Source organism: Pleurodeles waltl, chromosome 2_1, assembly GCF_031143425.1.
Source record: "Pleurodeles waltl isolate 20211129_DDA chromosome 2_1, aPleWal1.hap1.20221129, whole genome shotgun sequence".
Classification (NCBI taxonomy): domain Eukaryota; kingdom Metazoa; phylum Chordata; class Amphibia; order Caudata; family Salamandridae; genus Pleurodeles; species Pleurodeles waltl.
Window position 1 is genome coordinate 446,801,053 of NC_090438.1, and position 144,179 is coordinate 446,945,231.

The following is a 144,179-nucleotide window of genomic DNA, read 5'->3' on the forward strand; positions in this document are numbered from 1 at the left end:
TTACTTTAACTTGCCAATGTGGCAGGCAGAAATATGCCCTGTACTCTCCCCTTTGTGGCTGCTATGCTCCCCTCAAATGCCCATCATGGTCTGGGTAGGCCACCGCCAGAATGCAGGCCACTAGGGGGGTCATGATCCGACTTTCACCCCACCCACGTCTGGAGGAGAGCCTAATCTGGACCTCAGCAATCTTCTGGGCCGAGCGTCTCAAGTCCCAAGGGTTCACACCTTCTGGGCAATGACTCTTCATATCTCCTTCTACTGATGGGTGTTTGCCGGCATGTATTCAAACGTCAAATCACAAGGTTACAATCACAAGTTTTCACACAAGTGGTTCAGTTACACACATGTCTGAAACAACAAGCTAGAAATGTTAAATCTGTTAACACACCACAAGTGTACAGCACACAAATCAATAAGTACAGAGGCATGACTACAGACATATTTATCCATCTGCGGACTAACCCACTACCCCGCTCAGGGCCTATAATGACTAAGCAGGCCTAGTGACATCAGGTAGCCCATGCTCCAGCATTATGCACTGTGATGTGAGCCACAATGAAACACTACACATATAGGTGGCTTTTGAAGGGTAAAGTCCTTAGGCATGAATGGCCCAACACATTCACACTCTGTGAGATTGACTCACTGCATACTGCCCTTACAGGCAACATCTTTAGTATGGACTTCACCATTATACTTGAGAGACAATGAAGGGGCTGGCATGGTGGGTACAAAAAGTGTCTTCATGTGCATGTGTTGACATGCAGTCTACCAAATGCAGACTTATGCCACTTCAAGGGGTGGGTTCTGTGGAATGTAACTATACCACAGAACACCCCTTTGGACATATGTGTCTATCCTACTGAGTAGGTATCCAACATACAAAGGTATGCATTGACTATTTCCGCTACATGTCCAAGGTAATGACACATATATCATGGCCTCCCAGGAATCAACACACTGTCTGCACTGTGGGACTGTCATTTGTGCAATAAGGCTGACAAATGTGACGTATGGGGTGGTGAAAACAGAGCTGTGGGAGTAAGGGACCTATCATGAGTCAAAGACACACACTGACAATGATGCATAATGCTCATTTTGACTACTTCTGGGTTGTACTGCAGTACCCATTCCTAATTCAGTCAATGGACTGAAACATTCAGGGCACGTTTTGTCTCTAGAACATCATATTGTCTACATGCCAGGATCAGCTGTCGGACAGGGAGTGGGCACAGTGCCAGAGATGCATAGCCACAGTGACTCTTTTACAGCCAGAAATAGGTTCCATACTGGGAGATACATTTGACAGACTCTTGTCTCTGCAGGCTGAGCATACAGAACCTAGATGTCACTCCATTTCCATCAATTCCATGAGAGATCTGTGGTGCTATGCACACATGACTCATACAAGATGCATACATAGCACAAGTTGTCATGTACATACATGTTGGCCAACATTTATAACAATCATGAAGAAAGAATTGTCATTGATGGCAGTAAAGTACTGCTACCTAGTTATATGCATTCAACACACGAAGGATATATAACATATAGTACTGGTCACCAATATCTGCACAAAGTACATCCCATTGATGTCACACAGACTACAACAACAGGCACACAAGAAGTCTAACTGACACACAGGGGCACATTACAGCCTGTGAGGTGGGAAAGGATGGTGTAGAACAGAATCAATTATGCCCATGAGATTTTTACCTGCACCTCCGGTGAGCCATAGAGCTTTTCGTAAAGGGGTAAGACATCATCAGTAAGCCTCCTCAGCTCCTCTGGAGAGAAGTCAGGGGCCTTATCACCTGCTGGATGTGGCATGATTGCTCTCAGAGCCGGCACACAGCAGCTCAGGTAGTGGAGATGTTGCTGGCAGCAGTGTCAGGAGTCAACTGAGTGAATGTACACAACATGGCAATCACATCCACCACATACACAGTCATCACCACTCGCAGACACAGGCACTGGTACACGACCGCCACAGGGAAGAACGTTAGCCAATGGCTGTGTCCACCATGGTTGGAACCGCCTACCGCCCTGATGACTTCCGCCAGCGTTTGTGGGTGGTTCCTAATGTTCAGTGGTGTAGGGCAGGCATCTGCCATTTTGGTGGCCTGAAATGCTGTATTTGGCTTTGTAAACTATGTCACACCTTTAATATATGAGTTGTAGCTTCACAAATATCCTTATTCTGTCTTCTCATGTAGTCCTTCTGCACAACCAGCAGTGTAGTGTGTTTCAGGCACAAATGGCATGTGACAGCAATGCACCACCACCGACAGCCATTATGGTGGTCGTGATATACAGTCACATTTCGAAGGGATATTCTGCAGCACATCTTTGAGCTTTGTCCATATCCATGTTGTGGACATGTGTTGATATCCATGGGGGCCACATGTGACCCTTGTGTAGGTGCCAGCTGTGATGTCTACTGTATGTCATGTCTATCCAGTGAGAAATGGTTTGTCACTTGATATTTTTGGCAAGCATCATGTATGTTGTTGTTGCTAATGTTACCAATCATGTCTCCTCACAGATAGGTACCCTGGGAGAGGGAGGATGCAACAACCTCCTGTCTACCGTCCACTGACAGATCTTCAGACCTTCAGACCATGGAGCAATGGCATATAATTATGTTATACCACCTGGATAGGCAAACAAAAGTGGACGCATGCGCTCTGATGCCAGCTATTAGTCATCCAACCTACATATCACCCATTGTACAAGTCATGTCAGTATTGCACTTTCTATCCACAAAGTCTTTACAACATACTTTGTACCTATCTGCTGGTATGTCTTAACCTATGTTCAGTCTGATGTTGAAGAATTTCCTCTCAGCATTGTTGAAACACATTGACAGCTATATCAGGTTCCCCAAAATGAGGATTTAGCCATAGTGAAAGCTGGCTTATATGGTTTTGACCACCTCCCTCATGTGTTGGGGACCATTGATGGCACACATGTTGGCTTGGTGCCACAGCAGGCCACTGAACAAGTCTATCTCAACAGAAGGAATTTTCATTCCATCAACGTGCAAGTTGTCTGTTTGGCAGGTCTCTATATCTCTAATGTCTGTGTCTGTTAACCAGGATCAGCCCATGATTCCTCCATAATGCAAAACAGCACCATACCCCTGCTGATGACACAACTGCACCCAGGGAGGGCTTGACTTGTTGGTTAGTGGCATCCATCCTGATTGTGTGTGTGCAATGTCAGGTGCTACAATCATGAAGTGAGTGACTCATTGTTGCACTTATGCCCCATTCATTAACAGGAGACTCCACATAGCCAAACCGTCCTTGGTTGTTGACGCCTCCTGAGAAATATAACTGTGCCAGGGGAAGTCCACTTCATTGAGACCCATGGAAGAAGACAGTGGCCAGTGCAGCAGGATTTTGGGCTCCCAATGGCCAGATTTAGGTGTCCGAATAGGACTGGTGATGCCCTCCTCCACTCACCCAGGAAAGTGTATCACATCACTGTGGCATGCTACATGCTCCACAGCATCGCCCTGCAGAGGAATATCCTGTACATCCTAGAGGAGGGGGAGCCTGCAGTGCGACCCAGTGAGACTCCTAAAATGCCAAGTGAGGAAGACAGTGGTGGAGAAGAAGGTGCTGACTTGCAAGAAGATCTCATCAACAGCAACTTTTCATGAGTGTATGTATATCATATGACAATGAACAGTAGTTGTGAGAATGTGTGGAGTTGAGTTGAGCTGAGCTAGGGAGCTGATACTATGCAATATTCATCCAAAGCCTGCTTGATAAGCTAGCTTTTGACACATCCCCACCTTGATGAAATTGCATTGTTTAAATCACTTTCCTTGCAAAGTACTTTGTTTTCCATTTGCTTGTGCTGTGACTTGTGTCATGGGCATAGATTCAAGTCTATACACCTTTTTTTGTTCTTTGTACAGGAACCTTCACCATGTAATCTTCATGTGGGCATTTCAGAGTTGTGACATTGGCAGGTATCTGATGTTATTCTGACATACAAAGTGGACATGGATTATTCCAGGTAATGTAGTTCACAGACTTTGGATGTATGAGACCGGTACCAAGAAAGGGCCAGATTCACAAAGGTAAAATTAGAACAAGAGTCTAAGGGCCTTATTTATACTTTTTGGTGCAAAACTGCACTAATGCAGTTTTGCACCAAAATGTTTTGCACCGGCTTGCACTATTTTTTAGTACCAGCTGGGCACCATATTTATGGAATGGTGCAAGCCGGTGCAAAGGGTAGGCAAGTGCAAAAAAATGACGTTAGGCAGGTTAGAGTCAAAATAAATGACTATAACCAGATTAGCTTTATTTGTTTATGCTAAGGGGCATATTTAAACTCTGTTTGCACTGAATTAGCGTCATTTTGTTTTACTCTAATTCGGTGCAAAACTAACTCCATATTTATATTTTGGTGCTAGACCCGTCTAGCGCCAAATTTATGGAGTTAAAGTCATTTTTTGGAAGTGGAAACCTACCTTGCCTTAATGAGATGCAAGGTAGGCGTTCCCGTGCAAAAAATGACTCTATGGCCTTAGCGCCACATTTATACTCCCATGCAAAAATGGTGCAAGGCAGGGAGGAGGGGTCAAAAAATGGTGGAAAGCTTGCTTTGCCCCATTTTTTAAAGCCTGGGACAGGGCAGGCGTTAGGGGACCTGTGGGCGTATTTCCATGGTGGAACACCTTGGAATAAGCCCACAGGTGCCCTCCCCAGTCCCCAGGGGCACCCCCACCCACACCAGAAGGACTGCGGAGGAAGGGGGACCCCATCCCAGGTAAGTACAGGTAAGATCGCATTTTAGTTTTTAAAGTGCCATAGGGGGCCCTGAAATGGGCCGGCATACATGGCACAGGGTGCAACGACCATGCCCAGGGGACCTTTGTCCTCTGTGCTGGCCATTGGGGTGGTGGGCATGACTCCTGCCTTTTCTAAGGCAGGAGTCATGTGGCATGGTAGGTTTAGCACCATAAAATGACGCTAATCTGATAAGAGTCATTTTTTTTTACTCTAACCTGCCTAAAGTCATTTTTTGGGGCTAAACCCTCTTCTTCTATACTGCCAGCCCCACCCAACTAAAGTCATTTTATTTTACTCTAGCCTACCCTTTGCACCGGCTTGCACCATTCCATAAATATGGTACCTGGCTGGTGCACAGAAATGGTGCAAGCCGGTGCAAAACTGAGTTAGTGCAGTTTTTCAGCAAATAGTATAAATAAGGGACAATATTTTGTAAGTTTGTGCCACTTTTGCATCAAAAAATGACGTTAATGCGCCACAAAAAAGTATAAATCAGGGCTTTGGTGCTAGACGGGTCTAGCACCAAAGTATAAATATGGAGTTAGTTTTGCACCGAATTAGAGTTAAAAAAATGATGCTAATTCGGTGCAAACAGAGTTTAAATATGCAGCAGAGTTTAAATATGCCCCTAAATATGGCTTTAAGGCTATAGAGTAATTTTTTGCATGGGAACGCCTACCTTGCATCTCATTAAGGCAAGGTAGGTCTCCACTTCCAAAAAATGACTTTAACTCCATAAATGTGGTGCTAGACGGGTCTAGCACCAAAGTATAAATATGGAGATAGTTTTGGACCGAATTAGAGTAAAAAAAATGACGCTAATTCGGTGCAAACAGAATATAAATATGCCCCTAACTTTACTATGAATAATGTTAGATTTTTGGTTTAACTTTAGAATTTTGGTGTAACGTAGACCAAAGAGCGAAACTTAGAACAAAACTCTAACTTTACTATGATTAAAGGTAGACTTTAGGTCTAAACTTAGACTTTTTGGCTAAACTTAGACTTTTGGTCTAAGTTTACCTTTGTGAATCGGGCCCATAGTTTGCACAGTGTTTGGGTGGAGGCACAGAAGTGCCCATTGCACTTGTTTTGTGTCTTGTGGTGGGCCGGATGCATTACGTGTGTCATCATGTGGTCAGAAAATATGTAGTCCTAGCTTTTGACCAAGTAATTTTTCCTTCACATTGGCTAAACACTGTTTTTGTATGACCTGTATGTAGCTGTAGATGTGTTTGATCATTGCAGGCCACAGTGCCTGTGCCACAACACTAAAATATGTTTGTGCCCTACCACCAGATGCATGGGAATTAGATTATGATGTCCCTGTCATTAGGGATTGTTGTACTGCCATGTGTCTGTATCTTGGATTATGTGATTTTGGATTACTTTGGTGTGGTATGTGATAAGGCTCAAACTTCTGACATTAATAACTTTGATATGTGCCTATTCTACAGGACAATGTCTGACAAATCCCTTCCTTCCATGGTGTGTGGGTCGGTACCTGTAAATATGTTCATTTACTCAGTATGAGGCACTAATTTCTTGTTTCCAATAGTCCTGACATATTGATAGCCTATGTGCTGAACACTGTAATAAAATGTTTGATTTGACCAGACACTTGTACTAATATGTTGATGTGTAATGGTTGTAATCCTGAGCAGGATACTGTGTACCTGTAATGTATCCGTACTTGTACAAGTAGTTTGTATCTTCATCGTATGGTTCACATGGTCTTACATCACTACGTAGCCAAATTTGACAGTTAAGCAAGCAGACAATAAGCTTGTGATGGGTGAATATATTACAATTCTACTACAGAAAATACATTTTGAACAGAAAGAAACAAAAAATTAAAGTGAAGGGGTCAGTTATGGTGAATTAAATCATTGGAGTACATGCCACACCATTAGGAGTTCAAAGTCTAGAGTATACCTACCATTGGAAATGGTAGGTGGTTGATGCTCATTCAACCGACTGAGTGTGTGACACACATAAAGGAGGTCCTTTAGGAAGAGGTCAGTCACTGGAAGTGGTGGTTTTCTTGCCATCCTCACCTTCTGGATTCTTTATCTGGATGTCCCCACTTGCATCAAAGGGTCTGCTGCTATGGAGACAGGTGTGTCTGGGGCTGGTTCTTCCTCTGGCAGGGCCTTCCTTCCGGTGGCTGGCACTGATGTTAATGTGTCTGGCATTGATGAGCCAAAGGAAGGGGTAGACTGTTATTGAAAGCGTTGCTCAGGGTTTTATGTATGTCCCTCAGCACCCCTGTCAGGAAGGCCATGTTGTTTATTGTGGGCCTCCATCTCTTTCTGAATGTCTCTGTGCATGTCCCTCTATAGCTGCTTGATTTCCTGGAGTTCAGTCAAGACCTGGCCCATAACACCTTGGAACTCCTGATAGACCCTTAAGATTTGGCTGATGATGTCCTGGCCAAGAGCAGCCTCTTTGGCCTTACCCCGCTGGCCTACAGCATCCCTCCCATTCATCCTACCCCCACAAGACTTTGCCCTTGCCACAGGCTGCCCTCTGCAACTTGTTCCTGGACCCTGATTGTCAGAAGTGTTGAGCTGCAATTCATGATCCGGGACTGGGGGTCATACGATGGTCCACACTGTGCAAGGATCCCAGGTTGGGGGGCTGAATGGTTGCCTGTGATGTTGAGCCAACCATACAATGAGACTCACTGGTGCCATCTGACCAGGTTGACCAGATGGGACAGAGCCATCCTCCACTTCCAGACATCCAGGAGTGTTTTCTACACTGCCAGCTTCATCCAGGGGGATGGTGGCAGTCTGTTGTGTGGCCTCTATGTGCCTAGCAGCAGCTCAACCTGTTGATGCAAAATGTACAACGTTACTGCTTATATTGTGATATCTACCTCCAATGGTTTGAAGTTACAGTAGGCAGGAACCTTGTACAAAGTTAAGTTGCAGTCAATCCTATTTTGGCCAGCAAGCATGGTACTGGGTGTATTAACATAAAGGGTTTTAAGCATGTCAATTCATTTTGACTCAAGAAGCTGCTTAAATGTACAGATCATTGGAACTTGGGAGAATGGCTTGGAAATGACATCTTGACACCAGGGCAGGCAAAACGCTGGCTAGGCAAGATATGACTTTGCCCATTTGGAAGCCTAGTCGAGAGGGATGCAGGCAAACCCAGGACTTTGATGTATATGTGACTGGAATCATCATGTTCCTGGCACAGTGTGACTGTGTCTGTTGCCAATAACAATCTACAGGGCTTCTCAAGGCCTTGTTACACACACTGGGCAAGGTATCATTCCTGTCCTCAAATAGTTAATCTTGGGCTAGCAAGTCAAGATGGAACTATGTTGATAGTCTCTGATTTTGGCATGATCTGTGCTTGATCACTCCCAGGTAAGTATTCTTCATTTGAGAGTTAATAAACAAAGATATTTGTACAAATGGCCACTATGCTGGTGGTTAGAGTTAGAGTAACAGGGAACATTGGGCTTTGTAGTCATGTCACTCCCTTTACTTCCCAACACTTAGCAAATGGTATCCTCCCAGGGGCCTTTGGAAAAGTGAACACTGGTCTGGTGCTTGGAGTTCGAGAAATAGTGCCTCCTGGGAGTTGTAGTCAAGTCATTCCCTCTACTTCACACACTTGGCCAATAGTAGCCTCCTTGGTGAGAAAACTTCAATTGGGAGTTGCCAAACATGGGTCTTTGGACAAGTGTATCTAGGTCTGGTGTTTGGAGTTAGAGACACAAGGTCTCCTGGGAGTTGCAGTCATGTCACTCTCTCTACACTCTCACACTCTATACATATGGTATCCTCCCAGGTGAGTACACTTCAGTTAGAAGCTGAGGAACAGGGGTATTTGGACAAGTGAACACTGGGCAGGTGATTGGAATAATAGATATAGAGCCTCCTGGCCTTAGCAGGCATGTCACTTCCGGTACTAAGCACACTATACAAATGTTATCCTCCCAGGTGAGTACACTTCAATTGAGAGATTACAAAAAGGGTGTTGGACAAGTGAACACTGCTCTGGTGTTTGGAGTTACAGAAACAGTGCCTTATGGGAGTTGCAGTCAGGTCACCCCCTGCACTACTCACACTAAACATATGTTATCCTTCCAGGTGAGTCCAATTCAATTTAGTGTTAAGAAACATTTGTGTTTGGGCATGTGACTACTGTGCTGGTGGTTAGAGTACCAGTAAATAGGGACTGCTGGTAGTTGTCACTCCCTGTACTGCACATACTATACAAATGTTGTCTCCCAGGTAAGTACACTTCATTTGTGAGTTACCAAACAGGAGTATTTCTACAAGTGAAGACTGGTCTGGAGTTTGGAGTTAGAGAAACAGTGCCTAGTGGGAGTTGCAGTCAAGTAACTCTCTCTACTACACACACTAGACAAATATTATCACCTCAGGTGAGTAAACTTTATTTGAGAGTTGACAAATGAATGTATTAGGGCATGAGACCACTGTGCTGGTGGTTGGAATTATAGACACAGGGCCTCCTGAGTGTTGGAGTCAGGTCACTCCCTCTACTTCCCAAATTTGGCAAATGGTATCCTCCCAGATGAGTACACTTCAATTGAGAGTTAACAAACAGTGGTATTTGGGCAAGTGTACACTGGGCTGGTGGTTGGAATTACAGAAATATGTCCTCCCAGGCTTAGCAGTCAAGTCACACTATATAAATGGTATCCGCCAAGATGAATATACTTCAATTAAGAGTTACCAAACAGGGATATGTGGACAAGGGGACATTGGTCTGGTGTTGGGAGTTAGAGAAACAGTGCCTCCTGGAAGTTGCAGTCAGGTAATTCTCTCCACTCACACACTATACAAATGTTGGATATTGCAAATCTGTATGCAATCTGCATTTAGGTTTGAGCATGTATTACTCTGGGTATTGAATGTTGGTGGGGTACAGGAATAAGACAGTGGCAAAAGGAGAGCTATGAGCATGCACAACATCAGATTTTTGTGACACATTTTTGTGTTGTGGCTTAGCAGACTCCACCCACTCAGGTTTTCCTGTCAAGCCCTCATGATGAAGAATGACCAAGACCTTCCCCTCCCCATGAACAGAGATGTAATGTGGCACTGGGAGGGCAACTGCCAGTCGTCTTGGCATTCAGCTGGTGCCTGGAGACCAGGGAATGGACCTTGACCCTGAGGACATTCCACCTCTTCCTGATGTCCTTCGTTGTGTGCAGGGTAGTGCCTGCAACATTCACTCTGTCAATGATCCTATCCCACATTTACATTTTCCTACTGAGAGGAGTATGGTGGAATCTCACATGGTGGGAACAAAATGTGTGACAGTAACTTACTAAGCAGGGAAAGTGCAAAAGGGTGTTAATGGACAAAGGGCCTGATTATGACCCTGGCGGACGGCGGAGGCCGTCCGCCAAGGTACCGCCGCTGAATGACCGCACCGCGGTCAAAAGACCGCAGCGGCCATTTAGACATTTCCTCTGGGCCGGCGGGCGCTCTCCAAAAGAGCGCCCGCCGGCCCAGAGGAAATGCCCCTGCAACGAGGACGCCGGCTCAGAATTGAGCCGGCGGAGTTGCAGGGGTGCGACGGGTGCAGTTGCACCCGTCGCGTATTTCAGTGTCTGCTTAGCAGACACTGAAATACTTTGCGGGGCCCTCTTACGGGGGCCCCGCGGCACCCCCTACCGCCATCCTGTTCCTGGCGGGAGAACCGCCAGGAACAGGATGGCGGTAGGGGGTGTCAGAATCCCCCATGGCGGCGCAGCAAGCTGCGCCGCCATGGGGGATTCTAAGGGCAGCGGTAAACCGGCGGGAGACCGCCGGTTTGCCTCTTCTGACCGCGGCCGAACCGCCGCGGTCAGAATGCCCTGCGGGGCACCGCCGGCCTGTCGGCGGTGCTCCCGCCGACCCTGGCGGTCTTAGACCGCCGGGGTCAGAATGACCCCCAAAGTGTGTGTAGTGTGTTCAATGGGATGGTGAAAAAGGGGTGCCTAATAGATCTACTCTGAAAAAGGTGAGCTGGTTTTTGTGCCTTACTGTGTAAATGCAAAGGATTGTGGTCTGTGAAGGGGTGTGTTTTATAATGTACTTAGCAGGTGTGTCCACTGTGGCAAAGTTTGTCAGTTCAGTTGCATTCAAATTCATCCAATGTGCAGTTGTCTGTTACTTTGCTGCATGCAAACTGCTGTGGTTTGGACTGCCTTTGGTTGATCACCATGAGGGGACCACCACGGCGACAGTGTGTTTGTAATATTCTCTGAGGTTGGTCGCGTTGCTAATGGTGCAGGAAGTCGGACCGTCTATTTCCAGGTCACCACACTGCTTGCGTCTGCCATTTTGGCTTGCCAGTCAGTGGCCCTGCCTGTGTAACTCGTAATAGAACAGTCTGAAAAACCACCAACATGGCAGTCTTTTCAGGACCACCAACATGGTGGTCTGGCTGTCTGACCACTAAACTTGTAATGAAGCCCTTAATGATTTGCAATAATGCAATGATAGTGGAGTGAGGCATCCTGTACCAAAGATTATTGAAGAGAATAAAGAACATAAAAGCGATCAAGATGAAAGTGAAGCACAAACTAGGCACAATGCACACTGAGAGGATACAGATACGTTAATCATCAGACATTAAATCATCAAAAATATTTCTGAAGCAGTCCGAAGGAAAAAAGTCACTTTATTAAAATTGCAAATATTAAATAAGTTAAAAATGTATTTTAAAACGATCTGTTTTCCCACCCAATCACTACTGCCCCTTGCCCTGATTAATCTATTTTACTCCCAACCTTATCCCAAAATGTTTGATGCTCTGGCATAAATGTACTGTCTGGTGGTTTGCTCTGCCATATTTATTAAGATTTTTTGGGGGTGAATAGTTCACATCCTGAAGATATGAGGGTACATCAATGACAATAGTACAACAGCGGTGGAGATGTGAAGGGGTAGTGAGTGGTGCAACATGCTTCCCTGCATTTCTGAGATAATTTGATATCCTGCCTTTCAAGACAAATTTAAAGCAAATGCTGATTGAGGATTACCTTTGTCAAAGTGCAAGGTAATGATTGGGCCTGATGAAAATTCTGTTAACCTGAGGTAATCTTGCATAATGTCTGGCCTTTCACATCACCATAGTTACATAAAATTCATAAACATCTGCCATTACACTATGTTGAGTAATTTCAAGACAGTTCAGGTAAAAATCCTCTTGTAAGAGAGCGGGAACACCGCAAATGAACAGAAATGGTTGTTTGTGGCCCTTTTTGTGCTACTTTTTAGATTAAAGAACACACTTTGCACTAAAATGTAACACCAAATGTAATTTGCATTTCATATTTTTTTCAAAATGAATTTTGCATAATTTTAAAGACTGAGTATTAAATGAGGAAGTTGTTTATTAAGCGATAATCAGAACTATGAGACTTACATGAATATTTTTTTCTCGTGGCCTTCAAACATCTTTGCACCATGAAGAAAAGTAGTTAGAAATTAACAGTATGAATACACTTTTATGAGTTTATTAAAATAAAAAACCCATACTAGTGCATACAATGTGTATAGTGGGTAGTAAGAGAACAAACAAGATAGTGTCACTGATATTGGCTAACAAAGACAAAAGTAAAAAATGCTGCAACATTATCACATTAACTCAGAATTTCTCTGCATTGGTTCCCAAACTCCTCCCTTTTTATCTGTAACTAAGCTGATCTTAGCACCAAAACAAGCCTTTAGAAGTTTTGTAGACAACCTTGCTCTGCTCTCAACAATGTTCCTTAATGGAACGACATTGGTTTGTTCCATAAGAACACAGCTTTTGCTTCTGTCTCCTTTCCCATCAGCTATGGTCTCTCAAGGCTGACTGACAAGTCAGTCTGAAGGCTTGTTGATCGGAGGGGGAATTGGGTGGATGTCGGGTGAGGTGGGGGTGTCTGGTAAGTTTTGGCGGGGTGGGAGAGCAACCTACCGATGACAGGGAAGGAATTCCATCGCTAGTAGGGTCTACAGCCATGGTTTTGGTGGTGTTCCTAATGCCACGAAAACCATGGTGATAAGCAGGCTCATAATGCTGCCAGCAGTACTGTGCTGGCCGCCGGGCTGGATGTTGACATCTCTGGCCCAGCGGCTGATACCGCCATGGGGATATGAGTGGAGAAGTGGCAGGTTGGCTGCAGCCAACCCACCATTCTCATAATGTGGTGGTATGTACCGCCAGCTTGTAGGTGGTACTGCCGCCACATTAACAGTCACTGCCGGGGTCATAATGACCCCCTATGTGCTCTTCTGGAAGGATTTACCTGTGTTTGCTGCTGGATCGTGGTTTCTTCCATTACATGAGTGGTAAATAAAACAACCTTATTGTGGTACCATTGACAATGGTGGGTGTGGTTGTTCCACTTGCTGTTGTGGTCATCATTGCCAGTGGCAGCAATGTAGAGAGTCCTTATTCTTCATATGTATCATCCAACTCTGATTTCTGGCTTTCAACTGTAGATGAACACACTGATTAATGTGTAGTTTATGTTTGCACTTAATAAAGGAACTAAATATTAGTTTAAACACACCACGTTTTTGCATGAGATTCACCTGCAGCCACCATGCCTCAAAGTGCTATTTAAAGCAATGGCACATCAAGGTTACCTATCACTTCTTCTTCCAGGGTTGGAGCATGTGCAAGTGCTGTATGAAACAATTCTTATTTGAAATGTCAGGTTTTTCAAAGAGATTTGCAGTGCAGTAGTGGTATTTTCGTTCTTGCCTGTTTCAGATGTCAAGAAGCAAAACCTGAAGCCAGATTGTAATTAGACTGCATATTTTCAGCCTATTATGAATGTACTCTCAGATAACTTTAGAAATGAAAGGATCATTTTCAGATTCAGCACAATGTAAGTAATCAATTGGTAGTTGTTTTTATTTGTCACTCCTGATTTTCTGGTGATTAATTGACTTGTGTTGAACATGTGGTCTCAGTATATCCTGCCTGTAGCAGCTAAAGAGTTGAGTCATTATTAAAGCCTCCTTCCAATGCAAAAATGTTAACTGGGCCAAAGACACTGATCTTTAAAGTCTCATCGAGGATTACATAGTGAATATTTCATCTTCCATCCTTGACCCAAAAGCACCCTCCTAATATTATTTGGGACAATAGACAGGTTCAAAACTTCGGATTACTAGTTAGTAACCTTAGAACAAGAGGATAAGCTGTTTGGAATGTATCCATTAGTAGGTTGTCCTGTCTGCTCTTAAAGAAATATCTTGGTGACACAGATAGTTTCCAATTCAGTGTTATATTTCTCTCGAATATGTTACTCACTGTTCTCCATCATCTGTCAATTATCGCAGCCCACAATCACATTCACCATTTTTATTGTTCCCCACTCTCATTTACCTTGCACCAAACACATCTGGGTCATTGTGAAAACAGAGAATGCTATAATGTAGGGATAACAATTGAGGAATGTAAAATAATTAAATCATAGTGACAAACCTGTTTTATTTTAAGGTGAATATAATACAGAATTCATGATATATAATGTTATGATGATGAAAACATGCAACAAACTGAACCTTAAATGTAATTATAGCCTTAAGACTTATTGTAACGCAAACCATAACTCTAATGTTAAACAATCTCAAACTTACCACCCCTTCCTACACTTGCCTTTACCTGTTCACCTACCTATAGCTGTATACCGTCCTCTAGTGTCACCCTATCTCTTTTTCTTTACGTATCTCAGTTTATCTTTTAAATAGTAATACTGCTATACTAAATTTACTGCTTTAACTTTGCCTAGCTCTACCTTTATGGCTGCCCCTTTGTCTTTACTCCCTACAAAACTTCCAACACACTATTGTTATACTTTCTCTTACAACTACCTCTATAATAATTGCTACACCTAATTCTACCTCTATTTCATTATCTAAAATTGTCTACACCATTCTCCATGTTTCCTTCTATCTCTCATCTATTCTTATGGCTGTGTCTAATCTGCTTTGGAATGATGGACACAAAAATCAATGCCTTTGAAATGCAACCCAGAGTGATTGCCAGTGTTTGGACTATTTGCAAGCATTCCCCCAGTTATCTTCTGAGTGTTTGTTATAGAAGTTTGGCCCAACTATAAACTGCCTATATCTAAAGTTTGAGCTGAGAGCTAATTTTTTTAAACAATTATAATTTTATAGGTGCTGAGTTAAAGTGGTAACTGCAAATTTGTAATCCGTACAACTTTAAAAACATTTCTTGCTGTTAACTTTGATCTGTAAATACACAGGGAAGTCATTGTTGTGACAGAACTAATTAAGGAAACAAAACAATTAGTAAAGATGCATTTTTCCCATGGCTCACTGTTTGGTTTCAGAGCCAAGAATGTTTCTACTGCCGTGCATAAGTGTTTTTTTTTAGGAAGCACAGTCATACTATTATTGTGTTCAAATGTTTAGTTTCAGCAATGGCCACCGAATGAAAGCACATTCCCCATGTATTTAATATTTCCTGTCCCTCACATTCGATTGATATCATTTTTGTGTAGTTCTATTCATTAAGGGGGTGATTCTGACTGTGGCGGGCAGCCGAGGCCGCCCGCCACAGTCCCGCCGACAAATGACCGCACCGCGGTCAAAAGACCGCAGCGGCCATTCTTACATTTCCGCTGGGCCGGCGGGCGCTCTCCAAAAGAGCGCCCGCCGGCCCAGCGGAAATGCCCCTGCAACGAGGATGCCGGCTCCGAATGGAGCCGGCGGAGTTGCAGGGGTGCGACGGGTGCAGTGGCACCCGTCGCGTATTTCAGTGTCTGCTTTGCAGACACTGAAATACTTTGCGGGGCCCTCTTACGGGGGCCCCTGCAGTGCCCATGCCATTGGCATGGGCACTGCAGGGGCCCCCAGGGGCCCTGCTGCACCCCCTACCGCCATCCTGTTCCTGGCGGGAGACCCGCCAGGAACAGGACGGCGGTAGGGGGTGTCAGAATCCCCATGGCGGCGGAGCGCGCTCTGCCGCCATGGAGGATTCTCCCGAGCAGCGGAAAGTCGGCGGGAGACCGCCGACTTTCCGTTTCTGACCGCGGCTGAACCGCCGCGGTCAGAATGCTCGAGGGAGCACCGCCAGCCTGTTGGCGGTGCTCCCGTGGTCGGTGACCCTGGCGGTCACCGGCCGCCAGGGTCAGAATGACCCCCTAAGTTGTTTTAGAATGTTATCTTAGTTGTTCTTGCATTTAATTGTATTTTAATGCTACTGAACTTGTATCAGATTTATTAAATGCACCCTCTGAGGAGTGTCTGAGTAAACTATTGTTTCTTAGGCCAAGTAATCAGTAATATTCTTGACTTGGCATTCTTTACAGAAATTCATTTTTAATTTGTGGTGCTCTCTGTGGGAGCTCAGATGCAGCACATACCTAAATGGAAGTCCCTCTCCTCTATAGTTTAACATTCCATTTTTCTAGAACTCATTACCAGATGGTATGATAAATATCTTGTTGCCCCTTAACTGATGTATTTCATCTTCTGTCCACAAACAATCCTAAAGCATTTCTGGAGAGCAAACTTTATTACATGGATAGGAAGCTAATTCAGTCACTCATCATATTGGTGGTCATTATGAGTCTGTGGAGCTCCCACCACCAAAAGGCTGGCAGGGGGACCGCCACATTATGACTATGACAGAGTATTATGAAGATTACGATGATGTTGAATCAATTCACGAAAGATGTAGCTCAGTTGGCAACATGTTTCTAACATGCAGAATGCAGCCTAAAATGCATTTGTTAAGCATTTGGCATCTTCTAAAGCTTGGTATTTGTAGACATGTATTGTCTTTGCTGCACAGTCTCTACTAGCAAATCTGTATTACACTATACAGAATCATGGTGTGCCACAACTGGTTAGAGTGTAATAGGGAAATGCAGGACTGACAACACCTGGACTGTTGGAGGGATGGCATGGGGATTCCTCAAACCCGGCAGGAGGTCTGCCTTTAACTGGGCGACCAGTTCCTTGATGCACAAATGGTTGAGTCGATAGGTCAGGATGATGTGGCACTCTTCCATTGTTTAAATATCCATGGCTGGTAAATTGGTGCATTACTCATCACTCCAGTGTGGCCAAATCTGTGCGGGATACAAACAACAATCAGGGTATCTGTCACAATGTAGGCTATACAGTATGACACACGACAGTCCTTATGTAATAGTCATGCAAGTTGCCTGTAATGTGGGAGTACACATTACTCTACAATCCGTACCTAACCAGATGATGGCACATGATTCCTGTGTGAATGGATGTATACAGGACATGTACACCTACACCTTCCCTGTGTTTTACTATACTAATCATATATGCTGACAATTGTTGTGAAAAGTCTGTAAATTTCACTAAACACACATTACATGTGTCTATATTCACCATGTCAGACCTGAAGTATGTATTGTGATGACAGACAGGCAGTTACGCTGTGTAATCTCAGGACAGTAATGTCACAAACAAATGGCATCCGCATGTACGGCATGCATTGGACCTCTCGAAGTGACTTCGTTCTGACGGCGAAAGTCTTCATGGCAGAGTGCAGTCAGAACCGCCATGCAACTCCTCATTGGTTAATACTGATGTCAATGGGAGACTGGGACCAATGACGATCACCGCCAGCGGTAACGGTCATAACTGCTGCGGTCGTAACCGCAATTTTGTGTGGGACAGCTCACTTGACTCCTGGCATTCGGGCTACACAGAACTCCACCTTGTGTGCTGCTGTGTCCTGTCTCTTGGAGCAACGATGGCACACACTGCAGGGGAAAGTGCCCCTGCCTTCTCAACAGAGAAGCTGGAAAATCTTGTGGAAGGGGTTTTACCCCTGTGTGGGAGGTTGTACGGAGCTCCAGGACAACAGGTCAGTACAAAGTCCTTGGTCCCACAAGTTGGGTGTTGTTTAACGATGTATGTGTGTGCACATTGACATGTCATGACTGATCAGGTCTGTAGCATGCACATGATGTGTGAGTTATTGTCAGTGTGCATGAGCATTGTTCATTTTGTGCCACCAAAGCTTACTGCTGGATTGGTATCATTTACATCTTGTCCCCCCTTTTCTCACTGTTTCCTCATCAGGTCAGCACCCACCAGAAGAAAGGGTTGTGGTGATCCATACCAAGGAAGTGAGGACCCTGGGGGTCCATTGCCGGTGGAGCACACGTTGCAGGAAGCAGTGGAAGGACCTGCGATGCTGGGCCCGGAAGACAGCAGAGGCCCAGCTGGGGGTGGCCTCCCAACGCGGGAGGGGTGCACGTCAGGCGCAGACCCCCCTAATGGCCTGTACACTGGCGGTGGCATACCCTGATTTGGATGGGTGCTTGAAGGCAGCACAGCTGCCACAAGGGGGTAAGTGTTGAATATAAGGTCACTACTGCATGGTTGTTCACTGTCACTTTCTTTGGACTTGGAATGAATGTAGCAAGATGTGATTTAGGTAATGTAAAGTCCTGGTTGCCACACCCATCAAGTAGGAGTGTGTGACTGTCACTATGTTGAGTCATGTAGGATGAGTAATGGTGGTACAGTGACACATGTTCAGCTGTAGGTATGGGATTCTCAAGTCTACTATCATGTCAATAGCTGCATCTTACATCTCTGCATCTATTGTAGTAGTACGAAGTGGTCATTATGGCACTGTATAATGGTAATGAAAGGCGTGTTACATTAAGGTTGTATTTGCATCACCTCCTACATCAATGGATCCTCTGTACCACATGTACTCCTCACATTCCTATCAGTTAGTTAGGGTCCTGAGTCCCTCTCTGCTTAGATTAGTATCATCCTGTAATGGATGACAAGTGATTGGGTATAGTCCTGGCCTTGATTCTAGGAGTAGTCATTTTGGCATTAATGGGCATGCAGTTGACTTCATGCAGGTGTTTGATCTGCAGGGTTGGCTTGGGCATAGCTTGCATGACTTTCTTTGGGAAAGACTGCTAATTGGTCTATTGTTTCGCAGGCAGCAACTGTTATCTGCGTTGTGTGTATGTGAAGTGGATGTGTGGGTTCTAATATTTTCTTCCCTTTCTGTTTCTGCAACCCTCCTTTTCTCTCTCCTCTTCTGTTTATGTGTGCATTAGCATCATCTGGCGAGGGAGGAAGGGCACTGGTGAGTGGGGATGCTGCATCCCACGGGACCCAGTAGGCGGCTAGCAGTGAAGCCGAGGGAACCAGTGCTACCACAACATCTGACTCAGATACCTGCTCTGATGGTGGCTATCTGGAAGTGGAGGACCCTTCTGGTACCACACCAAAACCATTGTTGTCTGCCACCTCCCTTTCCAGCACCGCCCTCCCTGAAGCACCTCACCTAATAACCTCCTTCGCCGCAGGCACCTCTGCCCCTGCCGAGGTCAGCCCTGCTGCCCTCAATGAGCAGGCTATTCACCTCCTGAGGTCCATCTCTGTGGGGCAGACAAAGATCGTGAATGCCATTTAGGGACTGGCATCCCAGATGCAGCAGACCAAGGCGTTCCTGGAAGGCATTCACAGTGTCTTGTCTGGCCTCCAGAGATTGCTTCAGGCCCTAGCCTCCTCCTTGACGGCAGCCAATGTCTCTTCATCTTCTGTTCCCCCCTCCAGCTACCTGTTCGCATTCCACAAGCCCTCTCCCTACACCCATCCATGGCACACCAACACACATGCATATATCCACTACGACAGACAAGGTGAGCAAAACAAGACATGGGCATTACAACCGTTCACACAGGCATGGACACACATAACACACATCTGCAGACACAATGACAGACACTTCTCCCACCACCTCATCCCATACAGTCATATCTCCACTCATAACTGCCAGAACAGCATCATCACACACTGGTCCTGCTGTCATTCCTGTCATCCCCTCAATCACCACAACAGCAGACTCAGAGTCACACACTGCACACACAACATACACACTCACCACTACTACCGTCTCTGTCACATGAACCATATCCAACTCACTTGAACACACCAACATTCACTCACACATCACCCATTCCCTCTCCATGCATCTCTCCTCCCCCAGGAAATGCATACGTATCCACTTGCCCACCCAACATCAGCCACCACACACATCCAAACACTGCACACACCAGAATCCACATACAGCACACAGACAAGTGAGACAAACACTCCCTCTATTTCCACTCCCGACCCTCAGTCATTTGACAGCCCCGAGTACCTAAGAGAGTTTTCCTTGTCGCCCTTGACCTCTTCCCTACTCCTCTCCCACCCCTTCTTCCCTGTAAACAATGTTTTACCCTGCCCCTCTCAGGCCCTTCACCTCCCATTCCTTGGGTCCCCACTCTGGTGTTTTCCCTGCTCACCACCCAGCAAAACACCCCTCCCAGTGCCAAGGTCACCCCTCCCAACCCCAAGCCAAAACTTGTCCCTTCCACATCCAATCCTCCCCCACCACCCTCACACCCCTGAGGTGCCTGCCTGTCCCATTGCTGCCCCTATGAAGTGGAGGCTTCTTTGTAATCAGGAGTCGTTGGACCCATATTAATGGACAATGTGTCCTGCTAAAGTGGACATTGGACTTGCCTTTGACACATTTGGTACATAGTTTATTGGTTGAATACAACTGCCCTCATTGCTGTAGTTGGCAAGATAAGATGCATGTCCTGGTTTCCTTCTACATGGTGGTGTGACATCTGTGTGCAGAGGTGTGTGAGGTTTGTCTGTGAATTGTGTATGTGTTGTTGCATGCTCTTGGTAGATGGTTAGGGGCATGGGGATGTTGTCATGTGTGTGTCTGATTGCTTGTGTGTTGGTATGGGGTGTGGTGTGCGTACGTGTGTGTAGTGCTCTATGTGTGTGTAGTGAATCCTTGTTTGTTTTAATGGGATAACAAGAGTTAGCTTAGCCTTTGGCTTGCAGACTTGTGCCCCCATCACCCAGTGACTTTTAACATACTTAGCTTGCTCTGTCTTAGCCCATGTATTTAATTATTTCTTCTACAAGCCTTGTTTATAGTTAGGCCATTTTGTTTAGCCTTATGATATTAGTGCCACCGCGCTAAGGTGTCAACTCATGCGACAAAGACAAACAAACTGTGGGTGTTCACATTAGGTACTTTCCCTCTTCATGCTTTTGAGGGAATTGTTTATATTAATTACCGTTCCAAACATGCTGTGTTATCTATTGTTTGGGAACAACCTACACCAGGGGTCCAAGTAGATCTGTATAAATACATCACACTTTAGACAGATAATCAGAGTGATTCTGACCAGATACCATTGCTGCTATCGATGCTGCACGTCTCCTTGACGCTGACACTGACTTCATGTTCCTACAGAGTCAGAGCTTGAGACCTCATTCCAAGGTAACAAGGGTTGGGGGCTCCTTCCAGGGACATGGCATTGGCATATTAGGTTTAACATACCCAGCTCTCCTCTAGGTAGTAGGTTAGGCCTATTATGATAGGGTACTAGGACATTATAAACACTCTGGGGCTGATTCTAACCCCGGCGGTCTTTGACCGCCGGGGCGAGGGTCGGCGGGAGCACCGCCGACAGGCCGGCGGTGCCCCGCAGGGCATTCTGACCGCGGCGCTTTGGCCGCGGTCAGAAAGAGTAAACCGGCGGTCTCCCGCCGGTTTACCGCTGCCCTCAGAATCCCCCATGGCGGCGCAGCTTGCTGCGCCGCCATGGGGGATTCTGACCCCCCCTACCGCCATCCTGTTCATGGCGGGAAAGCCGCCATGAACAGGATGGCGGTAGGGGGGGTCGCGGGGCCCCTGGGGGCCCCTGCCGTGCCCATGCCAATGGCATGGGCACGTAAGAGGGCCCCGCAAGGTATTTCAGTGTCTGCACCCGTCGCACCTTCCCACTCCGCCGGCTCGATTACGAGCCGGCATCCTCGTGGGAAGGGAGTTTTTCCCTGGGCTGGCGGGCGGTCTTTTGGAGACCGCGGAGCGGTATTATGGGGGCGGAATTCTGGCGGGCGGCGGAGGCCGCCCGCCAGAATTAGAATCACCCCCTCTATGTCTTCTTATGTTACTACAAGATAGTGGGGGTCTTCATAATCATGACTCTTGTTTTTACAATTCTATCTCTTGCACTGTTCATTATCCTAATCATTGCAGCCCATACGATTTACCGTAGATTGCATCTTCGTTATTGCCTGTGTTTGGTTGAGATATGATGTATCCCTTTGTCACATACACACCTCACCCGGGTACACAAAATTTGCAAGCAGCAGATCTGCGAAACTTATATAATGAAATAGTAACATTATATAGACGGCTTGTTCAGTTCGTAATGTGGACTTTGAACACAACACCAGCACGTCCAGTACTACCAGCACCTGCTGGATACCAATTGGCTACTGGGATTAATCCACAAACAGTACATACTATTATGGGTAAAGTACCCACAGAGCAGGAGAAAAAAACCTTACTGGATAGCCCAGAAAATAAATCAGCTGGAAGCTGTGTTTCCTCATACGGGACCACAGGAGAAACATAGAATTCTCACAATGTGCTTGCCCTTTGGGATGGTTCCCTCAGTGGATTACTGTGCCACATGGGGTACAGTCTTCGCTGCAATATATACTACCACACATGGTACCCTAACACTTGCCAACTTACCGGAAGTGTTAAAACAAATACAGAATGAACATGGGGCAGCACCTGCCCTAGATTTGGGGATTAAATTAATGTGTAATTTTGACGCGGTATCCTTGATTATACTCAGTAACATAAAAGGGGAAGTGGCAGTACTGGCTATACACCAGCGTCTCTGAAAAACTCCACATTTGGATCAAGAGGGACAGCTACCAAAAAATATTTCCGATACCTAGACTAGTATAGGACGGGGTAGTCTGGGAGCCAAGCCAAAGAAATTAGAAGTACAGAGTACCACCACTAAGGAAGATACGAAACAGACACAAGAGGGTTCGAAAAAACACTGGGAGAAGCCAAGACAACTTAAAGACAGACAGAAGCAGAGAGCAGACTCTCCACATCCGGAGAACTACGAAATGTGATGTACTCTCAGAAATAGGGAGAATATTAGAACTCCTGATAGATATACTGATTCACGTCCTTCTCGTTCCTTTCAGGACGCTCCAGATAGACGTAGCGAGAGAGGGGGCCATCCTGACCGACATCCTGAATACATGAAACAAAAGAAAGACTCACCCCAGTCTACAGTCAAGAAAGAAGAGAAGACTTTGCAACAAAAGCAACAGTTTAAAAAGAAAAAAGTGGCAGCACTATCAGTCAAAAATGCCTATACACTTGAGAACATTGCTGAAGAACAAGATGTGGGCGGTCACACTGCTAGACAGCGCAGCAGAGATCACAATATGTCACAGAGTCTGAGAGATCATCTGGATGCAACAGCAACTAGTGATTTTGTTGCAGATGAAACAGCGGACGGGCGTGTACTCCCACCTGATAGACTTTATGATCTAAAGATCCAAATTGAGGGATACGTGGAACGCACCATCAGTGTGATCTTTTGGGACAAACTTAATTGTGACATCCTGTTGGCCGAAAGAGATTGGCTACCCGAACACATACGTAAGCTCCCACAGGGGGGAAATGTAATTTTGCCTTCTTTCTCTAATCTTGTTCCAGAGGCGAAAAAGAAAGCCTATGTTGTCGGTTGGGCTCTACCGCAGGCACCTGCATTATATCACAATCATGTTGGTTGGGATAGGGAGTCTCTGTGTCATGTAATTCCTATCAGGTCTACACCCCAGCCTGAGACACAATATCCAGTCAAACACGAGGCTGAAGCTCCAGTGAGGGAGATCCTCACTCAGCCAGAATATCAGGGGGTAGATGAGTCCTGCACCACTACAATGAATAATCCATTATAACCATTTGCGAAGCCAGATCATTCCTATAGAATAGTCTTAGATTATAGACATTTAAACAATCATACACGTACATATGCTATACAAAATTCACATAGCATGGCACTGATAAACACTATAGTGCACATAAAATATAAAACAAAGTTGGATATCTCCAATGGGCTCTTCTGCCAGAATTTAGCAGAAGAAAATCGGGACCTGAGTGCATTCTTATTTGACTCACATAAACGCTTTTGCCATTTACTCCAGGGCTATAAGAATAGTCCAGGGCTATTCTCAGTCCGAGTAACATCAATATTACAAGATATTGATCCTGAGGGTGTATCCTATGTGGACGATATTTATCTCACAGATGACGACCTGAACATTCATATTATAAGGGTCGATCAAATAATTTTGGGGTTTGCAGAAGTAGGTTATAAATTCAACTATAAGAAAAGTAAGATTGCCTTTCTAAATGTATTGTTCCTGGGATACGAGATACCAAACGAAGGAAAGAGCCTAGCCCCGCACTTCCTAGAGAAGTGTGCACAATTGCACCCACCAAATATGCTAAAGAAACTACAGTCTTTACTTGGTTTCTTCAATTTTGGCAGAACATACATTCCCGACTATGCACAACGTATCAAGCAGCTATACGACTTAAAACGTCTAGATTTTTCCAGCAGACACTTGACAGTTGAACACACATGCATCCTTAGGGAGTTGCAAAAGGACATGCTGGAAGCAAAACATATGCACACATGTGACAATAAAACAAAATTGGTCATCAGAATAATTGCTGGTGCCATTTGGTTTACTTATGTCCCCTTTAATGAGGATGACACAGTGCCCATAGCATATAAATCACATTTATACTCAAATGCAGAGCAATGTTTTGCACCCACAGAAAAAAATTCTAACAGTTGTTCAGATGGCTTTCATAAAAAAGAGGCCAGTTGCCAAAGGGAAACGCATCATTATCGTGACCCCAGTGCCAGCCTTAGAGGCCGTCACCAAAGCAAGCGTTCCTAAAGCTAAATAATTACATCCACGCTGGATTCAGTGGGCGACTTCTCTGACCGCTACTGATGTCGATTACATTTTTGACCCGAAACTCCAGACACAAGAATTTCTCCAATACGAACTGGAGTGCCCCGCTCCCCTACATATTTTGCCTTTAGACAACTACCATACTGTCATTTATACTGATGGTTCAGCTCAACCAGCTGTAGGTACAAAACATCATTACTCAGCAGCTTGCGCTGCCGTGAGTGGAGTGATGAAGGATAGAGTCTTCCACCCTAATGACACCTACACGCAGACCCTAGGGGACTGCACAGCTCAGTTAGCTGAACTCAAAGCCCTGATTTTAGCGCTAGAAAACACAGAGACAGGAAGACTTACTTTGATAGTCTGTGATTCATATTACTGTGTTCAGTCTTACAATGATTAACTTAATCATTGGAAACTGAACGAGTTTAGAGATTCTGAAGGGAACACCATAAAACACAAGACATTGTGGGGGAGAGTGGCTGATCTTAAGGATAAGCTACAGTGCGCCCATGTAGTACATACATTGGGCCACCAACATGTAGGCGTACATGTTGTTGGTAATACTTTGGCTGACGAAGCAGCCAAATCCGCAGTAGCTATGGCTTCTGTGGCTGCAGTGACTTGTTCCCATACAAGATTGGATAATGAAATAGTGACTGCCATGAAAGCTTCAGCTGAAGGCAAGTCTCTCCCAAAAGGGTACCCTACAAAATTGTCTTATCACATCAGTGTACAGAATGTTGCTTATGCAAAGCTTCCTGGGGTTAGAGATCAACTAATCCCCAACGAAGACCAGAGATTAGATCTAGTAAAAGCAGCGCATGAGGGTGTCGCTTCTGCTCATGCTGGTATTTCGGCCACAGTAACACTCTTACAGAAATGATTCAGGTGGCTGGGACTATACAAACAGACAAAGCAATACGTCCTTTGTTGTGACATTTGCCAGCAAATAAAGGGGTCTAATATTAAACGCTCACCACAGACATCCCTTGTAATGTCCAGCAGGCCGTTTCAATGTGTGTACCTGGACCATTGTGGTTCACTCCAACCGGATGGTGCATACAAATACATCCTAGTCGCTGTAGATTCTTGTTCTAGATTCCTGTGGGTATGGCCGCATCAGTCGGCTGATGCTCGAACTGTTATAAAAGATTTGCTGATCTTTGTCGGTACATATGCGGTTGCAGCATTCCACTCGGACCAGGGCACTGCCTTTGCCTATAAGGCATTCGGGGACTCCATGAGGACGATGGGTGTTGAATTCCATTAGTTCTCACCATACCATCTGTAGGAAAGTACCATCTTGCCTGGCATGTTACCCCCATTTTTTACTTGTATCTCTGTTTAATTTTGCCTGTGTCACTGGGATCCTGCTAGCCAGGATCCCTGTGCTCATAAAGTGAGCCCTGTATGTGTTCCCTGTGTGGTGCCTAACTTTATCGCCGAGGCTCTGCTAACCACAACCTCAGTGTTTATGCTCTCTCTGCATTTAAAATTGTCACTGCAGGCTGGTGACTAATGTTACCAATCCTTAACCACCACTCTTGCAGGTAGCAGGGCTTGTTTGCAGTCTTTCTGCATGGAAACAACTCTGCATCCTCTAGCAAGCCGTGGGACATCTTCTGACCAAAGCCGTTGTTGCAGAATCTTTGGCTTCTTCCACCCCGAGGCAGTCCTTTTGCACCTTCATTCGGAGTTTGGTCATGGCAACTGATGAGGGAAAGGAAGAAGAGAGTGACCGTCTCCCTGGTCTCTTCTCCACCACTGAAGGTGAATGCTTAGTGGAGGGAGTAGTACTTGCAGATTGTCTTACTGCTGAGCAGAAAGATAACTGTGTAAATCTTTTAAGTCAGTTTTCTGAACTCTTCTCACTGATACTAGGTACCACTGCTTGGTGTGAGCATACCATCAATACTGGAGACAGTTTACCTGTCAAAAGTAAGATTTATGGGTAGCCTGACCATGTCAGGGACTGCCTTAAACAAGAGGTTCAGAAAAGTTTAGACTTAGGAGTGATTGAGCCTTAAGAAAGCCTATGGGCTATCCCAGTGGTGCTGGTTCCATAACCTCACAGTAAGGACGGAAAAAGAGAGATGAGGTTTTGTGTTGACTATAGAGGGCTCAACCAAGTAACCAAGACAGATGCTCACCCTATACCCAGGGAAGATGAGCTGATAGATACACTGGCTTCTGCCAAGTATCTAAGTACTTTTGATTTAACTGCAGGTTATTGGCAGATTAAATTATCAAAAGATGCAAAACCTAAAACTGCATTCTCAACCATTGGAGGGCACTATCAATTCACTGTGATGCCCTTTGGCATTTTCAAAGGTTGGTGAACACAGTCCTGCAAGGGTTGGAAGCTTTTAGTGCAGCATATCTAGATGATATAACTGTCTTTAGCTCCACCTGGGATGATCACCTGGTCCACATGTGGAAAGTTTTAGAGGACCTGCAAAAGGCAGGCCTCACTATCAAGGCCTCAAAGTGCCAGATAGGGAAGGGGAAAGTGGTTTATCTGGGCCACCTGGTAGGTGGGGAACAGATTGCACCACTGCAGGGGAAGGTCTAGACCAATATGGAATGGGCTCCCCCTACAACTCAAACCCAGGTGAGAGCCTTTTTTAATAGTCCAGACGGAATCTTCTGAATTGGGGTTTGGGGCAGTGCTATCACAGCTTAATACTGAGGGCCAGGAACAACCTGTTGCTTTTATCAGGAGGAGGTTGACCCCTAGAGAAAAGCATTGGTCTGCCATATAGAGGGAGGCCTTTGCTGTGGTCTGGGCACTGAAAAAGTTGAGACCATACCTGTTTGGTACTCACTTTATTGTTCAGACAGACCACAAACCTCTACTTTGGCTAAAACAAATGAAAGGTGAAAACCCTTAATTGTTGAGGTGCTTTATATCCCTACAGGGAATGGACTATACAGTGGAACATCGACCTGGGAGTGCCCACTCCAATGCAGATGGACTCTCCAGATATTTCTACTTAGACAATGAAGGCTCATCTGGGCAAGGTTAGCCTTATTGTACCTTATTCGGGGGGGTTGTGTTGGAAAGTACCATCTCGCCTGGAATGTTACCCTCATTTTTTACTTGTATGCATGCTTGTTTTTGCCTGTGTCACTGGGATCCTGCTAGCCAGGGCCCCAGTGCTCATAAAGTGTGTCCTGTATTTGTTCCCTGTGTGGTACCTAACTGTATCACTGAGGCTCTGCTAACCACAACCTCAGTGTTTATGCTCTCTCTGCTTTTAAAATTGTCACTGCAGGCTGGTGACTAATTTTACCAATTCTGATTTGGCACACTGAAACACCCTTATTATTCCCTAGTATATATACCTAGGTACCCAGGGTATTGGGGTTCCAGGAGATCCCTATGGGCTGCATCATTTCTTTTGCCACCCATAGGGAGCTCAGACAATTCTTACACAGGACTGCTACTGCAGGCTGAGTGAAATAACGTCCACGTTATTTCACAGCCATTTTACACTACACTTAAGTAACTTATACGTCAACTATATGTCTAACCCTCACTTAGTGAAGGTTAGGTGCAAAGTTACTTAGTGTGAGGGCACCCTGGCACTAGCCAAGGTGCTCCCACAATGTTCAGGGCAATTTCCCCAGTTTTGGTGAGTGCGTTGAACACCATTGCACGTGTGCACTACATATAGAGTCAATACCTATATGTAACGTCACCATGGTGACTCCGAACATGAACATGTAACATGTCTAGGATCATGGAATTGTCACCCCAATACCATTCTGGTATTGGGGGTGACAATTCCGTGCATCCCCGGGGCTCCAGCATAGAGCCCGGGCACTGCCAAACTAACTCTTTGGGCTTTTCTCTACAGCTACTGCTGCTGCCAACCCTCAGACAGATTTCTGCCCCCCTGGGGCCTGGGCAGCCCAGTCCCAGGAAGGCAGAACAAAGTATTTCCTCTGAGAGAGAGTGTTACACCATCTCCCTTTGGAAATAGGTGTTAAGGGCCTGAGAGGAGTAGCCTCTCCTCGCCTCTGGAAATGCTTTGAAGGGCACAGATGGTGCCCTCCTTGCATAAGACAGTCTACACTGGTTCAGGGATCCCCCAAGCCCTGCTCTGGTGCGAAACTGGACAAAGGAAAGGGGAGTGATCACTCCACTGACCAGCACCTCCCCAGGGGAGGTACCCAGAGCTCCTCCAGTGTGTCACAGACCTCTGCCATCTTGAATGCAGAGGTGTGAGGGCATAATGGAGACCTCTGAGTGGCCAGTGCCAGCAGGTTACGTCAGAGACCCCTCCTGATAGGTGCTTACCTCTCTCTGTAGCCAATCCTACTCTGATGGCTATTTAGGGTATCTCCTGTGGGTTTGTCATCAGATAACGAATGCAAGAGCTCACCAGAGTTCCTGTGCACTTCTCGCTTTGACTTCTGCCAAGGATCAACCGCTGGCTGCTTCAGGATGCCTGCAAAACCACAACAAAGTAGCAAGAAGAATACCAGCAAAATTGTAGCACCTCATCCTGCTGGCTTTCTCAACTGTTTCCTGGTGGTGCATGCTCTGAGGGCTGTCTGCCTTCACCCTGCACTGGAAGTCCAGAAGAAATCTCCTGTGGGTCGACGGAATCTTCCCCCTGCCAAAGCAGTCACCAAAGTCACAGGTACTCTGGGTCCCCTCTCATCCTGATGAGCGTGGTCCCTGGAACACAGGAGCTGGGTCCCAGTATCCACGACAGTCCAGTGGTCCTTCTGTCCAAATTTGGTGGAGGTAAGCCCTTGCCTCCCCACGCCAGACAGTAATCCTGTGTACTGCATGAACTGCAGCTGCTAGGGCTTCTGTGCACTTTTACAAGCCTTCCTTTGTGCTCAGCATAGCCCAGGTCCCCAGCACTCTGTCCTGCATTGCCCAAATAGCTGAGTTTGACTCAGACTTTGTGGGTCCCTCTTTTGTTGTGCTGAGATGACCACCATGCTCAGATATATTGAACACCTTTTCAGGTCCCTCTGCGGGTGTTGCCTGCTTCTGTTTTGGCTCTCTGTGTTACTGAGTGCCCCCTCTGTCTTCTCCTCCAAGGGGCGACCTCCTGGTCCTTCCTGGGCCCTGGCAGCACCCAAAACCCTCAACCGTGACTCTTGCAGCTAGCAACGCTTGTTTGCAGTCTTTCTGCATGGAAACAACTCTGCATCCTCCAGCACGCCGTGTGACATCTTCTGACCAAAGGAGAAGTTCCTGGCACCTTCCAGTGTTGCAGAATCTTCAGCTTCTTCCACCCGGAGGCAGCCCTTTTGCACCTTCATCCGGGGTTTAGTGGGCTCCTGCCCCCCCTGGACACTTGTTTGACTCTTGGACTTGGTCCCATTCCTTTGCAGATCCTCAGGTCCAGGAATCCATCCTGAGTGCTTTGCAATCAGTTGTTGCCTTTGCAGAATCCCCTATCTCGACTTTACTGTCTTTCTGGGGTAGTAGGGTAACTTTACTCCTACTTTTCAGGGTCCTGAGGTGGGGTATGTTGGACACCTTAGTGTTTTCTAACACTCCCAGCGACCCTCTACACACTACACTAGGCCTGGGGTCCATTTGTGGTTCACATTCCACTTTTGGAGTATATGGTTTGTGTTGCCCCTAGGCCTATTGTCTCCTATTGCATTCTATTGTGTTCTACAGTGTTTGCACTACTTTTCTAACTGTTTACTTACCTGGTTTTGGTTTATGTGTATATTTTGTGTATATTACTTACCTCCTAGGGGAGTATATCCTCTGAGATACTTTTGGCATATTGTCAATAAAATAAAGTACCTTTATTTTTAGTAACTCTGAGTATTGTGTTTTCAGAATCTTTGCATGTCTCCTAGTTCAGCCTAAGCTGTTCTGCTATAGCTACCTCTATCAGCCTAAGCTGCTAGAACACTACTAATCTACTAATAAGGGATAACTGGACCTGGCACAAGGTGTAAGTACCACAAGGTACCCACTATGAGCCAGGCCAGCCTCCTACACCATTCTGAGGGAAATTCAGTTGTGGAGAGGCAGAACCGTGATCTAAAGCAGTCTTTAACAGCTAGAGCATTAGCTTCTTGCCACAGCTGGTGTCATCACCTATATGGGGTACAGAGAGCACAGAATAATCTGCCAAGACAGTCCTTGGGGGAACAAAATCCTATGAGGTTCTCTTTGGGATACCTATGCATGTCCCAGATCTTGATGGTTCTGGTATGGTGGCAGCAGAAACACCTTTTGACATAAATGAATGTCTCATTGTCTTCCAGGAGCTTCAGCACTTTCAAGATGATAAATCATCCACCAGTGCTGCCACTTTAGGAATAAGAGATATACCAACAACTTCCACTGGCTGGATTCCTAAAGATGGGGACCTGTTTTGTGAAACGATTGCAGTGAAGAAGGAATTCGGTCCCTTCTACAGAGCACCTGTCACAGTCCTGGGAATACAAGGTACCAGAACTGTTATCTTGCTACGGTTGCTTGGTTCCCGAGGAAACAGATTTGTTTTGATTGACAACGTCAAACTACACCATTTGGCCGTTCTTGCACAGAAGACCCAGAGGTCCCTTGGGTAGTTCCCAATTCCTTCTCACTACCGAACAGGACATACCTCTTCAGAGTGTGGGCTATGCAACAATGTTCAACAATGCTATAAATATCTCCTTGACCAAGGGGAGGGCAGAAAATGAGCTCTTGCTGATTCCTGTTACCAGTTCATCCACGACATCGGTTTAAAAGTTGTCCGTCGTATACACCAATACAACACAGATTGATGGCACTATCTACTATGAGCCTCCACATGAAGTTGACCCATCTACAAGTAATGCATTTGATCCTGTATTTGCAGAGACTGCCTCTGGTTACATCATTGACATTGATGACTTTTCTTCAGACTCATCCACTCCAGTGATTGAAAATGTTTCAAAGATACGCAAGCTATTTCTATGGCTTAACCCCTTCGCTGCTAGGCCTTTACTCCCTCCTGTGCCGAGCCTTTTTTTTGGCTATTTGGGGCAGTTCACGCCTAGGCCCTGATAACATTTTGTTCACATAAGCTACCCATGCCAAATTTGCGTCCTTTTTTTCCAACATCTGAGGGATTCTAGAGGTACCCAGACTTTGTGGGTTCCCCTGAAGGAGACCAAGAAATTAGCCAAAATACAGTGAACATTTTTCTCAAAAAAATGGGAAAAAAGGGCTGCAGAAGGCAGCTTGTGTTTTTTTTCCCTGAAAATGGCACCAACAAAGGGTTTGCGGTGGCAAGATCACCATCTTCCCAGCTTTCAGGAACAGGCAGACTTGAATTGGAAAACCCAATTTTTCAATACAATTTTGACATTTTACTGGGACAAACCCCATTTTTACTATGTTTTATGCTTTCAGCCTCCTTCCAGTTAGTGACCAAAATGGGTGAGAAACCAATGCTGGATCCCGGAAAGCTAAACATTTCTGGAAAGTAGACAAAAGTCTGAATTCAGCAAGGGGTCATTTGTGTAGATCCTACAAGTCTTTCCTACAGACAATAACAGCTGAAATAAAAAAATATTGAAATTGAGGTGAAAAAAAAACAGCCATTTTTCTCCATGTTTTACTCTGTAACTTTTTCCTGCAATGTCAGATTTTTTAAAGCAATATACCGTTACGTCTGCTGGACTCTTCTGGTTGCGGGGATATGTAGGGCTTGTAAGTTCATCAAGAACTCTAGGTACCCAGAGCCAATAAATGAGCTGCACCTTGCAATGGGTTTTTATTCTACACCGGGTATACAGCAATTCATTTGCTGAAATATAAAAAGTGAAAAAAAGGTATCAAGAAAACCTTTGTATTTTCAAAATGGCCACAAGATAAGGTGTTGAGAAGCAGAGGTTATTTGCACATCTCTGAATTCCGGGCTGCCCATACTAGCATGTGAATTACAGGGCATTTCTCAAATAGACGTCTTTTTTACTCACTGCCTTACATTTTGAAGGAAAAAATGTAGAGAAAGACAAGGGGCAATAACACTTGTTTTGCTATTCTGTGTTCCCCCAAGTCTCCTGATAAAAATGGTACCTCACTTCTGTAGGTAGGCCTAGCGCCCACGAAAGGAAATGGCCCAAAACACAACATGGACACATCACATTTTTCCACAGAAAACAGAGGTGTTTTTTACAAAGTGCCTACCTGTGGATTTGGGCCACTGGCTCAGCCGGCACCTGGGGAAACCTAGCAAACCAGTGCATTTTTGAAAACAAGACACCTAGGGGAATCCAAGATGGGGTGACTTGTGGGGATCTGACCAGGTTTTGTTACCCAGAATCCTTTGCAAACCTCAACAGTTGACCAAAAAAACACTTTTTCCTCTCATTTCGGTGACTGAAAGTTCTGGAATCTGAGAGGAGACACACATTTCCTTCCACCCAGTGTTCCCCAAAGTCTCCCGATAAAAATGGTACCTCACTTGTGTGGGTAGGCCTAGCGCCCACAAAAGGAAATGGCCCAAAACACAACGTGGACACATCACATTTTTTCACAGAAAACAGAGGTGTTTTTTTACAAAGTGCCTACCTGTGGATTTTGGCCTCTAGCTCAGCCGGCACCTGGGGAAACCTAGCAAACCAGTGCATTTTTGAAAACTAGACAACTTGTGAAATCCAAGATGGGGTGACTTGTGGGGCTCTGACCAGGTTCTGTTACCCAGAATCCTTTGCAAACCTCAAAATTTGACCAAACAAACACTTTTTCCTCTCATTTCGGTGACAGAAAATTCTGGAATCTGAGAGGAGCCACGAATTTCCTTCCACCCAGCGTTCCCCCAAGTCTCCCGATAAAAATGGTACCTCACTTGGGTGGGTAGGCTGAGCGCCCACGAAAGGAAATGGCCCAAAACACAAGTGGACACATCAAATTTTTTCACAGAAAACAGAGGTGTTTTTTACAAAGTGGCTACCTGTGGATTTTGGCTACCTTGCCTACGGGGTCACTCCCCTTGCGTGACGGCGCAAAAAAAAAGATCCCTGGTGCCTAGTGGTTTCTGCCCCCCTTGGGGGCAGATTGACCTAAAATCAGCAGATCTGCCCCCAAAGTGGGCAGAAATGGCCTAAATACAATTTGCCCCTCCAGGGGAGCGACCCTTGCCTAAGGGGTCGATCCCCATCTGTAAAACAACAACAAAAAAGAAATCCCTGGTGTCTAGTGGTTTCTGTCCCCCTGGGGGGCAGATTGGCCTCATAAAAATAGGCCAATCTGCCCCCAAGGGGGGCAGAAATGGCCTAAATATAATTTGTCACCTCTAAAATAAAAAATAAAAATTTTTTTTTTATCCCTGGTGCCTAGATGTTTCTGCCCCCAGGGGGAGCAGAAAAGGCCTATAAAAAAAATGCCCCCCCCTGGGAGTGATCCTTGCCCAAGGGGTCGCTCCCTTATGCCAATTTCCTTTTCAGACCCCCCTAATGGCCCGTATACTGTTGGTGACATACACTGATTTGGATGGGTGCTTGAAGGCAGCACAGCAGCCACAAGGGGGTAAGTGTTGACTGTAAGGTCACTACTGCATGGTTGTGCACTGTCACCCTCTTTGGACTTGGAATGAACGTAGTTAGATGTGATTTAGGGAATGTAAAGTCCTGGTTGTCACACCCATCAAGTAAGAGTGTGTGACAATCACTATGTTGAGCCATGTAGGATGAGTAATGGTGGTACAGTGGCACATGTTCAGCTGTAGGTATGGGACTCTCAAGTCTGCTATCATGTCAATGTCTGCATCTTCCATCTCTGCGTCTACTGTAGTAGTACAGAGTGGTCATTATGGCACTGTATAATGGTAATGACATCACTTCCTACATCAATTGATCCTCTGTACCACATGTACTCCTCATATTCCTATCAGTTAGTTAGGGTCTTGAGTCCCTCTCTGCTTAGATTAGTATCATCCTGTAATGGATGACATGTGATTGGGTATAGTTCTGGCCTTGATTCTAGGAGGAGTCATTTTGGCATTAATGGACATGCAGTTGTCTTCATGCAGGAGTTTGATCTGCAGGGTTGGCTTGGGCATAGCTTGCATGACTCTATGTTGGAAAGACTGCTAATTGGTCTATTTTTTCGCAGGCAGCAACTGTTATCTGCATTGTGTTTATGTGAAGTGGATGTGTGGGTTCTAATATTTTCTTCCCTTTCTGTTTCTGCCACCCTCCTTTTCTCTCTCCTCCTCTGTTTAAATTAGCATCATCTGGCGAGGGAGGAAGGGCACCGGTGAGTGGGGATGCTGCAGCCCAGGGGACCTAGTAGGCGGCTAGCAGTTAAGCCGAGGGAACCAGTGGGACAGAGGACGAGGGGAGCACCACAGGGGAGACTGGAGCTACCACAACATCTGACTCAGATACCTCCTCTGATGGCAGATCCCTGGAAGTAAAGGACCCTTCTGGTACCACACCAACACCATTGTTGTCTGCCACCTCCCTTTCCAGCACCGCCCTTCCTGTAGCACCCCACCCAGTTGCCGGTACCTGCTCACCTCAATGAGGAGGCTATTGACCTCCTGTGGTCCAGCTCTGTGGAGCAGACAAAGATCGTGAATGCCATTCAGGGACTGGCATCCCAGATGCAGCAGTCCAACACGTTCCTGGTAGGCATTCACAGTGTCTTGTCTAGCCTCCAGAGATTGTTTCAGGCTCTGGCCTACACATTCATGACAGCCAATGTCCCTTCATCTTCCATTCCCCCCTCCATCTACCTGTTCCCTTTCCACAAACCATCTCCCTACACCCATCCATGGCACACCAACACACACGCATACAACCACTACGACAGACAAGGTGCACAAAAACAGACGTGGGCATCACAAACGTTCACACAGGCATGCACACACATAACACAAATCTGCAGACACAATAACAGACACTTCTCCCACTACCTCATCCCATACAGTCACATCTCCACTTATACCTGCCAGAACAGCATCATCACACACTGGTCCTGCTGTCATTCCTGTCATCCCCTCAATCACCACAACGGCAGACTCACAGTCACACACTCCACACACAACATACAAACTCACCACGACTACCGTCTCTGCCACATGTACCATATCCACCTCACTTGCACACACCACTACAACATTCACTCACATATCACCCATTCCCTGTCCCTGCATCTCTCCCCCTCCCAAGAAATGCATACGTACCCACTCGCTCACCCAACATTCAGCCACCACCCACATCCAGACACTGCACACACCAGAATCCATGTACATCACACAGACACGTGAGACAAACACTTCTCTACTTCTACTCCCATCCCTCAGTCATGTGACCCCCTGAGTACCTAAGAGAGTTTTTCTTGTCGCCCTTGACCTCTTCCCTACTCGTCTCCCACCCTGTCTTTCCCATAAACAGTATTTTCCCCTACCCCTCTCAGGCACTTCACCTCCCATTCCTTGGGTCCCCACTCTGGTGTTTCCCCTACTCCTCCACCCAGCAAAAAAAACACCCCTCCCAGGGCCAAGGTCACCCTTCCCAAGCTCAAGCCAAAACGTGCCCCTTCCATTTCCAAGCCTCCCCCACCACCCTCACACCCCTGAGGTGCCTGCCTGTCCCATTGCTGCCCCTATGAAGTGGAAGCCTATTTTTAATTAGGATTCGTGTGCCTATAATAATGGACAATGTGTCCTGCTGAAGTGGACATTGGACTTGCAATTGGCACATTTTGTATATAGTTTATTGGTTGATTACAACTGCCCTCATTGTTGTAGTTGGCAAGATAAGATGCTTGTCCTGGTTTCCTTCTGCATGGTGGTGTGACATCTATGTGCAGAGGTGTGTGAGGTCTGTGTGTGGATTGTGTCTGTGTTTTTGCATGCTCTTGGTAGATGGTTAGGGGCATGGGGATGTGGTCATGTGTGTGTCTGATTGCTTGTGTGTTTGTATGGGGTGTGGTGTGCATACGTGTATGTAGTGTTGCATCTGTGTGGTGAATCCTAGTTTGTTTTAATGGGATAACAAGAGTTAGCTTAGCCTTTGGCTTGCAGACTTGTGCCCCCATCACCCAGTGACTTTTAAGCTACTTAGCTTGCTCCGTCTTAGCCCATTTATTTAATTAATTATTCTAAGATGGCAGCCTTGTTTATAGTTAGGCCATTTTGTTTAGCTTTATGTTATTAGTGCCACTGCGCTAAGGTGTTAACTCATGCAACAAAGACGAACAAACTGTAGGTGTTCACATTAGGTACTTTCCCTCTTCATGCTTTTGAGGGAATTGTTTATATTAATTACTGTCCCAAGCATGCTGTGTTATCTAGTGTTTGGGAACAACCTACATCAGGGGTTCAAGTAGATCTGTATAAATACATGACACTTTAGACAGATAATCAGAGGGATTCTGACCAGATACCATCGCTGCTATCAATGCTGCACGTCACTTTGACGCTGACCCGGACTTTGTGTTCCTACAGAGTCAGAGCTTGAGACCTCATTTCAAAGTAACAAGGGTTGGAGGCTCCTTCCAGGTACATGGCATTGGCAGATTAGGTTTAACATACCCAGCTCTCCTCTAGGTAGTAGGTTAGGCCTAATATGATAGGGTACTAGGACATATTATACCGGCTATGTCTTCTTATTTTACTACAAGATGGTGGGGGTCTTCATAATCATGACTCTAGTCTTTACAATTCTATCTTTTGCACTGTTCATTATCATAATCATTGCAGCCCATGCAATTTACTGTAGATTGCAGATTGTGTTAAATAAAAACCTTTCTGCATCTTCGTTATTGCCTGTGTTTCGTTGAGACATGATGTATCTGTGAGAAAGGAGTAATCTCTGTTTAACCACAACACTCCCTGAGATGTCATACTTCTGAGTCCATGTGTAAAGGCTGCCACAAATCACCTCTTGGTGAGGTACTGCTAGTGAGCCGGAAGGGTTGGGAAGGGTTGACACTACAGTTACAACTTGTTGTAGGATTTGCCTGCAAACATCAGTACTGTCATCCTTGAACCAGCAGTCTTGCCCAGAGCAAGAGTCCAACTACGACAGTGTATTTCCTTGATTGTTGGTTGCATGTGTTGTGTCACCTGTATGATTGTTTGGATGTGTGTTCACAGCTATTGATTGTGTGCCATTGATACGTGGAGTTCATGGTGTGTGTGCATGTGTGGTGTCGCACAACATGTCTGACTATGCCACCATTGAGGTGTTTGTGTGGTAGTTGTCATTGTGTGGTTAAGGGGTGTGTTGGTGGTGTTGTGCGTTGTGCTGTATGTTTGGCACGTATCTGCACGGCTTTGTGTGTGTATTGGGTATTTAGCATTGATTTATGTTGTGTGTTGGCGTGTGTGGCCTTCACTGTGTGTGTGGGGTATGTGTGTTCTGTGTGGGAGTGTATCACTGCCAATTCCCTCCCCTCTGTGCTAGGTATACTTACGGTTGTTGTCTTTGTCATCGTCGGTGGTCCTGAAGGTGTAGGGTGAGATACAATGCTGGTAAGAGTAGCATTTTATTTGCCATGGCGGCTGTGGCGGGGTCTCTGTGCCTGGAGGTGGGTGCTTCCATTTATACTTTCTCTTTGTGCCAGGTTTGTCATGGTGGTAAGGCTCCACCGGATTTCCAGGTGGAGTGGTTACTCGGAATATGGAGGGCGGGACATTGGCTGCCTCCTGCCTGAAGTTGTCTTCCGCCCGCCGATGCTGCTCGTCAGCGGTGGCGGTGCTGACGGTGAGTTGTGTGTATTGTGTGAGGTTCACTGCCTTACTCGTTTTTTGGTGGTCTGCACTGCCACCCTGCTAAGCTCTAATTCTGCCCTTCAGGTTTCCCCTGGGAAGACATTATCCTTCATACCTAAGAGGAGGCCTGTCGTCTACATATGCAGCTGCAGCAAAGCACTCAGCAATCAGAATACAGTTGTGGTTATCTGGCTGAAATCTCGTTCTAAAGTACATGGGTCAAAGTAGTGTTTCTAAAATAAAACAACTGATGTTCCAAGAAAGGATCCCCATGTAAGAGTGTGTGTGTTTCTGTGAACATTGGAGACAAAGCGTACCACTTTTGCCGGCAACCTAGCTTACTGCGGCCTTGAGAAAAGCACAGAGTGAAAGAAATGTCTTTTGAGAACGCAGTGCTGCCCTAGACAAAGAACAGCTAGCAACAGAAATAAAACAAAAGCCCAAATGTGGCTATTGTTAAATTAAGAAAAACAAAGCTGAATAAAATATATCTAGGTTAAAGTGCACAGCGGCAGGCCTAGTATTCTAAAAGAACGTGCATAAAGCTCTAGATAAAATGGCTACACAACAATTCCACCTTTGAAATATGACCCCAGCCTCGGTGCTATCAGCAGAAGGCAGCCCACCATTCTACTCCTACTTTCAGTGGAAAAACAGGTGGGAAACTTAGAAGAATAGAAGGAGTAGCCACCCTCAGCCTTTACCACCCCTCAGGTGTGGCAGGCACGGTGACCACTCCATTTCATTTTCCTCCATCTTGGATGGTAGTAAAATAGCCAATTAGAGTCAGAGTTGTGTCTCCTTCCAACAGCATGTGGTCACTTAGTGGTTGTAGCCACCCTAAGGTGGGTGGCCCATTGACCACTACCAGGTACTCCCCTAATACCTCCTAAATGTGGTGTTAAGGTTGCATCCCCTGACCAAGACCTCAGATTTGATGGACACAAGAAGACCAGGACAAAGAAGACTCAAGGCACAATAATAGAAGCCCTGCTGCACCAGAAAAAGGCACCAAACAATGCCTGCTGCTCCAAAGACTCGATAATCATTGCTGCAGTCCCTTAGAAAGCTGATTGACTCTACAAAAACCTAAAGCACCACCAGCTTTCTGAAAATTGCCAAGAAAACTCCCTCAGAGTGAAGGTATCACTCTCCTGCACACTTCAAACAAGGAACCCATGAAGTCTGGTTTACTGACCTTCCGCTGACTAATGACACTGACCCAGCAGCCCAGCCAAAAACTGTACAACAGCTCCAGAGGATCTTACCTACCTCCTCCCTCCTACCAAGTTTTGGGGCACTAAGCCTTTTCTGGGTTGTGGTCTACCAGTACTCGGGGTATCGGACCACCAACAGCAGACACACATGAACAGAGTCTATTCCAGACTCTTAAAAGCACAGGAGCAGGCAACAGTTGAGGGATTCCAGGACACACTAGTTCCGAGTGGCCAAGCTGACCTGCAATCTGCCCTCAAAGCTGCCTACCCCTGACAGCAAGGACTCCAAGATGGACAACACCTGACTGATATATCTACACTGTACCCAGCCTCCTTGGCCCCTGCACCGACCAACCATTTGTGCTCCCAATGTCCCCAAGCTCTTGCAACTTCCTCCCTCCAAGGAGACGCTTTGGACTTACCTTTAAGTCCCTCTCTGCAGTGTGTTTCCAAGTGGCCCTCTTCTCCTTTGCGCATCAGCTCCAGACTCTTCAGCCACTGCTCCTCCCCAAAACCCTCAAATCAAATCATAAACATTTATAAAGCGCGCTACTCACCCGTGCGGGTCTCAAGGCGCTAGGGGGAGGGGGTTACTGCTGCTCGAAAAGCCAGGTCTTGAGTAGTCTCCAGAAAGCGGAGTGGTCCTGGGTGGTCCTGAGGATGGTGGGGAGGGTGTTCCAAGTCTTGGCCGCCAGGTAGGAGAAGGACCTTCCACCCGCCGTGGAGCGGCGGATTCGAGGGACGGCGGCAAGAGCGAGGCTGGTGGAGCGGAGAAGACGGGTGGGAGCGTAGAAGCTGAGGCGGCGGTTGAGGTATTCTGGTCCCTTGTTGTGGAGGGCTTTGTGTGCGTGGGTGAGGAGTCGGAAGGTGATCCTTTTGCTGACGGGAAGCCAGTGCAGGTGTCTCAGGTGTGCGGAGATGTGGCTGTTGCGGGGTATGTTGAGGATGAGGCGGGCGGAGGTGTTTTGAATTTGTTGCAGACGTTTCTGGAGTTTAGCGGTGGTTCCTGCGTATAGGGTGTTGCCGTAGTCCAGGCGGCTCGTGACGAGGGCGTGGGTCACGGTCTTTCTGGTGTCGGCAGGGATCCAACGGAAGATCTTCCGGAGCATGCGGAGGGTGAGGAAGCAGGAGGATGATACGGCGTTGGCTTGTTTGGTCATGGTGAGAAGTGGGTCCAGGATGAAACCGAGGTTGCGTGCGTGGTCTGAGGGGGTCGGTGCGGTGCCAAGGGCTGTGGGCCACCAGGAGTCGTCCCCAGAGGTCGGGGTGTTTCCGAGGATGAGGACTTCCGTTTTGTCTGAGTTCAGTTTCAGACGGCTTAGTTTCATCCAGTCTGCGACGTCTTTCATTCCGTCTTGCAGGTTGGTCTTGGCGCTGGTGGGGTCCTTGGTGAGGGAAAGTATTAGCTGGGTGTCGTCGGCGTAGGAGGTGATGATGATGCTGTGTTTGCGTACGATGTCGGCGAGGGGGCTCATGTAGACATTGAAGAGAGTCGGGCTGAGCGAGGAGCCTTGTGGGACGCTGCAGATGATCTCGGTGGGGTTTGAGCGGAAAGGTGGGAGGTAGACTCTTTGGGAGCGGTTGGAAAGGAAGGAGGTGATCCAGTCTAGGGCCTGTCCTTGGATCCCGGTGGAGCGGAGGCGGGCTATTAGGGTGCGGTGGCAGACGGTGTCGAAGGCAGCCGAGAGGTCGAGGAGGATGAGGGCGACTGTTTCTCCGTTGTCCATCAGGGTTCTGATGTCGTCTGTGACGGAGATGAGGGCGGTTTCTGTGCTGTGGTTGGCTCGGAATCCGGACTGAGAGGGGTCGAGAAAGTTGTTGTCTTCAAGGAAGTTGGTAAGCTGCTTGTTGACGGTCTTCTCTATGACTTTGGCAGGGAAGGGGAGGAGCGAGATGGGGCGGAAGTTCTTCAGGTCACTTGGGTCCGCCGTAGGTTTCTTTAGTAGGGCGTTGACTTCAGCGTGTTTCCAGCTCTCGGGGAAGGTAGCAGATGAAAAGGAGCTGTTGATGATGGTCTGGAGGTGCGGGCGATGATGTTGTCGGCTTTGTGGAAGATAAAGTGTGGGCAGGGGTCCGAGGGGGCACTGGAGTGGATGGAGTTCATGGTGGCTTTGGTCTCTTCTGTGTTGATGTGGGTCCAGGCGTTGAGGGTGATGGCTGGGGTTGTGGGTTCTGTGGTGGTCGGCTGGGTCTGGTGTCCGAAGCTGTCGTGTAGGTCGGTGATCTTACGATGGAAGAAGGTGACGAGGGAGTTGCAAAGGTCTTGTGAGGGTGTGATGGCATTGGCGTTGGGGTTGGAGAGCTCTTTTACGATGTTGAAGAGTTCTCTGCTGTTGTGGCTGTTTTTGTCCAGTCTGTCTGTGAAGAAATTCCTTTTGGCGGGGCGGATCAGGTGGTGGTGTTCGCGGGTAGCGTTCTTGAGGGCAATCATGATATCTGCGGTGTGGTCCTTACGCCAGGCTTTCTCGAGAGTGCAGCAGGTTTTCTTTGATTCCTTAAGGATGTCAGTGAACCAGAGAGGTTTTTTGGTGTTGGTCTGTCTTGGGAGGCATCTGAGGGGAGCGAGGTTGTCTGCGCAGTTGGTGATCCAGTTTGTGAGGCTGAAGGCTGCGTCGTTGGGGTCGGAGGAGAAGGTGGGTTGGTTGTCGATGAGAGTGGAGAGAAGCTGTTCTTCGGGGATTTTGTTCCACTGTCGACGTGGGATGGGTTGTGTGCGGAGGTGGCGAGTCTCGCGTCGGAAGGTGAAGTGGACACATATGTGGTCGGTCCAGTGTAGAGCGGAGGAGTGGCTGAAGGATACGTGGTTGCTGGCGGAGAAGATGGGGTCAAGCGTGTGTCCGGCGATGTGGGTGGGGGTGTTCACCAGTTGCTTGAGACCGAGGTTGGCGAGGTTGTCGAGCAGGCCGGTGGTGTTGGGGTCGTTGTTCTGTTCCAGATGGAAGTTGAGGTCGCCGAGGAGGATGTAGTCCGGCGAGGCAAGGGCGTGCGGGGAGATGAAGTCGGTGATGGAGTCGCTGAAGAGGGCGCGCGGTCCGGGGGGACGGTAGATGAGAGATCCTCTGAGGGTGGTCCTGGGGTCTGTGCGGATCTGGAAGTGCAGGTGTTCGGCAGCGAGGGGGGTGTCTTCGGTGGAGGTGGTGACGTTGATGGAGTCCTTGAAGACAATGGCGATTCCTCCTCCTACTTGGTTGGTGCGGTCTTTCCTTGAAATCTTGTAGCCTTCGGGGATGGCTATGGCGATGTCGGGGGCCGAGGAGGCGTTCATCCAGGTCTTAGTGATGAAGGCGACGTCTGGTGCGGTGGAGTCCAGGAGGTACCAGAGTTCAACGGCATGTTTGTGGACGAAGCGTGCGTTGATCAGAATGCATTTGAGGTGGTTGATGGCACGTGGCTGGCGGACGTGGTGGTTTCGTGGTGGAAGGTAAGTTTGCAGGTGTGACATACGAAGGGTCCGTGGGTACGTTTCGGGTTGGCTTGAAAGCAGGTGCTGGAGTGCCCTGGGTTGAGGGCGTGGAGGATGGTGGGGTCGTAGCGGTGCAGCGGGGTTTGGGAGTGCTGGGGGCCAGGGGTCGTGGCGCTGGGCGCGGGCCAGGCGGGGGCGGGCAGACGGGCTTGCCTTTGGCGTGCGCCAGCGGCCGCCGTAAGAGGGAGGAGGGGGGGAGGGGTCAGCTGGGGGCGGGGACGGAAGTGGGGCGACGAATGGGAGCTGGGGGGCGGGGGCGTACAGGAGGTGGCGGCGGGAAAGCGGAGGGAGGGGGGTCAGGTAGAGGGGAGAAAAGATAGGGGAGGGGGGGTTAAGGGTGGTGGGGAGTTAGGAAGAAAGATAGGAAGATAGGGGAGGGGGGTTACAGAGGTGGAGGCGAGTGTGGGAGAGAGATAGAAGGATAGAAAGATAGGAAGATAGGGGGGTTACAGAGGAGGTGGCGAGTGAGGGAGAAAGATAGAAAGATAGGAAGATAGGGGGGTTACAGAGGGGGTGGCGAGTGAGGGAGGTCAGAGAGAAGAGTCAGGTACGGGAGGGCAGACGAGAGAAGATCCAAGAAGAAGGTACAGAAGAAGAGGAGCAGAAGAGCAGAAGAGAGAAGATCCAAGAAGAAGGTAAAGAAGAAGAGGAGCAGAAGAGCAGCCGAGAGAAGAGCCAAGAAGACGGTGGAGAAGAAGAGGAGCGAAGATCAGAAGAGAGAAGAGCCAAGGAGAAGGAAAAAGAAGAAGAGGAGCGACAAGCAGCAGAGAGAAGAGCCAAGAAGACGGTGAAGAAGAAGAGGAGCAGAGGAGAGAAGAGCCTAGAAGAAGGACACACAAGAAGAAAGCACACGCAGGTCGCGGTGCAGAAGAGAGAGAAAGAAGCACAGATGAAGTACACAGAAGAAGAACACAGATGAAGACAGACGAAAGAACACGCAGGATGGGGTGCAGGGAAGAAAGAAGAACACAGATGAAGAATACAGATGAAGAGCACAGAGGAAGATCAAAGATGAAGAAAAGAAGCAGGAGAGGAGAGGAGGTGAGTAGCGCGGGGCAGGGCGAGGGGCTGGGCGGTGGGGGGGATACTTACTGTGATTTCGCTGGGCTTGCTAGGAGGTCTCAGGAACCTGGGCTGGTGGAGCTGCAGCGGCAGGGGGAGCGACCTGCCCTTGGGTCAAGGGTCGCTAACTCTGTCGCGCAGCGGCCGCCATAAGAGGGAGGGGGGGGAGGGGTCAGCTGGGGGCTGGGGACGGGAGTGGGGCGATGAATGGGAGCTGGGGGGGTGGGGGCATGCAGGGGGTGGCGGCGGGAAAGCGGAGGGAGGGGGGTCACGTAGAGGGGAGAAAAGATAGGGGAGGGGTGATTAAGGGTGGCGGGGAGTTAGGAAGAGAGATAGGAAGATAGGGGAGGGGCGGTTACAGAGGTGGAGGCGAGTGAGGGAGAGAGATAGAAGGATAGAAAGATAGGAAGATAAGGGGGTTACAGAGGAGGTGGCGAGTGAGGGAGAAAGATAGAAAGATAGGAAGATAGGGGGGTTACAGAGGGGGTGGCAAGTGAGGGAGGTCAGAGAGAAGAGTCAGGAGCGGGAGGGCAGACGAGAGAAGATCCAAGAAGAAGGTAAAGAAGAAGAGGAGCAGAAGAGCAGAAGAGAGAAGATCCAAGAAGAAGGTAAAGAAGAAGAGGAGCAGAAGAGCAGCCGAGAGAAGAGCAAAGAAGACGGTGGAGAAGAAGAGGAGCGAAGAGCAGAAGAGAGAAGAGCCAAGGAGAAGGAAAAAGAAGAAGAGGAGCGACGAGCAGCAGAGAGAAGAGCCAAGAAGACGGTGAAGAAGAAGAGGAGCAGAGGAGAGAAGAGCCTAGAAGAAGGACACAGAAGAAGAAAGCACACGCAGGTCGCGGTGCAGAAGAGAGAGAAAGAAGCACAGATGAAGTACACAGAAGAAGAACACAGATGAAGACAGACGAAAGAACACGCAGGACGGGGTGCAGGGAAGAAAGAAGAACGCAGATGAAGAGTACAGATGAAGAGCACAGAGGAAGATCAAAGATGAAGAAAAGAAGCAGGAGAGGAGGTGAGTAGCGCGGGGCAGGGTGAGGGGCTGGGCGGTGGGGGGATACTTACGGTGATTTCGCTGGGCTTGCTAGGAGATCTCAGGAGCCTGGGCTGGTGGAGCTGCAGCGGCAGGGGGAGCGACCTACCCTTGGGTCAAGGGTCGCTAACCCTGTTGCGCAGCGGCGCCATAAGAGGGAGGAGGGGGGAGGGGTCAGCTGGGGGCGGGGGACGGGAGTGGGGCGACGAATGGGAGCTGGGGGGGCGGGGGCGTGCAGGAGGTGGTGGCGGGAAAGCAGAGGGAGGGGTGTCAGGTAGAGGGGAGAAAAGATAGGGGAGGGGCGGTTAAGGGTGGCGGGGAGTTAGGAAGAAAGATAGGATGATAGAGGAGGGGGGGTTACAGAGGTGGAGGCGAGTGAGGGAGAGAGATAGAAGGATAGAAAGATAGGAAGATAAGGGGGTTACAGAGGAGGTGGCGAGTGAGGGAGAAAGATAGAAAGATAGGAAGATAGGGGGGTTACAGAGGAGGTGGCGAGTGAGGGAGGTCAGAGAGAAGAGTCAGGAGCGGGAGGGCAGACGAGAGAAGATCCAAGAAGAAGGTAAAGAAGAAGAGGAGCAGAAGAGCAGAAGAGAGAAGATCCAAGAAGAAGGTAAAGAAGAAGAGGAGCAGAAGAGCAGCCGAGAGAAGAGCCAAGAAGACGGTGGAGAAGAAGAGGAGCGAAGAGCAGAAGAGAGAAGAGCCAAGGAGAAGGAAAAAGAAGAAGAGCAGCGACGAGCAGCAGAGAGAAGAGCCAAGAAGACGGTGAAGAAGAAGAGGAGCAGAGGAGAGAAGAGTCTAGAAGAAGGACACAGAAGAAGAAAGCACACGCAGGTCGCGGTGCAGAAGAGAGAGAAAGAAGCACAGATGAAATACACAGAAGAGGAACACAGATGAAGACAGATGAAAGAACACGCAGGACGGGGTGCAGGGAAGAAAGAAGAACACAGATGAAGAGTACAGATGAATAGCACAGAGGAAGATCAAAGATGAAGAAAAGAAGCAGGAGAGGAGGTGAGTAGCGCGGGGCAGGGTGAGGGGCTGGGCGGTGGGGGGGTACTTACTGTGATTTCGCTGGGCTTGCTAGGAGGTCTCAGGAGCCTGGGCTGGTGGAGCTGCAGCGGCAGGGGGAGCGACCTACCCTTGGGTCAAGGGTCGCTCCCTGAACCAATAAACCTTCTCCAGCTGGACCATTGAAACTGTCTACAAACTCAACATAAAAATTGAAGGTGACACTTGTGACGGCATTGCCTGATTTTATATTCATTTTTCTATTTTCTCCTATTGATTCTCATTGTACGTAATTACAAATAAAAACAGTGTTTTTTCTGAACTTTAAAAATTAATAATAACTAAAAAAAGTACTTACCTTAGAACAAATATTTTGGTCTTAAAATTTTCATTAAAATCTATATTATTTTTGTAAAATGGTCTAGATTAATTCCTTTGAGTGTGTGTCATCATTTATTGATATTGTGAGTACAACAGAGTACTGGATGAATCTAACTGCTCACCCACACTATCACAAGGTGACCTGCTTTTACCTCTGGATACCAAAGTGGGGTTGCTTGGACTGTATGCACAGTGCAGGTCATTTTCATACACTATATAGAGAGCCATCCTCCTACACATGCCAACAGGAATGCTGTGATTGGCTGGCCACAACCAATTCAGACTCTTGGCTGGCCACAACCTCACCAGAAAGTTGCGGCCACAATTTCAGGTAATGGGACATTGTCCCCAGAGCTTAAAAATAAAAGGAAAAGTGTCATAAGGGGTCAGTTGAGGTACCCTGGCCCCTGGGTTGTGATATAGGCTGATTTGAGGGTAAAATTATGCCCTTGTAATGATTTTTTTTCATGACATCACAATATTTACGAATACGCTGCAACGCTTAGTTTGCCCCTGCTTCAATGTTGCGACAAATTCACAAACATTGCTGAAATAAAAAAAAATAAAACAATCACAGACCCATTCTTACAAAAATAAATCCACTGTTAGATGCACCCAGAGACTCCTGACCCTCTAACACACCCACTCAGACACTGACGCACCCACTCACAGACCCACTCAGACACAGATTAACCCAAACACAAACCCACTCAGACAATAATGCACTTACTCACAGACCCACTAAGACACTGACATACCCACTCACAGACTGACTCAGATCATCCTATACCCACTCACAGACCCACTCAGACATTCATGCATCAACTTGCAGGCCCACTAGGCCTGAATGCCCCATTCACAGATCTACTCAGACACTGACACACCCACTCACAAACCCACTCAGACACTCATGCACCCACTCACAGACCCACACAGACACTGATACACCCACTCACAGACCTAATCAGAAATTTACACACATACTCACAGACCCACTTAGACACTCATGTGCCCACTCACATGCATAGACCCACTTAGACACTGATGCACCCACTCACAGTCTTACTCAAACACATATATACACACACTCACAGATCCAGTCAGACAGTGACACTCATAGACCCACTTAGACACTCATGCATCTTCTTGAAGAACTACTAAGACCCACATAGATGCTGACACACCCACTTACAGACCTAATCAGACACTGACACACATACTCACAGACCACTTAGAAACTCACTCACCCACTCACAGACCCACCCAGACACTCATGCATTCACTCATAGGCCCAGCCAGACCCTCATGCACACACTCACACACTCATGCACCCCCTGATATACCCACTTACACCCTCATACACCTACACTGACACACACAGGCACAGACCCACTCAAACACTGATGCACCCTCTCACAGACCTACTCAGACACAGATGCACCCACTCAGAGACCTACTCAGACACTGACGCACACACTCACAGTCCAACTTAGACACTCATGCATCTTCTTAAAAACCTACTCAGACACTCACGTACCCAGTCACAGACCCACTCAGACACTGATTCACCCACTCACAGACCCACTCAGACACTCATGTACTCACTCACAGACCCAATTAGACCCTAATGTTCCCACTCACAGACCCACTAAAACCCTCACATGCCACACTTGCAGACCCACTCAGAAAATGACACACCCACTCATAGACCCACTCAGGCCACCATGGAAGCATTCACAGATCCACTCAAACAGTCTTGCACCCACTCACAGACCCACTCAGATCTTCAAACACCCAGTCAGTGTCCAATTCAGACCCTCAAACACTCACTCACAGACCCTCTCAGACCCTCACAAACCCACTCAGAGACCCACTAAGAACATCACACACCCACTCACAGACCCACTCAGACACTCAACACCCTCTCACAGACCTACTCAACATTGACACACCCATTCACAGACCCACGCTGACACAGCCACTTACAGATCTAATCAGACACTGACACACATACTCACAGACCCACTTAGACACTCACGTACCAACTCATAGACCCATTCAGACCCTCATGCATTCACTCATAGACCCAGTCAGACCCTCGAGCACCTACTCACAGACCCACTCACAAACTCATGTACCCCCTGAGAAACCCACTCAGATCCTCATACACCTACTGACAGACCCACTCATACACTGATGCACCTAGTCACAGACCTACGCAGACACTGATGCACTGACTCACAGTCCCACTCAGACACTGACACACTCAGGCACAGACGCACTTAGACACTGATGCACCCACTCACAGACCCACTCAGACACAGATGCACCAACTCACAGACCTACTAAGACACTGACGCGCACACTCACAGACCAACTTAGACACTCATACATCTTCTTAAAGACCTACTCAGAACCTCACACACCCACTGACAGACCCACTCAGACACTCAACACCCACTCACAGATCTACTCGACATTGACACACCCACTCACAGACCTACACAGACACTGACACACCCACTTACAGACCTAATCAGACACTGACGCACATACTCACAGGCCCACTCAGACACTCACACACCCTCCAACAGACCTGCGCTGACACTGAAACTCCCACTCACAGACCCTCATGCACCCACTCACAAACTGATTCAGACCCTCTCGCACCCACTCACAGACCCACTCAGACCCTCACACACCCACTTTGAGACCCACTAAAACCCTCATATGTCAATTTACAGACCCAAAACTGACACAACCACTCACAGACCCACTCAGAACCTCATGCAAGCATTCACATACCCAGTCAAACACTTATGCACCCACTCACAGACCCACTCAGACTTTCACATACCCACTCAGAGTCCCATTCATACCCTCACACACTCACTCAGACTCTCACACACCCATGCACCCACTCACAGACCCACTTATACCTTCATATGCCCAATCACAGACCCTCTTAGACGTTCACAGACCCACTCAGAACATCATCCATCTACTCACAGACCAACTCAGACACTCAACACCCACTCACAGACCTACTCAACATTGACAAACCCATTCACAGACCCACACAGACGCTGACCCACCCACTTACAGAACTAATCAGACACTGATACACATACTCACAGACCCACTTGGACACTCATGTACCAACTCACAGACCCACTCAGACCCTCATGCATTCACTCATAGACCCCGTCAGACCCTCATGCACCCACTCACAGACCCACTCACACACTCATGCACCCCCTGAGAAACCCACTCAGATCCTCATACACCTACTGACAGACCCACTCATACACTGATGCACCGACTCACAGACCCACTCAGACACTGACACATCCAGGCACAGACCCACTTAGACACTGATGCACCCACTCACAGACCCACTCAGACACAGATGCACCCACTCACAGACCTACTAAGACACTGATGCGCACACTCACAGACCAACTTAGACACTCATACATCTTCTTAAAGACCTACTCAGAACCTCACCCACCCACTCACAGACCCACTCAGACACTCAACACCCACTCACAGATCTCCTCGACATTGACACACCCATTCACAGACCCACACAGACACTGACACACCCACTTACAGACCTAGACACTGACGCACATACTCACAGACCCACTCAGACCCTCACACACTCACTTACAGACCCTTCAGACACTCATGCACCCTCTCACAGACCTACTCAGACACTGAAACTCCCATTCACAGACCTTCATGCACCCACTCACAGACTTATTCAGACCCTCACGCACCCATTCACAGACCCACTCAGAGCCTTACACACCCACTCTGAGATCCACTAAAACCCTCACATGCCCATTTACAGACCCACTCAAACACTCAGAAAGTCATGCAAGCTTTCACACACCCACTCAAACACTTATGCACTCACAGACCCACTTAGACCTTCACATACCCACCCAGATTCCCATTCAGACCCTCACACACTCACTCAGGCTCTCACACAGCCATGCACCCACTCACAGACCCACTTATACCTTCATATGCCCAATTAGAGACCCTCTCAGACATTCACACACCCATTCACAGACCTACTCCAAAACTAACACACTCACAGACCCACTCAGAAACTGATGCACCCACTCACAGACCTACTCAAAAACTGATGTGCACACTCACAGACCAACTTAGACACTCATGCTTCTTCTTAAAGACCTACTCAGACCCTCATGCACCCAGTCACAGAACAACTCAGACACTGATGCACCCACTCACAGACCCACTCACTCACACACTAAATCACAGTCCCACTTAGACCCTCATGCACCCATTCACAGAACCACTCAGACCCTGATACACCCACTCACAGACCCACTAAAACCCTCACATGCCCACTTACAGACCCACACAGACACTAACATACCCACTCACAGAACCACTTAGACAATCATACATCTTCTTAAAGACCTACTCAGACCCTCATTTACCCACTCACAGATCTACTCAGGCACTGATGCACCCAATCACAGACACACTAAAAACCTCACATGCCCACTGACAGACCCACTCAGACACTCACACACTAAATCACAGACCCACTTAGACCCTCATGAACCCGTTCACAGGCCCACTCAGACCCTGATAAACCCATTCACAGGCCAACTAAAAACATCACATGCCCACTTACAGACCCACTCAGACAGTGACACACACACTCACCGACACACTCAGATCTTCATGCAAGCATTATTAGACCCTCTCAAATACTCATGCATCCACTCACAGACCCACTCAGACCCTCACACACCCACTGAGACACTCATGTTCCCAGTCACAGACCCACTCATACCTTCACACGCCCACTTACAGACCCACTCAGACACTCATACCCACTCACAAACCTACTCTGACACTGACATACTCATTCACAGACCTACAAAGACACTGACACACTGACTCACAGACCTAATCAGACACTGACACACATACTCAGAGACCCACTTAGACACTCATGCACCCACTAGAAGTCTGACTCAGACCCACACACACCCACTCACAGACCCACTCATGCACAGACTCACACACCCACTCAGACATGACACACCTACTCACACATCCATGCACCCACTAACAGACACACTTATACCTTCACATGCCCATTCACAGACCCTCTCAGACATTCACACACCCACTCACAGACCTACTCTAAAACTGACACATCCATTCACAGACCCACACAGATACTAACACACCCACTCACAGACCTACTCAGACACTGACGTGCACACTCACAGACCAACTTAAACACTCATGCATCTTCTTAAAGACATACTCAGACCTACATGTACCCAGTCGCAGACCCACTCAGACACTGATGCACCCACTCTCAGACCCACTCAGACACTCATGCACCCACTCACAGACCCACTCAGACCCTCACTCATGCACTCACAGACCCACTAAAACTCTCACATGCCCACTTACAGACCCACTTAGACACTGACACACCCATTCACAGACCTATTCAGACTCTAATGTAAGCATTCACACACCCACCTCAGATCTTCACTCACCCATTCACAGACCCGCTCAGACCCTCACAAACCTACTCCAGACCCACTGAGACACTCATGAACCCACTCACAGACCCATTCAGACACTCATGCACCCTCTCCAGACCTACTCAAACACTGAAACTCCCATTCACATACCCTCACACACCCACTCAGACTAATTCAGACCCTCATGTACCCACTCACAGACCCACTCAGTCCCTCACACACCCATGTACCCACTCACAGACCCACTTATACCTTCAAATGCCCACTCACAGACCCTCTCAGACATTCACACACCCACTCACAGACCTACTCCAACACTGACAAATCCATTCACAGACCCACACTGAGACTATCATACCCACCCACAGACCTAATTAGACACTGACAGAGACCCACTTAGATACTCATGCATCTTATTAAAGACCTACTCAGACCCTCATGTACCCACTCACAGATCTACTCAGACACTGATGCACCCACTCACAGACCCACTCAGACACTCACACACTAAATCGCAGACCCCTTTAGACCCTCATGCACCCATTCACAGACCCACTCAGACCCTGATACACCCACTCACAGACCCACTAAAACCCTCACATGCCCACTTACAGACCCAGACACTAACACACCCACTCACAGACACACTCAGATCTTCATGCAAGCATTCATAGACCCTCTCAAATACTCATGTAGCCAACCACAGACCCACTCAGACCTTCACACACCCACTCTCAGTCCAATTCAGACCCTCACACTCTTACTCACAGAACCACTCAGAACCTCACACACCCACTCACAAACCCAGTCATACCTTCACACGCCCACTTAAATACCCACTCAGACACTCACACACCCACTCACAGACTTACTCTGACACTGACACACTCATTCACAGACCCACAAAGACACTGACACACCCACACACAGAACTAATCAGACACTGACACACATACTCAGAGGCCCACTTAGACACTCATGTACCCATTCACAGACTGACTCAGACTCTCACACACCCACTCACAGACCCACTCAGACTCATGTAATCATTCACATACCCACTCAGACGCTCACACTTTCACTCACAGACCTACTCAGACAATGACAAACTCATTCACAGACCCATTCATATACTCATGCACCCACTCACACACCCACTCAGACACTCATGCACACACACCCTCATGCACCCACTCACAGACACACTCACACACTCATGCACCCCCTGATAAACCTACTCAGAACCTCATAAACCAACTCACAGACCCACTCATACACTGATGCACCTACTCACAGACCTACTCATACACTGATGCACCAACTCACAGACCCACTCAGACACTGACACACCCAGGCACAGACCCACTTAGACACTGATACACCCACTCGCAGACTAACTCAAACACTCATACACGCACTCACAGACCCAGTCAGACACTGATGCACCGACTCACAGAACTACTCAAACACTGATGTGCACAATCACAGACCACCTTATGCACCCACTCACAGACACAATGTCAGACACTGATGTACCCAGTCACAGACCCACTGAGACACTGATGCACCCACTCACAGACCCACTCAGAAACTGATGCACCCACTCACAGACATACTCAAAAACTGATGTGCACACTCGCAGACCAACTTAGACACTCATGCTTCTTCTTAAAGACCTACTCAGACCCTCATGCACCCAGTCACAGACCAACTCAGACACTGATGCACCCACTCACAGACCCACTCACTCACACACTAAATCACAGACCCACTTAGACCCTCATGCACCCATTCACAGAACCACTCAGACCCTGATACACCCACTCACAGACCCACTAAAACCCTCACATGCCCACTTACAGACCCACTCAGACACTGACACACCCACTCACAGACACACTCAGATCTTCATGCAAGCATTCATAGACCCTCTCAAATACTCATGTAGCCAACCACAGACCCACTCAGACCTTCACACACCCAGTCTCAGTCCAATTCAGACCCTCACACTCTTACTCACAGAACCACTCAGACCCTCACACACCCACTCAGACACTCGTGTACCCACTCACAAACCCAGTCATACCTTCACACGCCCACTTAAAGACCCACTCAGACACTCACACACCCACTCACAGACTTACTCTGACACTGACACACTCATTCACAGACCCACAAAGACACTGACACACCCACACACAGACCTAATCAGACACTGACACACATACTCAGAGGCCCACTTAGACACTCATGTACCCATTCACAGACTGACTCAGACCCTCACACACCCACTCACAGACCCACTCAGACACTCACGCTCCCACTCACAGAACTACTCAGACAATGACACACCCATTCAGAGACCTACACAGACCCTCACGTACCCACTCACAGACTGACTCAGACGCTCACGCACCCACCACTCACAGACCCACTCAGACACTAATGCATCCACTCACATATCCACTCAAACACTCGCACTCTCACTCACGGACCCATTCCGACCCTAATTCACTCAATCACATACCCACTCAGACCCCCATGCACCCACTCACAGATACACTTATACCCTCCTACGCCCAGTCACAGACCCTCTCAGACATTGATACACCCAGTCACAGACCCACCCAGATCCTCATGCACCTAATCACAGGCCCACTCAGACCCTCATGCACTCACTCACAGACCCACTCAGACCCTCATACATCTACTTACAGACCCACTCATAAACTGACACACCCACTCACAGACTTACTTAGACACTGATGCACCCACTCACAGACCCACTCATACTTTGACACACCCAGTCATAGGCCTAATCAAACACTCATATACCCACTCACAGACCTAGACACTGATGCACACACTCACGGACCCACTCAGAACCTAACACATCCACTCACAGTCCTACACAGACACTGATGCACCCACTCACAGACCCACTCCGACCCTTATGCACCCACTCACAGACCCATTCAGACACTGCTGTACCTAGATATAGACCTACTCAGACAATGACGGACCCAATCACAGACCCACCCATACACTGATTCACCCACTCACAGACCTACACAGACACTGATGCACAGACTCAGAGACCCACTTAGACAGTCATGCATCTTCTTAAAGACCTACTCAGACCCTTATGTGCTCACTCACAGACTCACTCAGACACTGATGCACCCACTCACAGACCCACTCAGACACTCATGGTCTCACCCACAGACCCACTTAGACCCTCATGCACCCACTCACAGACCCACTCAGACCCTTACATGCCCACTTACAGACCCACTCAGACACTGACACACACACACTCAGAGACCCACTCAGACCCTCATGTAAGCATTCACAGACCCACTCAAATACTCATGCACCCACTCACAGACCCACTCAAACCTTCATACACCTACTCACAGTCCCATTCAGACCCTCTCACACTCACTCACAGACCCACTCAGACCCTCACACACTCACTCACAGACCCACCCAGACACTCATGCACCCACTCAAAGACCCACCCATACCTTCACATGCCTACTCACAGACCCACTCAGACACTGACACTCCCACTCAGAGACCAACTCAGACCCTCATGCACCCATTCACAGAACCACTCAGATCTTCATGTGCCCACACTCAGACCCAATGTGAGACTTATGTACCAGCTCACAGACCCACTCAAACACTGATGTACCCATCCACAGACCCACTTAGACACTCACGCACCAATTTGCAGTCTCAGTCATATAGTGACATGCCCACTCAGAGACACACTCTAACTCTTATATGCGCAGTCACAGGCACACTCAGAGAGTCATAGATGTGTTTATAGAGTTATTTAGAAAGTGATGTCCACAGTGTAATTAAAAAAATTCTTATATATAGTTGTGAATTTTGAATGGACTAGTGTCTGTTGAATGCCTGCTTTTGTTTTGTGTTGTCAGGACTATGTTGTGAAAATTGTGTCGATGATGTAGCGAATGTTTTAAAGAATGGAAAAAAATATTCTAATGAAGAAAATTTACAAAAGGTTTGGACAATAGGGTAGCCATGAGAAGAGCCTTCGAGTTCATTTTGAGAATGTGACACCTAAATGTAAGACTGGATGCATTTTTCAGGTTGGAAAGAAACACCCTGTTGCCTTCATCTGTGAAGTGAACACCATCACTTCTATAGACACCATCCATGCCAAAGTGCAGGTTGTCATTGTAGATACACCCCATGTTATGATCTCTGAGTAAAGCAGAAACAGTTATATTAACATGTTTCCTGCCTTCATTAGGATTTCCAGTCATACCCTAGTTACTGTTTCCAGGTCATTTCCACTACAGTGCACAATCATGAGGTCAGGGGGTTAGCAATGCCTAATGCTTTAAACCAAAAGTAGCAGTGGATGCCACTTTAACCCTGTCTGGCTAATTTAATTAATGTCCATATTAGCCAAACCCAATTCTCTGTCAATATGTTATGTTAGGTTGTGAATATTTGTAGAGCGCTACTAATAACCAAAGTTGTCAAGGTGATAACCTGAAATATAGGGTTTCTTTGAAAAGCCATGTTCTAATGGCTTTCCTGAAGGCTAGAAGGGTGGGAACTGATTTGATAGTAATTGGCAGAGCATTCCATGCCTTGGATACTCCGGGAAAGGAACTTCTGCCTCCTCAGATGAGCTGTTTGTATTTGGGTACTAAAGAAAACATGTGAGTTGCTGAACTAAGTGATCTGCCTGGCTTTATATGTAATGCAGAGCAATTTAAAAAGAATTGTCTGCCTTACAGGAAGCCACTGCAATTTCTTCATATGATCAGAGACTGGAAAATATTTAGGAATGTTATGGACAAACAAGCCGCAGCATTTTACAGTGATTGAAGCTTGTTTAAAATGTATTGTTTACCACAGTGTAATGAACCATTGCAATGGTCTATCTTGGACATAACCAAGGAGGTGACAGGTAGTTTCTGAAGGTGGCCTGGAATAAATGGTATGATCTTTTTTTAGAATCCTGACCATGAAGAAGGCAGACCTGGTTATGTCACGTAGGCTCTCATTATCCTAATGAGACTACTGGATTTTTGGGCGGCAGGATAGTTCACAGTGTGGGGGACTAAATCTGACCCACGGTGAAGGACCCTTGTCACTCCAAATCCAGGTTATGCTCCGGCTAACTAGCAGTGCCTCATGTCTCACAAAGGGAAGAGACAATTGGGCAGCCGAGCGCATGACATCTTAGTGCTTCCCAGGGAAGTTGTGGTCACTCAGGTCACAACCAGTTCTCTCGTACAAAGTGCAGTCTCATATATAAATGACATAGGCAATTTGAGTTTTAAAGATTGGTTTAATAAAACGACTGCATTTTAGATAACAAGGCGTGAGCCGCAATAACCAGAACCATACAACACAGTAGGATTGAAATAGTAACGAGGAGAGTGAAACATAAGAATAAGACTATCATATTGCAACTAAATTATGTTCTCTCTAAGTTATAATTTGAGCACAGCATGTGAAGCTCTAAGTCTGACTTTCAGGTTCCCCCGGGATGACATCAACCCTCATACCTGAGCAAAAGCCTGTGATCTGGATCAGCATCTGCAACAGGGCAGTCAGCATCTAGTTGTGGGTTCCTGGTCAGAATCTCCCTCTTACGTGTACCTGGACTAGAAAGTGTTTTTTATAACTAACACGCCGCTGTTCTAAGAAACGTTCCTACGTAAGGATGTGTACTTTCTATGAACCATAAAGACTAACCTTCTACCACGTCATTCGGCAATGTACCAGACTGTATCCTTGACTGAAGCAAAGAGCGAGCAAGAATGTATTGTTTGAGAACACAGTGCTGAAGTAAGCTAAACAGTGTGATAGAAGGAAATAAAAACAAGACAGTGAAACTGGTTATTGTAAAATAGCAGTGCAAGGCTAAATAAAATGCATCTAGGGCAAAGTGCACAGAGGCCTAATACGTTAAGCAAACGAGCAGAATCTATATTAAAAATGGCTACACTACAGTTACAGATTTTACATGATCGGCAAAAGATAGTTTGTTGTCAAGCGGGTTTCCCAGAATGTGTGTTTTGAAGGCTGGGACTGCTAAGGAGCCTAGTTCCTGTGGCCAACATGAGTCTGTGAAAAAGGACAGATTTGTGCCAAAAAGAATTACTCCTGTTTTGTTGGAATTTAATCTCAAGCAATTTTTTGACATCTGTATGTGAAAGGCACGCATACAGTTGCAAAATCGGGTCCCAATAGTGGGATCAATGCTTGTGAAAACAATGACAATTTATGGATCACCAGCATAGGAAGTAAGTGAGAAGCCATATGATCTGATTTATCAGGCCAGGGATTTTACATAGATATTAAAAAGAGTGAGACACAGGAAAAAGCACTGCAGAAACCCACAGGGGATAGAAAATGATGGAGAAACACATTTTCTGAGACACACTTGTTAAGGGCAATTGGAGAGGTACCACTGTAGCAGGGTCCAGGCTGCCCCAGTACTCCCAATGATCTCAAGGCCTTCTGGCAGAAGTCAGTGGTTGACCATGTTGAAAGCTGCTGATAAATCAAGCAGGATAAGGGCAGCCTGCCCTCCTCCATTAAGAGACCTATTGATTTCCTCAGTGGCCTTGAAGAGGACTGTCTCTGTGCTGTTCTTACTTTCAAACCCAAACTGGGTTTCATCAAAAAAAAGATTGGTATTAATGTACTGCATCAGCTGCCTACTTATAATCTGTTCAACAATTTTTGCTGGAATGTGGATGTACAGTTTGTTGAAGATAACTCCATTGCTGCTGTTTGCTCTGTAACTTCTTATGTAACAAAGTCAGAGAAGAAAGAGATGAAAGAGGTGTGGGAGGAGATTTCTGCAAAAAAAACTCTTGCCAAGAAATTGTACAGTTTCCATTTGAAAATGCTTTCCCACAGAGAAATTGGATCTTATGAATATACAGATTGGTTGAACTCTGAACGTTTGTTCTCTAAGTCTAAAGGAATTGGGTGGCTAAGACTAGGCCTTGCAAGCAGTCATAATAGAGTATTGAAGCTGTTCCAAGAAATACAATACCTTGCAGAATTTGATCCCAATTGTACAGACATCCTAAAGACTGACATGCTGGATACATACTACCCAAAAAGGAGCCACCATTTTGAAAACATGTATATCTATTAAGTACTTCAGCATTATTCATATAGAACTAGTGTAACTAAAAACATAAAAGAAAGAAGGTTTGCAGTCATTGGATGTGACAGCTATTTGGTGGGACACAACAAAGGAAATCTAATTAACCACAGAAAGCTTTCCTGCCAAACTACAGGGAGAACATAGTTTTTGTACTTGACACTTTTGCAATTGTTCAAACCATGGCATACTGAATCAGATTTACTTGGATACTATGGGGTTCATTACAACATTGGCGGTAAAAGCCGCTTACCGCCGTGCAGAAGACCGCCAATACACCGCCGCGGAAATCCGCCACAGCTATTATGACCCACATCTCGGATTCCGCTGAAATTCAGACACCCACACAAGTCCGCCACACCAAAGGTCAATGATAAACTGGCGAAAACAGATCCTCCACCGTCACACTAACAGAAACAGGCCCATGCTATTACGACCCACAAATCCACGCGGCGGTCTTTCAACCGCGGTATTCCATTGGCGGTACACACCGCCGCACTCAAAATACACACACATCTCCAAAACACCGCCACATTGGACAATTCAAAATACACACACCTGAGACACATACAAACACCACTCCCACACAACCAACACAATATAAAACACACACCCATATCACCCACAAACCCCTACGACCAAAAATTCGAGATGAAGGCGAGAGAGAGAGCACAGCAATAGACAACCCCACAACACAGAGGCACACGACACCATCACCCACACAACATCCACGCACAAAACACCCCACACCACTACATATCACCACACTCATCACCACATACACCACCCCAAATCTCACCTACACCACCCCATGGCACGCCAAAGACACTCCAGGTTTTCGGAGGAGGAGCTCAGGGTCATGTTGGAGGAAATCGTACGGGTAGAGCCACAGCTATTTGGATCACAGGTGCAGCACATCTCTATAGCTAGGAAGATGGAGCTATGGCGAAGAATCGTGGACAGGGTCAACGCAGTGGGACAGCACCTAAGAAATCAGGAGGACATCAGGAAGAGGTGGAATGACCTACGGGGGAAGGTGAGTTCCGTGGTCATCAGGCACAACATCGCGGCTCAGCGGACTGGCGGCGGACCCCCACCTCCTCCTCCACAACTAACAACATGGGAGGAGCAGGTCTTGACCATTATGCATCCTGAGGGCCTAGGAGGAGTCGGTGGAGGAATGGACACTGGTAAGTCAAATCTTAACTATCATATCCCCCACCCTACCTACTTGCTATCACACACCCCCACCCTCACCACCTCCCCTATTACTCCAACTCCTCACTAATGTACTAATAACACAAACCACCCATCCCAACACCAAGCCCTGCATGACACAACAAAGCATGGACACCCATCACTGAAGCATGCCCACTGCACATACCCATAACAACCCCTAACCATCACCACACAAACTCCCACACAGGAATGCTAGCACTGGGGTACACGCTCACCCACCCATTGCACACCATGACACACACAGATGCAATAATCATGCTTTTATACCCCTGCAGGACCACTACCTAACGTCACCAGACAGGAGGGTCCAGACATCTCTACCCCACCCACAGAAGAGGCCCACAGTGATGGCAGCAGCTCTGACCAACTGGATCCAGATGACCAGCCTGGACCATCGTGGGCCTCGGGACAGTAGGTTCCCCTCGCACAGGCACAGCCCAACACTGACCTTCCACCCTCTGGTAACACCAGCACAGCACCCAACCAGCGGGCCCATACCTCCGTCCCCAGAACACGTCAATCAGCTGTGTGTCTACCACTACAGGGAACCCAGGATCCAGGATAACCCACCACCCCAACAACAACAGGGACCTGGGGGCAGTGGTAGTGGGCACACGGTCCAGGGGACGGAGACCCAGGAACACAGGGGAACTGGGAGGGCTGCTGTGCGACAGGGGGCGGGCAGGCCAAGGGAACCCACTCTCCACGAGGCAGTCTCCTCCATCATGGGAGCATACCACCTCTCCCAGGAGATGATGGCTACGGTCCTGGCCAAGTTTCAGGAGACCCAGCGCCTGCAGGAGGAACAGTATTTGGGCTTCAGGGAGGAACTCAGAACCATCAGCTCCGCCCTGGGCACCATCGTAGGGGTGCTGAAGGACATACAGAACACCATGAGGGACACCGTGGCACTCCAAGGGGCCCCTGACACTAGCCTGGACGATGAACTGCCCACCACCTCCGCCGGCGCTAGTGGACAGGACGCCCTGCCACAGGACCACCACACCAGCACCCCACCCCCTGCAGACAGAGAACCACCACGCAAGCAGTCCCTGAGATCTAGGAACAGGACAGAGCACGATGGCAAGACCCCCGCCAAGAAATGAGACCACCCTGATTGTCATCCGACTGTCCCACTTTGTAACCCTGTCCACATTGGAACTGCCACAGCTCCTCTTCCTATGCCCATATGGGCAGTGCACCTGTGAGACTAATAGACTGGACTCTGCCATGGACATTCCTCCACCATCACCCATCACCATTTTGCCACCCCCTCCAATAATTACCACTTCAATAAACACCCTCGAACCACAAAACAATCTGGAGTCAGTCTGTGATTTTGAAAATGAGTATTAGCTATGACAGTGACAAAATCCACTCGAAAATGTAATGTCAACATACCTATGTCACACATCACGAGTCCATGAAGGATGCAAGCAGATGACACACGTTGGTAACCACACCTGTGAAACCGTAATGGAAATGTACAACTCAGTTACCAAATACTGCTTCAAATTGACAGACAGGATAGAGGTAGAAGTGTGAAAGTAAATGTACTAGTAAAGAAAGTGTTCTCACCCGTGTGTCACTGGAAATATTGCTGTATGACTGAGTCCCTGTTGTCAATGTCTTCTTCCTCTGCTTCCTCCTCATCACTGTCCACAGGCTCCACAGCTGCCACAACACCATCATCTGGACCATCCTCCTGCAGAAAAGGCACCTGGCGTCGCAAAGCAAGATTGTGAAGCATAGAGCAGGCGATGATGATCTGGCACACCTTCCTTGGTGAGTAGAATAGGGAACCACCTGTCATATGGAGGCACCTGAACCTGGCTTTCAGGAAGCCGAAGGTGCGTTCGATCACCCTCCTAGTCCGCCCATGGGCCTCATTGTAGCGTTCCTCTGCCCTGGTCCTGGGATTCCTCACTGGGGTCAATAGTCATGATAGGTTGGGGTAACCAGAGTCCCCTAATAGCCACACCCGGTGCCTCTGGAGTTGACCCATCACATAAGGGATGCTGCTATTCCGCAGGATGTAGGCGTCATGCACTGAGCCAGGGAACATGGCATTTACCTGTGAGATGTACTAGTCTGCCAAGCATACCATCTGTACATTTATCGAATGATAACTCTTCCGGTTCCTGTACACCTGTTCACTCCAGTGGGGGGGGGGGAAAAGCAACATGCGTCCCATCAATGGCACCTATGATGTTAGGGATATGTCCCAGGGCATAGAAGTCACCTTTAACTGCAGCCAAATCCTCCACCTGAGGGAAAACGATGTAGCTCCTCATGTGTTTCAGCAGGGCAGACAACACTCTGGACAACACGTTGGAAAACATAGGCTGGGACATCCCTGATGCCATGGCCACTGTTGTTTGAAATGACCCACTTGCTAGGAAATGGAGCACTGATAGCACCTGCACTTAAGGGGGGATTCCTGTGGGATGGCGGATTGGTGACATAAGATCTGGCTCCAACTGGGTACACAGTTCCCAGTTCACGTGGATTGTGGCACGGTCAAAACTGTAGGTGGTGATTAAATGTCGCTCCTCCATTGTCAATAGGTCCACCAGTGGTTGGTACACCGGAGGATTCCGCCATCTCCTCACATGTCCCAGCTGACGGTGCCTAGGAAGGACAACAGTGACCACAGAGTCAACAGTTCAGAGGTATGTACCCACAGCTACACAGACCACGAAACAAAATCCCAAAAGTCGTCTGTATGTTTGTTGAGTCCAGACCTAGGTATGTGTGACGCAGTTGAAAATGAAGCAATGTGGGCCCCTGAAATGGCGGATGCCTGACCTGTAAAGTGGGACAATGGAATGTGAGGTAACTGCGCTGGCGTTGTACACCGTCGCGGTAGGCCGTCGTAGACCGTGGCGCAATGCTGCTTTGGTTAACATTGGACCCTATGTGTCCCAGGAGCCAATGACGAAGTGCGCCGGCGGTGATGATACGCACCGCCACGGACGTCACCGTCGCGGACATGACCGACATTTTCTATCTGTTCAATCACTCGATACCTGATCTTCGACAGGAGAGGACCTACACTGCAAGTGCTGCTGTGACCTCTGTCTGGAAGAGACAATGGCACGTGCGTCTGGGGAAAGGGCCCCTGCCTTCACTGCACAGGAGTTGGAGAAGCTCGTAGACGGGGTCCTCCCCCAGTACACGCTACTCTACGGTCCTCCAGACCAACAGTTGAGTACATAGGGTGCAAGTTGTATGGGCTATGCCTGGGTGGAGAGTGCTGGATGTAAGAAGGAAGGGGGCAGAGTTCTGCAAGCATGAAGGAGTGTGAATGCATGTGCCACATGGCAAGGGCAGGGATGTGGGCCACTCACTTCGACGGTGCAGTTGGTAATGACTTCTCTTCTTCCCCTGGACATGTCATGTAGGTCAGCGCCCACCAGAAGAAGGATATTTGGCGTGCCATCGCCAAGGACGTCCGGACCCTGGGGGTCCACCAGAGACGGAGCACCCACTGCCGTAAAAGATGGGAGGACATTCGCCGCTGGAGCAAGAAGACGGCGGAGGCTCAGCTGGGGATGGCCTCCCAACGTGGGAGGGGTGCCTGTCCACCATGACCCCCCTGATGTTCCAGATCCTGGCGGTGGCCTACCCTAAGTTGGATGGGCGCATGAGGGCATCACAGCAGACAAAAGGGGGTGAGTACACTCTCATTCTGCTGACTTTGCGCGCAGTGGAGGGGTCTGGGTGGGGGAGGAGGGCTGTGGGTTTCCCTAGGCCAGGGCGAGTTCTGTAGGCTAGGCCCATCCGTAATGCAGACAATGTGCCACTCTACCCCACCTCTGTAGTACAGGTATACATGACCCTGTGTCATCTATGTGTGCAGATGTCCACCATAGCCATGTAGGCCATATCCCAGGAACTGCATCTGTAGAGCCCAACAGCGCACCGTAGTACAGGGGGTTGCTGTGTCTGTATTGTCCACCAACTGTAGCGGTAAGCCATGCACTCAACCTGTCTTTCTTCTGTTTTCCCACCCCTTTTTGTGCTTTCCCTATTCTTTTGTGCATCAGCATCATCAGGCGGAGGTACAGTGGCACCGGAGCACGAGGGGATGCATCCCACATGGCCATGGAGGGCCACACCACGGACTCTGAATACACCAGTGGGACGGAGGGCGAGGGGAGCTTCACGGCGGTCACCGGATCAGCAACCAGCCACACGGACTCGTCCTCCGATGGGAGCTCCCTTGTGGTGGCGGCACCATCTGTGCCCCCCACTTCTACAAGTACAGCCACCACCCCCCCTACCAGCACCGCCCTCCCAGCAGCCCCTCAGCCTTCGCCCCGTGCCCACTCACCCAGGAGGGTGGGCATCACCTTCGCCCCAGGCACCTCAGGCCCTGACCCTGTCACCCCTGCTGCCCTCAGTGAGGAGGCCATTGACCTCCTCAGGTCACTCACTGTTGGGCAGTCTACAATTGTGAATGCCATCCAGGGTGTAGAAAGGGAGTTGCAACACACTAATGCATTCCTGGAGTGCATTCATTCTGGTCAGGCTGCCCATCATCGAACCCTGCAATATCTGGCCTCAGCACTGATGGTAGCCATTGTCCCTGTGTCGAGCCTCCCCCTCCAACTTCCTCCACCCAGACCCAATCTCCTGTACCTCAGCCTATCCCAAGCACACCATCAGACTAGCCTGCACACACCTCAACACACAAGGGCAGCTCAGGCAAACATAGGAACCACACATCCCACAGGCACTCACACAAGCATCACCCACATACAGACACAGCAACATCCACTGCCTCCACTGTGTCCCCCTCCTCGTCATCTCCCTCCTCCCTCCCAGTGTCGTCTACACTCTCACCTGCATGCACTACCACTACAGCCATTAGGACTCGCACCAGAACACCCAGCACCACACCCCGCTCACCTGCACTGACCACCCCCACTACCATTTACATGTCCCCTGTGTCCTCTCCCAGTGTGTCTGTGACGCCCCCTCCCAAAGTACACAAACGCGGGCACACACACACCCAACATCCATCCACCTCACGACAGCCTCCAGAACATGCACCTGCACCCAAATCACCTAAAGTTACACCTCCTACAACCACCTCCTCTTCCTCCACTCCCAGACCCCCTCCAGCTACCCGTCCCCGTGCTCGTCAGAAACTTTTCCTGAGCAACGTTGACCTCTTTCCCACCACCCCCCCATCCAATTCATAGGTTCCGTAGAGGCACCTCAGCCAAAAAATGTCCGGTACCAGTGGTGCCTGTTAGAGGTATGTGGAGTGCACCGGGCACCGGGCACCAGGGCAGCCAGTGTGACACGGAGCCAAAGCACAGCCAGTCCCCCCTGTGAAGCACCAGAAGTTGGACAGTGCCCGACGGGAGAGGGTGAAGACTCCTGCCAGCAAAGCCCCTCTCAAGGGTCCCGGGGGGAGTGTCGAGTCAGCTGTGACTCCTCCCAAGTTGGGGAAGGGGTAGAAGAAGTCGCCAAAGTCTGGGAATAGCAGCACAGCGGAGAAGGCGGCCATCATCCCCGCTGCCCAGGCCGCCGCCGCCAGCCCCATCGTCACTGGTCAGAAGACCACCGCCAGAGTCAGGCGCCCAGGAGGGCAGCACAATCGTCACTGGTCAGGAGACCACCGCCAGAGTCAGTGCCCAGGAGGGCAGCACAATCGTCACTGATCAGGAGACCACCGCCAGAGTCAGTGCCCAGGAGGGCAGCACAATCGTCACTGGTCAGGAGACCACCGCCAGAGTCAGTGCCCAGGAGGGCCCCGGCAGCCACAGCCCCGCTGGGCAATGAGGGACCGCCATGGCACACACCGCTGCACAGGTCAGAGACAGCAAAGTCAAGCACCGCTGAACAGGGCAAAGACTGCCATGGCAAGCACCACTGAACAGGTCAGAAACTGCAAAGTCAAGCACCGCTGAACAGGGCAAAGACCGCCATGGCAAGCACCGCTGAACAGGTCAGAAACTGCAAAGTAAAGCACCGCTGAACAGGGCAAAGACCGCCATGGCAAGCATTGCTGAACAGGGCAAAGACCGCCATGGCAAGCACCGGTGAACAGGGCAAGCACCGCCAACTCAAGCATCGCTAGCCCATGTGCGGCAGGTGCAGTGACGGAACTGGGACCGTCACGGGGAGAGTGATGCACTCTGGGTACCAGTCCCCCTCCAGAACCAGTGGAGAACAGCATCCACTACCTGAGTCCTTAACAGGATGAAGCACTCTGGGCACCAGTCCCCCTCCAGAACCAGTGGAGACTGTTATCCACTTTAGAGTATGTGGCTTTGCACTCCCCAGGATGGTACAGTGGGCAAACCACCCACTGCAGGGACTTGTGAGACTGTGGCTTTGCACTCCCCAGGATGGTACAGTGGGCAAACCACCCACTGCAGAGACTTGTGAGACTGTGACTTTGCACTCCCCAGGATGGTACAGTGGGCAAACCACCCACTGCAGAGACTTGTGAGACTGTGGCTTTGCACTCCCCAGGATGGTACAGTGGGCAAACCATCCACTGCAAAGACTTGTGAGACTGTGGCTGTGCACTCCCCAGGATACATCAATGGGCATGGAGCACTGTCGTGGATCTGGCGTGGTGCTGTCATCCAGCTGAGGTGCCCCCCTTCCCTTCCCCCTGAGGTGCCTGCTGTATTTCTATCTGATGCCCCTGCAGTGTTCTCTCCGTTTCTGGACAGGTATCGTGTGTGGGTCTCGCCCATGCATTTTGGGCCCAGTGGTCCACGGACATTGAATGGTGCATACCTGCTCTACTAATCGTGATGTATATTTTTGGAATGTGTATATATTTCTGTATATATTTGCTTACTGTATTTTGACACATTACAATGGTTGTACTCATTTCCTTTTGTCTTTGCATTCTTCCGGGGGGGTTGGGAGTTGTTACTGTGATGTTTGGAAATGCATTGGTGTGTGTGTTATAGTGTGCGAGGGCCGGGGTGGGGGTGGGGGTGTTGCATGTGTGTGTCCCTGACTTTTGCCTCCTCCCTCCCCTATGTCGTAGGTGCAGTACTCACCGTTGCCTTCGGTGCCAGCGTTGCTGATGTTCGTAGAGGAGCAGGAACACTATCGCAGGGAGTATTTGGAGTTCCAGCTCCATGGTGCCCTCCTTCCTCATGGAGTGTGTTAAGGTGAACATTTTCCCATTGAAATGTCTGTTTCCGCCGTGTTTTTATCCACGGTGAATCCGCCCCGGAAAAGGTGGCGGATTGGCCTGTTGTAATACTGTGGGCGGTACTTTGTCTTCCACCTGTCTGTTGGCGGTGACCGCCACGCTGCTTGTCTGTACTGCCGTGGTGGTCGGAGTGTTAAAGTGGCTGTCTATGTTGGCGGTTTCCGTCACGGTCATAATTCCCTTTTTTTACCGCCGGCCTGTTTGCGGTATTACTGCCGCTTTAACACCGTCTGCCAGGGTTGTAATGACCCCCAATGACTGTAATGAAGAGTCATTCAATGCTGTAAAAGGCAGTATTCAGTGTTCTGTGTTTTTAACATACTTACACATTTTGAAAGATGAGATTGATCAGCAAGAAACCATTGTGCTGAGATAGTTCACAAAGCAGTCAAAGGTCTTCAAGAATCAGTATTTCAAAATGAATCAGCCACAGCTATGAATGGGGTGGCAATTGCAATGCAACAGGCAAGAGACTAAACTGTAGATTTCGAACAGTTAGTGGGATAGATAAACAATGAACAGTGAGAAGGAAAAAAGTAAAATAGAGCATGGATTTCTCCATGAGAAGAAACAATATCATTGTTCTTCATTTAAACCAATATTTCTATACATCAGTGGACAAGCTGGCACTGGCAAAAGCATTCTAAAGTTCTCACTGGTTACCTATAGGAGGCTACAGATTCAAATGTGTTATGTGTAGTAACAGCACCAACAGGATTAACTACATATAACTTTAAAGGAATTACCCTACATTGACTACTAAGGCTATCAGTTGAACATGACAATAATTTGGAATATCAGAGATTATCTGAAACGTCCAATCAGTGATGAAGTCAGCATGGCATCAAATATAATGCTTGCCTTCAAACTATTAAGAATGTAGCAGATTTTAAGAACAAACTACAACATACTCTTTGGAGGAATGCATTTAATTGTGTCTGGTGACCTACTTCAGCTGTCCTCGTAAAAGGACAACCTGTTTCAAAACACTTTTGCATAATGAAGCAAAAAATTCCCCTGGAAGTACTGGCAATGTTAATATTTGGTTAAAATTTGAATATAAATAATTAGTGAAAATCATGCACCAAGCTTCTGATTTCGAATATGGAGATATCCTGAAAGACATTAGATTGAGAGTGCTCACAAATGAGGGAAAATTTGTTTTTCAAAGCCGCGTTATCGAGAATTTGTTCCCATCTCTCATTACAGCACCAAAGCAAGTGTTCAATTTTATTAAAGAAGATTAATCTATAGTTTTCTTAATGCCAATACTTCATCAGTGCTGCAACTTTAATGAAAACTTACTACAACTGGAAAAAGAAGAGATTTTAGAAAGTACAGCTATTGATAAAATGGAATATCAGAGAGTCACAATATTACTGACAGCTAAACTGCAATCAAATTTGATTCTTTAGAGAAATTGGTGTCTAAAACATCAGGTTTAGAAAAGTGTTTATGGGTCTGTAAAAATTGTTGAGTTATTTTGCGATGTAATTTAAATGTTGAGGAAGAATTAGTAAATGGTGCAATAAATAAAGATATAGATTTAATCAATTTTCCAAATAGAGATGAGGTACGATATTTGGCTATAAAATTTGATCAGATACATGATGTGAAGAAGAATGACCGATGTATTGTACGGTTTAGCTTGTAAAAGACTTACATATCTGTCAGCAACTGTTTCTGCTTTCTTTCACATATGCTGTCACCATCCATAAATCACAAGGTTTAAGAGTAGATGCAGCTTTAGTTACTGTTGGAAGTTCTGTATTCAAAGCTACTCACACAACCACTTACTCACCCATAGAGCTCCCCGCACACAATGTCACACACCATACGGCCTTAGTTTATCTTTTCTTAAGCACAAAAGGAATTTCTAAGAAGAACCTTATTTTTCTCCTTTCTGTGGAACCGTGGTTGTCCTTTGCTTTTCCAATTTCTTTTTACTGTTTATCAAACAAAATGGCAATGAGGAGGGTAAAGAAATGTAACCAGAAACACAAAAACTGTGAAAAAATAAAAAAAGTATGTTGCCTTGCAGCTTCTATGATGGTATCAAAATACTGCATACCAGCTTTGAGTGTATTGCTGCAGTCAAGCCAATATGTGTTAACATGCCTTAAATCTGGTACAATTTCTGGATCATTCAGAAGGGATGCTTTCCACAGATGTTGGAGCCAAAGATGTAGATGGCCCATGTCCTTTTCTTTCCTTCTATGCACTCTTGAAGTTGTGTCGATTGTAGGTCTTCAAATAGTACAACTTTAAAGTTGTGTAATAGGAATATGTTTTGCTTGCCTCTCTTGATAGGGCTTTCTAACACGAAAGGCAAAATTTTACAACAGTCGTGGACTCTCCAAAGGGGATTGTGAACAATTCCCAAGCAACACTTTGCTTTTTGGTTGCAGGCCCCTCATCACCAGAGTCTTGTTCTTCCACGTCTTGCTTCTCTGGCTGCTGTACCACCACCTGTTCCTCACTCCCAACTGTTGTCACCTTGTCGATAAAAGTGATAAAAGGAAACCTCTAATCAAAGTTCTGCACTTAAAGCACATGGCAGCTTCAATAGTTGATCCAAAAATGAATGGAAGATTCAAGAAGAGAGAAATAGGTGGAAACTTCTTTTGAAGTTCAATGAAGACTGTCTCCCCCGGGTCACATGACACTTTTTTTAAAAACATCTTTGGGACTTTTCAGCAAAACCAGAACATATGTGCCAATTTATATTGTAAAAAAATCACAACAAATTTGTAACAAATTCACAACAATCAGAAATTTAGAAAAAAGAAACACACTGAATGTATTCTGAAATCTGGGAATTTTTGCCACGCTTCCTTTCCCGAACATCTGTTCTGAATGAAACTGAAAAAATCAAGGTTACATGGATATCATAATTAGAAAATAAAAGTTACAATTTAAAAAACTTTAGAAATTCACTGAAAACAACAGGGTTACAGGGATGTTATGATTAGGAAATAGAGTTGAAAAAACCTTTGAAATGAACAGAAAAATACAAAGGTTACATGGACTTACCAGTGTTGACAGCATCCACAGATTCACTCACACACCCACTCACAGCCCTATACAACTTTTCATACACCCCTCACGCACCCACACAACCACTCACATACCCATTCACAGACCCATACAAGTACTCACACGACCACTCACTCATCCATATAGCCACTCACACACACACCCAGTCACTCACTCATACAGGGACTCACACAACAACTCACTCAACCATAGAGCCTCTCAACACAGCCCCTCACTCAACCATAGAAGTGCTCATACACTCACTTCTACACCCACACTACCACTTACATATCTGTTAGATCTGGAATCCTTGGTGTGGTCTCCCCTGTCTGTTTTACCTCTGCTTCTTATGTTTTGACTGTCTGCTGGACTCTGTTTGTGCTCGCCACTGCTAACGTGCAAGTGCCCCCTCTGTAACATGTATGTGTAATTGGCTGTTCCATGTTTGGCACATTTGATTTTCTAGTATGATCCTAGTAAAAGGCACTAGAGGTGCCCAGGGCCTTTAAATCAATTGCTACTAGTGGGCCTGCAGCACTTGTTGTGCCACCCACATGGGTAACAATGTAAACATGGCTTGGAACTGCCACTGCAGTGTGTCTTTGTGTGTAGTGTTTAAACTGCCAATTCAGCCTACAAGAGTACCAACTTGCCAGGCCCAAACCATCCCTTTTTATACATGTAAGGCAACTCTAAGGTAGGCCCTAAGTAGCCCCATGGGCATGGTGAAGTGTATGTTAAAGGTGGGATATGTTCTGATGTATTTTGCATGTCCAATAGTGAAATACTGCCAAATATGTTTTTCACTGTTGCAAGGTATAGCTCTTCCGTAGGTTAACATGGGGGGTACCTTTAAATAACTTGTATGTCAGTTTCCCTTTTGGAACAGATAGAGATGTGGAGTTTGGGGTTTCTGAACTGACAATTTAAAAAAAAATCTTCGGGTAAAGTTGTTTTTTAAATTGTCAGTTTGAAAATGCCACTTTTAGAAAGTGGGCATTTTCTTGCTTAAACCATTCTGTGACTCCGCCTGCTTGTGTATTCCCTGTCTGGGTCAGACTGACATTTGGGCTGTTTGTGAATCCCCTCTAGGCAGGTACATAAAGGGAGCTGGGGTGTAGCCTGCATATCCTGTTGGTCCATCTGGGCTGGAGTGATCCCTGAATGGGCTGTGCCTGCCCTCACACAATGCAGTCTTCAACCCCCCTGGTGTGAGTCCGGAGGCAGGCCTAGGCAATGCAGGATCTTGTGAACAACAGAGACTTTCCTTTGAAGTTTGCCTTCTTCAAAGGTAGAACGGATTATACGTAGTGCACCCAGAAGCCCAGATTTTCAGATTACTTCTGGAACCAAGAGGAACCTCTGCCAAGGAGAAGAGCTGAAGAGCTGGAGGAGGACTACTGCCCCTTTGCCCATGACTGTGCTTTGCTGGACTTTGTGGTATATTCTTGCTTTTGAAGAATCTCGAAGGGGTTGTACTGAGCTTGCCTCCTGTTTTGAAGTCTCAGGGCCATCAAAGACTCCCTTTGCTAGCACTTGGACTCTCTGCTGAGACTCCTGCCCTGCCAAATGGTGCCCTATCCAGTCCCTGGGCCCTTGAAAGTTGAAGCTGGCAGAACAAGGAGTAAAATTCATGCACAGTTAGCAGTGCAGAGAAAGTTTTGACATACCACCTACAACGCAACTGTAAAAATGACGCACCACCCGCCTCTCGGCTGAAATCAACGCACAACCCACATTGCGGCTGGGAAATCGCTGCATCACCTGCCTTGCGGCTGGAGAAACAACACAACATCTTCTTGTGGCTGCTGAAAATGACGCAAACCACATATTGCATGGTTTTTTATTACCATGATGCCAGATTTCTCAGGCATCATTGCTGGGCCTCAACATCAGTGTAAACCTTGTCGGACCCGAGGAGCCCCGTCTGAAAAACAATATATGGCCTCACTTGCGAGTGAGGAAAGAACGCATCGCTGACTTTTTCGACACACGCTCACCCAGGCAGCGTTATTTTTGCCACAAACCATGTACTTTGTGTAACGTTTCCATTGTTTTCTATGGCGAAAATTCATATCTTGACTTGTGTATGTTGGATTTTTGTCATTCTGGTATTGTTTGATTTAGATAAATATTGTCCATTTTTCTAAACTTGTGTGATATCCATTGTGTGGTGTTTCTACTGTATTGCGGTATGTGTTGGTACAAATACTTTACACTTTGCCTTTGAGGTAAGCCTGACTGCTTCTGCTAAGCTACCAAGGGGGTGAGCAGGGGTTGTCTTATAAGTGTAACTCACTTACCCTGACTAGAGTGAGGGTGCCTGCTTGGGCAGAGTGCAAACTGACTGCCTACCAGAGACCCATTTCTAACAATAACCATTCACACATAAATATAAGCACTCGCACATATATCCATTCACACAGACACTTACTCTAAAAACAGCATCTCACACAGCAACTCACTTACTTAAAAAGCCACTTACACAGCAGCTTATTCACCCATGAAGCCACTTACACAGACAGTCATTCACTCATACACCCATTGAGACACTCCCTCACTAACCCATACAGTCACTTACACACCCTCTCAACCCCATAAGCCACTCAATCAATACAGCCACTGGCACACCACTCACTCACCAATATAGTCACTCACACATGCACTCACTCACCCACACAGCTACACAGATACCGACTTATACACCCATTAAGAAACTCAGACACCCACTCACACATGGATATACTCAGCCACTCACATAAGATATGTTAGAAAGAGGATCACTCATTAGTAGTACAGATGGTATACTATTTTTACTTTTGTACTACCTTGGTATATATGCTTAACACTCATAAACCTTTAGTAAACACTTACACTCACTGGATGATGTAAATAGTGATGTCATTTGAGATGCCATCAGTGATGTCACTGACCATGTCATGATTTATGTAATATGTGAGGTCATAGCAGTGCATTGTGGGTGAATAAGATATAGGGGATCATTATGACCTCGGCGGTCTGTGTTAATGTGGTGGTAGTACTGCCAACAGGCTGGCGGTACATACCCCCACATTATGGCTTTGGCTAGTTGGCTGAAGCCAACCCACCAATGTATCACACTGACCGCCATGGCGGTTGCAGCCACCTGGCTGGAGATAACAATCTCCAACCCGGCAGCCGCTACTGTCCCGGCGGCAGCATTATGAACCTGCCTACCACCATGGTTTTTGTGGTGTTGATAACGCCACGAAAACCATGGTGGTAGGCCCTAGCAGTGACAGGGAATTCTATCCCTGTCACTGGTAGGAGGTCCACCCCCAACACTCCCCATACTACCCCCACCAATCTCCACTCCACCCACTCTCCCCCCTTCCAGTCCCCCGATAAACGCACACTCGCAAGGCACACACCATGCATTCACACATAAACTCACACAGACATACACACATTCATACACACATGCATCCATTTATTCACGCACACTTCCGTACACACATCCAAACTTACATGCAGGCTCTCATTCATATTTCCATTCATACATGCAGTCTCACACATGCACACACGCAATCAACACTACACACTCATGCGCATGCATGCACATACTCGCACATTCATGCACACCCCCCCACACACACAACACCCACCCCCCCTTCCCCTGTCAGAAATCCGTCTTACCTGGATCCAGGGAGTCTTCCGGCAAGGGACGGGACGTGCGTTGCTACCGCTAGCAGTGCCTGCCAGCACAACACCGCCAGGCCATATTATTTCTCATAAGACGGCTGACAGTGGTCTACTGCTGTGGCACTGCTGGTGGTAGCAGCGCCACCTTAACACTGTCCGCCAGCATGACTTCAGACGGATTTCCGCCCTTCTTGTGGCAGAAATCCAGCTGTGGTCATAGTAACGCGGACCGATGTAAGCCGTGGCGATGGTCTTTTGGCGCTTCACTATTGTTTTTTTTAGTGAATATATATATATATATGTATATATATATATATATATATATATATATATATATATGCACATAAATGCACTGGAGCAGAGAGCCTTTACTCTTCCTGAGAAAGCAGAAAAGGGAAGTTGATTCAGCCATTAGATTGCTAACAACACATAACATATAGTCAACAAGAGCAAGAACTGAGAGCCATCCTTAGAAAACATTGGCACCTGGTCCTGGGTGATCCAGTCTTGGGGCTGACTATTCCCAGTTCCCTTTGATCACTTATTGGTGAGCATATTCTATGAGGGATGCTTTGGTAAAGAATAGTAAAAGGGCAAAACTGGCTACAAAAAGCCAAGGGTGTCACACTAGCAATGACAGCTCCTATCTGGTAGGGCCCATGATGTGGCTTCACAGAGGTGATACTGACCCTCCTCAAGTGCACAATCCACAAGTCGAGAGATCTATCTATCAGTTATCTGATCAATAATTTTACTGCAGATGTTGCAGTGACATTATCAATTATGTTATCAAAGTTGTCATGAGTGCTCTTAACATACAATAATGTTCAGTACATTTAGATTAATGCAACCACCGCTGTGCACAGCCTTTGGCTGTGCTCGGCTGGCCACTCCCTGCAACCAACCCCTATAACCACCCAACCACATGCTGCGCAGGGCCTTCAGCCTAATGCTACACCAAATTTGGCAAAAAGGTAGGTCTTGGCCTAGAAAGCAACTTTTGTTGGTACTTAGTGTGAATCTATTCAGTAGTTTTTGAGAAATTAAAGGAAAAAAGAATTTGTAGATATGGGGATGCAAAGGCTCTGCAAACCCTCCTGATCTCGTGCTAAGATCAGATTTACTGGCAACACTTCAACAAGGAAGAGTTGGCAGCTGTGGGAAAGTCAGCCTTTTTTTGCAAAATCACCCCCCCCACCCCAAGCTTCTGGACTGATACTGTGGGTTATTTACTCTGATTGTGCCCTGGGCACTTTTAACCAGTCCCAGGTCCAGTGCTTAGCATAATTATAAATAGCTCTTACAACCTACCTACAAGTCACCAGTATTTGGTAGGTCATTTAGGTTTAGGTACCCCAAGATAGATAGGGCACTCATGGATGCACTGCTGTGGTCCCTGGTGTCATTCTAAAGGCAGACCTGCATTTCTGGCTGCTTATAAAATAAGGTCAACAACAAATTTGACGTTTGGATTTAAAAGTAGTTCCAAAGTCCTAAACTACCTTATTTTTACATATACGTGACCCCTGAGGTCTGCCCTAAGTGGTCCCAAGTTGGGGGCATTGTAAATATAAGCAGGAACTTTATAAAACATGTTTTGTAAGCCGGGTGAGGGAAGAACAGTCAAATTCATTTTTCCCTATTGTAGTCAAAGGGGCCCCTTAGGCTAACATGGAGAGACTTTATTTTAAAATAATAAAGTCCTATTTTAATAGAAATGAGCTTAATATCACAAGTATGGTACCAAATTAAATGTTATAATAAATTGCTTGCCAATGTTGAATTTTATATAACTAGCATAGGGAAAGAGGTTTAGACCTCTTTTTGAAAGTTATCTGATTCAGCCCTGTAGTGCCCTTTCCTGATTGGGCAGCATCTGGTAGCCTGAGCAAGGCTTCCTTGATGAGGTGTGAAGTGGCCTGGGCTGAAGCAAAGGAAGCATATGGTGGCTGAAGAACTGCTACAGCAGATGTCAGAACAAGATGGGGTAAAAGTGGCCAAACTGGTTCTCAAAGGAGGGAAGTCCACCTGAGACAGAAACTGGACCACACACATTTCCTGGAGTCCCAGGCAGCTAGCAGTGCCCTGATTAGATTATGAGAGGGGCTGGAAAGGGGTGTGTTAATGGAAACATAGCCAGACCAGTGGGTGGACTCAGCCAGATCTAAACTCTAAGACTGAATTTTTGCCATCTTTGAATTTTAAAGAATGCTGCTCGCTGAGATTGAGTGTTGCCAAACTTACCAGGAAGTGGTCATTCAAGAAGGTGGCTGCCAACACTCTATTGGACAAGAGCCCCCCTTTTTCCCACCTCTAGGAGCAAAGTTAAATTTGGGAGAGCCACCTCCCAAGTCTGATTCCTGCTGGAAGAAGATACTAAAGAAGAAGGACTGCCCTGCTGGACCCCTGGCCAGCGCGTGGACCCTGCACGGATTGCACCAGCTGCACAATTTGGGCTTCATCAAGAACATTACTTTGCCTTACTTCTGCAACTCCCAGAGTGGAATCCTTGAAAGCTACAGGAAGCTAACCAGAGTCTCCTACATCAAATCCTGCAAGAGATGCCCATCTGATCATTATCCAGTTGCCATTTAGGAATTCTGATCAGGTGCATATTGGAAACTGAAGTCCCAACTTCCAATAACCTCTGGAACCTTGGATCAAGTTTGTGGACACTTTGAGGACCCAAACAGTACTGCAAGAAGAAGATCCAGAAGTTTAGAGAAGTTTGGAGCAACTTTGGAAAAAAGCTCCATAAGTGAACAGACCCGACATCAAGAGCCAAGCTGGCCACCATCAACCGCGACCTAGCCTGAATTTCAGGTTTATCCCGCTGAAAAGCTCCAGAGCCCAAAACGTATAGGATTTGACTGGGGGCTTGTGGAAAGGCTATCCAAAGACATTGCATCAAAATCAGCTTGCTGAGGAGTTAAGTCCGATGTTAGGGAAGAAAAGCTCCAGAAAAGTTTCTAAGTGAAAAGGTGAAAGTTTGACTGAGGCCTTCCATGCAGTGTATCGAAGTAGGATTCCATTGTGGTAAGCCTCAATTTTTTGCTTTGCCCCAGTCATGTGTGGTGCTTTTGGTTTTTAGGTGCTAGAAAGCATTTTTTTAATTTTTTATCTTTAAAAAGCCATTTCTCCTGTTCTCTACATTAGATTTTTGTCTTTTTGGTGTCATTTGAAGGATACAAATATTTTCTTTTTCTATACATTGGTATTGGATTTTTATTGCGTGCTGTGTTTTACCTGTTTACTGTTTTGTTGATATGAAATGCTTTACACACCTGTCTCCTACATTAAGCCTAACTGCTCCTGGGCCAACCTACCAAGGGTTGATCAAGGACTAATTTATTTAGACCTTGACTGGTCCTGGTCGGGGTTTGTGGCCTTTTGCTTATTGTAGGTACAAACCTCCAATAATCCACTTTCCAACAGCTACCATCTTGAGACTCTGCTCCAGCCGAGTTCCAGAACATCATGACCCCTTAGCTTTGGTGCTGGGCTCTTTTTTTCTTCCAAGAGTTGCTGGTAATCCATGGATCTGGTGAAAATAAGAAGGAAAAAAGTGCCCTCCTAGGGCCTACTGATGTCTCGGGGACCACAACTTACTGCATCCGCCATGCACAGTTTTTTCATCCAAAACGTTACTGCAAATATTACATTGATATTATCAATGATGTTATTAAAGATGTCATGAGCACCATAATTTTTGGGGTAATTAGCACTGCATGGTGAGGGCATGAGTTATAGCTGGCTTAGGGCACATGTTACTTCATATAACTCAAACTATAAGTATGGTATTGAACGTTTAATATGTGAGGCTAAATATAACATCCCTGTAACCTTTGTTTTTTAAGTGAATTTCTATGCTTTTTAAAAAATTCTATTACCTAATTATAAAATCCCTGTAACCTTAGTTTTTTTTTCATTGAATATCTATGTTTTTTAACATAAATTAACAATAGTGAAAGTCATTATTATATGTTAATTCAATCACTGCCATGCACGGCCTTTGGCCGTGTGCAACAACGGTCAACCCTTTGTGGTTGGCTGCAGGGCCTGGCCTGCAGCTAGTCCCTGTGGCAACACTCTGAGCCATCCAACCCCACACGCGCATAGCCTTTGGTCATGAGCAGCAGGAGCCAGAGGCAAGTTCATGTGCTCCTCTCTCTCAGTCGATTGAGGCCCTGGGCACCCCATTCCCTGGGGCCCACTGCAATTCCATGTGGGGCTGTGGCTTCCCACCCTGGCCAATTTTAGCCCTGGGTACACCATCCCATAGGGCCCGGCCTTCTCAAATAATATTTTTTGGCCACACAACCCTGCTTCCCTTGCTGATTTCAGCCCTGGATACCCTATCCCACAGGGCCTGGAATTAATATATTTATTTTTTTGGAGTGAGGGGCCACGTGCTCCCCCTCTCTGGGCCCATTTCAGCCTGGAGGCCCAATCCCCTGGGGGGTGGCCTAAAGATTTTTTTGGGGGGGTTGGGGGCCACATGGCCCCCCACCCCAGGCGGATCTCAGCCCCAGGGTCCCCATGCCTCAGAGCCTGGCCTTCTACTTTGTTTTTGGGCAATAGGAGCACACAATTCCTCTCACCTGGCCAATTTTGGTCCTGGGGCCCTATCCCTCGGTTCAGACGGATGGCCCGAAGATACCGGAACGAACGGGCCTCCGGAGCATGGAGGGCTTTCCCACAGGGTGGCCCTACTTTGCCCACCACAGCCACCACCAGCACAACCACCAATTCCACCCAGGTGGCACCACCCACAGCTGGGACTGTTGTCCCAACAACGTCTGCAGTTGCTCCAGGCCCTAGCAGTGGAACACCTTCAGGGCAGCCCACAGGCATAGACTCTACACTCCCACACACGTCCTCAGCTGGTACCCAGACTGCCCCAGCTGCTACAGTTGACCCTGCAGCTTTTCAGGAAATGGAAGGCAAAATGGACCGTGTCCTACGGAAAATTAGTCACCTGCAGCGGGATGTTCGCCATATGAACAGGCGTGTGCGGTCCATAATGCGGACCCTCCGGAGGGCCAACCTCTAGACTTTTAAAATGGCCTGATTCTCTCCCCTCCCTCCTCTTTACTTGTTCTTATACTTAGTGGGTTTAGGGGGCTTAGTGTTAGGTTAGTATAGGCTGTTAGTTTAGTTAGTGTTAGTGGGTGGGGGTGGGGGGTCCTGATTATTTCTATTTTTTCTTTTTTAGTGTGTTGGGATATGTTGGGGTTCTTGTGTTTACAAAAAAAAATATATGTAAAAAAAGACAAAAAAATATATATTTGTTTAGTATAGGATAGTATGTGTTTAGGTTAGTATCTGTTGTCCTCCATGTGTCCCGTCTCATAAGGGGGGTGGGGGGTTGATGTTTAGAACGTTTTGTTACATGTGATAAGGAGGTTTAGCTTAGGTTAGTTAGGGACAGTTGTGGGTAATAAGTAGTTAGGGTAGATTAGGGTAGGTAAGACTTTTCCCTGAGTTTCCTCTTCTGTTATTACCGTTTAATAAATATATAGTGAAACTTTTACAGTATGTGTTAAATGCTTGTTGATCAGGGCCTTGGCATACGTGTACATTAATTTTGTTCTATTACATCTGTGTCCTATGCTACAAACAAATCCCAACTGAGCTGTAAGATTGGCAGCTACCCCAGAGCAACCTTGCAAAGATTCCACCATTCATTGCAACCACCAATCACAGTTAATATGGATCCCAACGTGTTTTTTTCAATAAGTATGTTTTCAAAGTCACAAACAGTGCTTCCAGATTTGGTATTGGGGGAACTGTTTTAGGTCTGACTGCAGTGTGATGTTCAAGGAAACGCTTATAAGGTGAGTGGTTGTAAGCACTCTTGCAGTATCGTCTTCATGACTCACAGACATCATTTGTGACACTGTTCAGCATGATTACTTATTTCGATGGAAACTCAGACACCTTCATTTATGCATTTTTTGGAGTGTTTGCTTAGATTTGTGGGCACTGTTATATGTGTTAGTATTGCATGGTGACAGCATTTAGCTGCCACCATTTGATGACTTAGATATCCCTTGAGGAAGCATTATTCTGTCCAACACAGCATGATGGTGTATGTTTTCTCTTTTCATCAGATATTACCCTCAGGAAAGGCAGAGTAGGATGCAATCCAGGCCACTGTGCAAAGTTATCTGACTACATCATTTCAGGACAGTTGTATTGACAAGCTACGTAATTTGACAGGAGGCACATTTCAGTTATCTACTGCACAGTTGATGTGTCAAATTACACAGAGACAAATTTGTTGTGTAAGTGCTATTGATTGAAAAGTGCTGTAGTGCTATATGTACATTGTCCATGATTGTGAGTCCATTATAGTGACATCTTCCATTGTGATCCTACACAAGTGGTAAAGGAAAATGCTTTTGACATACTGGGGTGATGTGTCAGACAGTGCAGAGGGACAGGATTTGCCAATGAGTAAGTGAGAGACAATCACTGGGCAGGATGACAAGATTAACAGTGGTTTGCAGAACAGTCATTGAGTACAGTTGTTGTAAGACTGGCATGTTACAAAGCGCTGGACCTTGGTAATAGTTGGCCATGTGGCAGGAACTAGTGCTTCCGGGTACTTTTCCGTGTGAAGGTGATCTGTTCCATGTCTTCTTCTTCTGATGTGTGTGTTGCCTCCTCTGTTCTTGGTGGTGGTGGTTGTGAAGGGGCAACACACACCTCAGTGTTAGAAGACGTGGAGTCAGACATCCCGGTCGCTGCTACCTGTGGAGGAGGATCTGCTGATTCTTAAGCATAGCAGCCACATCACGATGGTAGGCAGCCAGGTCGGCCCTGAGGGGTTCAATGTTGCATTTGTGGACGTGTTGACAGGATTGCTGTTGTAGGTGTTGGGTCAACTGTATTACAGCTGTGCTGATTTCCTTCAGCCTTTTTTCTACTTCCTGCAAGATAGTTGTTCGCCCTTGCATAGCTGCTGCCTGATCTGCAGATGACATCATGCACGAACGCACCCCCTCTAGGCTGGCTGCCATAGTTTGCATCCCCACCCGCACCTTATTGGCCAGCTCCCGCTGTACTCCGACTACGGTTCTCTCAAAGCTGGTGCCTGTGTCATCTGAGTCCTATGCATAGTATTGTTATGGCACAATATGGATGTTAGCATTGGTAATGTGTACAGCTGATGTTGGGGAATGTGTGGGATTGGATTGCCCTGATAGTCGTAGCAGTGTCCTATTTCCTCCTCTGACTGTGCAGGTGTATGTCAGTGACCAGTTTCATGTGTCCTCCCCATCAATGCTGTTGTCTGAGCAGTATGACATTCAGGATGTTGCGCTGTGACCCTGGCACAGGATGGACCCTGGCATATGCAGCATGGGTGTGTCCTTAGTGCTGTGTAGCTCCTAATGTTGATGACATTGGCTGATGTTTGCAGCAACTATGGGCATTCACAATGACAGGACTGGAGCCTTTGTCTTGTTTCAGGGGATTGTTGAAGTTGTCCTCCTCAACCCTCTAATTTAGGTGGGTATGATCCATGGGGACGTTACTGCCATTGGCTACTTGAGCAGCACACAGAGCGGAGGTGGTAGTGGCAACTGTTGTCACTCTTACATTCCAGTTGTCGATGTGGCTAGAGGTTGTTAATTGGGCCCTAGTTAATGTAGGGGGTATAGTGGCTGACGTGTGACGGGATGTCAGTTTGACGTTGTGCCCTTCCCTGCTGGCGTGGTTTTACCTTTGCTCCATCCTTGGCATGGCAGCATGGCCCCATGGGACTGTTGTTGGTGTAGTGTAATGGTGTGCCCCAGCTTCTCTCTGTGCAGGCCATGCCCCCATGCCATACCCCTTTACCCATTCCACTCCATATATATGATGAGTTCCATGCATTTTGTGGTCCATATCCCCCCTACCTACAGTTGCCATTAGTGGATTTTAATTCCACATGCTACTTACCCTGCATGTGCGTTGTCTCCTGGTAGTCTGCGCTGTCCTGTCCTTGAATCCCTGTGACGATCTCCTCAGGGATGACGGCTGCAACCATCTCCCCCATGTGGTCCAGAGCCTCCTGGTGTGCTGGACTCCCACCTCCAGTGTGCAGTGCTGCCTTCCTGTTCCTGGCCATCTTTTCCTTGGTCCTGCGCTTGCAGTCATGCCAGCGTTTCTTGCACTCGATGACTGTTCTGTGTACTTCTGCCACACTGTTAATCTTGTCAACAATTTGTTGCCATATTGCCCCTCTCCTACTGATTGGCAACTTTGAGGTGACAAACAGTTGGTGCTGGTGTTCCCTCACCTCTTTAACCAGAATTTCCTGCTCCTCTGCACTGAAGTGACACTTTCTTTTCTTCTTAAAACTGTCCTGGGTCTTGTGTGGGTCCTTCTTACTGGTTCCTGGTCTGTTGTCATCTTCCTGGGGTCTGTACAGGCATCTGGGATTTATTTTGGCTCTCCTCTGCTGAAATGGCTTTGTTCACAGGGAATTTTGACACTATTGCATCAAAAAACGCTGCATATCCAGTGTGCGGTGTCGTAAATCGACCCACAGTCATTTCTCTGTGTTAACGTCGTTTTGCTTTACGACTTGACGCTGGGGTGTGCATAAAAAAAAATGACTTACACCTGTGGTTTGCGCCGCCGGGCATCAAAGTATAAATTTGATGCCCGCACAGTGCACAGATATGGCGTTAGCCGGCGGTAATATTTTTGACGCAAAACTGCACCGGTGTAGTTTTGCGTCAAAAAGTATAAATATGAGTTGAGTGGTATTTCTGTGTTATTCAATTTCTGCAGTGGGTTTGTGAGAGTGTTCCAATCCCTCCAGACAACCCTCTTTTAAGATTTATTCAGCACCCAAGAGGGATGTTCCCTCCCCAGAAATCTAGCAATCATGCCACTCTCTTTCATCTCTAAATGTGCAAATCTACTGCAATTGAGCTTAATTCACAAACGTTATCCACACAGGATACTCCATTATAACCTCACAGTGTGAACACTAGTACCATGGATCACAGATGATCACTAGTATATTGTATGTTAGACTTGGCACTCTTGACGTACTCTCCCCTATCTTTTTGCCTCTTCTTCCTATGTTATGACTGTGTGCTGGACATTGTTTTTGCAAATTTTGGTACTCTGGGCACTGTACCACTGCTGAACAGTGCTAAAGTTCAAGTGCTCCCTCTGTAAATTGTGTAAGTAATTGGATTTTCCATGATTGGCATATTTGATTTACTGGTAAGTCCCTAATAAAGTGCAGTAGAGGTGCCCAGAGACCCCATTTCTAACACTGGTGATCGACAGCGAGGATAGAACATGTATTTGTACTTGACATACTGAGATTACATGTACACTACTGTTTTCAGTGCAGACTATTTTGTGACCACATGCTACTTGTTTTCGCTTTTTCTCTTTTTGGGACATTTCCTGAGTCCATTTTTTTGTGATTTTTTAACTTCTCTTGGGAACTCTTTGAACGACTTTTGAAATTTAGCATTTTTGAGTACTCACCAACATGTCTCAATCTGGGGATGTACCATCTGTGGCTACAAAGGCTGTTTTCGAGTTGGAGAAACTGGAGGAGTAAACAGTGGCTCAACTGAAACAGTTTGGCAAGGATCTTGCCTGCCCCATCAGGAGCTCCGCCGGGAAGAATGAGCTGCAAAAGGCATTGAGGGTCTGGGTGGCAGCCAAGGAGGCTGGTGGCCACACAGAGGAGGAGAATGAGGGTGAGGAGGAGCACAGTAATCCACGTGGTGTGTTGAATGTCTCTGTTCTACCTGTTGGAAGGGTTTCCAGGGCAGGTAGCAGTGTGCCATCCATGGGTCTGACACCTGAGGAGTTGCAGGACAGACAGGCAGAGAGGGTGCACCAGTTCGAGCTAGAGAATCTTAAGATGTAGATGGAAGAAAGGAGAATGGCCATAGAAGTGATAAAGATGCTCTTGTCTCATGAGCTGAGTTTGAGAGAGTTGAATCAGGGGAGTCAGTCTAGAGGAGATGGTGGCAGCAGTACCTCATTGCAGCCTAGGAGGAGGGTACACATTTCTAAAAACCTGGTGAAGGTGTACATGAGGGAGGGTAATATCTATCTGTGGTTCAAGGGGTATGAGTCAGCTCTCCACATGAACATGGTCCCTGAAGCACATCAGGGGGTCTGTGGAAGCACTCTCAGGTGGGGGGGCACTCTGACATCCTTAGGAGATCCTCAGGGACTCACCTACTATATCATGAAGGATGCCCTACTCACCAGATATGGTCTTACTCCTGAGCAGTATAAGTACAAGTTTAGATCCTATAAGAAGAAGGAATCCCAAACTTGGTTGAAGTGTGTAGACTCTTTTTGCAAGTCCCAGTATGGTTGGGTGAAGGGCAGTAAAGTGACATCTTATGAGGGTCTATACACTTTGATTGCTTGGGAGCAGAGCACTTGTTCAGTCTTTCTTTTCCAGAGTTGCACCAGCACCTAATTGACAGAAAGCTGACTGACCCCAGAAAGCTTGCTCAGGAAGGGGACTAGTGGGAAAGCACAAGGGTCCAGAAGAGGTATGGGGGAGACTCTGCCCAGGGTGGGAAGGGTCCCCTTCAGAAGAAGTAGGGGGTAAGGGTAAAAGGGGGGGCTCTCTAAAGGGCCCCAGCCTATTCCAAGGGTAAGGATTCCCAGCCCCCAGTTGAAAAGAAACCATGGGTCCCTACAGGGAAACCTGCAGAGAGGGGTCCCCGCAAGTGTGGGTCATGGCCCGAGTGGAGCCTCGTGCTCTTCAAGACAAGTGGACTGGGCCATTTGAGGTGGTGGAGAGCAAGAGTTTGTTCACCTATCTGGTGAACTTGCTGACTCCAAGGAACCCTTTAAGGGTCCTGCATGTGAAGCACCTTAAATTTCACTTTGACAAGTCTGAATTGACAATGCTCCTAGCAACAGATGATGGGGTGGAAAAAGAGAGTGAGCCTCTTCCTGACCACCTGTCTGCTCAGGAGAAAGATGGGTCTGTGGAGGGTGTGAACATCTCCCCCTCACTGAGCCCAGAGCAGCAGAGGGACTGTCACCAAATGTTGGGACAGTGTGCCTCATTGCTTTCTTTGTATGCAAAAAGAGAGGTTTACCCAAAGAAAACCCTAACTGACCAGGGTAAGGACACATGTATACTAAAACAGTTGGTCAAAAGGCTGGGATAGATAACTACATTTTCTAGCAAGAAGAGTGCCATGTACTCTCTTGGGGACATAATTTCTTTGTCAAACTTTATTCATCTTTATTTATGTAGAACGAAGAGAATCATAGGCAGAACACACTTTCACAATTAAGTTGACCAATTGCATCAAACCTAATATTTACATCATAATGTCACCATATTTACAAAATTTACAAATACATGAATATAAACATATCACAAAATAATAACTGACAATAAAACATCTAGGAAAATGTCCCAACTCAATCGCCCCCGTTGGAGGCAGTGGTACGTAAAGTACTTAAAGACGTAATCCACTTAAATGCAGTGGTTAGTTATCACAACAGATGCTGAACCCTAATCAAAAACTTCCTAGGGTTTCTTGCATTGTCCAATCGCTTTCTGGAGAATAATTTGTACTTTCTACCCAGACCTGCCGCAAATCACATGGTGTTGATGCGTTTCGGCCCATTCTATTTTGGGCCTTATCAGGACTATTATGGGACCATTTTTGCCTAAATAATAAATCAAAACAAAACCTAAATAAATGACAATGGTCTAAAGTCAATTACTCAAATAAAAAAACCAGAACCAAATCACACAGTCCAATCTCTGTGGTAACCAAGTCAGACCCTACCCGGAAGCGAGTATGGCCAGCCATGCAAAGTGAGTTGTCCTTATATAAAATTAATTAATTACTGCTGTCTAATTGAATGGTATAGCCCTTGTGTTCCATGCTCAAACTTTATAACAATCATGCTAGAAATAAAGGAACATGCAAGTCCTGGGTGTGAAAGATCTGAATAATACCTCTAATTTGATATTATCATAAACATCTTCTGCCCTTTGAAGTCTAGGCACAAAAAGAAGGAATCAGCTTAGACTCATATGTATCTAAATGTATGCCGCCTAGATAAATCACCGAAAATTACAATTACCCGGTCGCTACTGAGGCTACAATACTCACTGTGAAAGAAAATTGTTCCTGTCACATGTTTATAGATCGCGCAACATACTGCCCGTAGTTACTGACATTGATTACATAAATCGGGCACCGACATTGGGAACAGAAGTTACCCGTCCGTTTGGTGCGCGCTCAGAGCCTCGGCAGCTGCAAAATCGGTGCGCCGGCTCAGCCGGAAGAAATAGCCGGTGGTAGGAGGCGGGGTTCCTCTGGGAAAAGTGTCGCCCATCTTTGAATGGCTCAATACTAAGCCCAGCTGGTCATAGGTTTTACCGGTGGGCGCAGGAACGGTGCCCACCAAAAAAAATAAATGAGAAATTAAGAATGAAAAAAGAATAAGGGAGCTACTAATACTATACAGACACTTAGGGCCTCATGAATTAAATACGTGAGGCAACCCGCAAAATGCCTCTTTCTACATATTGAGAGTGCCAAACGTCTGTTGACAATTGAAGAATGAAGAAATCTCTGTTGAACAAAATACATACAAGCTCTCTCCTAATCAGTGTTCTGGGAAACTAAACCGTATGTCTCGCAATACCTTAGTGCATCCAAAGGGCATGCAATCTGCTATAAATGTGTAAAATTTAAAGTGAAATCAGTGAGACCGTCTATTGCTCGCTATTATCCAGAGGTCCAAATCTTTAAAAAGGGAGATTATTAACTCCCCTATTCTTATCTCCACAGATTTCCCTGTCTCTCACTCATCATCATACAACTACAAACACAATCCACATCGATCATTCAAAAACAATTTCAAGGGAACAAGTTTCAAGACATGGGCAAATAGTGCGAGTTGTTAGTTCAGAGTCCAAATTTCATCAATATCATTTAGTCCTTGCCGAACTGTTTGATACTTTTCAATCAGTCGTGCTTCTAGCCTTAACAGTCTTTCTGTTATCGGTTGTCCCACTGTCTTCATTTGTGCTACAGCTAACACAGTCCAACGAATGTCCTCTGCTGTATGTCTCATTTCTGTGTAGTGTTCTACCAATGGTGCTCCTCTTGTAGAACATTCAGCAACTATCATTGCTTTCTTTTATCTCATGGGTCACTCCTTTGTGTACACATGATGTGGGGACAGTCTACCCATAAAACACAAGATTTACATGGTGACTGACAAGATCAGGGTTGGCATTATGGATGAGGTGCCCAAAATGTAAGCACTAAGAGGTATTGAGTTCTCCAGTGGCTCTTGGGCCAGTCCAGTGGTCCTGGTCTCTAAGGCTGCTGCCCCCAGTGCTACTCCAGAACTCAGGTTCTGTGTGGACCACTGTGGACTCAACACCGTCACGAAGACTGACACTCACCCTGTAGGAAAGCAGCCTCTTTCTAGCATGGTTACCCCCACTTTTGGCCTGTTTGTGAGTGTACGTCAGTGTGTTTTTACTGTGTCACTGGAATCCTGCTAGCCAGGACCCCAGTGCTCATAGATAAAAACCTATATGTCAGTGTGTTTTGCCTGTCTCACTGGGATCCTGCTAGCCAGGACCCCAGTGTTCATAGTTTGTGGCCAAATGTGTATGGTGGGGTATTTTGGACATCCCTAGTGTTTTCTTACAATCCCTGTGACCCTCTACACACTACAATAGACCTGGGGTCCCTAAGTGGTTCGTATTCCACTTTCTTAGTATATGGTTTCTGTTGCCCCTAGACCTATTGCATCCTATTGTATTCTACAGCGTTTGTACTACTTTTCTAACTGTTTACTTACCTGATTTTGGTTTGTGTATTTTACTTACCTCGATATTTTTGGCACATTGTCACTAAAATAAAGTAACTTTATTTTTAGTAACTCTGAGTATTATGATTCTTATGATATAGTGCTATATGAAATAAGTGGTATAGTAGGAGCTTTGGATGTCTCCTAGTTCAGCCTAAGCTGCTCTGCTATAGCTACCTCTATCAGCCTAAGCTGCTAGAACACTACTAATCCACTAATAAGGGATAAATGGATCTGGCACAAGATGTAAGTACCATCAGGTACCCACTATAAGCCAGGCCAGCCTCCTACAATCCCTCAAGCTGATGAGCTCATTGATCGGTTGGGAGCCACCAAGTTTCTCAACATGTTTGAGCTAATGTCTGAGTAATGGTAGATTGCTCTGAACTGAGGGGGCAAAAGAGAGGTATGCATTTTCCACTCCAGATGTGCACTATCAGCTCAGAGTGATTCCCTTTGGAATGAAAAATGCCCCCCACTACAATTTCAGAGGTTGGTTACCCAGGTTTTGGCTGGATTGGAGGATTTTAGCACAGCCTATTTGGATGATATTTCTGTGTTCAGCTTTAGCTGGAAGTAATACCTGCATCACCTCTGCAAAGTTTTAAAGGCTCTGCAGAAGGCAGGCCTCACTATTAAGGTGAGTGAGTGCCAAATAGGGCAGGGATGTGTGGTTTACCTGGGACACCAGGTGGAGAGCCCCCGTATAACCCAAAATAGATGTAATTCTGGCTTGGGAATGCCCCCAAGACCCAGACGGAGGTGAGAACCTTCTGAGGTCTCACCGGTTACTACATGAGGTATGTCAAGGGGTATGGCACCGTTGTTGCCCCCTTCACAGAGCTGTCTTCTTTAGGCTTGTTATACCCCTTTTCATGCCCTGAAGGAAGCCATGTGCATGGCACCCATGCTGAAGGCACCCAACTTCTACAAGGAATTTGTTGTACAGACTGATGCTTCAGAGCATGGTGTGGGGCAGTTCTAGCACAGCTAAATGAGGAGGGCCTAGACCAGCCTATAGTCTTCATTAGTAGGAGGTTACTCCCCAGGGAACAAGAGTGAGTGCAATTGAAAGAGAAGCTTTTGCTGTGGTCTGGGCACTGAAGAAGCTAAGACCCTACTTGTTCGAGACTCACTTGCGGTTTGAGACAGACTATAGGTCCCTTCTATGGTTAATGCAAATGAGGGGTGAGAACCCAAAACTGTTGAGGTGGTCCATCTCCCTACAGGGATTGGACTTTATGGTGGAACACAGCCCTGGTACAGAACACGCAAATGCTGATGATCTGCCCAGATTCTTCCACCTTAGTGATGAGATCTCCCATGAGGTTGGGTAGTTTTCCCCACTTTGAGCTGGGGGGGACACATGTTAGTCCTGGCCACCTTGGTGTTGTTTCCCTAGTCTTTTAACCTCTACTTCCTGTATTTTTTACTGTATGCTGGGCTTCATTTTTGCTGGTTTTGGTACTCTAGGCAGTTTACTACTGCTGACCATTGCTAACGTGCAAATTCTCCCTGTATAAAGTGTGATTATGATTGGTTATCCTAGATTGGCATATTTGATTTACTAGTAAGTCCCTACTAAAGTGCACTAAAGGTGCCCAGGGCCTGTAATTCTAATGCTAAAAGTGGACCTGCAGCACTGATTGTGCCACCCACATTAGTAGCCCTGTAAACGTGTCTCGGATCTGCCCTGAACTGTCAGTGTGTGCAGCCTTGCACTGTCAATTTGACCTGGCAATTTGAATCCACTTGCCAGGCCCAAACCTTCCATTTACCATATGTACGTCACCCCTAAAGTAGGCCCTAAGCAGCCCCATGGGCAGGGTACAGTGTATTTAAAAGGTAGGACACGTATTGGTGTGCTTTAGATGTCCTAACAGTGAAATATTGCCAAATTTGTTTTTCACTGTGCAAGGCCTATCTCTCTGATTGGTTAACATGGGGACTGCCTTTTAATATATTTTAAGTGCAGTTTCCCATTGGGCGCAAATAGAGATATGTAGTTTGTGGTCCCAGAACTCACAATTTAAAAATGCATCTTTTGGTAGAGTTGTTCTGTAGATTGTCTGTTTGACACTTTTAGAAAGTGTTACAAAAAAATAGGGTAACCCAATATTCCCCACAGAACTGGGTAATCTAAACTGTAAGGCACACAATGTTCGTGGAGGAATCATTTGCATACAAATAATATGTGATATTAAAAATTATTAATGTGGTAATTAACCATGGATCAGATTCCATAAATTAATAAATCTACAAACAACATGTAATTTGTTTCTGGGAAAATGAAGAATTTTTATATGTTCACTAATAATATATCCATCAATATAGCAAAGCAACAATTTTTTTTTTGTGTTTTTACAGAAATGCACTGGTGATCCCTCTAGTCCACAATCCCTTTATATCCAAGGGACAGAAGGAGAGCACCAACCCTCCTGACTCTCCAACCACAAAAGGTTTGAGTCCTATATGAGTTCTATGCGCAGTCTTTCAAACAATCAGAAGTCACTCCTAAGGAACTCCAGCAGCTCATCACGGAGAGTAAAAGGTGGCCATTTCGGTCTCCCAATTCTTAAACAATCCTTAAGACCATCCTCAGGACAATGTGTCAAAGTGGATTAAATCACTAAAATTGTTGCTTTTATCATCAACTTTCTAGAACAGCACTGCCTAATCCTTTTCGTGCGACACATTCACTGCTAGTCAGTTACTCTAGTATAAAGAAAGGACGATGCAATATCACCACATAGGCATAAGCTCTAACCGGGCTCAAATCAATCATAAAGCTAACTTTTAGAAAGTGGGCATTTTCTTGCTTAACCATTCTGTGCCTCTGCCTGTCTGTGGAATCCACGTGTGGGTCAGACTGACAATTGGGCTGTTTGTGAATTCCCTCTAGACAGTGACACAAACGGAGCTCAGCTGTGACTTGCAAATCCTAATGTGTCTTCCTGAGTGGTGATTGGGGAGGGAGGCAGCTGACACCTGCAACTGAGAGGGCTGTGCTTGTCCTTACACTATGCAATCTCCTACCCCCTGGGTGTGCCTGGGGCCAGGGCTGGGCGAGGCAGGGTCTTGTGAAAAACAGAGACTTTCCTTTGAAGTTTGCGTACTTCAAAGGCAGAAAAGAGTATATGTAGTGGACCTGAAATCCCAGTTTTTTAGAACACTTCTGGATCAGGAGGAACTTCTGCCAAGGAGAAGAGCTGAAGAGCTGGATGAGGAGTACTGTCCCAGGTGCTGTGTGTGCTTTGCTGGGTTGGCCTGTAGTTGCTGCTTCTGCCTTAAAGAGGATGAAGACTGGACTTTGCTGTGTATACTGCTTGTGAGAGTCTGCAAGGGCTTGGACTGATCTTGCCTCCTGTTAAGAAGTCTCAGAGACATCAAGGATTTCACCTGTCAGTGCCTGGGTTCTTCTGCCTAGAGTCCTGACTTGCTAAGTGGTGCCAGATCCAGCCCCTGGAGCCTTAGACGTAGAAGCTGGTAACTTGTGGAGGAAAAGCTGCGTGCTCATCAGAAAAATCAACGCAGTGCCTCTACTGTGGCTAAAAATTTGATGCAAGGCCCTGCTTGGAGCTGGAGAATCAACACAGCACCCATTCTCACTGCGGACTCTTTGCACATAGCATCAGAATTTTCCAAGGATCAACTTTGGGCATCAAAATATTCAACATCACCGCATGGACCTGATGTTGTTTGTCCGGAAATCAATGCATCCTTTCCCTGCGAGGAAAGAATGGATGCATCGCTTACCCTGTGGCGAATGAATTTACACACAGCCTCACTTTTGAGTAAGGAATTGGTGCATTACTTGCTTTTTTAGATGCACGCCTCCCCATACAGCTTTATTTTTGATGTATACTAGGTACTTTGTGCTCAAACAACACATCTATTGATTTCTTTGGATTAAGACTCTTTTCACTTTAAAAATTCATAACTTTGCTTGTGTACGATTTAGATTAATATTGGCTATTGTTCGAAGCTGGTGTGGAGTCCTATTGTGGTGTTTTCACTGTGTTACTGTATGTGTTTGTGGAAATACTTTACATACTGCCTCTGAGATAAACCTGACTGCTTGTGCCAAACTACCAATGGGGTGAGCAGGGGTTATCTGAGCTGTGTATCTCCCTTACGCTAGCTAGAGTGAGGGTCCCTACATGGACAGAATGTAAATTGACAGCCAAATACAGACCCTATTTCTAACACACTCCTATAAAAGGTTTGGTACATTTGAACAATCGTTTTACAGTTGAAAATGCCAATTTGAAGTTTTTGCAGTTGTAAAAATATTTTACTATAATTCTGGAGTGCTGTTCAAAATTGGCCTTTTAAGTCCCCTGCCTATTTTACTATTTTAGAAGTTGTGACACATACCTAATGCTAACTCCAATACATAAAATTAAGACTTTGAGTTACTGATTGAGGGATCTAAAGCCCTACTCCAGCAGCAGCCACAATCCTTGTCAGGACAAGGTCACATACAAACCCCACATTAACCTGTGCTCAGCTCTCTGGTAGCTTGACACGGTGCAGTCACGGCTAACCTAGGTGCAATATTTGAATTATTTATGCAACATTTCAAGCAGTACTAAGATGAGTACACAACACAAGAAAAATCCCACACCAGTGTAGAAAACTACTGTACATTTGAATAAATAATTTAAGATGAAAATGACACAAATCCAATCAGTAGAATCAGAACATGCAGTTTTAAAGATTTGAGTGAGAATAGCACCAAAAAGCACAAATTTACAACTGTGGAAATCTGGTCGTGCTAAACTGGGACAAAGTAACAAGTTCAAGCTGACTGAAATGGAGTGCTGGCCAGCTGCAGGAACCCAGTTAGACTTGTTGAACAAGAGTTCCTGAAATCTTGGTTACAATGGGTTGGCGAGTCCTGCGTCAGGAATATCTAATGCAGACAGGGTGATGCAGATCCTGGTCAGAGATGCGTTATACAGCATTGGCTGCGGGGTCCTTTGTCATTGTTGAGGAGGCCATCGATGAGGGGCACAGGTGATGCCAAACCTGCATTGAGGATGCGCTACACACTGACTGGTTCTGATTCAGCTGTGGGACCTTTGGTGCAGTGTCCTGCATTGCCATTGAAGCTGTCATTGATGAGAGGTCCTGCATTGCTGGTGCATCCCTCAGCTGCAGTTCTGATGAGGCTACACAGTGAAAGGGTGATCCGAGGTCTTGGCTCCTGGAAAATACGGACAGCAGAGGCAATACAACGGTTCGGCTCAGGGATGAGCCGAGCAGCAAAGATGTATCGGTTCTGCTGGTCCCACAGATAGGCCAACAGAGCACATTTAGGTCCACCTCCAAGGGCCCAGCACTGGGGTGCCACCATTTGGCAGTTTAGGACTCACAGATGGCAGAGTTAATGTGCTGGGTTTATGCTTGTTGGAAGCCTGTTATATCCTTGAGACTTATGATCAGGAGGTGAGCCAACTGGCCCTTGCAGTCACTTTGAGTTCTAGGGTTCAGAGTTGCAGGTCCGATCCCTCTCACCCAGGCAAGAAGGCAGCAGGTAGCAGGTCAGCAAAGCACAGCAGAAGTCCAGTACTGCAGCATTGGTGTCTGAGGGTCACTTTGAAGTGGCCGAAGCTTCCAGAGGATTCCACCCCCCAGACATGTATAGAATTTCCAGCATCCCTATTCTGGCCCCAGATCATCTATGGTCACAATAGTCAAGTGTCAAACCCTTTGTGAGAGTGCTCAGGCAGTCCCTGTGTGATGTGTAAGTGTGGGAATTGACAGCTCCTCCCTCTTGTCAACACAGAGTGTCCCGTCCTGCCAAAACCTAGCTTCCCTTTGTCTCTCTGTCTAGGAGCAATACTCAAATACCAACTTTCAAGTACACCCAGTCATCTGACCTAGTATACAGGCAGCAGACACCCAATGGTTGGGACAAAAAAATGTAATCTTGCTGAAAGTTGAATTGTCTCCAAAAACTTGTCTTCAGCAATAAAAAGGGCTTTTAATCACAACTGTTTAGACACCAAACTTGATTTGTCCTCCTTCTGCCAATTGGATGTTACTGCTTCTTAAATGTAATAAGATAGCTTTAATGTTATCCTATGGGAGAGATGGGCCTTACAGTTTTGAAAAACAAACTTAAGAGTTTTTCACTACCACAAAATGTATAACTTAAAAGTACATGTACAACTTTTCAAAAACACTGTATCTTGCTATCTAGGCTGTGTGGGGCCTACCTTAGGAGTGCCTTATATGTAATAAAGAGGATGATTTGAGCCTGTCAGAAAGTGAATCTTTCCAGGACAAATTGGCATTTTAAAACTGCACACAAGCTGGAATGGCAGGCCTGAGACATGTTTAGAAGGGCTATGTAAGTAGGTGGCATAGTCAGTGCTGCAGGCTCTCTAGTAGCATTTAATATACAGGCCCTAGGTACATGTGGTACCAGTCTACTAGGGTTTTACAATTAAATTAAATGTGCCAATTGGGTATAAGCCAGCTTCACCATGTTTGAGGGGGCGAGCACAAGCACTTTAGCACTCGTTAGCAGTGGTAAACAGAACGGAGCTTTAAGGTCAACAAAAACAAGATCAGCAAAAATAGGAGGGGTGAAGGCAAAATGGTTGGTGGAACACCACTCTAAGGGTGAAAGGCCTAATAATATAATTCTAATAATGTTGGTATTAAAATATGCATTTGCACTGAGAATGGTTATACTTTTTAAAAGTGGCTTTAATGCTCAGCCTTACTTCTTAACCATAACCTTGTCTGCCCCATATGCATTAATGTAGAATAAGCATGTAATGTTATAAAATACCCCAATGAAATTAAACATGTTGTTCACTTCACTGCAGAAGGTGCATTTTCGCACAGTACACTTCCAATAATAGGATAAAATCTGTGCACATGTTTGAGGAAGTCGAGGTAATGGAACAAAGTCAAAGGCAAGTTCAGCTAAGGACGATGAGCCTTTAGAAAGATTGCTTGTGTGTTATCGGAGATGATTAGCTTGTCTGCCGCATCTCCAAAGTTGCAAAGGTGGTAAGATTCTCTCTTTACTTTTTGTCCTCAAATCACGGAGGAACATTGCAAGAGCAGAGAGGTGTGCGGAGAGTTGTTTATCACAGAGGAGAAGAGAAAAGGCACATGTCCGGGTGTTTGGGAATTGCAGTTAGTTATAGACCTATGTCAGTTTTGGAGGTTGGGATGGTGCTGAAATTGCCAGGTGTTGATATATGAAACTGCACAGTCCAGGAGATCTGTAAAAGTAATTCCGCTCAGCTTTTCACTAGCTTTTCTGACCCTTAACCTTTGCTAGCAATGACTGATTATGGTGCCAAGTGGGTGCCAACGTGCGTTGTGGTCTTCTGATGAGGACATAGTGCATGCTCATAATAATTTACAGGGGGTCGACACCACTATTGTCAATTCACTTTTGGCTAAATCAAGATCTCAAGCCAGGTCGACTGAGGTGAAGGTCTTTTGCTAATGAATAGTGTCACCCGAATTGGAAAAAGAAAATTAGCTTGCCCTGTGTGATGGTCAGAAATATGACACTTTAACACTTTTTTAGATTCATACTTTAGGCAACTTTTGTTTAAATATTATTTCTTAACTCTGAATTTGGGTGAAAAACAGATCACGTGCCACCATTGCTTTTTTTCACAATTTTAGGAGTGCAAAGGTATGGTCAGGTGAAAGATACAGCCATTGTCATACAGTTAAAGGAAGTGATTTCTTCATAAGGACTGTTTGTGGCTGTTCAGAAAGCCAGTAAGCCTTTGCAAGTACAAAACATGTAGGTTGCATCCCGGAACCTATAAAGGCTTCTGAACATGGTTTTCAGCTTTTTCGTATGTCTTCAATAAAAACATTTGGAGTTAATTTTATGCCAATGCTTATGTTAGCATCTAATACCATTCTGAAATATTCAGTGGAGTTGCTTATTTACGTTTATTTTTCTGTAGAGCACATGATATTCAAATTTAGCATATATCTATGAATAGCATTTTGCAAAACTATGTGCATGAATTTGAAATGATTGAAAATAATTAGGCCTCATTTACAAGCCCCTTCCGCCGCAGCTGCATCACTCTTTGACTTTACGGGGTCAAATATTCACCGCCTGTTCTGACCAGGTGTAAAATTGATGTAGGGCTTTTTCCAATGGGATTCTCCTTGCATTGTTGATGTTGCGTTAGTTTAACCCCTTCTGTGCCGCAGACGTAGTGGTTACGTCCTGCGGCACAGTGCTGCTGTGCCGAGGACGTAACCACTACGTCCTCGGCACACAGCCCAGAGGGAGCGCTCTCGCTCCCTCTGTGTGCTTCCCCCCACCCCCCCAAAGTCAGGGATGGAAGGGGAAGCCCTTCCCCTTCCACCCCCGACCCCCCCACCCCCCCATAATGACGTCAGCGCGCGATCGCGCGCTGACTTCATTATGGGGATTTCGCCGCACAGGAAGCCATTTGCTTCCTGTGCGGCGACGAGGAAAGAGGTGAGTTCCTCTTCCCGGTGGGTGGGGGGTTTGGGCTAAAGAGGCACCGGGGGAAAGGAAAGGCTTTTCCTTTCCCCCGGTGTCTCTTTGAGCATTCCTGCTGCCCGATCGCATTGCGATCGGGCAGCAGGAATGCCCACTAGACACCAGGGATTTGTTTTTTTTGTTGTTTGCTCGTGTTTCTTGCTGGCGGGGAGCGGCCCCTTGGGCAAGGGTCGCTCCCCTTGTGGGGGCAATTAGTTACGGCCATTTCTGCCCCCTTTGGGGGCAGATTGGCCTACTTTTTAGGCGGATCTGCCCCCAAGGGGGGCAGAAACCACTGGATCACCAGGGATTTATATTTTCTGTGCAGGTATGTTGGGAGGGGGTGCCCCCTTGGGCAAGGGGCGCCCCCCCCAAGGGGGCAGAGAACTGTTGGCCATTTCTGCCCCCCTTGGGGGCAGATCGGCCTATTTTTTTTAGGTCCATCTGCCCCCAAGGGGGGCAGAAGCCACTTAGGCACCAGGGATTGTGTGTGTAGTGGATGGGGGGGCGCCCCCTTGGGCAAGGGTCGCTCCCCTTTGGGGGGCATGTCTTTTAGGGCCATTTCTGCCCCCCTTGAGGGCAGATCAGCCTATTATTTTTAGGTTGATCTGCCCCAAGGGGGGCAGAAACCACTAGAACGCCAGGGATGTTTTTTTATGTGTTTATTTTTGTGGGGGGGCGTCCCCTTGGGCACGGGGCGCCCCCCCAAGGGGGGCATTGACCTGTTGGCCATTTCTGCCCCCCCTGGGGGCAGATGGGCCTATTTTTCTAGACCCACCTGCCCCCAAGGGGGGCAGAAGCCACGTAGACACCAGGGATAGTGTGTGTGTGTGTGTGTGTTAGTGGATGGGGGGGGGCTTGGGCAAGGGTCGCCCCCCACTTTGGGGGCACATGTACCCAGGCCATTTCTGCACCCCTTGGAGACAGATCAGCCTATTATTTTTAGGCTGAAACCACTAGAACGCCAGGGTTTTTTTTTAATGTGTTTATTTTTGAGGGGGGGCGTCCCCTTGGGCACGGGGCGCCCCCTCCAAGGGGGGCATTGACCTGTTGGCCATTTCTGCCCCCCCTGGGGGCAGATGGGCCTATTTTTCTAGACCCACCTGCCCCCAAGGGGGGCAGAAGCCACGTAGACACCAGGGATAGTGTGTGTGTGTGTGTGTGTTAGTGGATGGGGGGGGGCTTGGGCAAGGGTCGCCCCCCACTTTGGGGGCACATGTACCCAGGCCATTTCTGCACCCCTTGGAAACAGATCAGCCTATTATTTTTAGGCTGATCTGCCCCCAAGGGGGGCAGAAACCACTAGAACGCCAGGGTTTTTTTTTTATGTGTTTATTTTTGTGGGGGGGCGTCCCCTTGGGCACGGGGCGCTCCCCCAAGGGGGGCATTGACCTGTTGGCCATTTCTGCCCCCCCTGGGGGCAGATGGGCCTATTTTTCTAGACCCACCTGCCCCCAAGGGGGGCAGAAGCCACGTAGACACCAGGGATAGTGTGTGTGTGTGTGTGTGTTAGTGGATGGGGGGGGGCTTGGGCAAGGGTCGCCCCCCACTTTGGGGGCACATGTACCCAGGCCATTTCTGCACCCCTTGGAGACAGATCAGCCTATTATTTTTAGGCTGATCTGCCCCCAAGGGGGGCAGAAACCACTAGAACGCCAGGGATTTTTTTTTATGTGTTTATTTTTGTGGGGGGGTGTCCCCTTGGGCACGGGGCGACCCCCCAAGGGGGGCATTGACCTGTTGGCCATTTCTGCCCCCCCTGGGGGCAGATGGGCCTATTTTTCTAGACCCACCTGCCCCCAAGGGGGGCAGAAGCCACGTAGACACCAGGGATAGTGTGTGTGTGTGTGTGTGTTAGTGGATGGGGGGGGGCTTGGGCAAGGGTCGCCCCCCACTTTGGGGGCACATGTACCCAGGCCATTTCTGCACCCCTTGGAAACAGATCAGCCTATTATTTTTAGGCTGATCTGCCCCCAAGGGGGGCAGAAACCACTAGAACGCCAGGGATTATTTTTTATGTGTTTATTTTTGTGGGGGGGTGTCCCCTTGGGCACGGGGCGCCCCCCCAAGGGGGGCATTGACCTGTTGGCCATTTCTGCCCCCCCTGGGGGCAGATGGGCCTATTTTTCTAGACCCACCTGCCCCCAAGGGGGGCAGAAGCCAAGTAGACACCAGGGATAGTGTGTGTGTGTGTGTGTGTTAGTGGATGGGGGGGGGGCTTGGGCAAGGGTCGCCCCCCACTTTGGGGGCACATGTACCCAGGCCATTTCTGCACCCCTTGGAGACAGATCAGCCTATTATTTTTAGGCTGATCTGCCCCCAAGGGGGGCAGAAACCACTAGAACGCCAGGGTTTTTTTTTTATGTGTTTATTTTTGTGGGGGGGCGTCCCCTTGGGCACGGGGCGCCCCCCCAAGGGGGGCATTGACCTGTTGGCCATTTCTGCCCCCCCTGGGGGCAGATGGGCCTATTTTTCTAGACCCACCTGCCCCCAAGGGGGGCAGAAGCCACGTAGACACCAGGGATAGTGTGTGTGTGTGTGTGTGTTAGTGGATGGGGGGGGGCTTGGGCAAGGGTCGCCCCCCACTTTGGGGGCACATGTACCCAGGCCATTTCTGCACCCCTTGGAGACAGATCAGCCTATTATTTTTAGGCTGATCTGCCCCCAAGGGGGGCAGAAACCACTAGAACGCCAGGGACTTTTTTTTATGTGTTTATTTTTGTGGGGGGGCGTCCCCTCGGGCACGGGGCGCCCCCCCAAGGGGGGCATTGACCTGTTGGCCATTTCTGCCCCCCCTGGGGGCAGATGGGCCTATTTTTCTAGACCCACCTGCCCCCAAGGGGGGCAGAAGCCACGTAGACACCAGGGATAGTGTGTGTGTGTGTGTGTGTGTGTTAGTGGATGGGGGGGGGCTTGGGCAAGGGTCGCCCCCCACTTTGGGGGCACATGTACCCAGGCCATTTCTGCACCCCTTGGAGACTGATCAGCCTATTATTTTTAGGCTGATCTGCCCCCAAGGGGGGCAGAAACCACTAGAACGCCAGGGATTTTTTTTTATGTGTTTATTTTTGTGGGGGGGTGTCCCCTTGGGCACGGGGTGCCCCCCCAAGGGGGGCATTGACCTGTTGGCCATTTCTGCCCCCCCTGGGGGCAGATGGGCCTATTTTTCTAGACCCACCTGCCCCCAAGGGGGGCAGAAGCCACGTAGACACCAGGGATAGTGTGTGTGTGTGTGTGTGTGTGTGTTAGTGGATGGGGGGGGGCTTGGGCAAGGGTCGCCCCCCACTTTGGGGGCACATGTACCCAGGCCATTTCTGCACCCCTTGGAGACAGATCAGCCTATTATTTTTAGGCTGATCTGCCCCCAAGGGGAGCAGAAACCACTAGAACGCCAGGGATTTTTTTTTATGTGTTTATTTTTGTGGGGGGCATTGACCTGTTGGCCATTTCTGCCCCCCCTGGGGGCAGATGGGCCTATTTTTCTAGACCCACCTGCCCCCAATGGGGGCAGAAGCCACGTAGACACCAGGGATAGTGTGTGTGTGTGTGTGTGTTAGTGGATGGGGGGGGGCTTGGGCAAGGGTCGCCCCCCACTTTGGGGGCACATGTACCCAGGCCATTTCTGCACCCCTTGGAGACAGATCAGCCTATTATTTTTAGACTGATCTGCCCCCAAGGGGGGCAGAAACCACTAGAACGCCAGGGATTTTTTTTTATGTGTTTATTTTTGTGGGGGGCATTGACCTGTTGGCCATTTCTGCCCCCCCTGGGGGCAGATGGGCCTATTTTTCTAGACCCACCTGCCCCCAATGGGGGCAGAAGCCACGTAGACACCAGGGATAGTGTGTGTGTGTGTGTGTGTTAGTGGATGGGGGGGGGCTTGGGCAAGGGTCGCCCCCCACTTTGGGGGCACATGTACCCAGGCCATTTCTGCACCCCTTGGAGACAGATCAGCCTATTATTTTTAGGCTGATCTGCCCCCAAGGGGGGCAGAAACCACTAGAACGCCAGGGATTTTTTTTTATTTGTTTATTTTTGTGGGGGGGCGTCCCCTTGGTCACGGGGCGCCCCCCCCAAGGGGGGCATTGACCTGTTGGCCATTTCTACACCCCCTGGGGGCAGATGGGCCTATTTTCTTAGGCCCACCTGCCCCCAAGGGGGCAGAAGCCACTTAGGCACCAGGGATAGTGTTGTGTGTGTTTTTTTTTGTTTTTTTTTGTTTGAGGGCTGTCCCCTTTGGCAAGGGTCGCTCTCCATGGGGACACAGTACTAAAGGTATTTTCTGGCTTCCTTGGGGCAGACAGGCCTATTTTTTTAGTAGGCCCATCTGCCCCTATGACAGAATCCACTTAGGCACCAATTTCTAAAATGTTTGATGGTGGGGTGTTTGTCAACTGAAGAAGTCTTTGCATTTGTGATAAAAAAAAATGTCCTCCTTTTTGTTCTAGTTCAAAGCTTTTGCTTTATTTGCTGTGGCTCCTTGCGGTTTTGGCGGTGGTTGACCTGCAGTTTGCACAGTTGCATGTTTTAGGTAAGTAAAAACAATTTACTCCAAAGGAGTATTGTTGCCATGCATGAATGACATGTTTGTAGGGGGTGTACTAAATGCAGGATTGTGTGTGAAATTGTCCTTAGGTTTGTCCACAATGATATTTGTTTTGTCTTATTTCTAATTTGCCTTTCTTTCTTTCTTTTTAGTGGGATATCATTGGTGATTGCTGTGTAGTTGCTGGTGAATCAAGCTTTTTCAGGCAAGTGAGCGGTATCGTTTTTGAGTTTGTAACTCTTACTAACAAAGCTACACTTTGTTACTTGTCTTACACAGTGCTGGTTGTTGGTGGTGAATTTGTCCAGTTAATTTTAGCAGGAGAGATCATGGCTAGCCGCAGGATGACCGCTCAGCAGGTGGTTGGTATGCTTTTTGAGTCACAGTCTGATCATGACTATGAGACGGACTCTGCATCTGAGGCAGAGGAGGAAGTCAGAGATTCTGGCAGTGATGTTTCTGTTGGAGGGGAATCTTCTGATGATGAAGCCACTCTCAGTGCAGATGAAGGTTCTGTTTTAGAGGAGGACATTGATGTGCCAATAGTGCAGCAACCTGGGGCTGAAAGGTTTCCCGTTATAAGACCTGATGTCTGGGTTGCCCCAAACATGGAGCAGCCAGGATTGCCTGCCTTTACTGGTCTCCCGGGGTGTAACGCCAATACAGAGAACTTTATGCCTATCAATTTCTTTGAGTTATTCATGGATGATGTGTTTTTGGAAGAGATTGTTGAGCAGACTAATTTGTATGCGGAGCAGCATTTGAGGGACAACGCTGCTAGACTTAGGCCACACTCTAGAGCTGCCCAGTGGATTCCCACAAATTTGGAGGAGATAAAAAAGTTTTTGGGTTTGACTTTTTTGATGGGGTTGATAAGGAAGCCGTCACTGGCTTCTTATTGGTCTACTAGTCCCTTGATGGCAACAGCTATATTTCCAGCTACCATGAGTCGTAATCGGTATTTGCTTCTTCTTAGGATGCTGCATTTTGTTGACAATGCATTAGCCTTGCCACGAGATCACCCAGATTCTGACCGTCTTTTTAAGATTAGGCCTGTCCTTGATAATTTTGTAGATCGGTTTTCGGAGGTCTATGTTCCAGGCAAAGAGTTAAGTGTGGACGAGTCTTTGGTCCTCTTCAAGGGTCGTTTGGTTTTTAGGCAGTACATTCCTAGCAAAAGGGCACGATATGGAATTAAATTGTATATGCTGTCTGAAAGTAGGACAGGATATGTGTATAGTTTCCGTGTGTACACTGGTAGGGATTCCAATATTGACCCCCCTGGTTGTCCTCCCACTTTTGGAGTTACTGAGAAAATTGTGTGGGATCTTGGTAGACGACTGTTCAACAAAGGTCACCATTTGTATGTAGACAGCTTCTACACTGGTGTGCAGTTGTTCAAGGAATTGTTTAGAGTGGACACAGTTGCTTGTGGCACAATCCGTTCTAACCGGAAATGCTATCCAAGGGAGCTTGTCTGTAAAAAACTTGAGAGGGGACAGTGCTGTGCCTTGCGGAACGAGGAGCTGCTAGCTTTGAAATTTTCAGACAAGAGGGATGTCTACATGCTAAGTACCATCCATGATGAGAGTACTTCCCCTGTGACTGTTTGGGGCCAGGTTGCTGAAGTGCGCAAACCTGTGTGCATTTTAGATTATAATAAGCACATGGGAGGTGTAGATAGAGTTGACCAGAGGTTGGAACCTTATACTGCTATTCGTAAGTCTTATGTTTGGTATAAGAAGTTAGCACTTCACCTCTTCCACTTAGCAACCTTCAATGCTTTTATTGTGTTTAGGGATAGGTCTCCAGACTCAAAGATGACATTTGTGAAATTTCAGGAGTCAGTGATAGAGAGCCTTATTGTGGTGGAACAGGCCAGAGTTCCTAGAGAAGCAGTGGTGGAGGATGTGGCTAGATTGAAAGATCGCCACTTTGCTGAGCACATTCCTCCCACACCCAAAAAAGACTTTCCAGCTAAGAAATGTAGAGTGTGTTTTCGAAGAGGTATCCGGAGGGAGTCTCGAATGTACTGCCCAGATTGTCCTTCAAAGCCTGGGCTGTGTGTCGGTGCTTGTTTTAAGAATTACCACACCCAGAAGAATTTCTGGGAACAACCATGAGTGTAAACTCATGTCTGGTTTGTATTTTCATGTGTTTAGTTTCATGGTTAGCATTTCTGTCATGTTCTTAGTTAGAGCTTTTGTGTTTGTTGTTTTGTAATTCTTTCTACTTAGTTAGGGGTTCCTCTGTTTAAAAAAAAAATATATATATGATGCCATTGTGTGTGGAGTGGGGCTTGGCTGAGACTGTACATATTGACTTGATGTTGGCTACTGCAACACACTGCCAGCCAAACACCAGTCCACACACTCCCATCAGCTGGTGTGATTGTTGTATCAGGCATGTGGGCGTATGTAAGTGATGGGCCCTTGAGTGGCGCTGTCTGTCGATGTGAGTGTTGTAATGTGCTGGGCCCGTGGCTGGCGGTGTGAATGGCCTTGTGTGTGTCATGTATGAAAGTTGTGTGAATGGACTGTAAAGCGGTTGGTGCCTTGTCGCGGCTTTACAGCTCACGAGCTGTGAGTCATTGGTTCAGTTTTTTGCCTTTCAGTTACTAACAGTGCTTTTCATTTTTGTGAAAGCTCTTGTTAGTAAAATTTGATCCACTGAACCATCACTCACCCTCGTGCCAAATCCAACCAGTATGTGTGGTAAAAATGACCAAACCTGCTCCGCTGTAATCAGGCGTCGCAGCACACCTATGACACGCTAGGTGCCTCAGGTGGGACCCCGATGATGAAGCATGCCACCAACTTGGTTGGTGGGTGAGGGGTCTTTTTCACATAACCTAAGTGTGTTTCTTTTCAAAATTTTTGTGTTTGGCACATCACGGACGTATGTGGGCACATCAAAACGATATATTACAAAACTACCTGTGTTTGGGGGGGGAGAGGGCACCTATGTTTTTGGTCCTGTGTGCGGCCTTCATCTAGGGAAACCTACCAAACCCAGACATTTTTTAAAACTAGACACCCCAAGGAGTCCAGGGAGGTGTGGCTTGCGTGGATCCCCCAACATTTTCTTACCCAGACTCCTCTGTTAACCTCAAAATGTGCCTAAAAAAAGCATATTTTCCTGACTTTTCTTCGTACGATCACCACTCCAGCACAAAATTCCTACTCCCCAGTGTTCCCCTCAGTTTCCCAAATAAAATGACACCTCACGTATGTGGGTCCCCAAAGCAGAGTCAGTCTAAAGATGTATAAAATAATATGTCCTTATAAACTTGCAGTGCTATCCCCTGTATCTCTACAAGTTTTGGGCCTTATTCTGTTGGAGGCACCTGGCCCACCCACACAAGTGAGGTATCATTTTTATCGGGAGACTTGGGGGAACGCTGGGTGGAAGGAAATTTGTGGCTCCTCTCAGATTCCAGAACTTTCTGCCACAGAAATATGAGGAACATGTGTTTTTTTAGCCAATTTTTGAGGTTTGCAAAGGATTCTGGGTAACAGAACCAGGTCCGAGCCCCGCCAGTCACCCCTCCTTGGATTCCCCTAGGTCTCTAGTTTTCAGAAATGTACAGGTTTGGTAGGTTTCCCTAGGTGGCGGCTGAGCTAGAGGCCAAAATCTACAGGTAGTCACTTTGCTAAAAACAGCTCTGTTTTCTGTGATATGTCCACGTTGTGTTTTGGGGCATATCCTGTCGCGGGCGCTAGGCCTACCCACGCAAGTGAGGTATCATTTTTATCGGGAGACGTGGGGGAACGCTGGGTGGAAGGAAATTTGTGGCTCCTCTCAGATTCCAGAACTTTCTGCCACAGAAATGTGAGGAACATGTGTTTTTTTAGCCAATTTTTGAGGTTTGCAAAGGATTCTGGGTAACAGAACCAGGTCCGAGCCCCGCCAGTCACCCCTCCTTGGATTCCCCTAGGTCTCTAGTTTTCAGAAATGTACAGGTTTGGTAGGTTTCCCTAGGTGACGGCTGAGCTACAGGCCAAAATCTACAGGTAGTCACTTTGCTAAAAACAGCTCTGTTTTCTGTGATATGTCCACGTTGTGTTTTGGGGCATATCCTGTCGCGGGCGCTAGGCCTACCCACGCAAGTGAGGTATCATTTTTATCGGGAGACGTGGGGGAACGCTGGGTGGAAGGAAATTTGTGGCTCCTCTCAGATTCCAGAACTTTCTGCCACAGAAATGTGAGGAACATGTGTTTTTTTAGCCAATTTTTGAGGTTTGCAAAGGATTCTGGGTAACAGAACCAGGTCCGAGCCCCGCCAGTCACCCCTCCTTGGATTCCCCTAGGTCTCTAGTTTTCAGAAATGTACAGGTTTGGTAGGTTTCCCTAGGTGGCGGCTGAGCTACAGGCCAAAATCTACAGGTAGTCACTTTGCTAAAAACAGCTCTGTTTTCTGTGATATGTCCACGTTGTGTTTTGGGGCATATCCTGTCGCGGGCGCTAGGCCTACCCACGCAAGTGAGGTATCATTTTTATCGGGAGACGTGGGGGAACGTTGGGTGGAAGGAAATTTGTGGCTCCTCTAAGATTCCAGAACTTTCTGCCACAGAAATGTGAGGAACATGTGTTTTTTTAGCCAATTTTTGAGGTTTGCAAAGGATTCTGGGTAACAGAACCAGGTCCGAGCCCCGCCAGTCACCCCTCCTTGGATTCCCCTAGGTCTCTAGTTTTGAGAAATGTACAGGTTTGGTAGGTTTCCCTAGGTGGCGGCTGAGCTACACGCCAAAATCTACAGGTAGTCACTTTGCTAAAAACAGCTCTGTTTTCTGTGATATGTCCACGTTGTGTTTTGGGGCATATCCTGTCGCGGGCGCTAGGCCTACCCACGCAAGTGAGGTATCATTTTTATCGGGAGACGTGGGGGAACGCTGGGTGGAAGGAAATTTGTGGCTCCTCTCAGATTCCAGAACTTTCTGCCACAGAAATGTGAGGAACATGTGTTTTTTTAGCCAATTTTTGAGGTTTGCAAAGGATTCTGGGTAACAGAACCAGGTCCGAGCCCCGCCAGTCACCCCTCCTTGGATTCCCCTAGGTCTCTAGTTTTCAGAAATGTACAGGTTTGGTAGGTTTCCCTAGGTGGCGGCTGAGCTACAGGCCAAAATCTACAGGTAGTCACTTTGCTAAAAACAGCTCTGTTTTCTGTGATATGTCCACGTTGTGTTTTGGGGCATATCCTGTCGCGGGCGCTAGGCCTACCCACGCAAGTGAGGTATCATTTTTATCGGGAGACGTGGGGGAACGCTGGGTGGAAGGAAATTTGTGGCTCCTCTCAGATTCCAGAACTTTCTGCCACAGAAATGTGAGGAACATGTGTTTTTTTAGCCAATTTTTGAGGTTTGCAAAGGATTCTGGGTAACAGAACCAGGTCCGAGCCCCGCCAGTCACCCCTCCTTGGATTCCCCTAGGTCTCTAGTTTTCAGAAATGTACAGGTTTGGTAGGTTTCCCTAGGTGGCGGCTGAGCTACAGGCCAAAATCTACAGGTAGTCACTTTGCTAAAAACAGCTCTGTTTTCTGTGATATGTCCACGTTGTGTTTTGGGGCATATCCTGTCGCGGGCGCTAGGCCTACCCACGCAAGTGAGGTATCATTTTTATCGGGAGACGTGGGGGAACGCTGGGTGGAAGGAAATTTGTGGCTCCTCTCAGATTCCAGAACTTTCTGCCACAGAAATGTGAGGAACATGTGTTTTTTTAGCCAATTTTTGAGGTTTGCAAAGGATTCTGGGTAACAGAACCAGGTCCGAGCCCCGCCAGTCACCCCTCCTTGGATTCCCCTAGGTCTCTAGTTTTCAGAAATGTACAGGTTTGGTAGGTTTCCCTAGGTGGCGGCTGAGCTACAGGCCAAAATCTACAGGTAGTCACTTTGCTAAAAACAGCTCTGTTTTCTGTGATATGTCCACGTTGTGTTTTGGGGCATATCCTGTCGCGGGGGATAGGCCTACCCACGCAAGTGAGGTATCATTTTTATCGGGAGATGTGGGGGAACGCTGGGTGGAAGGAAATTTGTGGCTCCTCTCAGATTCCAGAACTTTCTGCCACAGAAATGTGAGGAACATGTGTTTTTTTAGCCAATTTTTGAGGTTTGCAAAGGATTCTGGGTAACAGAACCAGGTCCGAGCCCCGCCAGTCACCCCTCCTTGGATTCCCCTAGGTCTCTAGTTTTCAGAAATGTACAGGTTTGGTAGGTTTCCCTAGGTGGCGGCTGAGCTACAGGCCAAAATCTACAGGTAGTCACTTTGCTAAAAACAGCTCTGTCTTCTGTGATATGTCCACGTTGTGTTTTGGGGCATATCCTGTCGCGGGCGCTAGGCCTACCCACGCAAGTGAGGTATCATTTTTATCGGGAGACGTGGGGGAACGCTGGGTGGAAGGAAATTTGTGGCTCCTCTCAGATTCCAGAACTTTCTGCCACAGAAATGTGAGGAACATGTGTTTTTTTAGCCAATTTTTGAGGTTTGCAAAGGATTCTGGGTAACAGAACCAGGTCCGAGCCCCGCCAGTCACCCCTCCTTGGATTCCCCTAGGTCTCTAGTTTTCAGAAATGTACAGGTTTGGTAGGTTTCCCTAGGTGGCGGCTGAGCTACAGGCCAAAATCTACAGGTAGTCACTTTGCTAAAAACAGCTCTGTTTTCTGTGATATGTCCACGTTGTGTTTTGGGGCATATCCTGTCGCGGGCGCTAGGCCTACCCACGCAAGTGAGGTATCATTTTTATCGGGAGACGTGGGGGAACGCTGGGTGGAAGGAAATTTGTGGCTCCTCTCAGATTCCAGAACTTTCTGCCACAGAAATATGAGGAACATGTGTTTTTTTAGCCAATTTTTGAGGTTTGCAAAGGATTCTGGGTAACAGAACCAGGTCCGAGCCCCGCCAGTCACCCCTCCTTGGATTCCCCTAGGTCTCTAGTTTTCAGAAATGTACAGGTTTGGTAGGTTTCCCTAGGTGGCGGCTGAGCTACAGGCCAAAATCTACAGGTAGTCACTTTGCTAAAAACAGCTCTGTTTTCTGTGATATGTCCACGTTGTGTTTTGGGGCATATCCTGTCGCGGGCGCTAGGCCTACCCACGCAAGTGAGGTATCATTTTTATCGGGAGACGTGGGGAAACGCTGGGTGGAAGGAAATTTGTGGCTCCTCTCAGATTCCAGAACTTTCTGCCACAGAAATGTGAGGAACATGTGTTTTTTTAGCCAAATTTTAAGGTTTGCAAAGGATTCTGGGTAACAGAACCAGGTCCGAGCCCCGCCAGTCACCCCTCCTTGGATTCCCCTAGGTCTCTAGTTTTCAGAAATGTACAGGTTTGGTAGGTTTCCCTAGGTGGCGGCTGAGCTAGAGGCCAAAATCTACAGGTAGTCACTTTGGTAAAAACAGCTCTGTTTTCTGTGATATGTCCACGTTGTGTTTTGGGGCATATCCTGTCGCGGGAGCTAGGCCTACCCACACAAGTGAGGTACCATTTTTATCGGGAGACTTGGGGGAACATAGATTAGCAAAACAAGTACTATTGCCCCTTGTCTTTCTCTACATTTTTTCCTTCCAAATATAGGAGTGTGTGTAAAAAAGACATCTATTTGAGAAATTCCCTGTAATTCACGTGCTACTATGGTCACCCCGGAATTCAGAGATGTGCAAATAACCACTGCTCCTCAACACCTTATCTTGTGCCCTTTTTGGAAATGCAAAGGTTTTCTTGATAGCAATTTTTTACTCCTTATATTTCAGCAAATGAATTGCTGTATACCCGGTATAGAATGAAAACGCACTGCAGGGTGCAGCTCATTTATTGGCTCTGGGTTCCTCGGGTTCTTGATGAACCTACAAACCCTATATATCCCCGCAACCAGAGGAGTCCAGCAGACGTAACGGTATATTGCTTTCGATAATCTGACATTGCAGGGAAAAGTTACAGAGTAAAACGTAGAGAAAAATTGATGGTTTTTTCACCTCAATTTCAATATTTTTCTTTTTCAGCTGTTATTTTCTGTAGGAAACCCTTGTAGGATCTACACAAATGACCCCTTGCTAAATTCAGAATTTTATCTACTTTTCAGAAATGTTTAGCTTTCTGGGATCCAGCATTGGTTTCATGACCATTCCTGTCACTGACTGGAAGGAGGCTGAAAGCACAAAAAATTGCACAAATGGGGTATGCCCCAGTAAAATGCCAAAATTGTGTTGAAAAATTGGGTTTTCTGATTCAAGTCTGCCTGTTCCTGAAAGCTGGGAAGCTGCTGAGTTTAGCACCGCAAACCCTTTGTTGATGCCATTTTCAGGGGAAAAACCACAAGCCTCCTTCTGCAGCCACTTTTTCCAATTTTTTTGAAAAAAACGAAAATTTCACTGTATTTTGGCCAATTTCTTGGCCTCCTTCAGGGGAACCCACAAAGTCTGGGTACCTTTAGAATCCCTAGGATGTTGGAAAAAAAGGACGCAAATTTGGCTTGGTTAGCTTATGTGGACAAAAAGTTATGAGGGCCTAAGCGCGAACTGCCCCGAATAGGCAAAAAAAGGCCTGGCACAGGAGGGGGAAAAGGCCTGGCAGCGAAGGGGTTAATGATACAACTCCAACAATGTGTCACTTTAGTGGCAACAGATATGTACAAATGTCAGAATGACTGACGCATCTGTGAAAACGTGTGTGAAACACAGAGCATCCATGGCATCCTTTGGGGATGTGTGGCAGTCACAAGAAATCTAACACAGCCATGACGATGCATCATTTTCCTGTAAATGAGGTCCTTAGTCTCAAGGAGATGTTAACTGTGCTCTTCTGAGAGGTACCTCATGGATCAACTTTGAGACCTTGATTCATAAAAAATCTCGGACAGTACGTCCTTATAAACTGCAGTGCTGAGTTATGCAAACCGAAAACACTTGTGCAGCACCAGTTACCTCAAATAGCAAGAGGTGAGACAGTGAGGCCTTGCACTACCTTTGTGCTCAAGGTACATTTTCCTGTACAGATTTCTATGCAATGGCAACTGCCCAAGAGGAAAACATAAAAAATTATCAATTTGTGAAAAGTACATGTTATGGCTGGAAATGTCACACAATATTCTCCTTGATTATTGTTGCTCCTAGGTACATTTGATGCTATTATTTCACATATAATCAGGCCCTACTTTTAGAAGATCTAAATTTGCATTAAATTCAAGGCAAAAGACTGTTTCCGTCCCATTACTCTCACTTTGTCTTCATTATAAGTGAACTGGGTACACGGATAGAAAACTATTTGTCACTGTGCTCATGTCAAGCTTTCATTTCAAAATGTTTTGGGGCAGATTTAAAAAAAAATGTGGCATCGGTCCTGATTTGCCACTTTTCTTGTGTCCCCCTACTACACCTAACAACAACATGGTTGAACTCTATTTATATTATGGTGCACCATGGCAGTCGTTAGCACAATAACGTCAACATTTTTTATTCTATTGTGGCGCTTTCCTGCACTAGAATCAACAATTTTGACGCTAGTGCAGCAAAGCACAGGGAGTCCCATAGGTTACTATGGGTGCGTCATATTAATCCCTGCCTTGGGCAGGCATTAAAAATGACAGAAACAATTGTGCAGAGAAATGTTGGAAATTTCACTGTGCCATTTTCTTCAGCCTCCCTACATCAGTAAAGCCCCTGGCATGCCTTATGCCTGATGCAGGCATAATATGGCGCAAGGGGTCACAAAGAGGCGCAATGCAAGCATTGTGCCACTTTGTAAATCTGGTGTGGGGAAAAGGCCACCTTAACACCGTCTTAGCATAAATAATGAGGTTAAGGCGAGGCAAGGTGGTGCTAGGGGCTTTTAAATAAGACCTTTTGTGTGGCAAAATAATTGAAGAGGCAATTGTATTTGCTGTGTGTCACTCAAGCATATACACAAACATGTAGTAAACGGGAGCCTCCTAGGGCCTTATTCACAAAGACAAACTACATTTTTGGTATAAGTGCGATAAATAAACTACAGTGTTTATAAGTGTAGAAAATGCTGAAAGTGTCTTACCAACTGTTTAAATGTAGAGTTTTCTGCAGTTGTGAAGAAAATACATTTATGGTTTGTGAGCAGCAAAAACGGTAACCTCACACCAAGTGTAATTTCAGCTTTGTCAATAAGGCCGTTAGTAGGGATTTAGCTGTACTACAATGAAAAATTAAGTCTGGAAATCAATACGGATCTTTACTGTTTGCACAACCAATTATTTTACTTATTCAGACTTGCTCAGGCCTGTTTTTACTTTCATCATATTAATAGCCACAACAAGCCTGTTCTACAGACCTAGAGCTCACCACAAATCATTCAATTACTTATAGTAATAGTTACTGGAGGGAACCAAGTACGTTCCAGTATTACCACATGTAACAGTTTGAAACAGGACATGGACATAGTAGAATACAATATGTGGCCTAACAATTAAAATTCTTTAAAAAAAAGAAAGCAATGCCGAAAAAAAATTCCAGTGGAATTCTCTCCTCTAAAAATGGATTTTGCTGGACTATGCAACCTCAAAGCATACTTACAATTCCTCCTCAAAGCTTACTTTTTGTGATTTTGTTATCAGAATTAATATTTGCAACATGGGTGAAGTTTGCAAAGCTTACCAACTACTGAACAGGTCCCGCCAAGCAAAAGCAAACACTCCACTTTCAGCCAGTGGGAGCAGGCCAAATGCTCCTGCTTGCAGAAAGTGGACTTTTCATCTCTTTCCCTGCCTGCTTTAAGGTGGCCAGGAGAAAGAGATGAAACTATTGCTCCCACATGCAAAGTGACATATTTAAAGCAGCTCCCTGTGGCCAGGAGCAATGCCAGCTCCCACGGGAAGCAGGTAGCATGCAGGGACCGTGGTGGGCCTTGAAGATCCCCCAGTTCCTTCTTTTATAAATGTAACAAAATGGGATTTCATTCAGCTCTACCATGTAAAGTTATCTAATGGAGACACTAGAGGAATAATCACAGTGGCAAAGTTACAGACAAACAAGATCACTGGAAATATTTCCTTTCCGTCCTGTAGGCAGCTGTAGTGTAGTAGATGCACTATACATTTACCCAACGCCATAGTACTTACTAATTAGCCAGTGGGGAAGACTCTAGGTGGGTAGACATTCTGCACAAAATGCGGGCCTCCTCTTGGATAAATACACAGGGCAGGATTCATTCTAGCATGATGCTCGTTTCCACAAATTAAAAGCCAAAGGGAACCATTTGCAGGTATAAAGAAAGCAGATTTCCAAGTTGAAACTCCACTTCTGTAAAGTACTAATCATTCAAATGTCTTCGGCATGGTGAAGGCAATGCATGTGTTCTTTCTAAACCTTGATGAAGTGGTTGGGTGGTTATGGGGATTTGCCCACAGGGTCTGGCTGCAAAAATGAAATATGCATTTGCAATGATAAGACACTAAGGCTGCCATGGGATTGTGGTAAATTAATGAAATTATGCTGTGGTTATGCACAGAGTATATAACCAATAGCACTTTGGTCGTTTTTTTTTTGGAAGGCTTCCTCAGTGCACTGGAATTTTTGTTGGGCATTCTTCAAAAACAATTATAAGTAAAATAACAAAATATAACCATTTATTAAACTAATATGATACATATAAGAAAAAAATACATCAACAGATTTGGAAATGTAACACAAACCCTAAAAAAATGAAATAAGTAAAAATAAATATAAATGGACAATATTAAATAGCAATGCAAAAATTACTATTTTATTTTACTATTCCAACTTCATCCTATAATACAGTAGGTAAGTGTTGGATGTGGAGGGATTACATTTACTATTCCCACTTGAGTCTAAGCAACAGTAGGGAAAGTGTTGGAATCCGGAAGGATTAGATTTCCATTTACTCCCCAGTTTGTGCATAAGTATGGAAAGTGTTGGACTCCAGAGGAATACATTTACTATTCCCCCTCCAATCTACATACCAATAGGAAAAGTACTTGACTCTGGAGGGGTTAGATTTACTATTCTCACTCCAGTCAAAAGAAAACAACAGATGGGAAAGTGTTAAACTCCAGAGAAGCTAGATTTACTATTCTCACTCCCATCTACATAATGGTAGAGAAAGTCTTGATTTCAGCTGGGTTAGAATTACTATTCCGGCTCCAATGAACACAACAGTGGGGAATGTATAAGAATTTGGAGGGGGTTAGGTTTACTATTCACACTCCTGTCTATGCAACATGTAGGACTTTGGAGGGAATACAAAGAACATTTTTTCTCTTAAATATTTTGCACAAAACGCGGTAATACCTAAAATCAAACTCATTAATACATAATACATATTTCATAGTAGTAAAGCAATTAACAAATACATAATAAAACTAAAAACAAAATAAAATAATCATTAATCAAATTTACTTCCCTACCACTAAAAACACAAAACACCAAACACCATTAATTACAAACAGCAAAGTTTATTTTTACATATTAGTTTAGCAAAAACAAAAACTCAAAACAAAAAAAAGAAATATATGTTACAAAAATTGTTATTGGAAAACACAACACCTGGGGGCCACATTTGCGAATTGCAAAACCGGATGTACAACAGTATCAATGACACTGTCTGTGATTCGCAATGTGGTTGCAAATGACCTACCACATGAATATTCATGAGGTAGGTGGGAATTTGTGAACCCATTGGAAATGGCGGCACTCACAGGGATCGTGGCCTGCTGGTGTCAGCAGACCACCATGTCTGTGACTGCTTTTAAGCAGTATTTTTGTTTTTAGATGCAGCCCGTTTTCCTTAAAGGAAAACGGAATGTATTTTGAAAAAAAACCTGAAAAGTTTTATTTTCATTTTTTCAGAGCAGGCAGTGGTCCGGGGGCCACTGCCTGTTCTGAAAAAAATGTTTTTGCATGCATTCACAAAGGGAAAGAGGTCCCATGGGGACCCCTTCCATTTTGCAAATGGGTCAGCACCAATTTGAAATTGGTGCTAACTGAGATTTTTTTGCGACTGCATTTGCAATCACAAAACAATCATATATACCATTTAGATTCGGTATTAGGAAGGGACGCCTTTGACACTCCCCTTCCTAATACGGAATCGCAAAACTCTAACTGTGATTTGGTAACAAGTTACCGAATCGCAGTTTGGGCTTTGTACATCCCTAAAAGCATCATTCTAGTCGCAAACGGGCCTCTGCAACTAGAAAAATGCTTCGTACATCTGGCCCTAAATTATTAGAATAAGAATTCTTTATGTGTCAGCCTCTAAAATGCAAATCATACAATATATAATGTAAAGTCTGCAACATTAAACATTTGATAACATACCAAAATAAGTTGCATACTAAAAACTATTTTATAAGAAGGCTAAAAAAGAATCTCCACTGTTGAAAAAGTAAATTCATAATTAAAAATAGTCATTAATAAAGTGCTATTGCTTAATCTTTGGCCATCTCAAAAAGTGCTGGTATTCATAATAAGTGCATTAGTGGCTACAGGTCTGAATGCCATCTAGTAAACTGTAAAAAAGCCCACATAGATGCTATAAAATCATCCGTAAAACAATAATTAGGAAATCAGTGCTACTACGGTTCCTATTACTATGGCCCTAAACAAGTTTTAGATCCCTAATATAGAGTTCTCAATAGAACCCAGTATCTTAGAATAAATAAATATCAAAAACTACACTGCAAGCTTTAAGTAGTATAATTACAAAAATAAATGGGCAAAACGTTCATCAAAGACCTTGGATTTTATAACAAGTAATGTCTAATGAGATACTGTAGTTGCTCTCCAAGCTATTCATCTATCTATCTATCTATCTATCTATCTATCTATCTATCTATCTATTTATCCATCTATCTAACCACCTGTTTAAAAATGAATTCTGAATTTGTGTGAATACATAAAAACAAGGCATCTTTATAAAGTAACGTTTAAAAATTAAGTCAAAATGTGTGAATGCATAAAAAGCAAGGCATCCTTACAGTGTCTTTACCATGAGAGATGAGTAGCGGACAAAGGTAACCTCTACTAGCCTTCAAGGTAAAGGTGCAAAACAACATAAAATGCATCACAGATGCTATCCCCCAAACTCACATCTACATATAGATGATCTATTTCCAGCTTTTTTCCTGTGTTAGTATACTGTTTCACCAGCAGAGTACATCATCTAACATTAATACATAAGGGTCTTTTAAGAGCTGGATGAAGTATGTCCAGGTATGGTTTGAACTAAGAGTAGGTTTCAAAATCTGAAGATTGTCTATCTTTTTCACTGACTGATTGGTGAAAATGTAATGCCAGAACCTTTCTTCTACTATCTTCCCACTGTCCATGGTCATCCATGCTGGTTCAAACCAGCATTCAGCACAGCCAGTAGCTAACAAAGTATTTGCCACATGATTGAACTAGGGCAGTTATACTAGCTTAGCTGGCAACCATACTTCTTGCATAATGTCCAACATAATGTCCAAATAAATATTCAACTCAGGTTTGGTCATCTTCTTACCTAGTATTGAAGGGGACGTAGTGCTGCATACTACTCAAAAGATTTGAGATCCAGCTCCTGCAGTACAATGCACTGGGGTCCCTGTGCTAAGGAGAAGTAACTGGCATAGAAATGATTCTCTGCCCTTACCAAACCCTTTTCCTTTTTATAACCCCACAGCTCTGCTCTATAAAGCCCTGCTGAAAGGGCTTCTGCTCGATATGCCTCAAGGGTGGGGCAAATCAATTTGCTACCCTGGCTTTTTAGCAAAGCTGAGGGCACCACAAGCATTTTCACGCAGTGTGGCAGACCAAGTCAATTTCAAGTCAAACCTCACTTGGTGGTAATCAGAATGTTCTACATGATCCAAAGGAATTCCACTCATTCTAAAGGAACTTTTCAGCTTAGGGCTGCCCTTTAGAATCATTTATTTTGCTTTTGCAGTATTAATCTGTAGCTTCTCTATGTCATAGTAACACTACAATGTCTTAAAAGGCTTCTGCATGGCTAATTGTGCGCGTTATAAGAGCACTGCATCATCTGCAAAAAGCAGATATGCTGTTCTTTTGGCCCCCATAAAACAATACATCAAGGTTTAGGTCCTTCAGATGGATGTCAATGTCTTTGATAAAATTATTAAGCAAAGCTGGGGTCATAACACTTCCCTACCTTACCCCAACATTGATATCAAAGACTTAAGTTAATTCTCCTCCTGGGCCATACCTAACCAAGGACATATTATTATTCTGTATAGGATACAGGGACAGCCCTGGGATGAGAGTGTCTGTCAAGCAATGTGCTATTTGTGTTATGAAAGGCCATTTTTAAATAAAATAAATTCACATATAATTTGGATTTTTTGACACTGGTATATGTCATGCTTGTTAGAAATGGGGTCTTTGTTTGGCAGTCAGGTTACCCCTGTCCAAGCAAGGACCCTCACTGTAGTCAGGACAAAGGAGAAACACACCTGGTTAACCTCACTCACCCCCTCTGTAGCTTGGCACGAGCAGGCAGGCTTAGCTCAGAAGCAACATGTAAAGTATTTGTACCAATACACACACAGTAATACAGTGAAGCACTACAAAATGGACACCACACCAGTTTAGAAAAATAGGTAATATTTATCTAAATCTAACAAGATCAAAATGACAAAAATCCAACATACTCAAGTTAAAATATAAATGAGAGCCTTATTCCATAGAAAACAATGGAAACAATTATTTTGCACAAAGTACCTGGTTAGCATAAAAAATAAAGCCGCACGGGCAAGCGCGAGTCAGAAAAGGCAGCGATGTGTTGATTCCTTCCTCGCAAGGGAGGCAGTTTGTTGTTTCTTCTCTGGTCGGCGATGCATCGTTTTTCTCCCTTGCAAGAGAGTGATGCATTGATTTCCAGACAGGGCAACTCGGATCTGTGCAGAGTTGGGTTGACTTTGACGCCCAAGGACGATGCGTGGAAAAATTCGGTCATACGATGTTAGAAAACCATGCTGCGTGGGGTTTGTGTCGTTATCAGCAGCCGCAAGTAGGTGTTGTGCATTGTTTTTCCTGCTACAATGCATCGATCTCCCAGCTGCGATGCAAATGGAGCATTGATTTTAGTTTTGAAGCTGGCGGTGGGTAGTTTATCAGCCGTGTTGCAGTAGGTGCATCAAAAATGTCCCCGCATGACATTCTGTGCTTGCATCCTCAGCTCTTGTTTTTGCCAATTTCACCTTTCAAGGCCCCAGGGACTGCATAGGGCACCACTTGGCAGGGCAGGAGTTTGAACAGACAGTCCAGGTGCTGGCAGAGGAAGTCTTTGATGGCCCTGAGACTTCAAAACAGGCTTCAAGCTCAGTTCAAGCCCTTGAAGATTCTTCACAAGCAGGCTGAAGCAGCAACTGCAGGATAGCTTAACAAAGCACAGTTATAGGCAGGGGCAGCACTTCTCTTCAGCTATTCTGCTTGGCAGAGGTTCTTCTTGAATCCAAAAGTGATTTTGAAGAAATCTAAAATCTGGGGTTTTGGATCCACTACTTACACCCATTTCTGTCTTTGAAGTAGGAAAGTCTCTGTTGTTCACAAGATCCTGCCTTGCCCAGGCCAGGCCCCAGACACACACTAGGGGGTTGGAGACTGTATTGTATGAGGACAGGCACAGCCCATTCAGGGGTAAGTGGCCACGCCTCCCTCCACTCTAGCACAGAAGGCTCATCAGGATATGCAGGCTGCACCCCAGGTTCCTTTGTCTCACTATCTAGAGGGGATTCACAAACATTCCAACTGTCAAACTGACCCAGACAGGGAATCCACAAACAGGCAGAGTCACATAATGGTCTAATCAAGATAAAGTGGCATTTTCAAACTAACAATCTAAAAAATGACTTAAAGATTTAGGGAAGGTGTAGGCCTGGCAAGTGGGAACACTTGCCAAGTCGAATTGGCAGTTTAAAACTGCACACACAGACACTGCAGTGGCAGGTCTGAGCCATGTTTACAGGGCTACTAGGTGGCACAACCAGTGTTGCAGGCCCACTAGTAGCATTTGATTTACAGTCCCTGGGCATCTCTAGTGCACTTTACTATGGACTTACTAGTAAATCAAATATGGCAATCATCGATAAGCCAATTACACATACATTTTACATAGGACCACTTGCACTTTAGCACTGGCTAGCAGTGGTAGAGTGCCCAGAGAATCAAAAACAGCAAAAACAGAGTCCAGCACACATTAACAACCTGGGAAGCAGAGGCAAAAAGTTAGGGAAGACCACGCCAAGGATGTCAAGTGTAACAATGCTGATATTGAATAACCATGTTGCTTGATCAATAGTTCTTTGGTCTTTTCTAATGAATACCTGTGATGCATTGATAATTCCATTATTATACAACCAGACATCTAGGAGCGTGTGCAGAAAGATTTCATATATTTTTGCTGCTGCCTCATGAAGGGAGATTGGCCAATAACTGGTGGGATCCTTTTGTGTGCCATTCTTAAGAAGAGGAAGGATTAGCAGTTGTCGGTACACTCCCTTGAAGCCATATAGAATTGTAATCACAAGTTAAAATGTGTACCTGTGTAGTGAGCTCTGATCTAAATCTGTCTGCTGGTACCCTTTTGCGGCCAGGGGGTTTGTTTTGCTGCTGAATACGAATTGCTATATGCACTTTGTTTTGGTAAACTTCCTTGCCCAGTGAAATGTTTCCCACTGAGCCAAATATCGTAGGACGTGGTTTCTCCTCCATTCTGTGCTCCTCTTCTGCCACTCTACCTCTCCATGCTGCACTTCCTCAATGATAGGCCTACTGTGGCTGGCGAATCTACACAATGATGAAAAATACTTAAACCAGGAAGCAGGCACTGTCAACATGTTTAGTCATGCCTTACGATCCAAATCTTAGCAGTTCCCAGAAGTGCCCAATGCTCTTGGTTTTAAAGGCTTCCATGGGTGCCTGACAGGCTTCTACCTGCACTTCGCTTTTTAATATTTGAGAAGATGCTTGTACTTCTGTCTCAGTGCTTTTAGGAAATGTTCTCCATCTGGGTGAGATGCCTTGTTTTCAGTGCCAATGAAAGTTCAGATTTTAGGTTGCTACATTCCAAATAGAACCATTTATGTAAAAGGGGCTACTGTTGGCGGTATGCTTGCATCCTTAATCAGGTTGTTAAATGCTTGACTTCCAAGCCAGATTAATTAACATTTCAGACCTTGGGATTATCCCATAGTTGTGAGAGTATCTTTTCTCCAGAAATTTAAAATCATGTTTAGCTGGAGATACAAGGCACAAGTGAGGCCAATACTAGGCCTGCTAGGCTGAAGCCAAGGTATAGACGTTCTATTTGTTGTTAATTGTAATGATCCTTTCCTTAATTAATGGAAATAAGTACTATTGTGATTAGCCATCCATGGAACCCTTGGGCTTCTAATCAGGAGGTCATGGTTGCTGCTAGAAATGGGATCTTTGGTTGGCAGTCAGATACCCCCTGTCCAAGCAAGGACCCTCACTCTAGTCAGGGTAAGTCACACACAATCCAAATTATCCCGTGCTCACCCTCTAGTAGCTTTGCACTGAGCAGTCAGGCTTAACTTAGAAGGCAATGTGTAAAGTATTTGTGCAATAAATCATACAATAACACCATATAGCACCACAAAAGTACACCACACAGTGTTTAGAAAATTAGATAATATTTATCTGGATAAATGCAGGTCAAAATGATTAAACTGCAATAAGTATATGTTCAGATATCACTGTAAAAGTGATATAAAGTGGCTTAAGTCTTTTAAAATCAAACAAAGTCTTTTTCAAGCACAAGGTACCTGGTTCGCGTGAAAAAGCTCCACAAAGAACTGCAGAGGAAGAGATGTGTGAAACAAAGGGCTGTGCGTCGATTTCCTGGGCCGCACAAGGCGATGCATCGTTTAGTTTCACGCAGGGATGGCTGCGCATTGATTTCTGGCGCTCAGTCGTGGATCCTTTTCGGGTTGCAGGGTTTTCAGATGCCCCGGGGATGATGCATGGCTTTCCTGCGCTGGCAGGATGAAGTAACAGGAGCAGTATTGATTTGGTGGCTAATGCGTCTAATTTTGCAGCACAAGGAGCCCTTCTTGTAGAGATGAAGTCTTTTTGGTCCTAAAACTTCAGGGAACAGGAGGTAAGCTCTATTCAAACCCTTGGAGAGCACTTCTTCAACTCACCCAGAGAGCAGCAAGGCAGCAGGGCAACAGCAAGGCAGCAGTCCTTCTCAGAAAGCAGACAGGTGAGTCCTCTGGGCAGCCAGGCAGTTCTTCTAGGCAGATTCTGGTTCAAATTTCTTCTCCAGGATGTGTCTGAGTTGATAGGGGCAGAGACCCTGTTTAAATACCCAAATGTGCCTTTGAAGTGGGGGAGACTTCAAAGAGTAGCTTAGAAGTGCACAAAGTCCCCTTTCAGTTCAATCCTGTCTGCCAGGGTCCCAGTATGGGGTATGGCAGTCCTTTGTGTAAGGGCAGGCTACTGTCCTTTGACATGCAGGTGTAAGGCCCTCCACCCTCCTAGCCCAGGAAGACCCATTCAAAATGCAGATGTTTGCAAGTGAGGCTGAGTATCCTGTGTTTGGGGTGTGTCTGAGTGAATGCACAAGGGGCTGTCAACTAAACCCAGCCAGACGTGGAGTGTAAGGCACAGAAAGATTTAAGTGCAGAGCAATGCTCACTTTCTAAAAGTGGCATTTCTAAAATAGTAATATTAAATCCAACTTCTCCAGTCAGCAGGCTTTTGTATCACCATTCTGGCCATACTAAATATGACCTTCCTACTCCTTTAGATCAGCAGCTACCACTCCAACAATGTATGAGGGCAGCCCCAATGTTAGCCTATGAAGGGAGCAGACCTCACAGCAGTGTAAAAACAAACTTAGGAGTTTTACACTACCAGGACATGTAAACTACACAGGTACATACCCTGCCTTTTGCCTACACAGCACCCTGACCTATGGGTTACCCAGGGCATACCTTAGGGGTGTCTTATATGTAGACAAAGGTGAGTTTTATGCTTGGCCAGTACTTTTAAATGCCAAGTCGAATTTGCAGTGAAGCTGCACACACAGACCTTGCAATGGCAGGCTTGAGACAAGGTAACAGGGCTACTTAAGAGGGTGGCACAATCAGTGCTGCAGGCCCACTAGCAGTATTTAATCTACAGGCCCTGGGCATATATAGTGCGCTCTACTAGGGACGTATAAGTAAATGAAATAGTCCAATTGGGTGTGATCAAATGTTACCATGTTTAAAGGGAGAGAGCATATGCACTTTAGCACTGGTTAGCAGTGGTAAAGTGTGCAGAGTCTTAAAACCAGCAAAAACAGTACCTCAAAAGTGGAGGGAGACAGGCAAAAATGTAGGGGTGACCACTCGAAGCCTGTCAGGTCTAACAGTTGCTCTAGATGTGTTGTTCAATTTTAAGGTCAAACAACTGGCATGCTTTCAGGTTAACTAAAATGTACTCCATCAAGTTTATATGTTCCCTGATTGAAATGTATAATGCTCAAGTGAATACACAGGCATGGAGCCATTTAGAGGTCATAAGTAACTTTTAAGTGAAAAGAACATTAGGGTGACACCTCTTCTTGAGCTGTGAATTGACAAAGTTGAAAGATAAGCTGGTCTAACAAGTATATGTAATACATTTAAGATGGTGAGTGTTATATCAGGCTTGTTATTAAATGCCCTGAAAACCAGGATTATATGTCAATTTGTCCATGAACAGTTAAGGTTTAAAGATGACATAACATTTTGTCGGATTATACCAACTTGTTTCTGTAGCTCATTGAGTTGCTTATATTATCCCGACTGCAGGAGTTGCAAAAATATGCATTCACCATGACTAACTCCCATAAATTACTGGAAATCTGTAACAGACGAATGTTATTATTAATTTGGAAAAATACTTGTCTGACTGTGGCTAGTTGAGTAGACATCCAGATAGTTAGTCCACCTTTCTGTCTTTCTTTTGTTACCTTTGTGGCTTTCGTGTTATATGTAGAAAAACTATCCATATTAATATCCGTTGTCCAGGTATCCTATAAACAGCAGCACATCTTTGATTTTACAAATGTTTCCCAGTCCTTGTCACCTAATTTCAGTTTAAGATCTGTAATACTCCAGCTAAACACCTTTATCCCAGGCTCAGGACTAATAGCTACCTCCTATTGGTGGTGTTCTACATGTGTTGACAATCCTGCAAAAATTAAGGGAGTCATTACAAGTTTGGCGGTCCAAGGTATGCCACACTTGCATTGACAGTCTGACCGCCGCACTCCGTGCAGTCTGACAGCCCAATTATGACACTGGCGATGAGCTGATGGCAGTCTTGGTTGTAGTCAGCCAGGGCACTGCTGCCTGGCTGATTACAACCTTGTTCTCCACCAGATTTTTCATGGTTGTTTCCCCATCAAGAAAAGGCTGGTGAACAACAAGTGCAGTGGCCCCCTGCCCAGCTCTGTCAGAGTAGGCACTGTCTGCTCTGCAGACAGTGTGCATTCTGAGGGTGCTGGGTGGCCCCCTCTGTGCTACAAAATAGCACTCGGCTCCCTTAAGGGAGCCATGTGCTATATCTTAGCACAGTTCCCGCTGGACTCACTGGCAGGAATGCATATTGCAATGTTCCCTACTGGTGAGCCCGGTGGTGGCATTCTTCCTGTGAGTTTGGCGGTCCTGTTGTGGGACTGCCAAACTCGTAATGAGGGGCTAAGTCTGCAGGGTTTGACCACCTATTTTATGTGGACTTGGATAATGTATGATTCCTATTGGCATGGCCATTGGCATCTCTCGAGCTCTGGGAGTTTCATCTTCCAGCAGATGATTGCACATTCATTTCCAAGCTTTGGGCACCTGCCTTAAAATCATGACTAGAGGGTCCCCAGGCTGATAGCAGAACAGATGGCGTATTATGTTCTTCATACTGGTGGCTTATTGACTGAATATGTGCAATTTTAAAATACCATTGGATATGGTTCGGCTAGTCCTTCACATTCCAGTATACCCCAGTCGACCTGTGTATCACTATTAATAAAGATCCTCTCCTCTGTGTGCTTGTTTGCCCACCATGTTATTGTGGTTTCCTCCTCTACCATATGGTTCGATAAAGTAAAACCACCTCTCAACAGTTCTTGAGATGAAACATGTTCTAGTCCTTGCAAGGAATGCAGGACTCTCAATAAATTGCATCTATTCAAGATGTTGCTATGTTCCTGAGACTGATAAGTTGGTGTATTTGACACAATTGGGAATAGCATGGACTTGCACTCCTACTTGCCAGGGAATTAGTGTTATAAACAAGTACATGACGTTGAAGTTTCAGGACAGAAGGAAATAACTAGCATACGATTTGTTCTCACTGAATGAATCAGCAAATAAAGACATAGTAGTGATGTGGGAATAGGACAGAAGGCCACATTTCAAAAGTTGAAGAGGTTTTAAAAACAAGAACTAGCTAGATGGTGGGATGGAGTTACATTACAGAAATATCCGGATAATAACACAATTCTATGGGAATAGCGAATCCTAATATTTTCTACATTTGAGGACTTGGAAGAGGAGTAGGAGCACATTCTTTTGGGTGCATCAGTGGCAATAATGAGGATATTAATTAGACATGCAGATAGAAAAGTTATAAAATTGCAGGCTGAGATTGAAATAGTGGAAAAATAGATCGCAAAAAGTGTTTTGAAGGATGTTAATAAGGAAAATTATGAGATTTTGGACAAAGTTATGGAGTATCATCAGATATATTTACGAGATAAAAAAAATCAGGAAAATCAAGATAGGTGAAATGGATTACAAGGAGGGGACGGTTTACACTTTCACCAAAAAATATGATACCATAAGGATACAAAGTGAGGGTAAGTGAGGTCAGGATGAGAACCTAGAAATTATGTCAACAAGTAGTGTCTTGCACACCTCGATGGAGAGTATGACATCTGGGGGGAGTGGTATAGGTATCCCCACACCACAGAGCCAATCTACTTTTTTGGTTGAAATGGAGAGATTAAGGTTGGATGAGAGTCAGTAAAAAAATTATCCAAAACCCATCATTTTAGAGGTAGATTCTCTCATTGAACGGATCTCACAGTATGTCAATAAGTTTCTTCAACTTTTGGTCTGTAACTTACCATCATACATCAGGGATATTAAGGACACCATAAATACGTTTGTTGACATCTTTTGGTCTGAGGACCTCATGTTTTTGGCGGTTTGGCATGTTAGCTATGGAGTCTTTCTTACTCACCAGAACTGAGGATTGGTTGAAACATAACTGTATGATTATGGAAATGATAGACCTTATTTTGACAAAAAATATCTTTATTCACAATGGGCATTGTGAAGAAAGATATTTTTGATAGACTATCATAACTATCTAAATGACAACCCTTACAATGTCACATTAACTATGACTCATGACAGGAAGAAGATTGATTGTTTAGATCTTGAACTCAATGCCAAAACTTATCAATTACACAGTACCATGTTTAGAAAGAGCACAGCCTGTAACTGTGCCATCCACATTACCAGTACCCATCCCAGATCATCTGTTAACAACATACAATATGGGGAGATATGGGTGTTAGACATAATTGTAGTGAAAAAAAATAATGTGAGATGCATTTAGAAGGTCTAAAACAACAGTTTAGAGCTTGGGGACATGAAGAAAGAATGGTATGGGGGGCATATAAGAGGATCCAACTGGGAGCCAAGTGAAGACACTGAAAAAACGGAACAGGCCAAATGATAAACTGAAGGAATACCTGGTGTTTTTTTTACTAAATACTCTTGACAAACTAATCATATATATAAAATTACTGGAAATTGTTGATGGGGGTGCCGGGTGTGGAAAATGCCATGCCCAATAAACCGAGGCTGACACACAGGAGGGGCAAAACCATCAGGGATTGGTTGTGTCATAGTTATACAACAATATCACGTGTTACTAAGACATGGCTATTGCGACCAAACAAAGGTTTTTATACATGCAATGATTGCAATATTTGCAAATTTGGTAGGAACAGGACCGAACAATTCGGTTACAGTACGGTGAACATCCATGAGATACACCTTCATATTACGTGTAGAACTAAATTTGTAACATACATCATAGGTTGTGCATGTGAAATGATATATGAGGGTAGCACTGTGATGCCATTAAAGGTTCAAATTCAGGAACACATTTGGGCTAGCAGAACTAAGGAGAGGAGATATCCTATGACTGCCCATATGGTGGAGCACCATGCAGAAAAGTTGGAACTATGGTCCCATGGTATTGATCATGTTCATTTGAACTCGAGGGGTGGGAATAGGGATATATTACTAAGATGTAATAAAACAGGGTGTATTTGTCACCTCCGCTGCATCGAAATGTACCATAATATGGATGATAAGTTCCATCATTTTTTATAAACCATCACGATTCTGCTACTGAGGCTTTGATGCATGTACTTGAGGAAGATGAAAATCCTCCACTGTATAAAAATGGGCTAGACTACGGATGGTAAGTTTTATTAATCCTCTGAATTCATTACAATTTGGTCACATTTGCCTTATATTGTGACATTGGTGTATACATATGAGGCGGCTGAGGATAGGTTTTACTATAACTTCTGGAGTTTCCATAATTTTGTTATTGGCACGCCAAACTGTGACACTGAATTACGTATATTAAGATGATTACAATGTGATGACGTGGGTTAGGAATTGACAGTGGAAGTGTAGTCACTTTGCCACATACCCACATACCCATATACTAGAGTTTAAATGGTTGACTAATTTGAATTTTGGGCATTACCGAGTGTGAATTAAGATTAATTTAATATATTTACGCTGGGGTATGATTAGGTAAGAGATGTATATTGTACATGTGGCTTTATTAGGTAAATATTAACACATAAAAAAGAAATAACAATAAATCCTTGAAACAGTGTGCCCCAGGAGGAGGATTGCAGTTGAAAAATGTTTTTGGCCTGAGTAGGGATTGTCACATTGTAGGATAAGATGAGGAAACACATGGTACGAATATTAGAGAGCTACATAGTATTAGACCATTCTGAAAAATTGGAGCTAAACTTTTGTATTTTGAATGGGTGTCTTGTGGTAACAAATAAGTGCTACTTGCTTTGGAAATAATGAAGATAAATGTTGGGAATAATGACTCCGTGCAATTGGAGGGGAGATTACACTTTGGCATAAAATGGTTACACAACAAAGTTGTTGAATTGTGATTTTACTCTATTTCTGAGTAGAATATTGTTAAGTGTAATCCCATAGTTAGATAAGTTAAGATAAAATGATGAGTTTGTTAACGTTAAATGTTAATCCACACATAGGTGACATAGGGCTGGGTGGACTTCCATGTTAAACAGGTCATCGCCATAGAGTTATTCCATTTTACATGGTGAAGACTGGCCCATTCAATCAGGTGAAATGAGGATCCGTGTTTATTAAAATTCTTGTAATAATTATAACATAGCATGACATATGAGAAGATTGTGATCGGATGTCTCTTTAATTTAAAATATGGAATGAGGACCTTCATAATGGCGAGCCTATCAATTCAGACTGGCTCATATGGCTTGAGCTGGATGAGGCTGGGGATGAGGGGGGGACGTGGTGGGGCGCAGGAGAAAATTAATGAAAATCAATTTAAAAAATAATGCCTTACCTGCTTTGCTCCCGCGCGGCACCTCTCCCATCGCTGCTGCAGGCACAGGCTTCCAGCCTGCCCTGTGCCAAAACTGATGCTGCTCAGAGCAGCGTCAGGATTGGCTGGGTGTGCCCAGCTATTGAGCTCCCAGGCAGACTGGGAGCCTGTGCAGGCTCTCTCCAGTCCAGCAACTGTGTTGCTGGGCTGGAGAGAGCCCTGTGTGCATGTGTGTTTGGCCAGCCCATGATGGCCGGTCGAAAAACACACATGCACTCCGAGGGGGGTGTACAGTGCACTCCCCTCAGTTTTCACCCCCAATGCCCCGCCCCTTTCACATGGAAAGGATAATAAACAGAGTGTAGAAGGATTTGCAGCGGTTGCATCGGGCGGGGGGACGCTCCTCTGCCCATATGTCGGAGCCGCACCTGCATTTATGGAGCATCATATAGAACATGAGTAAAAACAATGGGGTTTTACTTTAAATAGATAAAACAATGCGGTTTTCCTTTAAATTAATGAACTTACCTGTTTAGGTCATGTGACTTATAGGGACTGATGGATGGAGGATAAAAAGGGCAGGTGAGCGTAATTTCCTCTTTTGGCTCACCGCGTTTTTCAATATGCGGTTAGAAGGTCCAGGTGCTGAGCTATTTCGAGGACACATACCATGGTAAAATACTGTTTCATTTGGTGCTCCCTATTACGTTGATGGTTTCTATTTTGAGCGAAAGGGGGAGAGAGAGCTGGGGCTGAAGATGCTACAATCAAGATACTTTAAAGCCTTGCGATGAGGCCTAAGCACTTAGGGGGTCATTTTGACCTCGGTGGTCTTTTGTCAAGACCGCCGAGGGACCGCCGTGAGGCAGACCGCCGCTCGCCGTATTTATACTGTTGGCAGCTCTCCGTCCTTTTTCGGACGGAGAACCGCCAACAGCCATACTGGCGGTAGGCGGGGAAGTGAAGGTTGCTCCACCTCCACCGCCACGTCAACAGAACACCGCCCACCGAATCACGTCCTGTGATTCGGCGTGGCAGTGTTCTGTTGACGGTGTGGTGTCGGCCGAGCAGTCCCCATGGCTCCCGTCCCCTCCCGGAGGATCGTCGGACCAGGTAAGTTGATCGTCCGTGAGGGGAGGGGGTGGGGGGTGTTGTGTGTGTGCATGGGGGTGTGCGTTTGTGTATGTAGTGGGGATGTCTGAGTGCCTGTAGGCTTGCGGGGGTGTCGTGAGTATGGGAATGAGTGCGTATATGTCTGTAGATATGTCTGCATGGTTGTGTGCGTGTATGTTTGAATGTGGTTGTGCGTGTCTGACTGTGTGTGTGGATGTTTGCATGTGTGTCGGTGTGTGTGCGTGTATGTGTGTTGGTGGTGCCTGCGTGCGTGTCGTGTGTGCATGAGTGATGTGATGTTGGGGTCGGGGTGGGGAGTGGGGTCCTGCCACCTTTGGGGGGTGGCAGGGGTGGTGGGGGGTGCAGGGGAGGGAGTCGGGGTGGGGGGTGGGGGAGACCCCTATCAGTGCCAGGGAAGGAATTCCCTGGCATTGATAGTGCTTACCGCCATGGATTTCATGGCGGTTCCAACCGCAGGAAATCCATGGTGGTAAGCCGGGTCCAAATACCGCTGGCAGTATAGTGACGACCGCCGGGCTGGAGACCCTGGTCTCCAGCCCAGTGGGCGGAATGGAGAAGCGGCGGATGACCATGGCGGTAACCGCCATGGTCATAATTGCAAAAAAAGACCGCCAGTCTGTTGGCGGTCTAACCGCCGCTTCTCCACCGTCCGCCAGGGTCGTAATGACCCCCTTAGTCACCTAGAGAGTGTGTGGTGGATGCCTCTGAATTTGTCAATCAGATGAGTACCACAGTGCGAGGCGGGGATAAGTAATGTGACAAAGAGTACATTGAATGGGTCAGGGAGCATTATGTATGGAATACGGGCGATGTGCAGATAAGATGTCCCAATAAATTGCATTTTTGACATATGGTTGCTGTAGAAAGGTCCAAACTTCTGCAATTATATCTTTCATTGCAGGTGTCTTCTGGAGAGGCCTAGTGGCTATATGCAATCTATGCAATTCAAATTTCCACAAAATGTATTTACAATGTATGTTCCTTATTGAAGATTTTAATAAGCTGGAATACGGGTGCATGTATTGAGGTATAGGTTTTTGGAACAATTTGTGGTAGGTATGATTCATAGAAATATGGTACCATTTATTAAGGGGAAGTTTTGGATTAGATGAAGCTTATGGATGATAAGTGATCCATCTCACTGTTGATCTTACAGTTTATTTAATGTAAACAATCACTCCAAGACTACTGATCCTTAGTATATATACAGAATTGCACTGTTCATGGTAAAATAAACGATGTCAATAATATGATGACTTATTATGAGATTAAATATATGACATTAAAGTCAGTGCCTAACCATTATGTATATATGAGTGACACATGTTGCACCCATAAAGTTTTTTTTATATTTCTGTTTTTAATATTTTGTGTATGATATTGCCTTTAAGAGTGTCTTTTGAAGTGAAAAAAGGGGTCTCTTTTGTCCTGTGTTCAATGGGTAGAGAATGTTAATGTATGTATAGTTGTGAATTGTGGTTTAGATGCATTATATTTTATGTTTGTATTGCAGCTCTGACGAAGTTCACTGGAAGTCAAAGAAATGTGTTTGCTGTGTTCTAAATACTATTGGCACAAAAAAGGATACAAGTAAAGGATTTGTAAATGAACACTTGTGGACTCAGAAGTGAAATGAAAGCAGTTATATTATATTGGTGCCCCATCAATTATAGTGATTAAATAACACAATTTTGAGTTGCCTGCCTGTCGTACTTCTCTGCGTCACTGGATCTTGACTTAAGCTAAGGGGGCCTTAAAACCTGCACTGTTTGCAAAATCCTGGTACTCGTACTCAGTGGTCTGGAGCATATTATGCTTGTGCCTGTGTTTTCCAATACGCTTTGCTACTGTTCATAAACTTGTCTAATGTGCATTGGTCTATTCCCAGTTGCATATATAGATTACTCATCGTGTGGATCATTTGTCCATGATAGTATTCCATGATTAACGGATCCAAACATAACTGTGGGCCTCATTACGAACCTGGCAGTCACCAAACTGCCAGGTTCGTGGATGGCGGTTGGACCGCCACCAAAGCGGCGGTCCAAGCACCATATTTCAACCCTAGTGGTTGGTCCACAAGGGGATCGCCGTTCTGGCGGTCTGGTGATATGTAGTTTTCTCAATCTGCCAGGACAGCGCTGCAAGCAGTGCTACCCTGGAGATTACAGCCTTGTTGTCTGGCAACCATTTCATGGGGGTAGTACTGCCAAAGCACTTGGCTCTGAGAAGCTTCAGTAGCAGCATGCTCAGGACTCCTGCAGGGCTGGTATTCAGTAAAAGGAGGGACTTCAGACTGGGCATGTCACTAACGGTGGGCTCTTCTCCCCTGTGAAATGAATCAGTCTTGAATCATAGCCATAGGTCCTGAACAAAAGTTGAGGTTCTTAGGACTGACAGTGTTAGATTTTGATTTTACTGCAGTATATTTTCTCCTGCTTATTGCTTTTTTACAATAATCTAAGATTGTGTTAATAACTTTTAGGACCTTATTAACAATCTTTGAGCAGATTTTTTTTATCTCATTAGAGAATGTATTAGCAATTTTTTCACTGTGCACTCCACTGTGAGCACATAAGAGACAACAGCTGTGATTTTTGTATGACATTTCGCAAAGTACTAAGTTGCTCGTCATGATATCCAATGTACTACACATAGGGGGTGATTCTGAGCTTGGCGGGCGGCGGAGGCCGCCCGCCAAGCGGGAACCGCCAGAAGACCGTGCCGCGGTCAAAAGACCGCGGCGGTCATTCTGGGTTTCCCACTGGGCTGGCGGGCGACTGCCGAAAGTCCGCCCGCCAGCCCAGCGGGAAACACCCTTCCCACGAGGACGCCGGCTCAGAATTGAGCCGGCGGAGTGGGAAGGTGCGACGGGTGCAGTTGCACCCGTCGCGAATTTCAGTGTCTGCTAGGCAGACACTAAAATTCTTTTTGGGGCCCCCAGGGGCCCCGCGGCACCCCCTACCGCCATCCTGTTCCCGGCAGGAGAACCGCCAGGAACAGGATGGCGGTAGGGGGTATCAGAATCCCCATGGCGGCGGAGCGCGCTCCGCCGCCATGGAGGATTCTCAAGGGCAGCGGAAAGTCGGCGGTACACCGCCGACTTTCCGTTTCTGCCCGCGGCTGGACCGCCGCGATCAGAATGCCCAGCGGTGCACCGCCAGCCTGTTGGCGGTGCTACCGCGGTCGTTCGCCGTGGCGGTTTTTACCGCCAGGGTTAGAATGACCCCCATAGTGTGCATGTTGGAGGTTGTGGTGGGAAATGACTTGTGACATCATTATTATCACTGTGTGGGTGGGCAGTAACCCATGGACCCCATTTTCAAGGTGCTGTTTGGGCAGGTGATATCAGACACAAATGCATTGTGATATGTATCTTCTACGCAAAAACATTCTTTGTCCAGCTTGCATGAAATGTCAAACTCCCCACCAGAAGCATCAGTTACATGGTTCACTTATTCCAATTGGCCTGCTGGATGGATATTGGCTGTTCTTTGCAATCTAGTCAATCTTGTGGGATAGACTATGCATTATTACTGTTAGCCTACCCTGCATCATAGTGTCGGGCTCCGGCGCTGGCGCGGTTTCAATCGCATGTTTCCTGAGGTTTCTCCAGATAAACTATGTTCCTGCTCCATTCTGTCAAAAATCAGATGGTTCTCCTCCCGTCCCCTTTGCGGCAAGGTTCATTTGCCAGGCGGTAGCACCAGATGGTGGCTCAATTGCCCTCACCCTTCACACTCTGTACCTGGGACTACATATCCCAGCAACCCTCAATGTTAGCCATTTTTGGGGTGTGGCTCTCCTATATAAACCAGCCACACCCAAGCTCCAGTGCACACTATTCTGGAGCCTTCCTTGAGCTGACTTTGTTTCTTGACTCTGCTTCCGAAGAATACTAACAAGTGTTCGAACTCGTTCACGGTGAGCCCGTTCCATCCGGGCTTTCCCTGATGGTGTTTACTTTTGTTACTAAGCAACTGTAATTGTTGCGATCTCTCCTCCGGTCTCCGGAGTTGAGTAATTGCATGTTTCTATAGCGACTGGCTTTCTTTTACCGGCAACTTCGTTTGGAATTTCTGTTTGAATACAATGTATCTAAATAACTGTTGAACTGCCGAAAGGAACATTTGACCTTGCTGATTGATGTTGTGGATCGTTCGTGCTGTTTATTTAATACAGAGAGAAACGATCTTTTAATTGTTTTGTTTTGTAGCATATCGTTCGTTTTTGCAAATACAAAAAAAAGAAGCGAGTGGATTTCGATGCAGAACGATATTCTTGTGTGATTAACCTTTGGCTTCCTGGTTTCTATTTTGGGATTTACTGTTTCTCCTGAGTTTCTGAGCTTCTGGCATATGCTCTTTGGTACATTCTTGTTTTGGTCTGGAGTGCCAATTGTTTTAGATTTCCAAGCGAGAATAGGGAGCTTTAGTTTATTTAATATGTTTCATGGAAAACATATTCACAATATTATATTGTCTGATTTATAATTACTGTGATTGATGTTTTATTGTGTGTCTAACATTTTTCCTTTTTAGATCTCCCTCCTGGCTGTTCCTATCCTAATTTCCCTTCCCCCCGCCTGGCCGCTCCAATCATCAGTGCTATTACGGCATACTGAGTTGGTGCTGCCTGGAGGTGGGCTTCTAATCATCAACGCACAGACTCAGAGGAATTGGGCCCTGACACATAGGGCCTGATTCTAACTTTGGAGGACGGTGTTAAACCGTCCCAAAAGTGGCGGATATACCACCTACCGTATTACGAGTTCCATAGGATATAATGGACTCGTAATACGGTAGGTGGTATATCCGCCACTTTTGGGACGGTTTAACACCGTCCTCCAAAGTTAGAATCAGGCCCATAGTCCTTATGGACAGCTGCTACAGTTATTGGTGCTTAGTCAGATCAGTCATTCTCTATTGAGAGAGCCAGGAGATAGGGAGAGGATTTTAGCTACTGCTTGGGCATGTTAAACTAATGCTCAGGTTTTGTCTCCAGCTCAGGAAGTGGTGCAGTGGCTAGGCTGCTAATTTCTTTGAGGGTATTGCTCCAGCTTTAAAAGCATGTATAGACTTCCTTCTCAAGAAGTTGGTTTCTGAGCTCTTATGGTGTATCATTGTGCTTCAATACACTTTCTTTGTGAATTTTTTTGTGTGGTCAGTGATATACACTTGCTATTTGCTCTGTTTGATGACTGCCTAGTAATAGATATATTCACAACATTTGTAATTTTATTTTGTTGGTGTGGTTACAGTACACTGTGTGGTGAAATCTGCTGATTTGTCCTTGTTGTAAAACTCATTCACCACAACTTGTGGCCTCTCGGTGCTTAGCATTACTTGGCCTTTCATCATTTTAGGCTAGCTATTTAGGGGGTTAAGGTAATTACAAATTGGCTGTGGTACGAACAAGGGGAAATTAAAGAATAATTGAGATATTTGAAGAAGTGAGCAAAGGAATTATTTGTCCAGTGAGCACACTAGCAGCAATATAGACACGGTATTATACTGCAAACAATGTTTAGAAAAATACATTAGATCAATAAAAAACAATTTACATAATTATCTATAAATTATATACTTAATTAACAATTGAAAGTTAATTGGCATTAAAATAAAAATATTGATACTTTAAATTAATTCCCACCCTATACCGTCACAAAACCAACAACCAGCTACTAAAATATAAACTACCAACATTGGGAAATTGAGAAATAAATAAAATAATTATATAATAAAACATGAAAAAAAAAGAATAATCAGTTGCATAATTAATAAGCAATCAAAATATTTAGGATTAGTTATAAATTAAAAAACTGTGCACGCTATTCACCAACAAAAAACAACAACCCGCTACTACAATCAGAATAGGTAATCAAAATTAAAAAATGTAAATATACATTAAGATAAAAAATTAAACAAATATATTAAATATTTATTAAAGTATTAGAAAATTAAAATATTATTACTTAATAAAATTTACAATACAAAATTAAGTGACACTAAAGTAAAGTAAATGTAATTTAAGTTACTTCCTACCCTATCAGTTGGGGGTAACTAGCTGCTACCCTTTGAAGTGTAAATGTGAGCATTTCCCATCCTCCATGACCAGTATGCGGAAGAATGCAAATGCAGCTGAGTGTCCTGTGTTGTGACTGGAGAAAATACACAAATGTGGTTGTCATTGTGCCCAATTGAGATGTATATTGGAGACAGGCTGTCAGGCACACAGAGCAGTGAGAGCAGAGAGATGGCCACTTTCTAAAAGTGGCATTTCTAAAATAGTAATCATAAATCCAACATCACCAGTGAATAGGATGTATCTTTACCATTTGAATGATACGAAACGTGATGTAGCTACCCCTTTCTGATCAGGAGTTACAACTTAAAAGTATATTAATGAATTACCAATGCTGGCCTATGAGATGAGTAAGCCTCACAGTCATGAAAAACAACAATAGGAGTTTTTCATTACCAGGACATCTAAAACTTAAAAGTACATGTCCTGCATGGGATGGTTAGGGCCTTCTTTAGGGGAGACATTTGTAATAAAAGGGGAGTTTAAGACTTGTGGAGAGGCTTTAAATGGCAAGTCGAAGTGGCAGTAAAACTGCACACACCGGCTCTGCAATGGTAAACCTGAGATGATTTCAGGGCTATTTGAGTGGGAGGCACAATCAATGCTGAGGTCCCACTATTATCATTTCATATAGACGCTCCATGTACCACTTTACAAGGAACTTGCAAATGCATTAAATATGTCAATTGTGGATACACCAATATTACCAAGTTTAGGAGGAGAAGCACATTCATTTTAGCTCTGGTTAGCACTGGTAACATGTTTAGAGTCCTAGCACCAACACAAAGATACAGCAAAAACAAGAGGTGAAAGGCAAAAAGTCTGGGGTAAGAGCACCCTAAGGATGCCAGGTCCTCCTTACGGTGGCCTTTCTCTGGGTCACATGACTGGGTGCAGCTGACAGGTGGGCTTTGTGTATTCCCCCTAGAAAGCCACATACAATAGAGAGCATAGGTGACCCTGGATGTGCCTTTACTGGCAGGATAGGAGGGAAGACCTGGGCACAGCCCTGTGTACACTTGAATAGGTTGTGGCCTGCCTCTCCACAAAGGTCTGCATATTCACTCTAGTTACTCAGGAGCCAGGTCAGGAAATGCAAGAGACATGTGCACTCTAAAGCCTCTAGAAGCTTCTAACACTTTAAATTGAGGCCCAGTATAATCATTGGACCTCAGGCACCAACTCTTCAGTATACTTCTGGACCGGTGGATACTCTACAAGACAGTTGAAAGGACTGCCACCCTCCTGGACAGCTGCTCTAGATGACTGTTAGCCTGCTGTACTGACCTGAAGCCCTCTTGTTTGGGAGAGAAGGACTTGATCTGCATCTGTTGAACCCAGGACCCCAGAGTAACCACAACGGCTATTTGACTGGCCTCCTGACTGGAGTCTCAGGGACAGAAGGTTCTGACAGCCTTAACCTATCACCTGGACTCTGCCATCTGAGAATCCTACTCTGCAAAGTGGACTTCAGTCTTGGATCCTTGGAAGTAGCCATGAAGGTGCACTGCCAGCCCATCTTTGGATCCAGCAGAACCACCACATCAACTTTGTTGTGCATGCTATCCCAAGCAGAATTGATGCATTGCCTATGCTGCAGAGTTTCTTTCAGCACAAGTACTTCTCATCGATCTTGCAGCCCGTATAGAAACCGCAGCTATGCAAGGCTTTCCCAGCGCAAGCCCTCACATCGCAAATCTCTTGTCCACCTCAGTCTGGAAGATGAAACAGGTTTTTGCGAGTCAGCCACAGAGCTGCTTGGAACCAACTCATTGCCTGGACTGCTCACCACACCCTTGATTGTGATATTTGCATCGCAAGCACTAGTCAAGAGGATCCTAGCCGTCAACTCAGGAACTTGCATCACAGCCTCTCAGCTCCTTGGAACCGACATATCACCTCAGCTAAACAACACATCCTTGACACAGGACCTCTGAAATCTCAGTAACGGATTTAAGATCAGTGGGCCTAACTGTGCCCTTTCAGCCAACCTGTGCTTCATCGTGGTCATCCTGAACTTGTGACTTTGTATTGGTCCAGCGTGACCAGATATCAACAGTTGGCTCTGTGAGTTTTTGGGTGCTATGCTCACTGAAATCCTTAAAATGTCATATCTCTGGTTCTATTAATTGGATCTTTAGTGATCAGCTTTTGTTTTATTTATTGAAAACAACTCTATTATTCTAATCTGGTGTGGGATCCCTTTGTGTTGTGTTTTCACTGTGTTACTATTTGAAGTCTTGCACAAATACTGTACACATTGTCTCTAAGTTAAGCCTGACTGCTCTATACCAAGCTGCCAGAGGGTTGAGCACAGGTTAATTTGAAGTTTGCATGTGACTTCACCATGGAGAGGATTGTGGTTGCTGCTTGAGTAAGGTTCCATCCCCCATCAACCAGTAACCCAGCTTCTTAAAGAAAGCATGCACTTCATGTCACATGGTGTGAAACTGGAAATTCAGTTTGACAATAAACAGAAGTCCTTTTTTGAGTTTTCTATCTCATAATAGGACTGTTGCAACCCTTTCAAATTGCAGATACTCATGTTGAAGAGGGGTTCCTGATTTGTTTCTAATCAAAAGGTATACATCAATGATTTGAGACTGTAATACCTGTCACAAACTTTTTTATAACTATAGCTTTCAGTATATCAGCTTATGTATACTGTTCATCTTGCCCTAACAATTACCCTGACAATTGCACTGAACCAGAAGCCAAATACAGACGAAAAGAGATTTTATTTCTGTTAATTTCACTTCTCATAGAATATTCGGTCTGGGAGACATTTTCAAACTAGTAAGTGATAAAGATGCCAGTTCTTCTGTTCTGAAACAATTCAAACATTTGTCATTTTCACTAAGACCTGCAACATTAACTCCTGGTAATACAGGTGCCCTGTATGAATTATTTCAAATGTTGCCATTATCCATTGTTGACTGCAAGAATGAATTTCCATTACAGGAAACTTTGACTCCACTGTCAAAAGTAAATTAGTTCTACAGTTGAAAAAATACAGTTTTTTGCCTTTTCTATCTGTGTATTTTGGCTTCTCCTGTATTTTGAGGCTCCACCATGAACTTCATTAAATGTAATGTGCCCTGCTGATTGGCGTATGAGCTGCAACTGCCTGTGTCCATCTTTTAGTGCACAGCAGTAAGAAATTTGAAATATAATTTGGTGTGAGTGACTGCTCATCTCATGGAATAATCACACCTCCTGTTAGCATAAATCCTTAGTCAATAAATGAACATGAGTTCACCCCCCTGGAAGTTATGGCACAGAGCAGATATGCAAAAAGAACAAGGTGTTGGATGAAATGATTGAACTAATCTCAGCCACTGGCAATCACTCAGGCCTCATTCCAATCCATAGTATTTTGTCCACCATGCCACTCCAGCTTGGACTCAGCCATATGCAAATGAGTCTTGACTCTGCTTCCAACGGGAAAAGTACAGCCTGAACTTCCAGGCAAGGTCCCCCAGCACCGGAAACAAGCATCCTGGGGCCGGTCGCAGAGCAGATATGCCTTATATGGGGCAATGCAAAAAAAATGTATGCAGTACCAAACATGTAATAATCAAAACACCAACCAATAAAAATATGAAACCGAGTTAAAAAATTAGAGTAACATGTCAAAAAACAAAATGATAAAAATCTAATAAGGGGAACTGGAGATTTGAATAGAAAGAATGTTGTAGCCAAGGTAAACCAGGATCTAGGCACTATTTCAGACTGACCATGATGGAGCAGGGGTGGACCACTTGTTGTTGGCTCTAGGACTCTGAGCACTTTATCACTGCTGATCAGTGCTAAAGTGCATGTGATATCCCTTGTAAAATTGGTATGATTGGCTCATACCTAATTGGCATATTTAATTTACCCATAATTCCCTTGTTAAGTGGTATCCCTATACCCAGGGCCTGTAAATTAAATGCTACTAGTGGGCCTGCAGCGCTGCTTGTGCCACCCACTGAAGTAGCCTCTCAAACTTATCGCAGGCCTGTTAGCGCAGGGCCTATGTGTGCAGTTTTCTGCCACAGGGACCTGGCATCTAAACTTGCTTGCCAGGCCCAGAAATCCCCTTTTACTACATGTAAGTCGCCCCTAAGGTACGCCCTAGCTAGCCCTGTTGGCAGGGTGCCATGTATGTCGAAGGCAGGACATGTGCCAGATTGCGTAGCCTATCCTGGTAGTGACAAACAGCTTAACTTGGTGTCTCACTGCTGTGAGTGCTGCCTTCTCATAGGATTGCATTTGAAAAGCCCTGCCTTATGTGTAAGGGGTGTTGTCTGATTTATAAGGGGTAGCGTAGGCATGTTTGGTGTGGTTGTAATGGTGGAAAGAAATGCGGCTTACTGGTGTAGGTGTATTTTTTATTACTATTACAGAAATGCCACTTCTAGAAAATGAGCATTTCTCTGTGCTTATGAGTCTGGTGTTTTTGCAGCTTGACTCCAATCCAAGTCTGGGAAGAATGAAAGTTGGGGCTTTGTGCATAATCTTCAGACAGCCTGTACACAGGGCGGGTGAAGGTGTCACAGAGGTGCATCTACATATTGTATGGTCTTCATGGGCTGAGAGAAGGGAGAGGTGGGGCACACCTGCATTTGTAAAGGCTGTGCCCTGGCCTTGCACAATAGGGTTGTTTATTCACCACTGATGTTTGAAGCCTGTGCTGGAGGAGAGAAGGGGCACTCCCAGAACCTGTTGTAACTGGTTGGAACCCCCTCTCCTCCTTATTGTAAAAGGCACTGCAAACTGAGTATACGTACAGGGGAATCTTCCCCATTTTTTGGACATTCTTGAGGACTGGACACTGTTGAATGGACTCATCAGGACCCACCCTGAGCTTCTGCTGCTGTGATGACCTGTGACCTGCATGGTCACTAGGAGGAACTGCCACTATCTGCTTCCCTTGTGTTGGCCTGTTGTTGGGCCTCCTAGCCCTGTGCTTACCCCTCTCTGTCTCCATGGGCAGGGTGCTATGGCCCCTGACACCTGCCACCATCAAAATCATAAGGAGTGCTTTATCCTAACCGTACCTGGCATGCAATGCTGTATTTTGGGGGCCTAGCACCTTGTGAGAGCTTTAAGTAGACCCTGGTGCTCATAACTCCCTTTTGTTGTGGTGAGGGCCTGAATTCTCCGCCGCGACCTGGGCTGAAGTAACGTGCCCTTGCGTTTGAAATAGCACGTTGCTGATACATATCACCGCTGCGACCTGGCTGTGGTGGATTTCAGTGCCCCAGAGTTGCGCTGTCCAGGGAGCCCCCAGGGCACCACCAGGAGAACAGAAAGGAGGAAGCACGCTCCTATTGTACCCCTGGGGGCGGAGCACGCGCCAGGTAGCACCCCCGGGGCACAGGCAGGCACCCGCTTCGGTGTCTGCTCGCATCACTAGGAACAGGCGGGAAAGGAAGCCTCATCAGAGGCTCTACACCCTACTGGTCCTCTTTCCTGCCCTCGGTAGGGCTGGCAGGGGGAAAGGAAGCCTCATCGGAGGCTCCCCCTGCCCTGCGTGGCCCCCCTCCAGATCATTGAGACTGCGGGTGGGGCGTCACCCAGCGAGAGGCCTGCAGGACAGACTTGTGATCCCTGAGGTGCTCTCCAATGCCAGACAGATCCCGAAAGAGCCAGAAGAGACAAAGGGAGCCTGAACCTGGAGGCTCACCTGGAAAGCACACTGTAAGAGGCAGCATTCATCCTGTGTGGACATGGGTAGCTGCCGGATAAATAATTTTTCTTTTGGTGTTTTCCAGAGCCAGCAGGAGCTGCCCGGCTCCCCCCAATGTCACAGTGCCACATATCTGGTAGATAATGACTCCCAGATGGGAGTGGGGCCGCTACCCTTTCCACTGCAAAAGTACTGCGGTACATGCAATAGGCACTAAGATGCCTTTGAGTCCCTCAATGGATGCTAGGCTACCATATTCCAGGTAATAGGAGTGTGCAAGCTGCTTGGGTGTTTCAGTGTACATTCATTCCACTACCGCCTTCTTGCTAGTAGGAGCACAGGAGCTCCTGCTTCACCTATGGGGCTAGGGTTACTGCCTCTTGAAATAGGTGATGGTGTGTTTCTGTTAAGGTGCTGACATTTTGGTGATATGTCTTTTATGACACGTGCATTGGGGAGGGTGCAGCCGTGATGATGTCTTGACATGCTGGTGATATGTTTGATGATATGTACCTTCATGATGCTGTTTATCTTTGTAGGTGACATGCATTCAATGATATGTTTTCATGACTTGCCATGTGTTCTTTAATGTTCCTTTTATGGGCATATATGATATGTGTTTTACCATGATATGTGCATTTTAGCAATGTTTTCCTGACTACTTCTTATGTTGCAGGATTACCAGTAACCTATGTTTTGTATGTGATCGCTGCTGGCTTTTGCAGAGTAAGAGTACTGCGTAATATTCTGACAACTGCTTGTGTAGCAAGGAATTACTGGCATTTTGTGTTTGGTCTAATGATGTTGTGTACAATACAGTTTATTTGTATATAATGTGGTGTTTCCTTTGTAGTGAGGATAGTGCATCACTTGTCTTGTGTGTTGTACACACTGCACCCTGAATTCCAGCAAGCCTGGCTGATGAGGGATGATACCCTGAAACCGGTCCTGGGATGCTTGGCAGTTCACGCTGGACTATTCCCACGGGGAACAGTATCAAGACAGATTTGCATATGGCTGGGTCCAAATTGGGTGGTGTGTTGAGCAAAAAAAGATTGAATAAAGCCAGAGCACTGTGACTGGGGGTGAATGTTCGCATTGTTCAGCATACTGTCCATTATCTGTTCTTTAAGGGCGAGTGCGAAGTGTTCCGTCCCATGTAGTAATCTCTCTTTGGGCTTCCAACCACGCCCATGTCACGTCAGTCACGTTTATTGGTTCTTGGGCTTGCCCTTTAAATTCTGCTTGCTTTCATTTGTGAAAGGTATGCATACGTCATGCCTTTTCCGGTGTTTAGCCCACCTACACAGCACCGGTAAACTACTAAAAACATGCAAGGCTTGATGTTTTCATCATGGTTTCCGGACTACTTTATCTGTTTATTTTCTACGCAGCGCAATCGTGCTGGGGTTTACATAGCGCGATCACACTCGGTTTTTCCGTTTTCAATTTCAGCACATTTTACATGCGATCACGTTGTTTTTTTTTCTTTTAATTTGAGTGGCAAGAAAAGTCTGTTTAGGACATCACAGCTCTAATAGCTCTAACTCAAACAAATGCGAGACCCGTTGCATTCAAAATTCTTGTTTGACTTTTGTCACCCCTAGCTGGGAAGGGTATGCCAAGACATGGGTCCTGAGCTCACTGCACCATTGCATTTAAGCCAGCCTGGCTGAAGATGGGTGATACCTGGAAACTGATCCCAGGATGCTTGTTTTTCATTCAGGGAGAACCTGGCTTGACAGTTTGGACTGGACTATTCACATGGAGAACAGGGTCAAGACTGATTTGCATATGGCTGTGTTTAAACTGCAGTGGAATGGAGGCCCAAAAAAACAATTGTGTGAATATTTACATTGTTCATCATTCCATCCATCATTTGTTGTTTTTGCTTTTGTTGCCCTAAGTGGGAGGGTATGCCCAGCCAGGTGTCCCGTGCGCACTGCGCCAGTGGATTCAAACTAGTCTGGGTGAGCAGGGGTGATACCATGAAACTGGTCCTAGGCTGTTGGTTTCTAGTAGAAGGTGGACCTGGCTCGACAGCTTGGGCTGGACTCTTCCCATAGGGAACAGGGTCAAGACTGATTTGCACACGGCTGGTCCAAACTGTTGCAGTTGTGGGCAAAGAAACTATGGATCAAACACAGATAATTCTGCCTGGGGGTACATTTTTGAATTGTTCAGCATTCTGTACATCAGCTGTTCTTTTTGCTTCTGATTGAGCTCAACATTTTGCGACAGGTCTGTCTATTGACAAATGAGACTTTGGGGCATATCTAAGAAAAGGGGCACTACACACAGTGCAGCGCCACTTTTATTGAGCCCTTTAGCTTTCTCTACTGCCACCATGTGTGCACCATATTGAAAATACGACTCACCATGGAGCAGGGTAGGGGCAATAGCGTTATTTTTTCACGCTATTGATGTAATCTGCAGGAGTAGCACCACAATGCTGCAGAATACATTGGGGCTCATTGTGTCTGCCATGGTTGTTTCAGCATAGTTGTGGGCTCAGCATGTGACTGTTGTGACCTACAGAGTACATTGAGGACCATTGTATTGAATGGTATGCCCCCTTTGAATCCCTACTCTGAGCAGGCATTAAAGGTACTGAAAACAATGAAGTAAGGAAATCTGTTTGCACCACTTTGTAACCCTCTGTGCTATATTATGCCTGTGCCATGCGTAATGTATGCAAAGGGGGCGGATTTCTTTGCATTATTTATTTCAGCACTTAAACAGCTGCTCAGAGCAGACATTAAAATGAGAAATGCCATTGTTTTCAAATGGGCTTTTCAGGATTAGAGTCAAAGCTTTTGACCCTAATCCGGCAAAGCTCCCAACTAGTGTCAAAAGCTTTGACGGTAGTTCCCCTAAATACCGCCATTGTGCACCGTATCTTAGATATGGCACACACATGGTGGCATTAGAGGGATGCTAACGGGTGCAAGAAAAGTGGTGCTCAACTGGGTGCAGTGCCATTTTTCTTAAATCAAGTCCTTACTATGCACCAAAAGACCTTTAAAATATAGGTGCAAAGGAAGATATATTCTCCCTACAGAGACAAGTTTTGTGTTTTTGTCTATGAGAAGAGAGAGCTAAAAAGCCAGGGTCTCTTCTACACTTCAGTCAGCACCAAGATAAAAGGAGGACTGGCATTTCCCACATCTGGAGATATTACTAAGCAGCACATTCGGGGTCCCCTCCTACGACTGGATTTACCATTAAACAGACAAAACAATATGTGATTATGGCTAGACTTGTGTTGTAATGATCCATTTTGGATGGCATATGGATGCCTAAGTTCCCTAGAGCCAAAAATGCATACATCAGTAATGTAATAGGCACATTGATGAAATCTTGGCTGATGTATTCAAGCCATGGAGTTACAGGCAAAATCGTGCATGTCTCATAGTGAGTGCCTATTTTACAGCGGACAGATTAAACCCTTCCCACAATAAACAAGTATTAGCAATGGGTCTCACATTTGCTCAAGTTAGAGCTATTACCGTTGTAAATTCCTAACCAGACTTTTCTTGCCATTTAAATTGAAAATGAAAATTAAAACAGTTGACATAAGCAAACTGATTCAAAGTGCCACGGACAACATGAGCATGCGCACGAAGGAGAAACACGAAAGGAAAAAAGTGCGCTTGCAGTCAAACATATCAGCAATCATGAGATTTTCCAAGTAACAGGGGCAGTCTGCAAGGCAGTAATGAACCCGCCTCAAGGAGGGACAAACGTAAAGCATTTTCCAATGATAACAAAGGTTTTTTGAAAGGCAAGCCCATGAACGATTGAAAGTGATGGCCGTGCTGTGGGCGTAGTTAAAAGCCCACAATTTTTGCAACAGATCAAAGCGCCTGCACGCTCGTCCTACAAAGAGCACTTTCCTATAGTATGCAGATATTCAGAATACAATATGTAATTTGTCATCATTGTTGAGGGAGGTGCAATGACTCAAGAGAAGCAAAGGCTCAAGTGGGTCATTATTCCTCTCCCTCAACACTGCTAATAAATAGAATCTTGTACAATGTGCATCAGCCCATATAGTTTATGCTGTGGCATCTTTTGTGAATAGCGTTTTACTTAAAGATTTACTGGTTTTCTTTACATACATACGTGCACAGTAAGGTACAAAAAAAAAATTAATAAATAGGGTTGAAGAGGCCAGGTGACTATAAGGAGAGTTGTTTCCTTGTGTAAAGTAAGTTACATGCAATCTTTGGAGCACTAAGGGACAGATTTATACTATTTGGCGCAAAACTGCGCTGACGCATTTCTTAACACCACCTGGATGTCATATTTATACTATGATGCTGGGTGCCACTAAAAATTGGCTAGAGTAATTTTGTCCGATGTTACCCGTTGCGCCTTGTC